The sequence below is a fragment of the Arachis hypogaea genome, chromosome 4 (genome assembly GCF_003086295.3).
Source record: "Arachis hypogaea cultivar Tifrunner chromosome 4, arahy.Tifrunner.gnm2.J5K5, whole genome shotgun sequence".
In the NCBI taxonomy this organism is placed as follows: domain Eukaryota; kingdom Viridiplantae; phylum Streptophyta; class Magnoliopsida; order Fabales; family Fabaceae; genus Arachis; species Arachis hypogaea.
This window is the reverse complement of record NC_092039.1, coordinates 119,218,285-119,339,036: the sequence shown is the minus strand read 5'-3', so window position 1 is coordinate 119,339,036 and position 120,752 is coordinate 119,218,285. Positions and strand designations below refer to the sequence as shown.

The window sequence follows — 120,752 nt, the reverse complement described above, 5'->3', positions numbered from 1 at the left end:
CAAATACTAAATCCATACCAAGCAAATCAGGTATTGGATATGTTTCAACTTGTGAAGAAAAATTTGATGAAGCATACACAATCGAAACTAAGCCTTCACCAAAAACTGAACCGAGCTCAAACCGGCCAGGTTTGGGTTATATTTCGAAAAATGAGGCTGCTCTCAAGAAACCAACTTTTTACAACAAAACCTCATTTTCGAAAGGCAAAAATATTCAAAAAAATTCTGGTGAAAATGCTTTTGAAAAGAGGAATAACTTTTTCAAAAATCAGTTTGTCAAGAGAAATGCATCTCCTCCAAGAACCAGAAAATTTCAAAGCTTTAATCATTTCAAGCAATATAACTCACATCAGTTTCAGCAACACACACCAGAAAATCATTGTGTTAATTGCAAGAAGTCTGGTCACTCATATGCACAATGCTTTATTGAAAAGAGAGTTGTAGGAAACAAAGTCTACAATGTTGTTTGTGATTTCAATGCACTTGGGCAACCAAGATGGATTAACTTCAAAGGATCCAAATTAATTTGGATACCTAAGGCTACTTGAAACTCATCATGCAGATTTGCCTAGCATCCAAGAACAAAAAGGACATGTGGTACATGGATAGTGGATGTTCAAGGCACATGACTGGAAGGTCAACCTACTTCATCAAACTAAATAAGTATGATGGAGGTTTTGTGACCTTTGGAGATGATGGTAAAGGTAAAATCATTGCTGTTGGTAAAGTAAGTAATGAGCAATCTACTTTCATTGATGATGTACTTTTAGTATGTGGCTTGAAGCACAATCTTTTGAGTATAAGTCAGCTGTGTGATTTAGGATATTTAGTTGTTTTCAAAAGATTTGAATGCTGTGTTGTTAATGAAAAAACAAATGAAGTGATGTTTGTTGCTAAGCGTTTCAATAATATGTATGGACTTACTCTTGATGAACTAAAGGATCAAAATGTAGCTTGTCTTTACTCTAAAGAATCTGAAAAGTGGTTATGGCACAAGAGATTAGGCCATGCAAGTATGTTTCAAATAAACAAACTTGTTAAGAAAGAATTAGTAAGAGGTCTTCCTTTGATAAAGTTTGACAAAGACATCACTTGTGATGCTTGCCAAATGGGAAAACAAACAAAAAGTTCTTTTAAACCAAAGGAAGACATCTCTACTAAAAGACCACTTGAATTGCTACATGTTGATTTATTTGGTCCAACAAGAACTCAAAGCCTAGGTGGTAAACATTATGGTTTAGTAATAGTGGATGACTACACTAGGTTTGGTTGGGTTTTATTTCTTGCACACAAAAATGAAGCCTTTTCGGTTTTTGAACCTTTTTGCAAGAAAATTCAAAATGAAAAGGATTTGAAAATCTCTTCTATAAGAAGTGATCATGGAACTGAATTTGAAAATAATTTATTTGAATCCTTTTGTGAGGAATTTGGAATATCTCACAACTTCTTTTGTCCAAGAACGCCACAACAAAATGGTGTTATGGAAAGAAGAAATAGAAGCATACAAGAGATGACAAGAGCTATGCTTTGTGAGAGTAATGTTCCAAAATTCCTTTGGGCTGAAGCGGTTAACACAGCTTGCCACATTTTAAATAGAACAATCATAAGGAAATTTTTGAAGAAAACCCCTTATGAACTTTGGAAAGGCTACCCACCAAACTTAGATTACTTGCACATCTTTGGATGCAAATGTTTCGTTTTAAATAACAAAGAAAATTTGGGAAAATTTGATTCAAAAGCTTATGAGTGTTTGTTTGTAGGATACTCCACTACTAGTAAAGCATATAAGGTTTATCATCAAGATGCTAGAATTATTGAAGAGTCCATACATGTTACATTTTGTGATACTAACTTGGTGCAAAGCATTTTGGAAGATTGTGATGCAGGAAATCAAGCTCAAAAGGAGAATGAAACTGCTCAAAATCATGGAAAAGAAAATTCTGGACAAGCTGAACCAGAACCAGAAAATGCTGAAAATTCAAGAGACAATTCCATTTTGTCTCATGAATCTGAAGGAAATCCTGCAGTCAGCAGCGTTCAGAATACCTTGGTGAATGAATCTGCCTCCAAGTCTACCAGACTTTGTGAATGGAGATTCTTGAAGAATTATTCTGAGGAATTTGTCATTGGGGACGTCTCTCATGGAGTGCAAACAAGGTCTTCCACTAGAAAGGCAAATGAAGGATCAAACATTGCCCTTCTTTCACAAATTGAGCCTCAAAACGTCAAGGAAGCACTCAGTGACCCCTCTTGGGTTAAAGCTATGGAGGATGAGCTTCTTGAGTTTGAAAAGAACCAAGTATGGACTTTGGTTCCAAGGCCAAGTGGAAAGAAAGTGACCGGCACCAAGTGGATTTTTCGGAACAAGTTAGGAGAAGATGGTTGCATTGCAAGAAACAAGGCAAGGCTAGTGGCACAAGGATATGACGAAGAAGAAGGAATAGACTTTGATGAATCCTTTGCCCCTGTTGCCCGAATGAAAGCCATAAGACTTCTCTTAGCTTATGTTGTATATTGTGGTTTTAAATTATATCAAATGGATGTGAAATGTGCATTTTTGAATGGAGTGATAGATAGAGAAGTGTATGTGGAGCAGCCTCCTGGTTTTGAAAATAAAGAGCATTTTAATCATGTTTTCAAACTGTCTAAAGCTCTCTATGGTTTGAGACAAGCTCCTAGAGCTTGGTATGAGAGACTTAGTTCTTTTCTTTTGAAAAATGGTTTTCAAAGAGGCACCACCGACACAACTCTATTTATCAAGAATTCTAATGATTCTTTTATTCTAGTCCAAATATATGTTGATGACATTATTTTTGGATCAGCCAATGAATCCCTTTGTTCAGAATTTGGAAAACTCATGACAAGTGAATTTGACATGAGTATGATGGGTGAACTTAATTTCTTCCTTGGGCTGCAAATTAAACAAACTGAAAAAGGTATTTTCATTCATCAAGAGAAGTATGCCAAGGAATTAGTTAAGAAATTTGGTATGGAAAATGCCAAACCCATGGGAACTCCCATGCACCCTAATTCTAAATTAGATAAGGGAGAAACTGAGAAAGATGTTGATGAGACTAGGTATAGAGGAATGATTGGCTCTCTTATGTACTTAACTTCCTCTAGACCCGATATTGTGCAAAGTGTTGGATTGTGTTCTAGGTTCCAATCCAAACCAAAAGAGTCACATCTTTCTGCAGTCAAAAGGATCATTAGATATGTTCATGGCACATCCAATTTTGCTCTTTGGTATCCTAAGATTGATGATTTTTCTGCAGTTGGTTATTGTGATGCAGATTTTGCTGGTGATAGAGTTGATAGAAGAAGCACTTCTGGTTTATGTTGCTTTCTTGGGAAGTCCTTAAATGTATGGTCAAGTAAGAAGCAACCAACAGTGACTCTTTCCATTGCAGAGGCTGAGTATATAGCTGCTTCTTCTTGCTGTTCTCAGCTTTTATGGCTAAAAACGCAGCTTGCTGATTACAAATTAAATGCTGAAAATATTCCCCTGCTGTGTGATGACATGAGTGCCATTAATATTTCTAAAAATCCAGTGTTGCACTCTAGGACTAAACATATTGAAGTGAAATTTCACTCAATAAGAGAACATGTCCAAAAGGGGGATATTAGTATTCAATTTGTTAAATCAGAGGAGCAATTAGCTTATATTTTTACAAAACCATTAGCTGAGGATAGATTCTGCATGCTTAGGACTTGTCTAGGAATTTTGAGTTATGATTCCTTGTTTGAAAAGTGCTGATGTATTTGCTGGAGCTTTTTGTCTCATGAACAGGTATGAGACAATTCTGGGCAGATGATGAATGTTTCCCTCAAGACAGCGTGTTCTGGGTTCATTGCTAGAGAAAAATAAATCTGGGCCAACCTCAATTCAGTTTTGGGTAGTTCTATGTGTTTCATTTGTTCAAACCACATCTGGGCCCAATATGAATGTTACATTTTTTTAATTGTGTGTTTAAGTTTTCTTAAACCTTTTTTTTTTGTTTAATGGCCCGAAAAGTTTCATTTTGGCAAACTTAATTTTTTACTTTGATCCAAAAATGTTTCAATTTAATTCTGATTGTCTTTCAAAATTTAAATTAATTTTCTGTTTTAATTTAAAATCAAATAAAATCTTTTCTTTTATGAGGTCATGTCTTTTCAAGTCTTTACAAATGGTGATGCAGTTGCATGGTTTTGGAAATTTGCTTTTGGGTACGGTTACCAACATAACTCTCTTCCCTCCATAACTCCTCCTCTATCCCTTCGGTTCTCACCACTACCCCTATCACTCTCTTTCTTCCTAAATCAAAACCACCAAATGAGGAAGAAAACCATTGCTCACAAACCTCCTCGTGAAAAGCTGTACAAACTTCCATCCAAACCTTCCACTCGCTCACAAGACAAAACCTTTACCCCTTCTCCTTCTCCTCCTACCTCTCCTCCTCGCTGTGACCCCATGGCTCGGACCAAGAACACTTCAAGGTTCTCTGCCTCTGCCAAGCCGACGCCACCACCGAAAGTCACACCATCCAAGCCAGGTTCATCGAAACCGAGTTCATCCAAAGGGAAGCGTCCTGCAGCACCAGAACCTCCACCTGAGTCCACACAACCAAAATCTAGGTCTGTTCCCTCACGTTCTCAAAGAGGTAAAACTCGAGTTCCTCTCTCATCTGTTAGAGAACCAGACGTTGATCCTTTTGCTCACAAATCACATTATATGACATCTCACTCAGACTTTAACCCCCATCGTTTCAAATCTGCCATGAACCACGATTTCTTTGAGGGAGTTATTAAGTATCGTACTCTATGTCCATCTTTTCTGGCTGATTTACCTGATTTGAAAAAGAAAGGTTTTCCTTTTGTTGAAAACTTGGAATTTTTAGACTGGAATCACCTTTTTGACATCAAAAAACCTGTATATCCTCAATTGGTCAAAGAATTTTATGCGAACATGACTTACCATGAAGGAACTGTGCACTCTTATGTTAAGGGCAGAGACATTTTCTTAAATAATGAAACTGTCAGTGATGCATTGAAGTATACTAATGTTGGGCCTTGTGCTTACACTTCGGTTAAGTGGGATGATAGTGTTGGAATTTCTTATCTTGATGCATTGGCTCACATTTGTGAACATGTTTCTTTAATTGATGGCATCACACCCACTTACAAAGCCCTAGGATATGAACGTGCTCAACTGCACCGCATTGTCAACCACATTTTGATTCCTCAAAGTGGTTCATATCAAAGGGTTTCTTACACTGACACACTTGTTTTATATGCCCTTATTACAAAAACAGAAATCTCTTTTGCATACTTGATGGCTAGATACATGTTTGATTCTGTTCGAAGTACTAAAGATAAAGCACTTCCTTATGGCATGTTTCTAACTTGCATATTTGAGCATTTTGGTATTGACTTGACCAATGAGAAATATGAAAATAAACATTCATACCTAAAGGGGGGTGGTTCAGTGAAACAGAACAAAGGACCCGCCAGATCTGAAAGGGTTGTCCTAGATGATGAAGATGAGGATTTTGTCCCTGATGATTCTACTGCCCCTTCCACTGAGGGTACTTCCATCTCCACTGGGAAGAAATCCACTCTGCTGAATGTGGTCAGGGATGTTGCTCAAGAGTTTGTCTCCCAATCGAATCACTTGATTGAATTGAGCAAAGAGAAAAGGAAGCTGGCTAGCAAGCATGAGAACTTTCTGAAGAAATCAAGAGATAGGGTGGCTGTGCTCATGACCTTCATTGATAACCTTCACAATGATGAAGACATTGCCACTGATGTTGAAGAGGATGCTGCCTCGGAAGGGAATGGTTCTAATGCCTAGGATTTGTCTCATGAAAACTGCTGCTGCTGATCTCGTTTTGTCTCATGAATTCTGCTTATTTTGCAACTGTTGAACTGTTTTTGGATGACTGTAATAACTCTAAACATTGCTGTACCTTCAGTTAGGACTTTGAACTGTGGTCTAACTCTTCTTGCAGGGTTTATTTTGATGTTTTTGTTGATCTTGCTTGTCGTCCACCCTAGATGACAAAAGGGGGAGTAAAAGTAGGATATAAGCAATTTTTTTTTGGCATTGATGCAGCTATCAGTATGCTGAATCTATTTGCTAATGATATTAGTTTGATGTTGGGCTGATTTTGTGATGTTGCTATCTTGACCCTGACCCTGTTGAGCTACTACTATTTGCTATATTTTTGGCTGGTACATAGCATCTGTTTGGTTTCATATAAGCATATGCAAACAGGAAAGAAGAAAAGAGCATAAATCCAGGGGGAGCAATCTTTGAAAAGGAAAGGGGGAGCAACACAGTAGCAAGCAACATCATTCAAAGGGAGTCTCTAAAACCTTACTCAAACTCATTTCCTTTTGATTGTTGCTTAAATCATGTTTGTCATCAAGGGGGAGATTGTTGAGTTAAGAAATTAACTAAATTAATTAGTGATGACAAATATTATTTTTGGGTAAAATAAATAATTAGTGTTGATTAAATATATCTACCTATTAACTAATTATTTATTTCATGCTGCAGGCCATAATTCAATTTTGGCGGCCCAAGTTGAATGAATAAACAAAACAAAGCTAAATGGGCTGAATGGTAAGTGGGAATAAAGACAAGCCCAAGTCATTCATATCAAACAAATTCATCAAAGAAGCATAGCAAGGCACCACGGGCCAAAAAGAGAAGAACCCGATCCAAGCTTGAAATTCTTTTCAATTTCCCACCATCTTGCTCCAACCAAAGCAACGTTTCTCTCATCTCAAATCAAGTCACATCAAGTTCAGAAAAGTAAGAAAGAGAACGAGAGTGAAAGAGCTTCTTCACCAAGCAAAGAACCAAAGAAGCAAGAAAGAGAGAATTGAAGCTTGAAGCACAGAAGCTAAAACAAACCAAATCAAGCTTAAGAAAGGTAATCCATCTCATCTTGCATGCATCAGATCTTCATCCCTTCTTCCCAACTCTCTACACTATCCGAAAATGGCATTCAAGGGAAAGTTGATCTCTGCTCTTCACTGCTACAAATCCACGGTCACAAGAGATTCTTGGGGACCAAGTTGCATCTCTATGGTTCAGATTTGGTTGACCATTGGAAAACAGTTTCGGTTACTTCCTCATGGCTTTCGGTCAAGTTGGAAAAGTCAGAAGCAAAGGGTCTTCTTTAATGTTAAAAAAGAAAAAGTGAGCTTGTGGGTTGGTGAAGCTCAAGGCTCAAGGTGTTGACCTTAGAAGAAGAACCCAGCCACATGCAAGGAAATAAAAGGAGCTTGCTGTTCATTCAGAAAAAAGAGAGAAAACCAGTGAATAGAGGTTTATGTTCTGAAGAGAGCTCTTTGAAGAAGTTCAACTAACTGGACAGTGTAACCTAATCAAAGGTGCATTCCGCCAGTATGAAGAACTAAATCAGAGGCTTGCTAATCTGGTTTTTCGCATAGCAAAGAGGCTGTTGATGAAGTCAATCTCCTTCATGTTTTACTGATTGTATTGTACTTTTCAATGTTTATCATTCTGTAATTTCAAGTGAGAAAAGGTAGTGTGAGAAAGCTCAAGTAAAAGCCATGAGTGGAAAAAGGCTGAGTGATACACTTGAGAGAAAAGCCTAGAGTTAATTTCAGATTTCTTTAGGTGTGTTTGTGTCTTGTATCTTGTACCTGTAAGGTATCCCTTTCTTAGTTGGGTTAGCACTAAGAGGTATAGTTGGGTGTTAGCATAGCCAATGTCAAGTTAGGTTAGAACTTGAGTGTGAAAGGATTGGGTCAATCCTGTGTTATTGGTGTATGTAATACTGTTAACTATAGTGAAATTCTTCCATAGTTGTGGAGGAGACTGGATGTAGGTTGCATAGCACAAGGCAACCGAACCAGGATACATGCTGGTGTTAGCTTTTCTCTTCTCTGCTGTGTTCTGTTTTCTGATATTCATGAGACAAAAATAAATTGTCTCATAAATTTCCGCTGCTGAGTTCAAACAGAATCAGAATTGCAAATTTGTTTAAAAGGGGTAATAACAGCAACTAAAAGGAAGGCATAGATTCAACCCCCCTTCTCTAAGCCTACCACAACCTTCAATGATAAAGACAATATATAACTAATAAATACAATTAGAATAAAATAAAAAAATTAAAAAATAAAATTGTAAAGATATTATACATTATAGCGTTTTAAAGAGTGAAGAATGAAGCTATTAGATGTAATACAAATATGAATATAATGTTTCAATAAATGAACATAACATCTATTTTTTCTTGAATTAAGTTATTATGCATTTTTAATATTATTATTACAACTATATAATATTAAAAAATATAAATGTATAGAAAAAAATATGATATATAAGTGACAAAAATAATATATAATTAATAAACACAATTACATCAAAATTAAAAAAAAATAAAAGGTTTAAAAACATATATATTACAGTATTTGAGGAGTTTATCATCCAACATATAATGAGTTAATTGCTTAGGAAACTAAAATAAAGAACTCTGGCCATTAGCTAAACTTTTTAAATAATTATGCAAAATATTAGCAAAAATAGAAAAAAAAAGTAAGTGATACGTTTAAAAAGATATTTTTGTTATTTTAAAATTAAAGAATAAAATAGTAATTTTGTTATACTCAAGATTGGAGATCAAAATTAAGAGACTAAAAATTCGTCTCAAATACAATTGCAACAACTTGGATTTACGAGGAGTTTTCTAAATTTAAACTAGTTCAAACTAAGTTGGATTTAGTTCAGATTCAGAAATCATTTAAAATTAGAATAGTCAAGTGAAAAAAATTATATTGTGAAACATCTCACTAAAAGGCACAAGATTACGTGAGAATTAGGGATGTTTATGACCAATTCAATCTGAAATCTAGCTCAAATTCAAGACATATTTTATTGAGTTCGGATTATATTTTTAATCACTTATCCTAGCCTAAAATTATTTTTTAAATAATAACATATATTTTATATTTTAATTAATATTGTTTATATTATACAATATTATTTTTATTTAAAAATAATTTATTTTAATATAAATATGATATACTTTACAAATTTGTATATTCTAATTTTAAATCAAATTGACTCTCAATTTATTTTAAATTGTTTTTGAATTAGGTAAAAAAAGACGGGTGACTTTTTAAGGTGAATATGAATCTATTTATATTCGGTTTAACCTGACCCATACACACCCTAATTTGAATCATAGAAGAGAGAAGGATGAAAGAGAGAGATTTTTTTAATCTCATTTTTAAAAATTATTGGAGATTTATTAGTTTTTGTTTTCAAAAATTACTAGTGTTAAACCCGTGCGATGCACGGGCTTATATTTTAATTTCACATGATAAATAAAAAATAATATTTTATAATTATAAATTTTTTAAGTTTAGTATAATATTATTATTGTCATTATATAATAAACGTATTTAATATGTTATTTTATCTTTATTTAAAGTAAAATACAAATGGAACAACAGTTTGAAGTCTATAATATTCTTGAGCCATAAGAAAAGAGACCTAAAAAAATAAAAACATATATAACTGTAATAATAGCATGTTAATTTTACACTAAACTGTATATTATAAGACTAATGAAAATTTATCAACAACCTAGTATTTTACTAACCTCATTAGAAAGGTAATTGGCATATGATGTTGTGCTCCATATTACACATTTTATTTCAAGTCTGAAAGTATAATTAATAAATTAGTTATATCTACGACAAATACTTGTATAAAAGTGCAAATCATAACATGTTGCTAAAATAAAAATACTATTTTCTTATCTAAATATTATTAAAAATTTTGTTGAACGCGACATTTGTTGTTGATGAGTTTAGATTACTGTCTTTATTTAGAATTAGAATGTTCAAGCTATTACGACTCTTAATTCTTGACAAAATAACGTAAAATTGCCCATTGGTAAATACTGATTTTGGTAAGTAAAGTCCTACATGCGATAATGATTGACCACACAGTGAAATACTTTGGTTTCAATGTTTTTCTCTTCATATATAGTATCCCGTCAACCAATAATGTCTAAGTTGCATTCTAAATATGTTTTAGTTTTTTTACACTATTAGATATCAATAACATCACAAACAGTTTTCTCAATTGATGACCAGATCTCGTTAATAGCTGCAATGAATTTTCTATCGTCACACAGTAGTCCCATAAAATAGAAAATATCTTGGAAGTTAGGATATGTAATCCCATTAACTATCCTAACAGACTCATATGTTATGCAATTTTTTTTTTTTGAATAATTAACAAAATTCTCATATAGTAGATATCAGATGTACCCGGTGGAACATAGTTTAATCTCCCGATAAAATACCCTCTCTTGCGTGGATATCATTCCCTTTCTTCTCTTTTATAAACAAATTGATTTGGAAACTTAGCATACGTTAAAGTTTGACCTGCTTCAAATTCTTTGTTGGCCTCCCATCCATGTTAAGAACATCGTACCTTTCCCTTTCTTTTAATCAATGATTTTCTCAAGATTATTATTGTCTTTAAAGATGATATTTTGTTTTCTAGGTAAATAAAAGATTAATCTCATAACTGAATATCATAAGCCAAAGTTCTCCATATAGCCTCCCGTGTAGATAAATACCCACAATCATAAAATTATTTGATCTCATAATATATTTTTTTAAATATGTTTTATCCTTTATATTTTTAATATTAACATACCAATAATAACATTTTAAATAAAAAAATAAAAAAATATTTATTCACCAAAAATATTTTTTTCTCGACAAATTAAAATCCTTCCAGCACAAAAAAAATTAATATTACAAAAATATTTATAACAAAATAAAATTAAAATAACAATCTAAATAGAGAATACTAAAATAAATAAATTTAAATTTATAGAATAAATCTTGAAATAAATCTAAATAAATAAATTTACATTGAAGTCAATATTAAAATTTCTAGATTTCGTTTTACTCATTTAATACGTGTAAGTATTTATATTAAAAAACTAATTATAACTTAAAAAATAACAACAAAAAATTGTAATAATTATATACATATATATTTTATATTTTAAAAATTAAAAATTAACAAATTCAAAAAATTTTAAACACAATTTATAAATTATATTTTATTAAAGAAATAGCTACAATTTAAAAATTAATAATTAATTAATTATTTTATTTTATAAGATAAAACGACGTAAAGTATTTTTTTAAAAGTATGTTTATTTTTTATATTTTTAATATTAACATATCAATAATAATATTTTAAATAAAAAGATAGAAAAATATTTATTTAAAAAAATGATTTTTTTAATAAATTAAAATCCTTCAAGTACAAACAAAATTAATATTATAATTTTTTTTAACAAAATAAAATTAAAATAATAATTTAAATACAAAATACTAAAATAAATAAATTCAAATATATAGACTTACAATGAAGTTAATATTAAAATTCATATATTTCATTTTACTCATCTATTATGTGTAAGTGTTTATATTTAAAAAATAATAATTGATTATCCATTATCGATTTCTCTTAGCAAATTCATGAATCGAGTCATAAGAGCCCTTTTAACTGAGACATGTATTTTTTTAAAAAAATTTTAAAAAATTTAATTATGAGAAAATAACTTAAAATTAAAAAGTAACTACTTAAACAAATAATAATAATTTATTATTTAAAAGAGTAATCTGTAAATAACTTAAAATTTAAAAAATAACCACCTAAGCAAAATAACTTAAAATTTAAAAAATAACAACCTAAGCAAAACAACTTAAAGAAATAACCAAGTTTAAAAAATAACAACCTCTTTTAAAGATGACGTTTTGTTTCTGTTTTCAAATTTAAGCTCTTATTATTTTGTTTTCGAACTTGTTTCTTACTATTACTTGCTTTTTGTTGTTTTGTTATTAATTTTAAATTGTTGATTTCATTATTAAACAACCGTCTTAATTTTAAAATAATTTATAAATAACTTTGTTTAAATTAGTTCAATAATATTAAGATTTAAATATCTAACTACCTTGTTAATAAATTCGAAAATTAAATCTTTATTGATATCTAACAACCTAACCAAATAATTTATTAATTTTTTTAAATTAGTTTAATAATATTAAGATTTAAATATCTAACTACCTTACTAATAAACTCAAAAACTAAATCCTTATTATTATCTAACAATTTAACCAAATAATCTATTAATTTATAAATAAAATTACAAAAATTTCTAATAATGATATTTAAGAAAATAATCTCGAAACCCAACATATGAGCGTCACGTCAGCAAAAAGTCTCCTCATTTGTATTCAGTCTAGAGAAAAGATTATTTTAAATTTAAAAAATAACTTAAGCAAATAATAAATTATAATTTATAAATAATATTTTAAAAAATTTTAGTGATGACACCTAAGTAAATTATTAGTTCAACAATATTAAAAATTAAATACCCAACAATCTAAGAAAGTGTATTTAAAAATTCAAAAGGTAACAACCTAAGTAAATAAAATATGTTATAATTTATAAATAAAATTTTAAAAATTTTTAGTGTCGACATTTAAGTAAATAAATTCCTAAACTCAATGTATGAGGACCACATCAGCATAAGAAGAGCTCCCTATTTGTATTGCTATTGCTATAAAAATAAAGATAAAAGATAAAGATAAAGATATGCTTATGAAATGTGTAATATAATATAAAAACACATTTTTTAAAATAAGAAAATATTTGATTTATTTTATTTATTTAAAAAATCTGTTAAGCATTTTATCGAGAGAATTGTCATAATACTCCAAATTACTTTTCCAAATATTTTTTGTCGAAAAGTTTAGTTATAAATATATTTTAATCCCAAAATATTTTATTTTATTAGATAAATGAGTTCTAATATCAAAATTCTAGTAAAAAACTTTTAACAAATAATAATAAGTTTAATCTTACAGTCAATAAATTTAACTAATAGAATAATGAAATTGAAAATGAATAGCTTATAATTAAAAAGAGAGAAAAAGATGAAAGTACCTCTATTGTTGTATAGAGACAATATAAAAAAATAACAATGTAAATGGAGTAAAGAGAAAATTTATAAATGTGACAAATAAAAAATTAAATTTAAAAATTGATACGGTTAAGAAGTCACTTAATTAGGAATTAGTATTAGAATTTCAAATTTCAAATTTTTAAGTAGAGTTTGCTAATTAGCTAGTACAAATTTTAAAATTTTAAATAAAATTTTTTAATTAAATGTTCGTTGTTCATCAAGAATATAGGAATTTGTTAATTTAAGAATGATTTTATTAGTTTCGTCATAAATAGTATCAATCCTATTATTTGTCGATAAAAAAAATAAAATTAAATACAATCTAAAAATTAATAACCTTATAAATTACGTAAATTTAGAAAAAATATTTAAAAAGAGAAAAAAAAATGAAAGTACTTTTATTCTGCAGAAACAATTTAAAAGATAACAATGTAAATTGAGTAAAGAGAAAATTTATAAATGTGGCAAGTAAAAAAATTTAAATTTAAAAATCGAAATGGTTAAGAAGTCACTTAATTAGGAATTAGTATTATAATTTCAAATTTTAAATTTTTAAATAGAGTTTTTTAATTAGCTAGTACAAATTTTAAATTTTTAAATAAAATTTCCAAAATTAATTCAATTTTGTCAAAATAACATTAGAAATTGAATTAAGTATAGAAAAATATCAAATTATTATTTTTTAAATAGTATAAATAACCTTACATTTTAATAAGATTGATAATTCTATTTACTTTAATATTTTAATTTAAAAAGTAACAACTTAAGCAAATAATAAATTATAATTTATAAATAACATTTTAAAAATTTTTAGTGATAATACCTAAGCAAATTATTAGTTCAACAATATTAAAAACTAAATACCCAACAACCTAAGAAAGCGTATTTAAAAATTTAAAAGATAACAACGTAAGCAAATAATAAGTTATAATTTATAAATAAAATTTTAAAAATTTTCAGTGATGACACTTAAGCAAATAAATTTTCAAACTCAATGTATGAGCATCACGTCAGCATAAGAACTTTCTATTTGTATTGCTATAAAGATAAAGATTTTTTTAAAAATAGTATAAATAACCTCACATCTTAATAAGACTGATAATTCTATTTACTTTATTATAATCCTTTGTAATTAGCATAGTAGCTTATAAATTATATAAATTTTTAAAAAGTATTCTCAAACCCAATTACTTCCTTAAAAATTCAAAAAAAAAAGTATATTTGAATTTAAATTTAAAATTTTAAACATAATACTTTAATTAAAAATTATAATTAATTTTTTTAAAATAAGTACACATTAAAAAATTAATAACTAACTTAATTGTATCAACAATAATTCAAAAAAAAATTATAACTTTATGACATTAAATATTAAATTAGAAATTATCATAATATCAACAGTGGTAAAATTTAAATAAAATTTAAAAAATAACAACTTAAATAAAATAATTTGAAATTTAAAAAATAACTACCTAAGTAAAACAACCCAAACAAATAAAACAATTTAAAATTTAAAAAATAACAACCTATGTAAAACAATCCAAACTTAAAATTTGAAAATAACAACTTAAACAAATAATAATTTATAATTTATAATTTATAAATATAAATCTAAAAATTTATAGTGACGACACGTAAGCAAATAAACTCTCAGAATCAACGTATGAGCGCCACGTTAGCAAATTGGCTCCCCATTTGTATTACTACTAGTGTTAAACCCGTGCGATGCACGGGCTTATATTTAAATTTAGTATAACACTATCATCGTCGTTATATAATAAACGTGTTAAATATGTTATTTTATCTTTATTCAAAGTAAAATATAAATAGAAGAGTTTGAAGTTTATAATATTCTTGAACCATAAGGAGGGAGCCATAAAAAAATAAGAACATATATAACTGTAATAATAGCATGTTAATTTTACCCTAAATTTTATATCAAAAAGCTAATAAAAATTTATCGACAACCTAGTATCTTACTAACTTCATTAGAAAAGCATTTGGCATAGGATGTTGTGTTCCTTGTTACACATTTCATTTCAAATTTGAAAAAAGAGTTATAGATAAATTAGTTATATCTATAGTAAATATTTGTACAAAAGTGTAAATCATAACATGCTATTAAAATAAAAATAATATTATTCTTACCTAAATATTATTGAAAACCTCTTTGAACACGACATTTGTTGTTGATGACTTTGGATTGCCGTCTTCGTCTATAATTAAAATCCTGAGGCCACTGTGACTCTTAACTCTTGACAAAGCAACATAAAGTTGTCCATGGGTGAACACTGATTTTGACAAATAAAGCCGTACATGTGATAATGATTGACCCCAACTCATGTTAATGGTCATTGCAAAGCATACTGTTAATGAAAATTGTCTCCGTTGGAACTTAAATGGCAATCCTGAATCTGAAGGGATCAAGTTCATTCTTGGAATGTACACTTTATTTTCAATATTTCTACCGGTCACTACCGCCACTCCAATTACGTTGCTGCCAAGTTCGTTAACTATTAATCTTGTCCCGTTGCATAAACCTGAAGTCCGGTCTATGTTTCGCAATAGCATTACAGCGACTCCTGACTTCAAAGTCAACTTGTGATTGGGTAGTCCCGAACATTTGATGTCATTTAGGAACTCTGGTGTGAACCACTCTTGTTGTACATCTTCATTCTCATCAGCTTGGCATGTTGTGTCAGAGCTCAAATACTCCTTTTCCATCCCCGGAAAGATTGTCAAGACAAAATCGTTTACCTTCTCGACACTCTCAAGCGTGGGTGCAAGAATTGCCCTACTCTGAAAATACCTGTAATCTGACATGTTTTGCAACAAATTTGGATATGCAAAGTCTACCAAATGAGAGAGAGGGTCATCAGTAGTTGTAATCAATAGATCATCTGAAATTTCAACTTCTGATTCATCACCAACAACAGAGCCAATATTTCCATTTCCAACATCAAGTATCCAATTAGCAAATCTCTTCATTTCACCTTCATCTTGATCCGAAGAAGACATTAGAAGCCTCATATTCGTATGCAGTTTCAGAACCTTACAAAATGACCACAGATGAGATGAGTTAATAGCGGATGCCAATATATCGTGTCTACTTTCTTTCGAAATCACCGGAAGTATCTGTCTGAAATCACCTCCTAGAACAACAAACTTACCACCAAATGGTTGATGTGTCTTATGTTGATCGATAACTGACATAAGATCCCTGAGCGTCCGATCAAGTGCTTCAAAATGGCAGTTGTACCTTTCCTCGCATACAACATATTGAGAACTCAAAATTGGATTCTGTTTTGGACTTCTCTGATATCTTCATTCACTCAAATTTCTCACTTTTACTTTGCAGTAGGTAATAATTTTAGTAAATTATTAAACATCGCCCCCTAAATAGTTAGTCTAGCTCCGCCCCTGACCCAGCCATATTCGATGTTGTTGAGAATATAGGTAATTTAAGAAGTAGCAATATCAGCACTTTATTATTTACTATTGTTATGCTTTTTATAAACAAACAATTATTATTTAGTGTTCAAGTTTTAAAATTCAAACTAAGATATGGTTATATATTATAATTTTTGTATTTGAACATTGATTTATTGTAATTCTTATTGTTTGATTAACGTGCATGTAAAACTTAAATCTTGAGGTTGGCACAATAAAATTGTATTATATGATCTCATCTTTTTAATCCATAAATTGTATTTTTCGGTAATCTTTTATAAATATTATTTTTATACTTATCAGTGTTAAAAATTATTGTTAATAATTATTTTTAACACTGATAATAACTAATTGTAATATTTTTGGCTATGCACGCTTCTTCTAATTTTTTAGTATCTAAATTTGAATTAGATGTACTTGCTCCTGTAATCATTAGAGATAATACATCAAGTAATTTATATTATAAAAAAAATGAATATATGTTAAATATTTGAATCAGCTGAATTATGAATATATATTATGAAGGTAATATTAAAGATAAAAGAAGTAAAATTTTAGCTTTGTGATAATTACAATCTATCATACTTATCTTACCATGTCTCTTTTGAAGTAGCATAGTCTTCCTATTCAGTCTTGCATCCCTTTGCAATCTAATTCGATTTGTGTACTCCAATGAATCTATAATAATTATGTAGCATATACCAAAGATTGTTTTTAATAGACCAATTGAAAAGTTAAATGTTTGGTCTTTAAGTAATAAAAGCATATTAACATACGCTGGCTTTGTAATTGGTCGATATGGTTTGATGTTTGTTGAAGATATTGCTGACTTGTCTGATGACATGGGCTATCATATGCTTTACGTGTGATACCCGAATTACTAATATCACTAATATTGGAACATCGTTCTTTTTCATCTACAGAGTGTAGATTAGTAGTTGGAGACCTTGATCAATATGGTGTTGGATTATTACCTAATAAGATAACTCGAGATATTATTTTTGAACATATTTTCTGTTAAAGTTTATAATTGAATAAATAGTAGAAAAATCAAAATACATAAAGTGCATGTCACATAAGCAAGTTCCAAAAAAAAATCTAAAAATAAATCTGTATTAATACTATTTGTAATGTTCGACAACACCGACTCAAAATGCACACCATTGAAACTATCACTCGAATTTCCTGTAATTTTTTCGTAAACAAATTTAGTAACATATTACGAAGACAATGTAAATTAATAATTTATTACTTGTCAATAGCTAAATAATATATAGAAAATATTGTATTTTATGGGCTTTCATTCGGCCAAACTACTCATGACATGTTAGTTATTTTGTATACCCAATAAAAACTAAATATATAGAACTGACATACTTAAAAATACCAAATAAAAAAATATATTATTCTAACCTAAAAAAAAATGATAAAATAATTAATTATTTTTTATATGAAATCTACCTTGAAATGTGCTTCACTTTGTATTTTCTTTGTCTTTTAATATCAATTTTCTCTTCAATATAATCTTGCTTCTCTTTGGACTTCTTGCATCTTTCAATATATACCTAAAAATATCAAATAAATAAATTTTTGACTAATTAAAAATATATATACATTATACATAATACATTTTTATTATCAAATTTTTTATATTATTAAAAAAAATAAAATAGTACACATATGACAGCGTTTGATTTTGGTATATATGTCCATCAAAACATAGATACAGGATTACCCAGGAGTACATATATGGTGTTTGTTTACTGAGACAAAAATAATGAAAGACATAGTCATACACAAATACCCATTAAAAACATGTATTTTGTGTCTCTTTAGAATGCTAAAACACTAATTTTTAACTTGAGACACTAATTTTTTACAATTTTTTCTCATGTCTAACTTACCAAATAGAATATGAAATTAGTGTCTTCTTATGTCTATGTAAAATTGCACAAGTTTTATTTTCAATGGCTGCTTTAATTTCTTTTTTATTCTCATTTATTTAGTTACGTAAACATATTTTACAGAAAATAATATATTTTTTTATAAAAGTGTCTTTTTTCAAATAAATATAAGTTTAATCTCACGATCAATAAATTCAACTTATAGTTAAAATCTTTTTTTCCATTTCCTTAAATAAAGAGATTGAAAATGAATAACTTATGAGTAAAAAAGAGAAAAAGATGAAAGTACCTCTATTGTTGTGCTGAGATAATCTAAAAAATAACCATATAAACGAATTAAATAGAAAAAAAATTATAAATGTGACAAATAAAAAAATTTTAATTTAAAAATCAAAATGGTTAAGAAGCCACTTAATTAGGAATTAGTATTAGAATTTTAAATTTCAAATTTTTAAATAGAGTTTTCTAATTAGCTAGTGCAAATTTAAAATTTTTAAATAAACTTTTTTAATTAAACGTTTGTTATTCATTAAGAATATAGGAATTTGTTAATTTAAAAATAATTTTTATTAGTTTCGTCATAAATAGTATCAATCATATTATTTATCGATAAAAATAAATAAAATTAAATACAATCTAAAAATTAATAACCTTATAAATTACGTAAATTTAGAAAAAAATACTTAAAAAGAGAGAAAAAGATGAAAGTACTTCTACCGTGGAGAGACAATCTAAAAGATAATAATAAAAATTTATAAGTGTGGCAAGTAAAAAAGTTTAAATTTAAAAATCGAAATAGTTAAAAACTTACTTAATTAGAAATTAGTATTAGAAATTCAAATTTAAAATTTTTAAATAGAATTTCTTAATTAGCTAGTATAAATTTTAAATTTTTAAATAAAATTTTCTAATCAAACATCCATTGTCCATTAGGAATATAGAAATTTGTTAATTTAAAAATTATTTTTTTTAGTTTCATCATAAATAGTATTAATTTTATTATACTTTTTCTAAAATTTAAACAGTATTATATATTTTTTAAATAGTATAAATAACTTCACATCTTAATAAGATAATTCTATTTACTTTATTATAATCCTTTGTAATTAGCATAGTAACTTATAAATTATATAAATTTTTAAAAAATATTCTCAAACTCAATTGCTTACGTAAAAATTAAAAAAAAGTATATTTGAATTTAAATTTAAAATTCTAAACATAATACTTTAATTAAAAATTATAATTAGATTTTTTAAATAAGTACACATTAAAAATTAATAATTAACTTAATTGTATCAACAATAATTCAAAGAAGAAATTTATAACTTTATGACATTAAATATTAAATTAAAAATTATCAGAATATCAACGGTGAGAATCAAATTAAAAATAAAACCACAAGTAATAACCAAATAACTTCAATTTATATTTAAAAAAATTCGAAATTTCAAACATAAAAATCGAAAAGAACAAAAAAAAAAAATAACAACTCAAGAAAATACAATGTTTCCACCAAAACAAACATATACTTGGCATTATTCTATTAGATAGACTCTAAATGGGATTCTCAAAACATGTGCATCAAAATTCTCAAGTTTCTTTCTCAATATTGATCTTCTTGCAAGTTGAGGTATCTCCTTCCACCTTCGAATCTTCTGACTCCGAGGATAGTCACTTAGTTGGTGTAATAGTATTTTCCAATAATTCGGATTCATCATTGGCCGTAACTTCATTGGAGAATTCAATCAACAAATTCTGTACAAAAAACTACGTTAAATTAAAGACTTCTTTCTAACCTTTGATTTTATCTCACTAATATATTTTGAATAAAATTAAGATCTAATTTTGAGAGAACAAAAAAATATATATTTTTTGAACAAATACCTTAGCACATTTTACTTTCTCCCCTTCAATGATTGAGGATGTCTTTGAAATTGGAAGCAAACCACCGGTGTAGTCAACTTCCTAAAATTATAATTAATTATTATTTATAAATTAGATACTACTAATGACCAAGAAAGCAAAAAATAAATTAATTTTTAATAGAAAGTACACTTATATATACTCACAATTTGAATACGGTGAGCCTCTTTGAATTTATTTATGAGATCCACATTATCAGTTATCTTCTTAACTTTATAAGAAGGGGAAAAATGTGGATTATCAGATATTTGAACTTCAACGATGAAGAGAAAGATCTTATCAATTAGGTTGAGTAAAAGTGTAGGTGTATCCGATAGATCTCCTTTCTGCAGGGTATTACATAATATATTAATAATAAATAATATAAAAAGTACCAATAAAAATATCTTCACTAATGCTTTTAGAAATAAATATTGGTTAGATCTTACCAATAGGAGTGGATCAAGTATCTCTACACAGCTCTTTCCCAAAACTTGTTTTACCTCTTTGTCAAAGACTACATAACATGCACGTTAGAACCATCAATGACACCAAGCTTTATTCGATACCTGCTTAAAAAAGAAAATAACATAAAAAAAGTTAAATATAGACTTATTCAATATATAATCAAATGTACATAGACTTTAATTTAAAAAAATAAATAAATAACCTTGGAGTCATGGATAAAAGGATATTAGTAGAAAACTCGTGTCTTCATCGAGCCAAACCATCTCAATTGAGTATGGCAATGGAGAATTTCCGTAATTTGATAGTGTCCATAACTGTATCACTCGTATACGTACACACAAATTGTCGATTGTAGGATTGATGTACTTTAAATTGTGGTGCTTTACATCTCTCATAATTTATCCTTTTATAGTTGCATCATAACTAAATTTTTTTAAATTTGGTTGACTTTAATTTAAAATTTAAAAAACAACAACCTAAGTAAAACAACCCAAACAAATAAAACAATTTAAAATTTAAAAAATAACCACCTAAGTAAAACAACCCAAACTTAAAATTTGAAAATAACAACCTAAGCAAATAATAATTTATAATTTATAAATATAAATCTAAAAATTTCTAATGACGACACGTAAGCAAATAAACTCCCAGACTCAACGTATGAGCGCCACGTCAGCAAATGAGCTCCCCATTTGTATTACTATAAAGATAAAGATTAAATTTTTTCTAAAATAATAAACTTACCAACTAAATTGGTGCAATCATACCCAGGAGCATTGAGAGTGTCAAAACTCACAAACTTAAATCCATATCGTGGGATTGACGATTCTGGAAGTCTGTGCACATCAGTACGTTGGTTTAAATTAACCACATACTCATGATGTGTAGTCTTAAAGTAACCCTTGTTGAGTCCAAACACCAAAATATCTTATTTGGTAAGATATTCCTTCCTCCAGCAAATTAACGAATCGAGACACAAAAACCCTCTTAACTGAGGCGTGTATTTTTTCTCCCTAAAATTAATGAACAAAAATAAAAAAAAGATTAAATGGGAATAAATAAATAAATTTAAAATATAAAATAGATAAATATTAGTAGAAAACTTACGTCTTCATCGAGCCAAACCATCTCAATTGAGTATGGCAATGGAGAATTTCCGTAACTTGGTAGTGTCCATAACCGTATCACTCGTATACGTACACACAAATTGTTGATTGTAGGATTGATGTCAACAATTTTGTGAATACCAGTAATTGGAATAAGTAGAGAGATTCTGGATATATGAAAAGAAAGGGATTGATGTACTTTAAATTGTGGTGCTTTACATCTCTCATAATTTATACTTTTATAGTTGCATCATAACTAAATTTTCTTAAATTTAGTTGACTTTAATTTAAAATTTAAAAAATAACAAACTGAGTAAAATAACCTAAACTTTAAAATTTGAAAATAACAACCTAAACAAACAATAATTTAAAAACTCTAAACTAACGTGAATCAACCGAAGTATAATTAACATGTACATTTTTTTTAAAACTCTAAATTTTTTTAAAAGAATTTATGTAGCTGCAATTTAAAAAAAAATCAACAAATTTTTTAAAAAAATAGTGTTAAAATATAAAAAATAACAATCTAAGTAAAATAATTTAAAATGTAAAGAATAACAACCTAAGTACAACAATCTAAAATTTAAAAAATAACAATTTAAATAAAATAATTTAAAATTTTAAAAATAACAACCTAAGTAAAACAACCCAAACAAATAAAATAATTTAAAATTAAAAAAATAACAACTTAAGTAAAACAACCCAAACTTAAAATTTGAAAATAACAACCTAGGCAAATAATAATTTATAATTTATAATTTATAAATACAATTCTAAAAATTTCTAGTGACGACACGTAAACAAATAAGCTCACAGACTCAATGTATGAACGCCACGTCAGCATATAGACTCCCCATTTGTATTACTATAAAGATAAAGATAAAGATAAAGATTGTCACGTGACACTCACACCTAACATGTCAGTTGGCTACTGTTTCGCAATTAGTTGGAGAGAATAATTTAATCAATTACTTTGATGGTTAGAGTCTAATATGATATTTTAAAATTATCAAATGCACTTTATTCTTCAAATAAAAATTTATTTGAAAGTCATTAAATTATTAAAAAAATTAATTTTTTGGTGTGACAAATTTTTAATAATAAAAATAATAATAAAAATAATAAATATTTTTTAAAAAATTATATTTATGTCTTTTTTAAAAAAAATTACTTAAAAAATTTTAATATAATAAATAAATATTTTTATATTATTATAGTTAAATATTAAATTATTTTTTAAAATTTTACTTTATATTTTTTTAAAAAACTCAATCAAACAAATCCTAAATAGTGATTGGCGAAAATGAATATTCACTAAAAAATATCTTTACTTTAACGAAGTATTAATGATTCAATTACTAGCTTAGAAAAAAGTCAAAAACTTTACAACAGTAGCCAGGAGGATGCCTAACAACATGGCAACATTAATCACCTTACTCATCATCAATGACAACGATCAATGCTTTGGTCATAGGCAAAAATAGGATTTAGCTACTATATGTGGTCTAAGAACACAATTTAAAGTTTTTAGAAATAAAGAATTTTAAATAATTTGTTTTAATAAATATAAAATAAATATATTAAAAAATTAAATTTTATATCATTTTTTATAAAAAAAATTTAATTGATAACTTTATTATGTGTCTCAAAGCACATGTTAACTAAACCCTAAATATTTTTTAAAGTAAAATATAAAAAAATAAAAATCAAAACTAAAATAATTAATTAATTAAAAAAAAACACATATACACACAAAGAAAAGAAGAAGAAATGGAATAGTGCACGTGGAGAGAGAAGCAGAGGAAGAAAAGGAACATTGCTGTTTTGTGTTGCTGAATTGAATGCTAACCTCTAAACTTGACACTCCACTCACTCATCCCTTTCATCAACACAACAATGGCATCTTCTTTCGCTTCAACTGCTTCTTCCGCATCTTCTTCGCTTCCCACTCCCTCAAAACCCAAACCCAAAATCAATCATTTCCGCTTCTCTCACTCCAACCTCTCTTTCCGTCTCTCTCCTAAACCCAACCTTCCTTTCCTCACCAAGGTACCTTCTTTTCTCCATTTTTTCATTCTCGCTCTTATCAATGCACTAACCCATATCCAAATTCGCTTCCTTTTTCACTTTTCCCTTTTAGGGTTTTGCTTAATGTACCACTTATTCCCCTAACTAGCACACTTATTTACTTAGCTAATTTTGGGAATTTGGCACTTGTAGATTTTATATCTTGCATAATTCATGTGCTCTATGATTGGGGAGAAAAGAAATTAGCTTAATAATTTGTTTCATTTGGTAATGATTAGTGTAAGGTTTGAGTAATTAGGCACTAATTTTGTCCTGATATGCTGTGAAGGAATTGAATTGATGTGAAGAATTTTTCTGCAAGCATTTTACTGTATAAGATTTTCATGATATGATATGACATTATATGTTTGTATATATCTGTGTATGTATAGGGATCCCCACCATGTCAAATTGTATGCCCAAGGGTGAAGGCACAATTGGATGAGGTACCATAACACTCCCTTTGTTCCTATGAAGTTTTTCTTGGTTTTGGTTGGGTAATGTGTTCCATGATTAAAAAAAAAAATGCATCAATTACCAAAAAGGCGATTATACTTGTCGATTGTTGAATGAAGTGAATGATACATAATCTGATAGCCATTTCATGCCTATGAGTTTCTTCCTCTTTCCATGTTTGTTTTCCATTTTCAATTATTTTTAATGCTCCTTTTTTGCATCTGGAACAAGGTTTCTCTTGATGGTTCCTCAAATGCTGTCGCTCCTACAACAGCCAATTCAGAGGCCGAAGCGACTGCCAAACCTTCGAGTGGAACATCGTCTGGAGTCTTGGCTTCTCAAGAATCTATCTCTCAGTTTATTACTCAAGTTGCAAGCCTTGTCAAGTAACCAACCAGATCTCTTTCTTTTACTAGTAATTACTAATTAGTGAATAAGCTTCCAACGATTCTAAGTTTCATGTAATAAACTAAGTGGTGATGATGATAATAATAATAATAATCAATTGCTCAATTTTCTTCTGCAGACTTGTTGATTCAAGAGACATTGTAGAGTTGCAGTTGAAGCAGCATGACTGTGAAGTAATGATCAGGAAGAGGGAGGCTATGCCTCAACCACAGCCTCCTGCTCAGCCTGCCATGTACTATCCACCCCCATCACTTGCAGCGCCACCTGCTGCTCCAGCATCTTCTCCAGCACCTGCCCCAACTCCTGCTACCCGTGCAGCATCAGCTTCTCCACCTGCTGCAAAGTCAACTAAATCATCACTTCCGCCTCTTAAATGTCCTATGGCAGGGACATTTTACCGCAGTCCTGGTCCTGGTGAACCTCCATTTGTGAAGGTAGACCTTCCTTAAAAATTATTTATTTATTTTTTGTCATCCTTTTTTGTCCCCTTTTGTTCCCCCCTTACATGTAAGGACTCTTTATTTAGGTTGGAGACAAAGTAAAGAAGGGCCAAGTGTTGTGCATCATCGAGGCGATGAAATTGATGAATGAAATAGAAGTAAGTTCATACATATGTTTTTGCAAAATTTGATTAAAAGTGTGTTCCATGCATTATGCCTTCAGAATATGAAGTTATTGGGCATGCATGCAATGCTTCTCAAGTCTTATCATCTCTGTTTGCATCCTCATAGTTTTGATTTTTAATATGGTGCTTCTAGTTCTTTTCCTGCCACATAAGAATAGTGTCCCCCCTCCCCCCTTTTATGGGTTTACAAGATTTGTTTTACTTTAGGTAATTATAATTTTCCTTTTCTCCCTGCATGTTTGATAATTTTAATAATTTTTGGTACGGCTTTGTATCTCTGATCATTTGTTTATTTTGTGATATGATAAAACATTCTTTGGTATAAGAAAAAAAATTGAGATTAAGTTTGCAAAGCAAATCTTCTGAAAATTCTCAATTATTGGGTATCAACTGATGAAGCAATGAAATGCTTAATGAAGTCCCTAGCACATATCTAATGCATTTTGACCTTTTGAGCCAATGGATATGGAAAATAGTGATTAAGTCCTGATAGCCAATGTCCTTCCTTATCATCCTCTATACTAGCTAGAATTTTAGATCACATCATGAACAGGTTGATGATCAGTAGGAATTGTAGGTTGAATGATTAAGGATGGTAGACCTAGCAAAAGATGATTCCATATAAGAAGAATATCATTGGAATTGAAGCAGATATATAAAGGAGTACAGTAAGGTGTAATTCCAAGATAGAACAAAAACTTAAACTAAAGCAATACAAGAAGACAGAGTTAGGCTTATGAAGATCTGACAATTAATTATGTCACACACGTAACTAGAAACATCCATTGTGATTGTCTCATGCTTCAGTAGGTATACCTTGCTCTACATGGTACCAAGATTTCAGTTTTTGATAGAATTCAATGGTGTTTGGTTGCACATATAGATAGATCATTTGCTATTGTTTGGTATCTTCTTTTTGTCCTTTTTCTATTGAAAGAGAAACCATTCAGTGTGTAGCACTGTCAATGGTTACTAATTATTGATTAATTCTCTGAAGTGAGTGCCTTGGAAAACTACTTGCAAGTTGCTTTCTAATACTCAAATCCCACCATGAATAGTATATCACTTGACTTTTATGCGGTGCATGTTGAAGGTTGAGATTTAAGGTTCTCAATTTGCTAAGCGGTCTTCATTCCTCTCTATCGACTTTAAAATATGATTAAAGTGTGATGCCTTTTCCCATGAAAGATATACTTTTCGGAAAGAAGATGATGTCAACATAAATAAGGAAAGGGGGAGTATGTGGGTTGATCTTCTGCACTTTAGCATCTTTTTTTTTTTTTTTTTTTCATTTTTGGTAGTATTTGCTCCTCATGTCCTATTGAATCTCACTCCTGTGGTACTCATCCATGTATCATAATATGCAAATAGTTTTTCTATAAACTTTGCTTTATAGGACTTTTAGTAATTGCTTGATTCAGAGTACTTTGAACTGACTCTTGCATTTTCCTGTTTGTGTATGTGTTTTAGTTTTGCTTTTTGTCTTTTTGTGAGGCTACTGGTTCTTCACGTATGTATATAGAATTTATTACAACGAAGTCCTAACATAACCAAAAAAAAAAAAAGTATCCCGATAATAGCTATAATTTTTGTCCTGCTTAAGGTGGAGTTTTTTCTAGTGTTTTATGAGTTCTTATGTATAAAATAGGTATACTTCTTTTATGCTGGTGGTTATAGCAAAGCAAAGTGCAAAAACTTGTTGAATTATTTAAGGAAGCATTATGGTTGACATTTCCATCAAATGAACTATGCAATAAAAAATTGCATAGTGCATGCAGTAAACTAACTTGATTTTCTTGGTTAGTAACTATGGAATGCAAATTTAAAAATCAATGGGAGATGCATAAGTTGTAGCATTATCTTCACTTCACAGTTCTTCAGATTTTCTTTCCATCTTGAACTACAAATTTGTGTCTTGTGTATGTATATACAGGCTGATCAATCAGGAACTATAGTCGAAATCCTTGCAGAAGATGGCAAGCCTGTTAGTGTTGACATGGTAAGTACATTCTAGGTCTTCAACTAAATACTTCTTTTGTTCCCCTTAATCTCGCAGTGAAAATTTGATACATCCTTCTATCACCATATCCAGATCCTAGTTATATTCAGATACATTGATCCGAGAATGTAAAAAATTTTCAAAGTAACAGATTAACTTGTCCATCATCATTGTTTTGATTTATTTTTGTTCCCTTGCAGCCCCTTTTTGTGATTGAACCTTAGAGCTTGTGGAGTGTTCAGAGTACAATCATTGAAAGAAGATATGAAAATGAAAGTTATCTGCAAGTCTTGGTAGTTTAAAATTGTGAGAGGCTTATCGTTGTCGTCGTCGTCGTCGTCATCATCATCATGATGAGAAGTTAGGAAGATTTTGGCCTGAAATATTGGAATGGTACAGTTGAGAGGAGAATTACTCGTCATAATGGATTTATTCCTTATATTTTTTCATCCCTTGTTGTACTTTACACTGATTTTTTACTTTTTAATTTATTAGACTATGTTCTAACGAGCTAGTTACATGGTGTTTTTTATTATTATTATTTTGTTTTCCTCTCAAGTTGTTAATCTTCCAAGGAAGCATTAATCCCTTTGATATTGATTTCCCGTAGCATATATTCTTTTCTTATGATTTCAAAAATACCAAATGGGTAGAACATTATCAAATCTTTTAGCATATTGAATTCGCATTTCTATTGATGTTCTTGATAAATAAATGTAATCACTATTGTTTGATTCCCTTTAACAAATACTCCTCCTATGTCAAAATTCTTAACTAATTTCTAGCTGTCTGGCAATACATTACTGTATTTAGTGGTCCTAACTATGCTCAACATTACTTTTATTATTATTATTATTATCTTTCAGCTTTGTTCTTTGTGATTGTATAGTTGGTTTCTTTTCTTCCAAGTTTATGCAGCTTACACGCCTGGTAAACCAATTCATTATTAATTTATTACTCAATGAGGAATGCTACAACTCATTTATTATCAGGGAGGAATAAAATGGACCATAACCATAAGAGATGTCAGCCATGTGCCAAACTTATATTTTATACCCATTCTAATCACCTCAATCTTGATTGATACCTGTAGTCTATTTATCTAAACCAATATATGATGTAACATATAAGTTTCTTTTTCTTATTTTTATTTTTTTTAATCGAAGATACTACTAGATAATCACTAAGTTTGCAAAATATCTTAAATAGTTTGTAATAGTGAAAGTTAATTGCAACTTCAAACGGAATTTATATATAATTATGCAGTTATACTACATGTGCACTAAAATTTAGCTATTAAATTAATTATCCGTATAGAATATATGTTAAAATATGAAATATATATTAAAAATAAATTAAATATCATATATATATATATATATACTCATAAAAGAAAATAAGTTACTATAATTTGTGTTATTTTAAAGGAAGCAGAGTTTGAAGTAGTTTTTTTTAACTAACATTTCTCTTTTCTTGTAAATAGTTATTTCAATTCCTTAATCTTTGTTTATTTACTACTTTGTTACTGATGGTTGGTTAAAGAAAATTTGTTCTCTAACAAAAGTACAAAACTGATAATTGATTAGATGTGTAAAATATTATATATTATTAATGAATTGAAATTAATTTTAATTTGATAACATGATCAAGTTGTATCCAAGTTGAATTTAGAAGCCTACGAAAACAATACTTTGCTTAAAGTTTTAAACTGTCTAACAAATTCTTATACTATATTCTAATATCAAGATATTAATTTTCTAACAAAGAAGAAAAAAAAAACTGAAACAGGTATATGTTAAGCTTTTTGTTCTAGAACAACCCCATCTTTACTTTCTTCAGAAAAACAACTCTTTAACTGAAACAAATAATAAAGTTACGGTGGAAATACTGAATTAGGCATTATAGATCATCATGAGTTAAAAATAATAAAAAATAAGAAAAAATTATACATAATATTTATTTATTTATTTGCTATTATTATTAGCAGTATATTAACCAAGAACACACACACAAAAAAAAAACTTTAGTAAAGATAACACTTTATTAACATAAGTATTTATTATAAATAATTTACACATAAATTTTAAATTTTTACTTTTATTTATAGTTATCTACTTTATCAATAAACGGTTAAAATTAAATCTAATTAATAATTCAGATCAAATATTTAAAATTTTTATTATGAATATCAAACTTATTATATCTATTTAAATATTTTTATATTTTTCTAAACTACTCTTTATAATTCTACATATATTTATACTCTTCTAAAATATTTTATGATTTTTTAAAATAATTTCACTCTAAAATATTATACCGTTAAATCTAAAATATTTATTTTCTCGTGGCAAGTAGGTAGGTAAATAAAAAGAAAGAGAATGAAACAAACCAAACAAAAGAAATCTTGGTTCTCCCATAATCCCATTCATTCTTCAATTCTTCTTCTGTTCCCAAAATTAAAAAAAGAAAGAAAAGGAGAAAAAAAAAACTCGGAGAAGAGAAAATTACCAATAAAACCACACAAGAGAGAACCAATACAAACCATCCATCCATCCATCAATCCATGGCTGCTTCTTCTTCCTTTTCATCACCAATGATTCAGATTCAGTCATTGATTCTCCTCTTCCTCCTTCTTCTTCCTTCATCATCATCATCTTCTTCTTCTTCGAATTCTACGACCATATACGAGGTTCTCAAATCGAAGGGTCTTCCCGTGGGTCTTCTCCCAAAAGGGATCACGAAATATTCAATGAACGATTCAAGCGGTGAATTCGAGGTGATGATGGAAGAACCTTGCAACGCAAAGTTCGAGAACGAGGTTCACTACGATTCAAGCATAAAGGGTACCTTAGAGTACGGTCAGATCGGGAAATTATCCGGTATTTCGGCGCAGGAACTCTTCCTATGGTTCCCCGTTAAGGGGATTCGTGTTGATGTTCCAAATTCTGGGGTTATACATTTTGATGTTGGTGTTGCTGATAAGCAATTCGCAGTTTCGATTTTTGAGGCTCCTCCTGAATGCACACCTCAGGTGAGAAATTATGGAATTTGCAATGCCCCCATCATTTCAAAATTAGATTTTTCTTTCTCCACCGTGGAAATGATTGATTTTTTTAATTTGTTGGGTCATGGGTCTGTTGAAATTTTTGTTTTTTCTTTCTGGGTATGCGAGATTTATGGTTTTTGGTTTCTGGGCATGTGAAATTTATGAGTTATTTTTTGTCACGGTATATTTTCCCTGTAGCTGAGTTTTACATGCTGTGCTTGTTGGATTTGTGAAATTTATGATCCTTTTTTGTTCCGGGAAGGAGATTCATGGTTTTCTGCTTCATGGGTATGTGAGAATTATGGCTTTTACTTCCCCATTTTAGCTGAATTTTTTCAGCTGGTTAAAAATGAAAAATTGTATTCTGGTTGTTAGTTATGTGAAATGTATGAATCTTTTTTCTTCTGAGAATTCTAGATTTATGGTTTGTGCAATTTTATTATGTGAGATTTGTTAGTTATTCTGAATATGTTGCCCTAATTTCATTTGCTGTTTCAAAATTTGTTCAGCCTGATGCTGGTGAGAGTGATCAATCGCTGTGGTCAGTTTGGTAGAAGATAAAAAGAATGTTGCTGTTATCTTTTTCAAGAACTTGCTCTATCCCTGTGTTGGATCTTGTTCTTTTTCTTATGTACAGTGAAAGTCTTTTCCTTTTTTTAATTTTTTGGTCGAATCAGTTACCTGTCTCCAGCAAGGGTCGAATGATGACAATTTTGGTGATGAAAAAAACATTGGATCCTTGCATCATTGCATAGAAGTTTTTATGGCAAAATCTTGTGACAGACTGGCATGTTGGTTCAGGTTGATGATTTTGCTAATAATATTATCAAACAGTTAATACCAAAGATTTTACCCGTTTACTATCTTATCTTTTTTGTCTTGTTAAGTTGCAAGTGTTTCTCAGCTGTGTTATGTTAGACTAATGGACTTGGCCATATTAATAGTAATAAGCAAATTATGAAATTAATACGTTGGTGATGAGTCTTGGGAATTAAGGTGACTCCAATTTTTAATCCCTTGTTCCTTCAATAATTATGGCGATTACTGTTTGTGTTTGTGGCAATCTTTCGGCTTAAGTTAGTACTTTAGAGCGCCAAATCAATTTGCCAATCCAAAAGTGAAGAAATTTTAAAGTGGGATATTTCGAATTAGCCTAATTTGCTAATTATGAATAAATCATATTTTCTGTAAATATTTGTGTATACATTGTTGGTGGTCATTCTTGGTTTCTGCAATATGTTTGGGCATGTCCTCAACACTATAACAAGATATTATGATAACGGAAATTGCTTCTTTTACTTGATGACGACAAAGGATTTTTATATTGACAGTTTCACACGGTCCATAAATTTTAAAAAATTGCTGAAACATGTTGCAACTTGCAAGTAACTTATCTGTTGCAACAAATTTGCAACCTCTTTTATATTTAGATCTTACTAAAGTTAGTAAGTAGTGACAGCAACATGTAACAAACTTTGAAATTTAGTAATTTATCCCTCAAATAAAAAAGTTGTTCCAGGGTGCATTGTAACTTATTTATAAAATTAAGTTACGTTTTAGCACAACAAATCAAGACTAATTGAGTTAGGGCCTTTGTGTCCCGACAGCTATATAAACTAGACTAACATTTGTACATTGTACGGAGAGCTATATTAATTATATTAGTATAAATTTAAAAATATTATATTATTTAAGAATTAATTAGATAATATATAGATTAATCTTAAACTTAAAGATTCATTTGTAAAAAAAATTTAAATTTGTATATAATTTAATATAATTATTCAAAAACAAAAATATAAAATATAAAAGTCTTGTGAAGTTGGCCTCTTATTGACTTATATGTGTTTTTTAATATTTTTATATAATAAAATTTTTTTATATACTTTATCATAAAATATAATCAATTATAAGAATGTTCGTTGGTCGGTTTCCGAACAGGTCGGGTGGATAGATGTAGGGGGGAGGACGCCTTGGCTTGGGTCGCGCTGCTTACGGGTAGTCGAGTAGCCGAGCACTTGTTGTGGAGAAATGATGAAGAGGGGGTGCCACCTGCAAAGACACTCCGACGCTCAAGTCAGCAATGTGCAGGCGAGCAGAATAAAGGGTTGAAAAGATGTGACGTACCTTGGGGGAAGAGCCAATCTTCCCCTTATATATATGTCAGTAGTGGGCCCCTCATGGGACAGGCCCATATTCCCAAGGACGCTGTCCAGCGGCCGTGTGCGAGCCGTACAGGACGCGTGTCCGGGTCGGTTGGAGGGCGCGTGTCCGGGTCGGGTATTGCTTGGGTCGGGTCGACCCGCGCTGATTTTGTGTTCGGCCTGAGCAACCGATCTCTTAGACTAACTGGATGGTACCCCCATGTAGGTATGGCTCGCACGATCTCCCGGGCATCCGTTAACCCTGCGGCGTACGACCAATATGCTTGGGTCGTCTCTGATATAAGGGATTCACCCAATCAAATGGGCGAGGAGGAGCTCACCGAGTTCCGACAAGCCGGGTATTTGTGCGGCGGGACCGACAAGGAGGCCAATTACGACGTTTTCGTCCCGGCTCCTCACGAGCGATTGTACGAAATCAACTTCCAACCCCGCCAGGTCGCCGACTGGATTTGGTTCTACAAAGCCATGTTCACTCAAGTCGGAGTTCGCATTCCGTTCTCAGCCTTTCAAATGGCGCTCTTAAACCGAATTTCCGTGTCACCGTCGCAGTTACATCCGAACAGCTGGGCCTCGATCCGCTGTTTCGAGATGGTCTGTGAATATCTCGAACTGCCGGTGTCCGTGGATGTTTTCCTCTTTTTCTTCACCCTCACAAACCCTTCCAAGGAGGGGAAACATAGAAAAGGGTTCATGTCCTTCCGGGCTACCCAGGGTCGGAAGATTTTCGGTTTGTTCGAAGATTCTTACCATGGGTTTAAGGACAAGTATTTTAAGGTCCGCCCGGCCAAAGGTCGTCACCCCTTTTGGTTGTCTTTGGAGGGGGTACGGCTCATCCCGACTTATTGGAGTTTCGGGGCAGGGGCCAATAGTTTTATTAAGGTAAACTATAGAAGCATGTCGGCAGTAGATAAGCAGATTGCCGAGGTGCTAAACGCAGTTTTTGGGAAGAACCCGGTAAATCCCCATCTCCTCATGGGTGACCGGGAGTCCGGCCGTAATTATATCTGTGAGAAGCTTTTCACTTTCCCCTTTGTCTTTTTCCCTTTTGTTGATATTGTGTGACGATTAACCGACCTTCTTTGTTTTCCTGCAGTGGATATGTCTGCGTCGGTGACGGGTCTTCCCGACTTGTTTCAGACTTTCCTTGGCGGCGGTGATGATGAAGAGGATAATGACCAATCTGCTGCTGAGACGTCTACAGCTCCTCCGGAAGACAAAACTACTTCAGGGCAGGAGGGCGTGGTCGGGGGAACCGGGATCTCGACCCAAGCTGCCCAGGTCGAGGTCGAGAAAGCGGTTCATGCCTCTCCTCCTCGCGAAGTGGTAGGCCAAGGGGGTTCGACGTCTGCCCCTGACGATGACGTGGAGGTGGTCGTCCCCACCCCTAAAAGGAAAAGGAAGGCGTCTTCTAGTCCCGAGGGGGTCCTCACCGTCATGGAGAGGAATTTCGATGCAAGCAACTTTATAGATACCCAACTGATCCCTGGCACCGAGGAGTACTTCCACGAGTCTTCCCTTGCCGGGCAAGCGAGGTGGATGTACCGAACACTTCTGCGTGGTGCTGTGATAGCCCGGAAGGCTGAGTTTGAGCTGTCCGGGATGGAGTCCCTCCGCAGGAGGCTGGAGGCTAGTGGGAAGGCCAACAATGAATTAAAAAGTGAAGTGGAAACTTTCCGGGAGCAGTTGACTCAATCTTCGGAGAAGTTGGATGCCGCCGAGAAGAAAACCACCACCGCTGAGCAGAAAGCGACCGCCGCCGAACAAAAGTTAACAGCTGCCGAGAAGAAACAGAAAGAGTCGGACGTGACGATTGAACGTTTGGTCGAGCGTGAGATGGCTCTGGAAGGTCAGGTCGCCGCGGCGCAAAAGCGTGTGGCCGAAGTTGAGGAAGAGAAGCGGGCCGTGGAGGCCGAACTGTCGACATGGAAGGCAAAGTACAAGGACGTCGTCAAACAGGGCAGGGGTGCGATCCTGGCTACCGAGGAAGCCCTTAAAGCTCAAGTTAAAATTGTTGCCCCTGAGTTCGACACGTCGGCGATTGGTGTCCGCAAGGTTATCCATGACGGCAAGGTTGTCGATGCCTCCATGAAATGATCCTTCTGTTTATAGTTCCTATTTAGCCGTTTTGTTTTGACTTGTAAACTATTTTAGTCTTTGCCGTTTTTGGCTTTGTGAACTATTTGATGTTAGTCGTTTTACTTTTGGCTTGTGAACAATGACCTTTTTTGGTCGCTTGCTCGTGTTGTCGCAATAAACCTTTTATTTGTCTGAGTGCGCTATCGTTTCTAACCGTTTTGGTTTATATTTGTCGTTTATTCGCCTGATCGTGTTATTGTTCCTATTAACCGTTTTTTGTTTGAAATCGTTTAGACCGGCGGCCCGTGGCCTTTCGTGTAGTTATTTGTGACAACGGTGGTTGACGACCTCCCGGGGTGATCAGTCCCGGGTCGCACGTCGTTGTTAGTCACGACGGGATGGTTTATCTGAAAAACGGAGATAAAATATGGTGGATAATTTGCACAAGTATATCTTATTCGGTAACCACATAAAGGACTTGAAAGTTACTATAAATGACAAATTGACTACTTAGCTAGATTAGCCGGCATGTCGTTCCGGCTTCTAGGAGTAGAATCTTCTAAGGTTGTCCGCGTTCCATGTCCTCGGGACCTCCTTGCCATCGAGCCTTTCTAACTTAAAGGCTCCTTTTCCCATCACCTTTTTGACTCTGTAGGGACCTTCCCAGTTTGCCGCTAGCTTGCCCTCTCCGGGGGTCGGCAGGCCGGTACCATTCCGTCTCAGGACGAGGTGGTCAGGCTGAAAGTCCCTCTTGAGCACTTTGGTGTTGTAGCGCAGAGCTATTCTTTGTTTTAGCGCTGTTTCCGTCAAATGGGCCATTTCCCGGGCTTCATCTATCAGGTCCTTTTCTACAGTTTCCTCTAGTCCTTTCAAAAGCAATCGCGGACTCGGTTCACCGATCTCTACGGGTATTACTGCATCCACCCCGTACGTTAGTCGGAAGGGAGTTTCCTTGGTGGAGGATTGCTCGGTTGTTCGGTAAGACCAGAGGACCGATGCTAGCTCGTCGGCCCAAGCACCCTTCTTATTGTCCAACCTCTTTTTTAGCCCTGAAAGGATAACCTTGTTGGCGGACTCCACTTGTTCGTTCGTCTGAGGGTGTTCTACCGAAGAGAACCTTTGCCTTATACACAGGCCGTTGAGAAATTCTGTGAACTTCTTGTCAGTAAATTGTGTGCCGTTGTCCGAGATGACGACTTCTGGTATCCCGAATCGTGTTATCACCTGCCTCCACATGAATTTTCTGCAATTGGCTGAGGATATGCTAGCCAGTGGTTCGGCTTCTATCCATTTGGTATAGTAATCAATTGCCACTATGAGATATTTGACCTGCCCAGGGCCGACCGGGAAGGGCCCTAAGAGGTCGACTCCCCACTGAGCAAACGGCCGGGAGGTCGTCAGCAAGCTTAACTCGGAGGCCGGTGCCTTGGCAAAGTTGGCATTCTGTTGGCACTTTATGCACTTTTTGACAAACTCTTTGGAGTCTGCCATCATCGACGGCTAGTAGTACCCAGCTCGGATTAACTTCCTTGCTAGGGCTTTGCCTCCGATGTGGTGCCCATAGCAGCCCTCGTGGACTTCCCTGAGGACATAGTCCGTCTGGTCGGGGTGTAGGCACTTCAGTAGGGGTTGGCTAAGCCCTTTCCTGAACAGCTGTCCTTGGATGACGGCGTATTTGGCCGCTTCTCTCCTTAATTTCACCGCATCCTTTTCATCACCAGGGACTTGGTCATGTTCTAGGTAGTTGGTGATGGGGTCTAGCCATGAAGAACTTAGGGTTGTTATGTGTAGTGCAATTGCTGGTTCCCTTGTCATGCCTTGGATGAGAGACCGGTTTCCCTCCCCTGGCTTCGTGCTGGCTAATTTTGATAGGAGGTCTGCTCGTGTGTTCCTTTCTCTGGGTACATGCTGGACCGTGACCTCTTCGAACTTTTGGCTCAAGCTTTTGACCTTTTCCAAGTACTTCTGCAACAAGGGGTCCTTGGCTTGGTAGCTGCCGTTTACTTGGGACGTGACGACTTGGGAATCGCTGCATACTTCCAGCCTTCTTGCGCCGACCTCTGTTGCTAGGGTCAAGCCTCCTATGAGGGCTTCGTATTCTGCTTGGTTGTTCGAGATGGGGAACTCGAATCTAACCGACTGCTCGTATACGACCCCATTCGGGCTTTCCAGGATGATCCCGGCACCTCCGAAGGTCTGGTTGGAGGCTCCGTCCACATGGAGCTTCCACCGTGTACCCATGTCTTCGCCTGGATCTCCTGTTACTTCAACCAAAAAATCCGCCATGGCCTGCGCCTTGATGGCTTGCCGGGGCTCGTACCGTATGTCATATTGAGAGAGTTCGATGGACCAAGTCATCATTCTTCCCGCCAGGTCGGGTTTTTGGAGAATTTGCCGGATCCCTTGGTCCGTTCTGACGACCACTTGGTGACTCTGGAAGTGCTGTTTTAACCTTCTCGAGGAAGTTAGGAGTGCTAAGGCTAGCTTTTCCAACTTGCTATATCTTAATTCTGCTCCTTGCAGGGCCCTGCTTATGAAGTAGACTGGCTGTTGGGTTTTCCCGTCCTCCCGTACTAGTACTGCGGCCAGGGCTTCGCTTGTTATAGCGAGGTATAGGTATAGTGGTTCCCCGTCCCTTGGCTTCCCGAGAACGGGAGGTGCCGCCAGGATTTCCTTGAAGTGTTGAAAGGCTTCTTCGCACGCGGGTGTCCACTCAAACGCCATCCCTTTCTTCATGAGGTTGAAAAATGGCAGGGCCTTTGTCGCCGAGGCTCCGAGAAACCGGGAAAGTGATGTCAATCGCCCTGCCAACCTCTGGATGTCCTTAATACAGCCCGGGCTCTTCATCTGAAGTATTGCCTGGCATTTCTCCGGGTTAGCTTCTACCCCTCTCTGAGTTATCATAAATCCCAGGAACTTGCCGGCTTCCATGGCGAAGGCGCACTTGAGGGGGTTCAGCCTCATACCATGTTGACGGAGGGACGCAAATACACTTGCCAGGTCGTTTAGGAGGTCGTCAGGTCGTGTTGTTTTTGCCAGGATGTCGTCCACGTAAACTTCAACCGTTTTCCCTATGAGGTCGTGGAATATCCTGTTCATCAGCCTTTGATATGTCGCCCCCGCATTTTTCAAGCCAAAAGGCATTACCTTATAGCAGAAAGTTCCTCCTGGCGTTATGAACGCCGTTTTGTCTTCGTCTGGTCGGTGCATCGGTATCTGATTGTAACCAGAGTAAGCGTCCATGAAACTCAGATACCGGTACCCCGCCGCGGCGTCGACGAGTGCATCTATGTTGGGGAGGGGGAAGCAATCTTTGGGGCATGCTTTGTTAAGGTCAGAGTAGTCCACGCACATTCTCCACCTGCCATTGTGTTTTTTCACCAATACCACATTTGAGAGCCACGTCGAGTAGTCCACTTCCCGTATGAAGCCTGCTTCTAGGAGGCCAGCCGTTTGCTTGGCTACCTCTTCTGCTCTCTCCGCCGACATCTTTCTCCTCCGTTGAGCCACTGGGCGTGCTTCCGGCTTGACGGCTAGGTGATGTGAGATGATTTGTGGATCTATGCCCGGCATGTCGGCTGGTGTCCATGCGAACAGGTCCCTGTTGGCCCTTATCATTTCAATCAAAGGCTCCTTCAGCTCATGTGGGAGGTTCTTGTTAACGAATGTGAACTTTTCCCCTTCGTCGCCGATGCTAAATTTCTCCAGGTCCCCTTCTGGTTCCGGTCTCGGCTTGTCCTCTACTCTGGCATCAAGGTCGGCTAGGAATACGCCAGATGCTTCCTTGGACTTCTTTCTGAGGGAAAGGCTGGCGTTGTCACAAGCGACCGTCGTCTCGAGGTCTCCTCTTACGGTCCCTATGGATCCATCATCGGTGACAAACTTCATAACTAGCAGCTTGGTGTTGATTATGGCTTCAAAATCATTGATTGTTTTTCTTCCCAAGATGATGTTGTAGGCTGTAGAGTCTCGGAGGATTACGAACTCGGCCATCGCCGATCTGCGGCCTTGCACCTGTCCCACCGAGATCGGTAGGAAAATGACTCCATCTGGTTTGATGAAGTGGTCGCCTAACCCGATAACCCCGTGCTGGTGAGTCATCAGGTCGGCATCCTTCAGCCCCAGTGCGTCGAACACGTTGCGGAACATGATGTTCGAATCAGCTCCAGTGTCGACGAGGATCCGTTTGACGAGGCCGGTTCCCACTCTGGCCGTTATGACCATGGGAGGGTTTTCCGGGACGTCGCTGAACCATTGGTCTTCTGGGCCGAAAGAAATGGATGGAGGTTTTTTGGTACTCTGCACCGGTGGAGATGAGATCGCGAGAACCTTGGTGTCTTTCTTGTGTGCCGACCGGGACTTTGGTGCAGTGTTTTTTGCCGTTACCACGTTTATCACAGTGAGGCCATGGTCTCTGTCTTCGGGCTCCTGTCGCCGCTTGGCCGAGCGTATCTTGCCTTCCTCGTCCTGATCGCGATAACGCCTTCTCGGCTCCCTGATGAGATGGGAGAACGCTGCTAGCTTTCCTTCCCTTATCGCCTGTTCTAATGCATCCTTCAGGTCGAAACAGTCCTGTGTTTGATGGCCATATCCCTTATGGTAATCACAATAAAGGTTCTTGTTTCCACCTGTGCGGTCCTTGAGTGGTCGGGGCTTCGGAAGAATTCCCTTCTCAGCTATTTGTTGATAGACTTCCACGATGGGGAGGGTGAGTGGAGTGTAGTTAGTAAATTTCCCAACTCGAGGGAACGGCCTAGGTGCTTTGTTTGATGCCTCCTCCCTAGCCTTTTCTTTTACTCTCTCACCGTCTCCACCGGACTGCCGAGCCTGGCCGTAACCGGGCTGCCGCTTATTGGCAGCCACGACTCGGCTGACCTCCTCGTCGTTTATGTACTCCTTTGCCGCCGTTTGGATTTCATGCATTGTCCAAACCGGCTTCGTGGTAAGGTGTTTTCGGAAGTTCTCGTTGAGGAGGCCGTTCGTCAGGCAGAGACTGGCCACCGAGTCGGTTAAGCCGTCGATTTCCAAGCATTCGTCGTTGAACCGATCTAAGTACCTCCTGGTCGGCTCACCCTGTCTCTGGGTTACCCCGAGAAGGTTGATAGGATGCTTGGCCTTTGCTATTCGCGTTGTAAATTGAGCCAGGAAGGCGCGGCTGATGTCTGAGAAATTGTAGATGGAACCTTGAGGGAGGCCGTTAAACCATCTGATCGCCGGTCCTGCTAGGGTTACCGGGAAGGCGCGGCATCTTACTTCGTCGCCTACTCCCTCTAGATTCATTCTGGCTTCGAAGGCCGTGAGATGTTCTAGAGGGTCTTGAGTCCCGTCATACCTCATGTCCGTTGGTTTGTCGAAGTGTTTCGGCAACCGGACCTCGAGGATAGATCGGTGGAACGGGGTGGCACCCATTATGACGGGTTGCCGTGTTCTCTCGGATCTCCCTTCCCCGTCCTCGTGGCCTCTTGCTGTTCGGCGGGTTATTCTGCCTCGGGAGTATATGATCCTGTCGTTCCGCCTTCTTATTACAGGCGACTCCTCCCGCGTGCTCTCCGCTTCCGTCCGGGAAGCGGATGTACGTCGCTGGCGGCTTCGGTGAGAGTCTTCCTCCTCACTCCCGGGAGATGGGGTAAAGCTGGGATCGGTAGACCGTCCATCCCGCTCCCGGTCGGCTAGCTGTCGCTCTAAGTTCTGGACCCTGTGGCGTAGCTCCTGCATTATTATGGCGCTATCGCCACCCGTTCCCCCGAAGGGTCGTGTCCTCGTGTGTTGTTGGGGGGACCTCCGCCGCCCCCTCAGTGAAGCGACGGAGGCCGCCCCCTCCGCTCCGGCTGCTCGAGCTTGGTCACCGGGGCCCAGCACGACTTCCATTTAGGCAGGATCCCCACAGACGGCGCCAATGTTCGTTGGTCGGTTTCCGAACAGGTCGGGTGGATAGATGTAGGGGGGAGGACGCCTTGGCTTGGGTCGCGCTGCTTACGGGTAGTCGAGTAGCCGAGCACTTGTTGTGGAGAAATGATGAAGAGGGGGTGCCACCTGCAAAGACACTCCGACGCTCAAGTCAGCAATGTGCAGGCGAGCAGAATAAAGGGTTGAAAAGATGTGACGTATCTTGGGGGAAGAGCCAATCTTCCCCTTATATATATGTCAGTAGTGGGCCCCTCATGGGACAGGCCCATATTCCCAAGGACGCTGTCCAGCGGCCGTGTGCGAGCCGTACAGGACGCGTGTCCGGGTCGGTTGGAGGGCGCGTGTCCGGGTCGGGTATTGCTTGGGTCGGGTCGACCCGCGCTGATTTTGGGCCGGGCCGTAACAAAGAAGATAGTTTTTTTTTATTTATTGGTGCGAACATTTTTCATAAACAAATTATTCAGACTTTGAAAAACATTATATTTGTTTGTTGTTATTTTAGAATAGATGATGCTCTATAGTGTAATTTTAAAGTTTTTCTTTAGTGTATTTGGAGATAATTTAAAAAAAATAGAAAAAAAATTGAGAATAAGAATACAAAAAATGAAGTGTATAACATTATGAATATACTTTATTAATCATGATACATTGAAATATATACATAGTAAACAAATGTTGATGTGTTATTATACACTTTAAATATTTATAATTAAAAAATATTATTATAGTTTTAATATAAATAATAATCATATTTAACCATTATTTTTTAGTTCAATTGGGTAATGATATGCACTAAATTTAATCATTTTTGTATCATTATTATGTTGAAATTTATTATTTTATTTTACAATATTATAAAATTGTCATATATGTAAAATTGCTGACATAGTACAATCACATAAATAAACCAATATGTCATAAGCTCATTTTATAATAATTAATAAATTTGTATCAATTTTTATATAATAAAAATAGATAGATAGAAAGAAAGATGCTAGAACAAACGTGTAAACACCTCTGACTACAGAACCCGATATTTTCTTTTCTACATAACCAAGCCTATGCAACAGAGAAGGTTTCCATTCCCAGATTTTGGTATATAATAGTACATCAAAGTTATAATAACCATACTGAATAAATTCTTCAAATACCTCAGAGTAAATGGTTCATGTTCTGCTCTCGTCCTCATGAAAAGCTGGCTCTATTGATGGAACAATCCGCCTACATCTATCAGTAATTTACAATGCTTTAGTATGTATAGTACCCTCAAAAAATGTCAAACTCAAAAAAGGTCTATTCATCATCAGAAATCATCACACAAAAGAACAATAAAGAGGGCCTCTATTTCAATTTTTGTCAGAATCCAAGGAAGGAAGTGGAATCCATGAGTCTACTGTGTAGTGACACTCTTGGCAAGATTACGTGGCTGGTCAACATTGAATCCCCTCAGTACAGTGAGATGATATGCCAGTAACTGCATCAAAACCAAGTAATCTTTTAAATACATAAGACATAAATCTTTTAAAAGGAAACCAGGAAAAAGTACTGCAAAGCTTGAATCTTTTAATTGTTGACATTTGAAACATTTGCTATAAGCTAAAATAAAAGCAGTAACAAAAAAATAAAATAAAAACATGTCAACAAACATACCTGTAAGGGAACTACATTAATAACAGGTTGAAGACAGTCCTCAACTTGTGGAACTTCAATTACCCTAACAGTTTCACTAGGGCTTACAGAAGAAGCATCCCCTTTTGAACACATAACTACCAGGCGGCCTCTGCGGGCAATAAGTTGCTGAATAACAGACTGCTGCTTGCTGTCAAAGATAAAATAAGATGTCAATATCAAATTCCTAATTGCAGTTCTTGAAGCTGCTCAGCACTACCAACCTGAAGCAAGCATCGCGCGTGGCTATAACAACAATTGGGAGAGTTTCATCCACTAATGCTAAAGGACCATGCTTCATTTCACCAGCAAGTATCCCCTCACTGTGCATAAGTGCCACTTCCTTTACTTTCAAAGCTCCCTCCAGAGCAGTTGCGTAATTGTATCCTCTCCCAAAGACAAGAAGTGACTGCTCAGCACTCAATAGCTTTGCGAGATCTTTCATTTCCTGATCAAGCTTCAGCACCTCTCTGACTTTATCTGCAATCCCAAATGTGAGTTAGATTTGCTTCTACACTTGTTGGGGTAAAATTTATGTGGAATTTGATACCTTATTTGATGAATTCCTCATAAAAAATTGTTCAAGCTTATCACTACTTTCCCAGAATTATCTCGTCAATATGATTTCTAAACCTTATAAATAAATGGTATGCTATATGCATTCAGTCTTTTAGTCTTATGAAGAAAAAGAAACATGATCCATCAATCTCATCCTCATAAACTAGAGTCTCTACTGGATCTCTTGATGCAGGAAGCCATGAACTATACACCACACTAATGTACCCAAATTGCTGTAAAATGCTCAGCCAAGAGAAACTCACTTGGCAAGTCAAATAGACCATCTATTATGGCTTCTCTTCTAGCTTGATTGGAGAGTGTATCACCTCCTATTGCAAGAGCTAACATGGCCATCACCACTATTTGACTTGTGTATGCCTACAGTGGTAAAATGTGTAAGCAAACCATTGATTAAACCAACAAATATATAAGATGAAATGAGAAAACATCATCCTTCAAATGCAACATATACCTTGGTACTTGCTACACCTATCTCAGCACCAGCATTTATATGAACACCGCAATGAGTATTCCTTGCAATTGCACTACCCACAGTGTTTGTTATTCCAACACATAATGCACCATTGTCTAAAGCATATTGCAGTGCAACTAGTGTGTCATGAGTTTCACCGGACTGACTAACAAAAACAGCTGTATCTTCTCTGTATATTGGGCCCTGCCGATCCAGTAGATCACTAGCAATCTCCATAGTGACAGGAATACCTATAATTTAATGTACACAATGAAGCTTGAAACATCACAAAAATGAGCATAATCTTTATCTGTAAAACTTACTAAAAATTAAAATCATACAGCACTAACCAGTAAGTTCTTCTAAGATAGGCCTTGCTGCCAAAGCAGCATTATAACTTGTACCACAACCAATGAAAAGTATCCTTCTACTCCGCCTAATTGTTTTGAGGTGATCCTTTAGTCCACCCAGCAAAACAGACTTGGATTTGCTAGATCCTCTAAGTATAAGCCTCCCCCTCATAGTGGTTGTTAGAGATTCTGGTTGCTCATTAATTTCCTTCTGCATATAATGTTCATAATGTCCTTTGTTTATCTGCTGAACCTCCATCTCAAGGACAGATAACGCACGGCGCACTGAAGCAATTTTTGTAGGAGAAGCAACACGTTCTCCCTTGTCATTTTCAAACTTCAAAATATAAACCCCCCCTTCCTGGAACAGCCATTTTCAAGTAAGTATAATATATAATCAACTAGCTGGAAGACAAATCCATGCACCATATGCAACAAACATAAGAGTGAAGCTATCATCTGAAAAATATTGATAATGTGAGCCATACCGAAATCACGATAAAAATCGTATGAAAAAATAAATAAATAAATAAAAATTTGTGGAAATATTTGCCAAAGCCAAATACCTATATTGAGACATTCGTTAATTAGACAAACACCTTAGTTAATAGTTGGCATGTACCTTGAGATGAACTACTTCACCATCTTCAATAACTAGCACTTTTTTTGTATGCTCAATCACAGCATTGGCGTCACTAGACAAAAACAATTCCTTGGGGCCTCCATCTTTTGATAGGGTTTTGTTGTCATCAAATGCAGAACCATTCTCCTTATTTTCTGTCATTTCCTGAAATTGGAGCACTAGTTTCTTTAATCATCCATTTATTGTTAGTGAATTAAAATCAGAAAAGTCAAAACCAGAAAAGATCCATGAAATCAATTTTCACATGGATCGGTCTTTTAAGAAAATTTCTCTCTACTAAATTGCATTCAACTTACTTTAACACCTAGGAGCAGTGGGCTACCACGCTTGCACGCAATCAATTCATTAGGGTAATGCGAACTTTTGAAAATAAGGGCATAGGCTCCTTCAAGATGCCTCATAACTTCCAGAACAACTTGACTAAAGGTAACAACCTGGCCATCTGCAACATAATTAAAACAAATTAATATTTTCGATACAAAAAAGAAAAGAAAATTGATCATATCCAGAACTAAATGAAAATATTAATTTCGTAAAAAGCAGCCTTGCATATTGAAATGGTAACTTTGTCTTTCTCGACCGTTCTTTCTTCCCTGTCACAACTCATATAGACCTTATGTCAACAGAATATCATGAATTAATCATGCTTTAGTCTGTGTGGGATAACTCTCAGGGGCCTTCAATAAAACAGTGTAACGAATAAAGGTTTGCGAAACTCCATATCATAACCCTATAAAGTCCATGTAATTAATGGCTATTGAGATTCAATAACAAACCAAAGTAACATCTAATATAAAATAGCTTAGGAAACACTTTGCAACAAGTAGGCACCAAAAATAGCAAATGAAGAGGGAGGGAGGGAAAGGGGGGGGGGGTGGGAGATAGCACTTAATGTTTTATGTATAACATATAAAACATTACATGTGTCTTTCACCAATGCAATTTACCTGCTGCTTCATTTGCTTTATCATAAACATACTTTGCTAGCTTTGGAATGACTTCTGTGTCAGTGTCAGATTCAAAGATGAATCCATGTCGGATGAGTGTTTCTTTCAAAACCTATAAATATAATAAAACAGAAATGAACCTTAGCAACATGAGTTAGAAAATCCTTCTCAGTGAAGATTTGCATAGCATTTTTAGCAACTCTTAATTAGGCAAAAAATAACAAAAAGCACAATGAAATAAATGATAGTCATACCTCGTAGTTAGTGATAACTCCATTATGAACAACTAAGAATTCATTTCCGGGACCTGAGCTCTGTGGATGACTGTTTCTGGGAGCAGGCTCTCCATGAGTGGCCCACCGGGTGTGTGCTAATCCAGCATGAGTGGAAAATGATGCCTCCAAGTTTAGTTCCAATTTAGCCACATCTGTTATTGTTTCATTGTTGAAAAAACAAGGCAGGGTAATATCAGTACTTTGGTCTGGGTTATCACCAAAGGTTGAGAAGAAGGCATTAGCCAACATTTTAAAAACAAGACTGTACCGGCATATTGAACCAGTTGGACTGATTACATTTCTGTTTCAAAACATTATTCAATTCAACCAGTTGCACTTAGATGGTCTCGCTATTTGAATGTCCATTTTCAAACTAGGGCTCCACTAGCTACTTACTAACTAAATAGTTATCATATCAATCAACTGGATTCAATTTTATAAAAATTGAAAAACGGCAACAAAATCTATTTTCCGGGAACTAAAAGGTAGCACAAAAATCATGCAACAAAAGCACTAGCCTGCACTTCAGAAACAACACCAAATTAAGTAGATTGACTGTACCCATTTTTTCAAACATCATCTGGTTTTAACTCCAATCCACCCCCAAATTTAATCAGCTGAAACTTGAAGCAATACAAAACAACCAAAGGCTTCACGAGTTCATTCTATTAGGCTGCGTTTGGAAGGGAAATTGAAACTGAAGAGTGAGAGTCAAAAACTAAATTAAGTCTTTGGATTGTGTTTGGTGTAAAGAGTATCATATTTGGTTTAAGATAAACATAGAGACTGAGAGGTACATTTGGAATTTGAAATATTAATTGAGAGTATTTTTGGAAAGAAATGTTATTAAAATTTTCATCTCAATCTCTCAAGAAATTTCAGTTCCAATCCCCCAGTCCTAGTCCCAAGAAACAAACATGATCCAGCTCGGTTCAGAAAATTTATCTACCCTAATTGAGAGAGAAACATCATATACAGTAGCAAGTAGCACAAAACTCATCATCATGATCATCATTTTCCCTTCTGCTAAAATCTGGTAGCTAAATTACAAAGCTATACAAGGAACAATAAACACATTACACCACAGAACACAAAATTGACAATGTAAAAATGAAATACGCAAGAAATTGAATTGGAGAAAGCAACCTTGGTAGACAGATTTGACGAGGGACTCGATGTTGCCTTCCTGGCGAAAGACGATAGGAGGAGGATCGGAATCGGAAGCGGAAGCGGAGGAGGCTTGCGGCGCGGGTTTTGGATCAGAGTCAATGGCGATTCCGGCGGAATCGTAACCGCGATACTCCAAACGGCGAAGACCATTGAATAGGACCTGCAATATGTACCTCCTCTCCCTATTCACGTTGTAATTGAGATACGCGAATATCCCACACATTTTCTCTCTTCTTCTTTGATTGTTGAATGTTCAATCGAGGTTGACACTTCCTTTTCTTTCCCCCTTTAATAATATAGAAGAGGAGGATCAGTTCTGGAATATTATAAAATAATAGTGTATTGTAAGTGATTTTAATTTAAATAATAATTGTAATAAGCGCCCAATCATTTTGACTTGTGTAACAACCTTCACCGTCACCGGTTTCCTCCCAATTTCCGCTCCCCAGAGGCAGTGAAGGAAATGGTGTGTTTTGCTTGCGATTCCAACTTCCAACTTCCTTTTTCCATTTTGCAAATCTGACTAGTTAGTTGGTTGCTTTCACGCGCAAATTCGACTTGGACTGCGGGGTATTCTCGTTATTTCCAAAAATGTTGTACTCATTATGCATATTATTGTATTAGAATAAGTACACTTTATTATACAGATTAAAATTATATAAAAAAATATAAATTTTTTTTTGTAGTTATGTTTTATTATATTATTATTATTTAAAGTATAGATTCTAATTTTTCAAATTATCTCATAAAATAAAAAATATATAAACTTATATTTTTATCTTATAATTTACCTTAGAATAATATATGTTTCTATATATTATCTATATATCTATCTATTATATATTATTCAAATCAAAATTTTTTAATTAATAATATAACTAATGTCACAGGATTTTTTAATTAAGAAAATGCGAGTGACACGTATATATTTTGTTTAAACGAAATATAGTAAGATAAATTTTTAATCGCTATAAAAGAATATGCAACTTTTGACATTCTTTACATACATTTTATATCTATTAAAAACAAGAGACTAAACTAGAAAAAAAATTTTTGTATTATTGAATATGTTATGAATGATATAGTATAAAAAGATACGTATAGGTGCTAAAAGAATCAATATAATTGTTAAGTTGGGTAACCGGAGATTGATGGGCTGGACTTGCTTGGTTAGCCCAATCGTTTGAGGATGGAAGCCTTCAAACGGGTTCACGTCTTTGGGGCCTCCATCCGACTTATGAGTGTGAGAAAATAGGGGGTGGTACCTGCAAAAACACTCCGATGCCAAAGTCAGCAAGGGTGTAAGCAGGTCTAGAGAGTATTGGAACTTAGTGATACCTGAGGGGTGTCAGTGCATTTATAGTGGTGAACCAATAACCACCGTCGGAGTAGTTCCACCATTTAAGGGGGAATAACCGTCCCTTTATCTTAGGAAAGCTGGGATATGGCTCTGGAAGTGGGTTGAGAGATTTTAGGGGCAGTTACTTATTTGAATGAATGTTTATCTGCAAGCTAATCTTCGTCCCCGACTTCTTTAGAGCAAGTCGTGGTGAGAACCGACTTCTTAGAGGAAGGTCGGTGTAGGGTGAGGCTCAATCCTTTGGATTAGGCCTTTCATTTGGACCTGGGCCTTAGCGTTGGGACAGGGTATGAACAGCACCCTTACTCGAGCCCAATCTCTTTCAGGAGTTGGGTTTGAGTATTCTAACTCGGGATTGTAACCGACCTGCTAAGGAACCGACGTGTTTTCGGAACCGACGTGATTTTTAAATTGCAGTCGTGTCTAATCAAGCGTCGCGTCCGTTAGGAGTTTGCGTATTCATACGCGGGGATCAGTTACATTGGTAACGGTACACCCATTAATGGCTGCCTCTGCTTTTACCATTATGCCACTAGCATGCTTATAAATACTTTCCCTCCCTTTCCTTGTTTCATTTTTGAAAAACTTTCGCACTTCCTCTCCTCTGTTCGAAAGAAGCTCTTGTTCGAAGGAATTTCTCTTTCTCTGAACTCTCTACTGTCCCTATCCTTTTTCAAGCAAAGGTTAGTTTTTTTTCTCTACTCTCTTTTTACGAAGTGTTTTTGTTTGCATGTTTTTATTTTAGAGAGGAGGGTTGGTTTGTAGGCTCCTAGGGACTCTGTTTTGTTTGATTTCAGGCCCTTTAGAGACCCTATTTTTGATTCTTTTTCCTTTTTTCTTTGTAGGTTTTACTATCCCTTTCTAGGAAAAAATGTCTTCTGTAGAGACCCTTACTCAATGGGTGGATGTCATGGTTCTGGAGGAAGAACCTTTGGTAGATACTGACTTCCTCACCAACTCATCATAGAATTTGTGCTTCTAATGAGGATGAGCCGAAGTATGAGTTGGTTGCCCCGAGTCGGGAAGATCAGGTTTGCTTCGGGAGGGCTTCTGATGAGGACCCCCTTTCTTCTTTATATATGAAAGTTTTTTCACTCGACTGGGGGTGCTTCTGCCCTTTTCTGCTTTTGAGGTTTCTGTTTTGCATCACTGCCGAGTTGCTCCTACTCAGCTTCACCCCAATTCTTGGATTTTTTTGAAAGTTTATCAGCTTATCAGTCAGGCCTTAGAGTTTTTGACTTCTCTGAGAATTTTCTTTTATCTGTTTCACATGGCTAAGCCCTTTAGTGGGCAAAATAATAAACAACAGTGGGTATCCTTACGAGCCATTCAAGGTCGGAGAATCTTCAATCTTTTTTACGAGTCCTTCCATGACTTCAAAAATTTCTTTTTCAAAGTTCAAGCTGTAGAGGGTCACCACCCCTTTTTCCTGGATGAGAATTCTTCTCCTCGCTTTCCCCTGTACTGGCTAGAGGCCTCTCCTTGTGAAAAATATAGTTTGGATGATTTGGATGAGGTGGAGGCGGCCATTATGGGGTTCCTCCGAGAAGTTTGGGGGAGAGCCCCTTACCTGGATACAAAAAAGTTTCTCCAGGGGGTCTCCGGCCTTTGTCCAGGCTCAACTAGGTAGCTTTTTGTTTGTTTGTCATATTTTCCGACCTGATGGTCGCTCTGACTTGTTTTCTCCGACTTGTTTTACTGACTTTAGCTTCCTAATTGCTTTTACAGAGATGGCGAAGAAGAATTTCAGGGAGTCTTACCAGAGAGTTCAGGAGGCCAAGGCGAGGTCCCGTGCCAGACTTGGCGGTGCCAGGGTTGCTGGCTCTCCTCTTCCTTCTCCTCCTCCTCCCACAACTTGGGGCCCCCTCCCGGCCTATTGTGGTATCCTCCTCTTCAGCCTCTTCTCTTCCGTCCCCTCCTCCCTGACCTTTCCCTGAGCCAGAAAAGAAGAAGCGCAAGACTTTAGAGTCTAGCTCCTCTTTGAAGGTGAGGCCAAGTCTGATGCGCCCCGGTTCATTCGGAACTACATCTATCCTCATACTCGTGTAAGTATAGATGATGCTTCTGTTTGAAACCATTTTAATGTTCTGTTTCAGGGGAGTGTTAGGGCGGTGGGGGTGTGCACAAAACTTCTGGATATTTTCGAGAGGACTCCCCTCAGCTCTTTGGGTTCGTCCCTAAGGGTTGAGGAGCTGGAGGGGAGGATTCTGTTATATCAAGAAGGGGAGAAGATGCTGAAAGAGGAGGTCGCCAAGTTGAAGGAGGAGAGGGATCACCTCGGGGAGAGGGGGAGGAAGTTATAGGCCCAATGTGCTATGGCGGAGGGTCTGAGGGAGAAGGTGGAGTAGAGCTATCAAAGTTTGTTTGAGGACCTTGTGGAGGTGAAGAAGGATTTGGTGAGGTCCCGGGATGCCTATGCAGAGCTGGAGGACTCCATTGCTGACGGAGCCGAAGAGGCATGGAGGATCTTCAAAGAACAAGTCGGGGTTCTTGTTCCCGACCTAGATCTCTCTCCTTTGGATCCGGATAAAATTGTGGTTGACGGGACTATCGTTTCTCCTCCCTGACCTGTTTCCGAATCCGAGTTGAAGACTCGGGGGCAGAGGATAGTGGAATCCCCTCCCCGATCAAAAGATGCCCTGAGTTCTTCAAAGGCTCCTAGAACTCCCCCTCCGTCTTCCATGGATATGGCTCCGACTTCTCTTCCTGGTCCTGATGGTGCTCCGACTACTCTCCCTGACTCTGGCGGTGCTCCGACTGCTCTCCCTGACTCTGGTGGTGCTCCGACGACTCTCCCTAGCTCTGGTGGTGACGTCCTTCCTAACTAAAAATTTGTGGCTATATGGGGGCTCGGCCTGTGGGTCCCCCCTTTTTTAACTATTTTATTTTTATACCGTGGTGGTACTTTGCTGACACTTTCTTGGCCTTTTATGGCCGTAAACAAAATATTAGAAATACTCCTTTTTTGGATAAGGGTTTAAGTTACCTTTCTCTATCTGTTGTGCGCATGCTTTTCTGTTTCAAAAAACCTTTTTTGATCTTTGAGAAAACCTTTTTCTTGGCTGGCTGTCCCTACTTCTAAGTTTCTCTTGAATTTTTCTCAAGGACTTGGGACAGCCTTTGGTGCTTGGTGTTTTCAATAGGTTTTCTTATCTCTTTTTGATGTTCTTGGTGTTCAATTTTTCCCTATTGAGTTTTTTTGTGACTTAGATTATTTCTGCGATACATTTCCTTGTTTCTCAATTTTTTTGACTTGTAATTCAGATAATTTCTGAGTTTGTCATGATCTACTTTTATAACCTATTTACACCGACTTGTACCTCGTCGTTTTATCCTGACGACCATCTAGGTCGGTTCATGGGATTTTCACGCTTTGTCGAGCTTAAGTCTGCGCGTTTCGTAGAAAGAAAGAAAAGCAAGAAGGAATTTATAAGAGATATTGTAAAAAGATCTTTATTTATTTGTAAAGGTACTTTATTGCTATTAAGGGTTTTTTACTATTTGTGGCCCCCTTAGCCTCTACTGTGATGCCTCGTTAAAAACTCCTTTTAGGAAAAACCCTTTTCTTTTCGGGAGAAAACCATGAAGTAGGGAAAAGAGTACATCAGGGAGTAGAGTTCGCTTTTAACTGTAGTACCTTTTCATATTACAAGCATGCCACGACCTAGGTAGCTCGGTGCATTCAAGTCGGTTACTCTATAATAACCCTTCCCTAGGACTTTGCTAACTTTGTATGATCCCTTCCAATTAACAGCGAGCTTTCCTTCTCCAGATTTATTGACTCCAATGTCGTTTTTGATTAAGATTAAGTCATCTGGGGCGAAGCTCCTTCGAATGACTTTTTTGTTGTATCTGGTGGTCATCCTTTGCTCTAATGCTGCTTCTCTTATTTGGGCTTGTTCTCGGATTTCAGGGAGTAGTTCAAGTTCCTCTTTGTGCCCCTGTATGTTCCCAACCTCATCATGGAAGATCACCCTTGGACTTTGCTCGTCGATTTCTACTGGTATCATGGCTTCCACGCCATAGACAAGTCGGAAGGGTGTTTTCCCTGTGGCCAATTGTGGCATCGTTCGATAAGCCCATAATACTTGGGAAAACTCTTCAGCCCAAGCTCCCTTTGCATCTTGTAACCTTTTCTTCAATCCTGCCAGTATAACTTTGTTGGCTGCCTCGACTTGTCCATTTGCTTGTGGATGTTCTACCGAGGTGAACTGGTGTTTTATCTTTATACTGGCTACCAGGCTTCTGAAGGTTGAGTCGGTGAACTGAGTACCATTATCTGTGGTGATAGAATGAGGTATTCCATACCTTGTGATAAGGTTTTTGTAGAGGAACTTTCGACTTCTTTGTGCGGTGATGGTGGCTAAGGGTTCTACTTCTATCCACTTTTTGAAGTAGTCTATTCCCACTATTAAGTATTTTACTTGTCCTGGGGCTTGGGGAAAAGGTCCTAATAGGTCTATCCCCCATTTTACAAAAGGCCATGGAGAAGTTATACTGATGAGCTCCTCGGGAGGAGCCACGTGGAAATTCGCGTGCATTTGGCATGAGTGGCACTTCTTCACAAATTCTGTGGCATCCTTCTGCAAGGTCGGCCAGTAGAACCCAGCTCAGATTACCTTTCTGGCTAGCGACCTGGCTCCGAGTTAGTTTCTGCAGATCCCATTATGAACCTCCTCTAGCACTTCAGTGGTCCTTGAGGTCGGAACGCACTTCAGCAATGGTGTTGATATTCCTCTTTTATAGAGGATATTTTTCACCAGAGTGTAGTATTGTACTTCCCTCTGGATTTTCTTGGCCTCTTTTTCCTCTTTGGGGAGGATGTCAAATTTTAAGTATTCAACTAGGGGATTCACCGACCCGAGGTTCAACCCGGTGACTTCAAGGACATCTTGTTTGGCCTCTGTTTTAACTACAGAGGGTTCTTGTAAAGTTTCCTAGATCAAACTTCTATTGTTTCCTCCTGGTTTGGTACTTGCTAACTTGGAGAGGGCGTCTGCTCTGTTGTTGAGATCCCGAGTTATATGCCTGACTTTGATTTCTGCAAAGTGCCCGAGATGCTCCAAGATTTTGTCCAAGTATCTCCTCATATTTGGGTCTTTGGCTTGATACTTTCCATTTATTTGGGAGGTTACTACTTGAGAGTCACTAAATATCATCACTTTTGTTACACCGACTTCTTCTGCCAACTTCAACCCCACAATTAGGGCTTCGTATTCTGCTTGATTATTGGAGGCTAGGAATTCAAATTTGAGGGAAACCTCTATTTGTGTTCCCCCTTCATTGGCCAGTATTATGAATGCGCCGCTTCCTGTCTTGTTTGAGGATCCATCTACGTATAGTTCACATGTAGTTGGCTTTTCCTCTTGATCTCCTGCATATTCTGCTATGAAGTCAGTGAGGCATTGGGCTTTAATTGCCGTTCGGGTTTCGTACTTTAAGTCAAACTCGGAGAGCTCTATTGTCCACTGAACCATTCTCCCGGCAACATCCGTCTTTTGGAAGATTTGCTTCATGGGTTGGTTCGTTCGAACTCTTATTGTGTGAGCTTGGAAGTAAGGACGTAACCTTCGTGAGGCTATTACTAGGGAGTAAGCAAACTTCTCTAGTTTGTGGTACCTTAGTTCAGAGCCTTGTAGGACTTTGCTGGTGAAGTATACAGGATGCTGTCCGGCCTCATCTTCTCGTATCAGGGTTGATGCTACAGCTTTGTCTGCTACAGACAAATATAGGACGAGCTCTTCCCCAATTAGAGGTTGGGTCAGGATTGAGGGTTGGCTCAAAAACTTTTTGAACTCCTGGAATGCTTCTTCACACTCTGGAGTCCATTTGAGCTGGCATCCTTTTCGTAGTAGAGAGAACAGTGGAAGGGATCTTAATGCTGATCCTGCCAAGAACCTGGAGAGGGCTGCTAGTCGGCCATTCAATTATTGGACCTCCCTTAAGCAAGTTGGACTTTTCATTTCTAGGATGGCTTTACACTTGTCGGGATTGGCTTCGATCCCTCTTTGGGTTAGCATAAACCCTAGAAATTTTCCAGCCTCCACCGCGAAGGTGTATTTTGCGGGATTTAGCCTCATCCCGCCATGTGACCTTATGGTGTTGAGAACTCGCGAGAGGTCTGTTAAGAGGTCGGTTTCTTCTCTGGTTTTCACCAGCATGTCGTCTACGTAGACTTCCATTAAGTTCTCGCGGTGGGGAGCGAACACTTTGTTCATCAGCCTTTGGTATGTAGCCCCTGCATTTTTTAATCTAAAAGGCATGACCACGTAGCAATAATTTGCTCTAGGCGTGATGAATGATGTCTTTTCTTGGTCCGACTTGTACATCAGGATTTGGTTGTATCCCGAGTAGGCATCTATAAACAACAAGTATTGATACCCCGAGCTGGAGTCTACTAGAGTGTCAATGCTTGGAAGTAGGTATGGGTCTTTAGGACACGCCTTTTTCAGGTTGGTGTAGTCAACACACATCCTCCACTTGCCGTTTTGTTTTTTGACTAGCACCACATTTGCTAGCCATGTTGGATATTTGACTTCTCTAATGAAGCCGGCTTCTAAGAGCGCTTGTACTTGCTCCTCCACCGCTTGAGCTCGTTCTGGACCGAGCTTACGTCTTCGCTGCTAGACAGGTCGTGACCCAGGGTATACTGAGAGTTTGTAGGACATGAGCTCGGGGTCTATCCCTGGCATGTCGGAGGCCTTCCAAACAAAGAGGTCGGAGTTATCTCACAAGAGCTTTGTCAACTTATGCTTTAAGTTTTCCTCTAGGCTGGCTCATATGTTGGTATTTTTTTCTTCCTCCTCGCCGACCTGTATCTCTTCAGTTTTTCCCCCTGGTTGCGGCCGCAGCTCTTCTTTAGCTCTTGCTCCGCCGAGTTCTATAGTGTGAACTTCCCTGCCCTTTCCCCTCAGGTTGAGGCTTTCATTGTAGTATTTCCTTGCCAATTTATGGTCTCCCTGTATCGTTGTTATCCCCGCATATGTTGGAAATTTCATGCAAAGGTGGGGGTGGATACCACCGCTCCAAGCCGATTCGGGGTAGCTCTGCCAATCAGGGCATCATATGCTGACCCGACATCGATGACTATGAAGTCTATGCTCAGAGTTTTGGATTTCTCCCCTCTTCCAAAGGTCGTGTGGAGGGGTAGGAATCCTAGTGGTTTTATTGGCGTGTCGCCCAAACCGTACAGGGTGTCAGGGTAAGCCCTTAATTCTTTTTCATCCGATCATAGTTTGTCGAACGCGGGCTTGAAAAGAATGTCTGCTGAACTTCCTTGATCTACTAAAGTTCTGTGGAGATGGGCATTCGCCAGGATCATGGTTATCACCACTGGATCGTCATGCCTAGGGATAACCCCTTGCCCATCCTCTTTTGTGAAAGAGATGGTTAGGAGGTCAGGCGCTTCGCTTCCAACCTGGTAAACTCGCTTTAGGTGTCTTTTGCGAGATGACTTAGTGAGTACCCCTCCCGCAAATCCTCCAGAGATCATATGTATGTGTCTCTCGGGGGTTTGTGGTAGTGGGTCTCTTCTGTCCTCATCATCTCGTTTTCTTTTTCCATGATTGTCCGACCTTTCCATGAGATATCTATCAAGTCGGTCTTCCCTGGCCAACCTTTCTATCACATTTTTAAGGTTGTAGCAGTCATTTGTTGAGTGGCCATACATCTTATGGTACTCGCAGTAGTCGCCGCAGCTTCCTCCCTTTTTGTTTTTGATGGGTCTAGGGGGCGGCAATCTTTCAGTATTACAGATTTTTTTGTATACGTCTACTATGAAAACTTTTAGAGAAGTATAGGAGTGATATCTCCTCGGCCTATCGGGACCGACCTCCTCTTTTTTCTTGGGCTCCCTTTCTTTCTCTTTTGCTGAGTGAAGGGGCCCCTGTCGCCGGCTTGGCTCCTGTAATCTGGCATTCTCCTCCATGTTGATGTACTTTTCTACTCTCTCTTGTACATCGCTCAAATTGATGGGGTGCCTTTTTGATATAGACTGAGAAAAGGGACCCTCTCTAAGTCCATTTACTAACCCCACGATGACTGTCTCTGTGGGCAGGTCTTGAATCTCCAAGCACGCTTTGTTGAACCTTTCCATGTAGTCTCGTAGAGGTTCTCCGACATCCTATTTTACTCCCAGGAGGCTTGGTGCATGCTTTACTTTATCCTTCTGGATGGAGAATCTCATTAAAAATTTATGCGAGAGGTCCTCGAAACTGGTGACCGACCTCAGAGGGAGGCTGTCGAACCACTTCATTGCTGCTTTTGACAAAGTGGTCGGGAAAGCTTTGCAACGAGTAGCATTAGAAGTATCAGCTAGGTACATCCGACTTTTGAAGTTGTTTAGATGGTGCTTTGGGTCTGTGGTTCCATCATAGAGGTTCATATAAAGGCTTTTGAAGTTTCTTGGAACTTTTGCCCTTATTATGTCCTCGCTGAACAGATCTTCTCCTCCCAAGGGTGACTCTTCTCGGTCGCCGTGGGAGTTTCGATTTTTAAGGGAGGATTCTAACCTTAAGATTTTTTCTTCTAACTCTTTTCGCCGCTCTATTTCTTTCCTTAGATTTCTCTACGCCTCTCGTTGTCGTTCAAGTTCTTGTTCCAACTGTTCCAAATGGCCTTGGTGACCGTGGACCAACCCCATTATTTTAGTCACATGGGGCAGTCCTTCCTTTCCTGACTCGCGTCCCTCCGAGGAGTTCACCTTTGGGTTTTTTAGCCCCGAGGTGCCTTCTCTGTGTTGGTCGTTTGCTTCCTGGTGGAGGGTTATGTCCTCGTCATTATTTTCGATGTTCAGATTTTCTTGTTCTGAATCAGTCGTGGCGTGGCCATCTTCAGGTGAATTGTCCGCCATCGGAGGGTGATCTCTCGGGTCTCCGGCAACGACGCCAATGTTACGTTGGGTAACCGGAGATTGATGGGCTGGACTCGCTTGGTTGGCCCAATCGTTTGAGGATGGAAGTCTTCAAACGGGTTCGCATCTTTGGGGGCCTCCGTTCGACTTATGAGTGTGAGAAAATGGGGGGTGGTACCTGCAAAGACACTCCGATGCCAAAGTCAGTAAAGGTGTAAGCAGGTCTAGAGAGTATTGGAACTTAGTGATACCTGAAGGGTGTCAGTGCATTTATAGTGGTGAACCAATAACCACCGTTGGAGTAGTTCCACCATTTAAGGGGGAATAACCGTCCCTTTATCTTAGAAAAGTTAGGATATGGCTCTGGAAGTGGGTTGAGAGATTTTAGGGGGCAGTTACTTATTTGAATGAGTGTTTATCTGCCAGCTAATCTTCGTCTCCGACTTCTTTAGAGCAAGTCGTGGTGAGAACCGACTTCTTAGAGGAAGGTCGGTGTAGGGTGAAGCTCAATCTTTTGGATTGGGCCTTTTTATTTGGACCTGGGTCTTAGCGTTAGGTCAGGGTATGAATAATAATAAAAATATAATATTCTATAATAAATATTCAGATATATTAAATAATTTTAATGAATGTATATTCTGACAATATCTTATTCTTTTCTATTTTTTTTCTAAAAAATAGGTAAAAATATCCAATAATAACAAATATGAATCAGATAAAACAAGAAATAAACCAGATTGTACGACTTGTCCGTTATCAATAATTACCAATCAATAACATGATGTAGCAATAGTGTTGGGCATATGTGGGACTCCGGATATTTATCATAGTCTATGTATCATGCGTATATTACATGTATGGACAAAATATAAAAATTAGATTAATCAACTATTAACGGAAATTTATTAGTACTATGAAATCTCTACCCATAATTTTCTAGATTGAGATAGTTTTTCTTTTCTTTTTTTGAAAAAAAAAACATATTTAATGTTCATGACCTCTGTTTAAAAGTTTAAAAATTATAATATTGGATAAAAAATTAAGAGAAAATTTTACTCTCCTCTCTTAAAAGATGCTAAAATAATACTCTCTTTCTCTCTATTTATAAAATATACATTTTCCTTCCTTATTACTTTTAAAAAATATCTTCTTTAAAAGTTATAAAGAAAAGTTATAAAGAAGGAGAATTTACATTTTATAAATAAAGAGAAAAATAATATCATTTTAACTTCTCTGAAAAAAGGAAAGTGAAATTTTCTCAAAAATTAATTACCACTCTTTACTTTTTCACGCGAGATATACAATAATACATCACTAAATTTTATTTTCAGTTCTTAATATTTTTACTATAAGATTGACCAAGTTCTTGATAAAATTCAATCATTAATTGTGAGGCACTTTTCCCTAGGCACAGGGAGGGATATGAAAATGTGAAATAAATCAAATAATACGTCACGTGATAACATTCCTTGATCTTGCTCAGATTATAATTGCATTACCTTAGAAAAATACTTACACAAATGATATATATATAAAGCATAATATTATTTTATCTTATTTTTTACATAGGAAGATAAGAGAATAGTTTAGTTTTCAATCCTTTAGCTGGATCTAACAGCCTCTATGGCAGCAACCAAATCATCGAATTTAGCACCAGTCACTTCTTTTACAACTTTGTTGTCCTTCAGAATTTTAAAAGTTGGAACCACTCTAATTCCAAGCTCTTTTGCCAATGGCTGCCATCAAACAAGTACAATTAGAATTATAGCAAAGTATATGCATCAAAAACAACCTTAGGCATACCCAAATGTGTTCCATAGTAAAAGACATCTAATGCATATTCTAAAAAGCATTCACAACTGTTTTTAAAGCAGTTCCAAATGTTGGTAGAACACATAGATAGGGATGGCAACATCACCCGAACCCGATTACCTACTCTGCCCCGACTCAATTGAGAAAAAATAAAAAAGATAAAGTTATAAATTAAAACTTTAGTCAAATATACACAGATTTTGTCATTCACTCGTATACATAATCTGATGTTACAAACCAAATTTTATTAATTTAAACAAAAACAATGACCAAAGTATATCGGAAAGGAGCAAGTAGGGACAAGACCCCGGATAGGGTTTAGGATATAAATTTTCACTAATTACGCATGAGTGGGCAGGTTCTGAGTAACATAGGCGGGATGGGATCGAGTAGTGCCAAAACCCGCCCTTACCCGCCCATTGCCATCCCTAGCATTAAATGTGTATTAAAAAATATGCAAATATTTCATGTACATGAGAGCACTTAGGATATTAGTATATAAAATTTAAACTCAAGAAAATGAATAAAACCATCTTAGTGATGAAAAGATATAAACATAATCATGCCTATGTGATAATTAGCATTGTTTATATAGCACATCACAACCAACCAACCTTGTTCTCTTGGTTGCAGTCAAGCTTTAGAAACACAACATCAAGATACTTTTCAGATAACTCTTGGAACCTTGGTGCCATCACTTTGCAAGGACCACACCTGCACAAATTCAATAACTCATCTATGGTTATCCAAATACATATATCTATTTATTTAGTTTATATGGGATAAGTGGATAAATTGTCCAGAGACAACGTTGTTTTGGTCCCCTATGACCTTTTTATAAAAATAGTTTGATTCTATAAATTTTTTCTGCCATAATCTATAATATCAGGACAAAGCCGACATAGTTACAAGATATTCATATTCCTGTAATGTTATTACGGGCAAAAACTCTAGTTATCTTAAAAATTGTCCAGAGACAATGTTGTTTTGGTCCCAAATAGCACTGTCTCAAGGCAGTAAGCAAATGCCAAGTGAAGAAACTATCAGCTTCCTTTTAATAACTGTTCAGCTGAAATCTCCACATGGAACTTCATCAACATTCCACTCTTATGCATAATTAGTTATGTGCTTACTCTTTGGTCCTTTACTAAGTACATAACATCTTAAAATATGATGATTAAATGTATGCCAAAGACCAACTTTGAAGCAATTCAAAAATGTTAGAATAGAAAGAATCAATGTCAAAGATTCCTATACATATTCTGCCAACAAACAAATATTTATTCACCACATTTTAAGTCTAAGTACTTATGTAAATTTATGTGCCTACAAATATTTATTCACATTCACCCTTATCAGTCACATGAAACTAGTGCCAAATTACAAAAGACTATGATCCATATTCTCCCCCATTACAAAAAGTGATAGTGACGAATAAAAAGATTGTTATGCAAATCTGTTTTACAATTACAGATGATGTGTAGATAGAGCAGTTGGCACTAAGAAAATTAGAGGAGTAAAGTAAAATAGGGTGACATTAAAACATGCAAGGTTTTGATTTTGCAATCCATCATAATTTGGTAGACACAAAATTAGGTATTATCAAATATACATATCATGACAAATTTAGCACAAAACAATAAAAAATTACAATCACACTAAAGGAATCTCTAAATTAGAAACACTTAAGTATGTATTAAATAAATAATAAACATGATTAATTGATTATGCATGATTATTAGATTAGAAGAGATTAAGTATAGAGTGGTAAATATACCATTGGGTGTACATGTCAAGAACCACAGTTTTATCAGCAGCAGCATTAACAATAGGCCAGAAGGTATCCTTGTTGACCTCGGTCACCTGCCCTACGGTCACAGTGGGACCCGCAGTTTCCAAGCTGCATCTCACACTCAACAACCTTGTACTCCTCACACTCCTTCTCATGTTTGATTTTGATGTAGTTAAGGTGAGGGTAGATGCCATCTTTATTTTGTTGGAACAAGAAGAGAAAGATGAAGACTTTGGTGAAGAATCTAGCATCATTGATGGGTTGCTTGAAACCCATTTGCACTTTGGAGAAGAAGCACATAGATTCAGAGCCATTTTTGTGGTTCTCTTTCTCACTCACTTCCAATGTTAGAGCTCAACTCATATTGTAGTGGTGGTTGTGGAGTTCAAGGTACAGAATGTTACTCAAATGACTTCCTTGCCCTTCTGATTTGTGTATGGTATTAATGCCATCAAAAAACATAGGGGTTTTTTGGTAAATTAGCGAAGGGCATGTGAGAGCGAGGTATGCTCCTACGCACTGTATACAAGATGGGTATATTTGTCAATTAACTATATACATATATTATGAAAAAATCTTAGTATCATGAAAAAATCTTAATATCAGCATTTTTATTAAAATTTAATTATAAAAAAATATAATTTTATATTATTAAAAATATTAATAATAATTAATTGATAATTATAAATTATAAAATATGTTAATTTTTTAATATTATTGATTAATATTTAAAATGTGAAATTTTTATTCACGATATTAAATATATATTAAAAATTATTTATTAAATTAATTATTAATATAAAATATTTATTAAAATAAAAATATATAATAAATAAGTTTTTATATACATAATATTTTTTATATTGTATAGAATTCACAACTATAAATTCTATATCATTAAATTAAATTAATATTTTAAAAGATGAGATTGAAATGTCTCGTTTAATTAAGTGGGCAGTAAGTTATCAAATATTTTATTATAAACATATATTATAGTATTTAATATTAATTTAATATATTAAGAACTTTAAAGTTTTTTTATTTTTGAATAAGTATTATACTTTTGGAATTTTATTATTAACTAACAAAATCTATTTGTATAAAAATTATGGAATATACAAGCAGGAGTGAAAGAGATAGAAGCAATAATGAGATCGCCTAGTTATGGGATTTGTTAGTACGAAGCTACCCTTGCAGCTTACTAGATTTTATTGTTTTTTTTTTTCGGTCGTCACTAGATTTTATTGTGTTGAGGAGAATGAGAAAACAAAAAAATCTTTGGTGTTGTGACTTGTGAGTTGAGACCTCTTCTAACTTGTATTATCCACACAAATGGCCATAACCCTCTAAAATATCTCGTGATGCATTTGCTTGCATCCTCCACCTAGCCTATGATTCCCTCACTTCACTATGCAAACATTTTATTTACTAGTTTATGTATATGTGTGATGTATAAAAAATATATTTTTATATTTATATTTAAAATATATTTTTAAAATAAGTTATTTATAAATATATTTATTTATATAATAAAAATTTTATATTTTTTGTTATTTATACTAATATCAAATAATTTATAAAAATAAAATAATTCACAAAATACTTATATTTAATAAAAATGTCGTATATAATAAATAAATAACTCAATATATATTTTAAAAAAACTAAAATATTTTAAAGTGAATTTTATATGTATTCACTAAATACTATTATTTTAATAATAATAATAATAATAATAATAATAATAATAATAATAATAATAATAATTGTTTTTGTATGAATTCCTGAAGGGAGAGCTCGGCTCCTGGAATCATATAATAAATAAATAACTCAATATATATTTAAAAAAACTAAAATATTTTAAAGTGAATTTTATATGTATTCACTAAATACTATTATTTTAATAATAATAATAATAATAATAATAATAATAATAATAATAATAATAATAATTGTTTTTGTATGGATACTTGAAGGGAGAGCTCGGTCCCTGGGAATCGACGTCGAGTTGTTATCTGCGGTGTCGACCTTTGAGCCTTGTGGAAGTCCGAGCTTTACTTCAAAGGAATGTTCAATTACGCAAAGCGTGAGTAAGAAACAAGGGGGAGTGTCCTTGCAAAGGCACTCTAAAACTTAAGTCAGTATTGAGAATTCAATGTGTGTTCAAAGATGAAAGACTATACCTTTTACGAGTGAAGATAGGTCGATTTTGTTTCTGTTTCATCGTCTGAATTAAAGAGTAATAATTGGGTTATAAAATCTAATCTGACGTTTCGATTTGAAGACGTCCGTTGAGACTTATTCGTACTACCGAACTATAACGTCAGTTTGCCAAGTAATAACGTGAATAATGCCAAGTTATGATAGATATATAATGCCGAGTTATGATGTTGAATTTATAACGGTCGGATCAATAATAATAATAATAATAATAATAATAATAATAATAATAATAATAATAAATATTATTTTGAGTAGTAAAAAATAATATATTATTAAAAAACATTAACAAATAATTATCTAATTATTTAGATAAAGAAATAACTACTAAATTGATACTTGAAAAATTTAGATGTTGATAAAGTGATACTTAAAAGATATTATTAACAAAAAACTTTTAAATAATTTTAAAATTTGGTAAAAGTGACCAAATATCAATCACTCTCGTTTCTGTTAACAAAAAATACTAAAGTGGCTAACAAAATATATGACATAAATAACATGACATTCTCTAATTCTCACAAGTTATCACCAATAATTTTCTCTCTCTTCTTTGTCTCTCTCCTCTATTTTCTCCTTCTCTTTTTTCAAATCACCCACTACAAAAGATGTCTCATTTTTATTAATATTAATCTCATCAACATTAAAATTGATCTTTTCATAAATTTATCATAAACACAATAACATTTTTCAATTTCCAGAACTATACAAATAAACACAAACACAACAATATCAAAATCCAAAATCAAATCTGAATCAATAAGATAAAACAATAAATCTTAGTATCAAAACTACAACATTCATTAAAAAATCAAAGAAAAAGAAAGAAAAAATAAAGAATGTTAGATCGATTCACTGAGAGAATAAAAATCAGAGAAAGACAGATTAATTAAAAAGGTAATAAAAATTCACGAGTTGAACACCACAACAGAGCGTCAAGAAGAGGACAGCGAAAATGCTGGTTGGACGAAGACAGTGAAGCTCAAGAAGAAGGCATATTGATTCAATGATAGAGACAGAGTCACAGAAACAAAACGACAACGCCAAAGAGAGAGACTCACGAAGATAAACTTGACGGGGTACATAGACTGAGCGCCAAAAATATAAAGACAAATTCGATGGTGGCAGACAGAATCTTGGCGGAGATTGAGGCAGTGAATTGCCGACATTTGTGACTCTTTGTGAGTGTGTGGGTTGTTGACTTATGAGAGAAGAAAATGATGAGTGATGAACATGGTGGATGGCCATAGATTGTATGGTGTGCTTTTACCAATTTGTAAAAGAGGAGGCAAAGAAAGAAGATTAAGTTAGGATTTTTAATTTGGGAATTCTCTTATGTATTGGTATTAATATTGTTTTGTAATTATTATTTTAAAATAATTAAAATTTCATATAATTATGAATTTCAGTCAAGTATGATCTGTCATCTATTTAGTTAGCCACTTTATTATTTTTCGCTAATAGAAACGAAAGTTGTTCATATCCTAACCCAAAAATATTAATTCAAGCCTAAAAAGAATAAAAGACACCATTTTATTTATCCAACCCTATAAAAGTTGGCTGACTTTGGAAAAGGAACCGGCCAAGTTCGTTAAAAAATGCCCGCCTTATCAGAAGCATGCCAACTTTCATGTTACACCTTCAGAGGAGCTTATCAGCGTCACCTCATTTTGGCCATTCGCAAAATGAGACCTCGACCTCCTCAGTCCATTTTTACAAGCTCCAGGACAAATAAAGTATCTCATAGTAGGAATTAATTATTTCACTAAGTGGATCGAGGTGGAACCATTAGCGACTATCATAGTTCAACGAAGTCAGAAATTTCTTTATGAGAACATTATCACAAGGTTTAGAGTTTCACACTCCATCACTAGAGACAATAGAACTCAATTCACCGACTCAACCTTTAAGAACTTAGTAGCCAGTCTTAAGATCAAGCACCAATAATTCACATTGATAGAATACCCTCAGACCAATGGACAAGGTAAAGTTGCGAACAAAGTAATACTGACCGGGTTAAAATGCCGACTACAAGATGCAAAGGGGGCATGAGCAGACGAGCTTCCTCAAGTTTGTGGGCATATTGGACAACTCCCCATTCAATAATAGGGGAGTCACCTTTCCAACTTCCTTATGGCATAGAAGTCATGATTCTTGTAGAAATCACTGAGGAATCTCCGAGAGTCAGATTCTATGATGAAGTGATTAATGTCTGAGTACAAAAGGAAAAACTCGATCTCCTCCTAAAGGTCCAAGAACAAGCTCGGATTAAAAAAGAAGCATTGAATCAAATGATGGCTTTAAGGTACAACTAGAAAGTAATCAAGAGAAGCTTTACCACAAACGACCTTGTACTGATCCAAAATGACATGGAGTCCAGAAGTCGGGCGAAGAAAAGTTGGCTGCAAATTGGAAAGGGCCCTACAAGGTTATTGAGGTCTTAGGAAAAAGTGATTATAAAGTGTCCAATTTGAAAGGGAACGAGCTCAGAGGTCATAAAAAGATACTTTAGCTAGAGGGCGTACTTTGCTCACTGGTGTACTCTTTTTTTTCAACTTCATGGTTTTCTCCCGAAAAGGATTTTTCAGAGGGGGGTTTTAACGAGGCACCATAGCAAGGGCTAGGGATAAGAAGAAAAAACCCTAGTAGCAAACCAACTTTTGTAAATCCTTTCTTTTTTACAAACAATAAAGTAATTTTTTCCATTTATAGATGAATTAATTTAAGTTCAAAAAATTGCGAAAAATATTGCCTGACCTACATGGTCGGCAAGATAAAGCGATGAAATACAAACTAGTAGAGGTTATGTAAATAGTTCGTGGTCCGATCTTAAAAGAATCGGACCCAAAACAAAATATAAAAATAACCTGATAAAGTTCGATTAAATCGAAGTCGATACTTAAAGGAAAAACAAATCGTGTATGCAAAGTCCCAAAGGACCGACCTATGACGTTGAAGTCTTTTCTAACTTAGAAAAATGGGATAAATATTGTTTTGGTCCCTAATGTTGAGGGTCAAAATCGAAACCGTCCCCATTGTAATTTTGGATTTAAAATAATCCTTAACATTTTTTTTCGTATTAAAATCGTCCTTTTTAATAAAATTTTTTATGTTATTCCTAAATTACCTCTATTTTAATAATAAAAGTTATAACATTTAAAAAAAATAAAAGAAAACGAATGGAGGGGAAGGAAAAGGGTATACGAAGGGGGAGGGGAGGGGAGGGGAAGCAAAGGGGAAGGGGGAAGGGGGGAGGGGGACGGTGCCGGAAAAGTTTGGAGCTACCGTCGCCGTCGCCGAAAAAAAAAGAGAGAGGAGCTTCGACGGGAGAGAAGAGAAGAGGGAAAGGAGACCACGCCGCTAGGGCTCGCAGCCGCCAATTCGACCACACCGCTACTCCGTTGGTTCTGCTTCTTCTTCTTAATCTGCTTCCTTCTTCTTCTTGGAGCTGCCAGCGCTGACGAAGTTTGGAGCTGCCGTTGCCGTCGCAAACCAGGGAGAGAGCCTCGGCTTCTGCTTCGCTGCTCCTCACCACCTCTCCGCTACTCCTCGCCGCCTCTGTTTCATGCTTCGATCTCTATTTCTACTTCGTCTTCTGTTTCTTCTGCTTCTGCATCTTCTGAGTTTGCTTATGTATCTTTTGTATCTTCTGCTTCTGCATCTTCTTTGTTGAAGCTGGATTTTATTTATTGAATCTGATTTTGATTTGTTGAATCTGATTTAATTTGTTGAATCATTGTTGGTTTTGTTCTTATTTTGATTTCTGAATTGCTATTGGTTGATTTTGTTCTTTTTTTTATTTCTGAATTGTTGTTGATTTTGTTGAATCTGGTTTTTGTTCTTGTATTTTTAATTTGTTAATGAAAGAAGTTGATGTTGTTTGGTGTTCTTGGTATTGGTGTTGGTTGGTGGTGGTGGTGGTATTGGAGGTAATTGTGCTGGTAGTGGTGAGGATATTTTTGTCTAAAAAAAATTAAAAGGACGATTTTAATACGAAAAAAACGTTAAGGATGATTCTAAATCGAAAATTACATTGGGGACGATTTCGATTCTGACCCTCAACGTTAGGGACCAAAACAGCATCGAAAGTTGTTAAAATAATAAAAAAATTTCAACTAAAAAACTGTACTAACTAAGATATATATTTTAAACAATGCAATCATTCATACCAAAAAGTCACTACTAAAATAGTGGAAGAATGTTTTTTAACAGAATATAAAAAGTGTTCAAAACTAACTATTACAAAGGATAAAATATTGAAAAAAGGTTTTATAACAAGAGTAATTGACGTCTAGTCATTTTTGTTAAATTTTAAAATAATTCAGGAATCATTTTGTTATTAACAATATTTAAGTACTATTTTATTAATAATAAAATTTTTCGATACTAGCAAATTTGATATTTACCAATAAATTTAACAGACAGAAATAAAAAATATACATATTTAAAATATTGCATAAGAAATGATCAATAAATATTTAAAAGATATATAATATTTATAGAGATATACAATGAATTAAGATAATTATTAAAAAATATGATATAAAATATTATAATTATTGACAAATTTCATTATCATTAATTATTAGATGTTAACAAATCTAGTTATTTAATACATAATATTTTTTTAAAATAGCATCAACATGTAGATTAGTTCCAAAACACGTCAGGTTAGCATATTTAGTTCTAAAACTTACACGTATAAATGATAAAATAAAATATATATATATATATATATATATAATATTTACAAAATATAAAAAAGAATTGTGATATTTTTTACAAAATATTAGAATTATTAATTTACGAAAATATAAGAAAGAATCATTATAATTACTAAAAATATATAAAATAAAATATTAGAATTGTTATCAAATCTTAATACAACAAATCATTAAATGCTAATTTGCATAAGATTGATTACATAATACTTTTATAAAGAAAAATAGGTTGAGAAGAGAGATATCCAAACTGACACCAAAATATATTATGTCAACATGTTTGATGTGAGAATATAATTTGTTGTAGAATTAGAATGATTGGTTATTGACGATGAACTCACTATAATATAAAAAAAATTACTAAAAATATTTAAAATAGAATATTAGAATTATTGACAAATTTTAACACAAATAATTATCAAATATTAATTTGTGTATGATTCATTACATAATACTTTCTTAAAAATGGTCGAAAAAAAAAGCATATTCAAACTATCACGAATGCGCTACTTTGGCAACTTGATACTATAACGTAACCCGTTGTAGAATAATAATATAACGATATATTGACGATAATTGATAAATCTCACCATAATTAATTGCTAAATGTTAACAAATCTAATTATTTAATACATAATATTTTTCAAAGATAACATCAATATGTAGACTAGCACCATAATATGCCACATCACCATATTTGACTTTAAAATTTACGTTCATAAATGGTAAAATAAAACACTATATAACATTAACAAAAATATAAGAAAGAATCGAGATAATTTAAAAAAAATATAAAATAAAATATTAAAACTATTGATTCAGAAAAATATAAGAAAGAATCATAATAATTATTATAAAAATATGAAAAATACTAAAATTATTAACAAATCTCAACATAATTAATTATTAAACATTAATTTGCATATGGTTGAGTACATAATATATTCCTAAAAAATGAGAAAAACTCTGCGTACAAGCGATTAGGGCTTGTAAGTATTACAAGTCAATTAAACTCTAACTCCCAAAATTTGCTGCAAGTGCTACATCTCTTACATGCGCTACATCCCTTCTTCTTCTCCTTCTGTTTCGATCGTTCTTTTCTCCTCCTTTCTCACTGGTTTGTTCTTCGTCGTTGACGTTAGTTCCTCCACATACTGTTACGGCACGTTTTCATTGCACCTTCTTCTTCTTCTTGCTGCACGTTCTTCTTCCTCTTCCTCTTCTTCTTCTTCTTTTCTTTTGTTTCTTGCCTTCTCTTTCTCCTTCTTCATTTATGTGCTTTTCTCTCTGTTTTCTTTTTTCGTTATTCTCGATTTCTATTGTTTTTTGACATCAAGCTCTGAAATCATTTTTGAAGAAGAAGAAGTAGCAGAAGATGAGGAGGAGAAAGAGAAAGAGTTCTGAATTATGCATGATTTTGGGTGTATTTCTTAAATCCTTTGGGTGTATTTTCTGTAATCTTTTGGGTGTATTTTTATAATCGTTTGGGTGAATTTCTGTAACCGTTTGGGTGTATTTCTGTAATCTCTTGGGTGTATTTTATGTAATCGTTTGGGTGTATTTCTGTAATGCCTGCCATTTTTTCTGAAATGAAAAATACACCCATAGATATCAGTAAGATACACCCATAGATATGAGTCAGATACAACCATAGATATCAGTCAGATATCACTCAAATACACCCAAATGATTACAGAAATACATCCAAAGGATTACAGAAAATACATCCAAACGGTTACAAGAATTCACCCAAACGATTATAGGAATACACCCAAAGGGTTACAGAAAATACACCCAAAGGATTTAAGAAAATACACCCAAAATTTGTTGAAGTACATCTTATGCATAATTCAGAACTCTTTCTCTTTCTCCTCCTCATCTTCTGCTGCTTCTTCCTCTTCAAAAACGATTTTACCATGAAATATCGAAAAAAACGAGAAAACAGAGAGAAAAGACGTAAATGAAGAAGAAGAAGAAGAGGAAAATGAGGAAGAAGAACGTTCAGAAACGAAAGAAAAGGAGAAGAAGAAGAGTAAGAGGAAGAAGAACGTGCAGCAAGAAGAAGAAGAAGAATTTCAAAAACCATGAAAATCGAAAAAAAAAACGAAGAAGAAGAAGACGAAGAGGAACCGTTTGAGTGGGGCGCGTGTAGTTACGCTCCATTCAAAATGAGTTAATGCGCGTGTTAATGAAGTTTGGGCTGATAACTTGTAAAACTTGTATGGCCTTTTTACTTGTATGTGTAGCAGTCCCCTAAAAAATAGTTGAGAAGAGAGAAGTATCTAAATTGAGATTAAAATGTACCATATTAATATATTTGGTGTCGAAATATAATCTGTTATAGAATTATTAAATTATTAATTATTGATGATTAATTCAGTGAAATATAAAAAAGATTCATAATGATAATTACTAAAAAAATATAATATTATAATTATAGACAAATCTCAATATAAATAATTATGATTGGTTAAATAATACTTTTTTTAAAAGATAGTTAAAAAGAAAAATATATGTAAATTGGTATTAGACTTTCTTAAAAATCTAGGTGAAAATTACACTTGTACTTTTTTAAAAATGGTCGAAAAAAAGCATATTCAAACTATCACGAATGTGCTAGGTTGGCAGCTTGATACTATGGAAAAGTTTAGGGGACCAGCAGTTTTATTGAATTTTGGCCAGCATGTAACCAGCAGAGGAAGGTGAGTCATTGGATGAAATCTCACACCAATCTCACACCATCAAATCATCATTGATGACTAATTGATGGCTAACAATTCCAAAAATTGTTGACCTCTAGCATTGCTCTGATACTATAACGTAATCTGTTGTAGAATAATAATATAATGATATATTGACGATGATTAATAAATCTCACCATAATTAATTGCTAAATGTTAACAAATCTAATTATTTAATACATAATACTTTTCAAAGATAACATCAATATGTAGACTAGCACCATAATATGCCACATCATCATATTTGACTCTAAAATTTACGTTCATGAATAGTAAAATAAAATACTATATAACATTAACAAAAATATAAAAAAGAATCGAGATAATTTAAAAAAAATATAAAATAAAATATTAAAACTATTGATTCAGAAAAATATAAGAAAGAATCATAATAATTATTATAAAAATATGAAATAAAATACTAAAATTATTAACAAATCTCAACATAATTAATTATTAAACATTAATTTGCATATGATTGAGTACATAATACATTCCTAAAAAATAGTTGAAAAGGGAGAAGTATCTAAGCTGAGATTAAAATGTACCATATATCAGTATGTTTGGTATCAAAATATAATCTGTTATAGAATTATTAAATTATTAATTATTGATGATTAATTCAGTGAAATATAAAAAAGATTCATAATGATAATTACTAAAAAAATATAATATTATAATTATGGACAAATCTCAATATAAATAATTATGATTGATTAAAAAATACTTTTTTTAAAAGATAGTTAAAAAGAAAAATATATGTAAATTGGTATTAGAATGCACTACATCATCATCATGTTTGACATCAAAAGGTAATTTATTATAGAATAATATAATGATATATAATGACAATTGATTATTGATGATTGACTTATTGAAATATAGAAAAAAAACATAATAATAATTACTAAAAATATGAAATAGAATATTAAAATTAATAAATTTTAACATACATAATTGTTAAATATTAATTTGTATATGATTGATTGCATAATATTTTTTTAAAAATAATAAAAAATGTATATAAACTATCATTAAAATATGTTATATCAACATGTTTAATACCAAAATACACTTGTTGTAAAATAATATAACGATGTTTAAGGATTATTTTAAAAATTAATTGTTCATGAACATATTTAATTTGTACGAATGATCTTATATAACTTTTGTTTAGCAAAAAATAACTTGCAAAGAACTCTTATTTTTATAATAAAAAATAACAAATATCTTAATACTTTGTATATTTTAAAATAAATAAATAATTGATTTGTCAAAATAAACTATACTATTTTAAATATTTTTAAAATAATACACAAAATATTCAATTTTGTTAATATAATAGATACTAAAGATAATATAAAGAGAGCATTTTAAAATTTAATTTTAATAAATTTTTACATAATAATCCAACAATATCTATTTTTTATAATTATTTTAAAAATAATTATTTTTATTGGTATCACAATATACATATAAAACTTAATTTGATAGTCTATTAAAATTAAGATTTTAATTTTCATATATTATCACCATAAAAAATTTATATAAATAACTAATCATGTATTATCACATAGACAAAATAACTTATTTTTAAAATCACCCACTACTTAAAGTATTATCTGATTAAATAATTGTATAAAAAGTTAATACATAAAAATTATACTTTAAAATTAATTTCTTATTAAAAACACAAAAAAATATTATTAGCATACTACAAATATTACAGAGCAATGTCTGAGACAATTTTTACCTTAAAAATATTATTAACTTACTTTTTAGTTATGTACTTGAAAAATAGCAGTAGTACATTATTGATAGGAAAAAGAAGAGAAATGGATGGAATTTTGAAAGAACAAGACACGAACGTTGTATAGCAAATTTCTAAAAACATAATAAAACCAACGTAAGTGGAAAAAACATGTTCTGTGCGGTAGAATTCGCGAGTTTCCCTCTCGCTCTCTCGTTCATTTTCAATCTCTTCCTTTTTGTGTTTTCTATTATTTGTTTCTTCACTTTTCTTCTTCCTTCTTAGCTTCTTCTTCTTGCAACCGACCCTTGTGTTCTTCAGCCAACTGGGGGTCGATTGCCTATGGACACAACCCAACTCGACATTGATCGAAAGAATTGAATTTCAGTGTTAAAGTCTTGTTCTTTCTTTCTTGTTTATGTCAAAATTGCCATTCCCACAAGAATGGATATAAAAGGATTGATTTTTGTGGGAATGGTGTTATGGGAAGCGTGTTGCATGGCCAATGCAAAGTTTGTGTTTCCCGTTGAACGAAAATTCAAAGGCCCTGTTACCAGTTTGAGTGCAATCAAGAATCATGATTCTCTTCGCCATGGTAGACTCTTATCTGCTGTTGATATCAACCTTGGTGGCACTGGCCTCCCTAATTCTGTCGGGTTTGTTTCTCTTCCTTTTCATAATTTTTCTTCCGCGAAACCTCACATGCACTTATCCAAGTTGATAGTTTAGAATCCTTAGAAATATATCAAATCATCTTAGAATTCTTAACTATTAGCTTATACCTGAGTTGTCACCTTTTCTTTACTTATAATTATAATGCTCACCATTCACCAAGGACTTAAGCATAGGCATCATAGATATTGTAGCCATAGGTATGATATAAGTTTGCCCTTGATAAATTTTAATCACCAAATAAGTCACTGAAGAATTAGTGAGGTTAGACATATTAGGTCTCTCTCCATTAGTATTCATATCAATTTGACTGGGGTTTTGATGAATGAACATAACATGTGCAAAGTTAAAAATCTTAGGAGGCCTATTTAGTAGTTAAGATTCCTCAGTATCTATTCGTCTTTCAAGAAAAATTTTCAGGACTTGTTGGGGTACTACTCTTTTGAGAAAACCCCCCAATGTTGTTGACTAAAAGGACTTGAGACTTGGTCCTTCATTGGATAGGTTTGTCCCTCACACCATTACAAATAAGACTAGTTTGTCATGATTTTTCGAATGTGGAGGGATGACATTGCCCAACAATTTTCATGAAGATGCTTAATGTTCTGTTCTTGTTTCGATTTTAGGCTTTATTACACGAAAATCAAGCTCGGCACTCCTGGTACTGATTACTGGGTGCAAGTTGATACTGGAAGTGACCTTCTATGGGTGACTTGTTCTGGCTGCTCATCATGTGCTACAAGAAGTTCTATTAAGGGCGTATGTATCTACACCTTTACTGATTCATGTTTTGTGCCTTTTTGATGTTTTGTCGAAAATAGATCATTCATTACCTTGCCCACCAAGAAAGTAATGCAAGTGTTATTGGAGTGATCTCTGAGTATGTTATTGTGCTACAGGTGGAGTTAAACCTCTACGACCCAGCTGCCTCCAACACCTCATCTATTGTTATGTGTGACGACGAATTTTGCAGTGCCACAACGCTACCTGGTCGAGCTCCAGCTTGCCAGGTAAGCAAGTTCTGCCCGTACAACATACAATATGGCGATGGAGGTACGACTGCTGGGATGTATGTAAAGGATCTATTGACATATAACCTTGTTGATGCTGACCTCAATACATCATTCGCGAATAGCAGTGTGTATTTCGGGTGAGTATAAATATTAGTACAGAATTTGGGTAGGGAGTGTACCAAATCACAAGTATGAGTTCAATTGAGTCTATCTCTATCTCTATCTTAGTTGATTAATTTTGAAGTAACAAAAAATAGACCTACTTAGTTTATTTGTAGGGGAATGTTAGCAAATTGATTGAACCTTGCCCTGTATCCAAGTGCTTTACAGTTTTTATGTTTTGGTGTTTAATGTTTTATAGTCACCAATTGGTTCTTTTTCTATGTAATGCATCTTCCTGAGTATTCTCTTGCTGACAGGTGTGGTGTAAACCAAGCCGGAACATTGGATTCGAATGGCGATGGAAGCCTTAGTGGAATCATGGGCTTTGGACAGGCAAGTACTTCTGTGCTTTCACAGCTTGCTGCAGCTGGAAAGGCGAAAAAAATAGTTTCGCACTGTCTTGACACTGTTAGCGGAGGTGGAATATTTGCCATAGGAGAAGTGGTGGAGCCAAAAATTAATATGACTAACTTGCGAACAGGGATGTAAGTGCAGAACCTTAGCTTTATGTTTTAAGCTTATTTGATTTGTTTTGTTGTTAGAATATAATGGTATCCATTTGATGATAAGGCCACTGCCTTTTAATTTCAAGAGAAGCAAGCATGTGTGATTTTCCTAACAGTTATGTTTCTGAAAACGTAACTGGATTCTGTCATTGCTATCTGATCAGCATTCGAATTGTTACCTCTCTAGGACTTCCGTTTCAAAATAACTATCAAAATACAGACAAAGTAGTAGTGCGGATACATTGAGTTTTTAATGTATTACTTATTTACTTTGTCCAAATAGACAATTATTTCGAAAAGTAGCACTATCTACTTTGGGAAATGTCTTTATCAGTAATAAAAATTTACATTTGGGCAAGTTCATAGATTCTGAGAAAACATACTAATGAATTTCACATATGGAAAAACCAATATTGCAAATATTTTATAGTTATACTATACAAATGAAATGAAGCATGAATACAAAATCTTTAGGTGCAATCTCTCTAGCATATGCTCCAAGATATGTTCCTTCATATTGTTATAAATTATTTTATAACCTATTTACTATTATCATAGGGTACACTACAATATAATTTTGAAAGACTTGGAGGTTGGTGAAGAATCTCTATCTCTTCCTTTAGACATATTTGGTTCTGGAAATGGGAGGGGAACAGTCATAGATAGTGGTACAACATTGGCTTATCTTCCATCCGCCGCCTATGAGCAGCTAATGAAAAAGGTAAACATTGGAGAATCAGTTTTTAGTTCATTCAAACATGGATGCTGACACTTTTCCTTTTGTGATAGATTTTGGATAAGCAGCCTGATCTGAAGTTAGTTACTATTGAGCAACAATTTACTTGTTTCAGTTATGAGGGCAAGTAAGTTATTTAATTATTTATTTTTAATTCATTTTACTTGGTATGCTTTACATTATCACAAATATGCAACTCAACTCTTTTCTTCTCTAGTTGACCATTTTAAGTTTGCAGTGTTGATGATGGATTTCCTGTTGTCAAGTTCCATTTTGATGGAATTTCGCTGCCAGTTTATCCTCGCGATTACCTCTTCCCTTTTAGAGTGAGTTTTTTTACTCGTGCATCCAATCCGACATTTTTAAGTTATTATTGCCTGCACCGGTATGCCCCTGTAATCCGAAAACTTATTTTTGTATTCTTTGAACACCAGGATGATATGCGATGTATCGGCTGGCAGAGGAGTGCTCCAAGCAAGAGTTCAAAGGACACATTTCTTCTAGGAGGTAAGACTTAGGATTAAACTTCATTTATAATTTAATCATGTTGCCTCTTACTTGGTGTTTAAGTTTGCAAGAGACATGACCCTTCATTTAACTATTTCTAATATATGTTAGCCATTTAAGCTTTAGGCCTTGTTTGGGAGCAGTGCTCTCGTCTTCGCGGAGCTCCCAAACATCATAGTCTTAGAATGCAGATGGCTATATCATTTACTAACTCTTTTTTTTAACCAATTGCAGATTTGGTGCTGTCAAACAAGTTAGTTGTATATGATGCTGAAAACATGCTCATTGGATGGACTGATTATAACTGTGAGTACCTAGTATATAGCCTTTCATACATATGGTTTAATCCAACCCCATTTATGTCTTTTCATAACCTAGAACAAAAGTTTGTAACTTGAACATTGAAAATAGATTTATCTGAGAAGCTACCTTTTTTCAATTTCTGCAAAAGAAGCTGGAATCTGATTATTTTTCAAACACCATTTCCTTTGTTGTTTTCCATAGGCTCTAGCAGCATTAAAGTGAAGGATGAAACAACTGGAGCTGTATATACAGTTGGTGCACACAATATTAGTTCAGCTTCCTCCATTTTAATTGGAAGAATCTTGGCATTCTCCTTAATGATTCTTGCCTTGCTCAACAATTTTTAAATAGTCATGTATATCATGTATATGGGGGGTGTCATGGCTCAAGTTGCCTTTTACTTTGATAATTGATAATCTAATCATTTCTCTCATAGTTGAAATGGCAATTAGAAAGGGACAAACTCTCTTAGTCTTTAATACAAAATAGTCTCTTTTTTCCCATTCAGAAAAGACATTATTATAGTTACAACATCATTTTTGCTTATATTCTATAAGCTCACAATTATTCAAACTTTACATTGATATATTTTTTTGAGTAATGAGAAATTTATAGCTCTTACAAAACAACATTGTGTCTGACTATATATGCTGATAATTAATCACACTTTGAAGTGATATATAGACCTTCATGAAGATAACAAGGGAGGTAAGATTTACAGAGTTGTTCTCAGAAACTGTACTACAAAATAAATAACCGCCAGAAGTAGCGCGATCTGGTATGCGTCTTGTTGAAAGCCGTCGTCCCTCTGGAAAAACTGAATTGAAAAAGAAGAAAAAAAAACACAGCAACAATCAATTCATACAAGAAAATGACCTTATATGATTAAGGAAAATAAAATCTAGGCAGGATCAAGAACAGAATTCTTGTGAAAGAAGGAAACTCACCTTGGTTGGATCACCAGAGGGATCTGGATAGCTCTCCAAGTTCTCTTTCTTGGTTGAGAATTTACTGCTCAGATCCTTGGCGCTGTCAGCCAAGTCTTTGACAGATTCTGCGGTCGCAAACAGAGCACGTGACGTCCAGAAAAACGCTTGAGCACCGGCGGATGAAGCCGATAAATCCCAGAATTCCTCATGCTGAATGACTTGACCACTGATTTGGTTAAGAGTGAATTTGGAAGTGATCCTAAGAATAAGATCACCTCCTACTCCACCAATCAAAGATTTAGGCTTGCCTCTTATTGTCCACTTGATGCTTAAAATACTGGTTGATAGCATTACCATTTCCTGCACACTCTGTAACCAAACAGAGACTTTAAGATGCTAATCCTTTCAATCTTTGGGACTGAACTTGAATTTGTATGTATTGTCAGTTAAAAAGTAGTTTAGACAGATATCTACTCAATTCTTGCCACAACTGCAAAAGTGTTCGAATCAAACACACGTCGATTTTAAGTCTTGCAAACTCGAAAATTTATCCGGATGACCTCGAAATTCTTTAAGTCTTGCAAACTCGAAAATTTATCTGGATGACCTCGAAATTCTTTTACAATTTCAGAGCATAATGGTTAAACTCTTAATTTAATTCTTCTTCAACAAAAGGGACTAATTGAGAAGGGAATGAGTGTCAAAACTGAAGACATTAAAGCTAAACACAGAAACCAGTTAATAGCTTAGCTTATGGATTTCTTGGATAACAAGAAAACAAAAAATTTAAAAACTTTTCCACTCAAAATTATAACAATTACTTTATGATCTATAGGATGAGAAGGAAGAACAGGTTATTATCTATACCCACCACTGATGGTTTGTCTAACGCGCCAGTTGCCCATAACGGTCTATTGTACTTTTCGCGACCGGTAAAACTCCTCACAGGATCCTGTAATATACATTGATCAAACGACGCCATGACACTTTGTCATTATCAATCATGCCTTTAGGCAATTAATTAAAAATATAAGACATTAACATTATCATGATCTTAGCCAAAAGGACTAACACTTCTCTTAATGAATATATATACAAATTGAACAATTGAAGTCATATAAAGTTTACCTTGTATTTGACAGAGACAGCAAAGGTGGCAAGTGCTCGATTTCCCTCGCGCAGCTCGAGTATGTCGCGCGCCAGCTGTCTCGCTGTGGACTCAACCAAGGGACTGCTGATGCACTCAAACTCATTGCAGAGTTCACCAAAGTCCATGCCATCAACAATCTTATCAGCTTCTGTATTTAGTGTTTCCATTTTGCTCTCAGAAGAGACTTCACTACTCCTATCAGCATCATTGGAAACTGCAACAGAGTTACCACCTACCATGTATCACATGAATTCATATAACTTCTAAGAATATGGATTTACTTGTAACATTTTGTTGCCATTAAAATTTAATTACATATTGTCACTTATTATATAACTAAATTTATGTAATAACTCTAGTTAAATCAACCATCAAATCATAACTATCATTTTTATCAATCCGTTTAGGGGGAATCTATCTCTAGTTTCATCAAATTTGTAATTGAGTTTTTACATTTAAAATTTTTTATATTAGATTCCTACACCCATTTTAAATTTATAATCACATCCTTACCGTTATAAAAATATTTAAAATAATAAAATATGCTAATATATATTCGGTAGTGGTGCGAGAGAAAATATTTTGTAAGGTTTACTATAAAAAAAAAAGTATTATTACAAATTAAAACATTAGTATAAAAATCTAATTAAAAACTTTTAATAATTATAAATATAAAGGATATAAAGAATAACATAATAATTTAACCATTCTAATAATAAGAAATTACAATCTCCAACAAAAGATTAATTAAATTCAATTAAAGAGCTAATAATTAATCTAATAGTTATATATGCTTATGCTAAAAAGAGAAGAGTAGTGCAAATTAAACCTCGCAAGAAGAAAGGCATGCACGTGGTTGAGGTAGAGCCATGCAAAAACTTGGAGGACAAAATGCGTTTCTTGTTAATAATATTATTATTCGGGTCGCGGCGGTGGATCCGTGCTCCGGCGGCGGAAAAAGAGGTGGGAGTAGCGGCGAGAGAGCAAGAAAGAGCGGCAGTTAGAGTCATGTCTCCCCATAATAACGTAGTGGCGGAGAGTGGTGTTAGTTTGGATTAGAAATGAGAGGATATGAAGAATAATAAGAGCCTCTTCTTTTTTCCATTCATTTTCTTTCTTTAATTTCATTCTTACACCTAAGCTTTCAGATAAGGTGGGCCCCTCTCTTATCTATAATTTAACAATTAACACAAACACTAGCTAGATTGCTTCTATAAAATTACATTAATTACTTAAAACATATTTAAGAGACTAAAATATTCTTTAATTAGTTTTTTCTTTTTCTAGAATAAAATTATTAAAGAAATTAGGTGATAAATTTATATTTTTTATGCTTTCCGTTTTATATATTATCTACTACATATAAGTGAAAATTTATGTAAAGTAATAAAAGACAAGAATAATTCATATAATTAATGTATATGTGATATATATACTGGCTTTTAATATTTTGATCCTTTTATATTTTAACTTTTATATTGGCTTTTTAAATATTTTTATGTATTTTTAGTATAAAATAATTTTATAAAGATAATTAATCGTATATTATTACATTAGTAACTAATTTTTAGAATATAAATTTTATTAGATAACTAATTTTTACAATATAATTTTTACACTACCCACTCGATCGCTTTAATTTGGATCTTGATTTCATCCTCAATATTGAAGCAGAAATGGATTGTTTGGAAGTGGCGAATGCTTTTAACATATTATCTCACAATTTATTGTCAATAATAATTAATTATTATATTTTAAATATATATAAAAAGATAAATTTAAAAAATATATCATAAAAATATTTTTATTAAAAATAATTATAAAAAAATATTTTTATTAGATATATTTATAAAGATAATTTTATTAAACATAATTATAAATAAAAATTAGCAAAAATTGATAAAAATACTATTGCTAACATAGCAAAATTGTTAGAAGAAATTTATTTTGTCTATGCATCATGCTAAAAAGTTATAGAATATAACAAAAATCACCACAAAAATTATTGTAATAATTAATTTAGTTAGACACTTCTTCCAAAACTGTTGCTGAATTTTCTGACCAGACTTTATATTATTGCAAGAAAAAAAAAAAACGGATCAAGCTAAGACATACAAAATGAAACCCATTATTTTAGCATATATGTTCTAATTATTGCAGCTTCATCCTATTGTCAGAAGTAAACTGGACTTACTTAGTTACTCTTTCTCGGGGAATTTCAAATGTTTGTGAAATATTAGTGTTTTAATCATTTTAATAATTACTTTTAATTATAAAAATATATATAAAATATATATTAATTAAAATTATTAAAATATCAATGTAGTTTAGGAATTTCAGAAATATTTGAAAATTTTATTTTTTTATTTGAAGTTAAGGGCCGTTGGCCTCCTTAAAGATTTTCATTACTTTTATTCAAAAAAAAAAAAACTTGCTCTCTCTTTTTGTTTGGCCATTATTTTTCAAACCCTTTAATTACTTCATAATCGTTTGTAAACCTTTTAATGGCTTCTTTCTGTATATAAATTTGGTTGCTCAAGCTATAGTTAGTAGGAGGTGATAATATATATGTACTTTATTTATGAGTATCTAATCTGATTCAATTCATTCAGTAGAGTTGTCAATTCGATTTATAGCGGGTAGGATACGGATTGAGTTTTAATTGTACTCGATTAACTCGCACTATATATTTTAAGTAGATGTTGAATCAAAGACTTCTTATTAAATACAAAAGATCTTTAACCACTAAGAGAATATCATTAATTGATAATTTAATATATTTTACATAAAAATTAATTTTATTTTAAATTGTTATCAATTTATATAATAAAGTTATATCTTTTGAATAACTTATAAGTAAGATCAGTTATCTTATATACTATTGTAACACAAAATTCTAATAAGTACCATGCATTAACAAAATCTTATTACTCAAATTGCAGCTCATTTATGTGCTAAAATTACCATTTCTTTACTAGGATGAATTTATTATGGATCCCGCTAGGGAGACAATAGACTATTTGTACAATATGTACAATAGGTTATTGAGTTACAAAATGAACATCCTCCATACTATCTAGAATAATCATCCGAATACTAGGGATAATAAACATCTTCCCAAAAGCTTAAATTAATTTTGGAGTTCACCAAGGATCGAACTCTTGACCTTTTGGATCTAGCGTTCTAATACCATGTCATGATACCACTCATCTCAAAAACTTCAGTTGAAAGAAAAAAGTAAACCTAATAGTTATATCTCTAATACTTCATAAACCTCTATTATATACATTGTACAAATATTCTATTAATTCCTCATACTTTCCCCTTTATTATATATACTCCTAGCAATAAGCTAGCACATCATTACTTTTCTAAACAATTCGCTAAATATTAAAACCACATTAAGCATTAAAATTATAATTAAAGGTCCACTAATACTTATATAATGACATATGATGAATTCTTAAATATTAAAATTAATATAAAAAGATAGCAACAAATTTTCTTAAATATCCATCAAATAATATGTTACGTGAGCTAATGAATCATGTATAATAGTTAGCAAGTTAATTAGTTAGGAGTTGCATATATAAACAGATTTTATTAGTGAGTGATTAGGGAATAAATTTATTAGAGTGCTGACTAAATAGTTAGTTATGCAGCTCATTAAGTTGCTATTATTTATTAGCTAGGAAAGGTAAATTAAATTTGATTTTTTTGTGCAATCAAAAAATAAATTCAAGAGTGATAGAATTGTGACAAAACACACTCTTCTCTATTTTTAAACTTTGTGGAGTTCTTCCTTTCATCTTCCTTGAACTCACCATTTCAACATGGTGCGGTGAGCGTGGAAGAAAAATGATGATAGAAGGTTGAGGAACTTCAAAAGAAGTCTGCAGCATATTTCTTCATTCTTTGTCTTTTTCTTCTTACAAAATCAATTTTCTTTTATATATTCTTCTCATCTAATTCTTCTCCTCTTCTCTTAAACTCAGTTGATAGAAATTGATGAGATTTGCATTGTCATGCATAAATTCGGTATTGGCAAACATTTTTTATCAACGAGATTGAGAGAAAAAGTTCTGAATCTGCATCAACAAGATTCATTGATTTGATTCTAAAATTAGAATTTGTGAACAAGAAGCGATGGAACGTGAAGGTATTCCATAAGTTCCTTCAGTAGACATTCATGCACTTGCTGCGTTGGTGAATCAGATCAACATAATGAACTAATTAGGCACGAACAAAGGTTAATCAAATCTAGCATTGGATCCGATGAGTCCTTTATTTCTTGCATCCTGGAGAAAATTCAGGATCAGCCATAGTTATTGTTACTTTGGTAGGAAGTAATTTTGAACAATGAAAAAAAGACATGTAGAGAGCATTGAAGTCCAAGAACAAGCTGAAATTTGTAGATGGATCGATTCAAAGACCACCAGAGGACGATCCGTTGTTTGAAGCATGGGACCATTGCAACACATACTTTGCTTCTTGGATCAATCACTCTCTAAGCCCTGAATTTGCTCAAAGCGTCATGTGGATTAATTCAGCCGAAGAATTATGAAAGGAATTGAAGCATAGGTATAGTCATGGTGACATGTATAGAATAGCATAATTAGAAAAAAAATTATTTGCAACCAAGCAAGAAGATGCATCAGTAACTAACTACTATACTAAGCTAAAATCGATTTGGGAGGAATTAGAAAATTTACGTCCAATTCCAAACTGTTCAAGATGTGTTGAGAAGTGCAATTGTGAGGTGAACAAAATGAAAGGTTACAAGGAAGAATTTAGAACAGTTAGGTTTTTGAGAGGTCTTAACGATCAATTTTCAACTGTGAGATCTCAGATTATGTTGATGGAACCGTTACCTACGGTAGATGTAGCATTTGCATCCTTATTGCAATAAGAATGATAGCTAAACCTAAATGAAGTAATGGAAGAAAAGGTATTGTTAATCAATTCAAGAAACGAAAATAGTAGCACAAACACAAGAGGAAGAGACAGAGGCAGAGGCAGAGGGGAAAGAGGCTATGGCAGCAATGCAGAGATTGGAAGAGGCTCTAAATAATATTCTTATTGTGCAAGAATGGTCACTTGGCAGACACATGCTACAAAAAAGTATGGCTTTCTTTCTCATTTCAAGAACAATGGAGCCATGATCAACAATATGGTTGTTGAAGATGATAATGAAGTAAGCAATCAATCTCATAAGGAAGAACTTGACAAATCTGAGCCATATTTTATCTTAGAACAAAAAGAGGCTTTGCTTGCTCTTCTGAACCAACAAGATGCATACCCAAAACATAGTATAAATCAATTTTTCACCACAACTCTACCGTAAAACCAAGGTATCTCTTATATAATGTCACTTTCTACTTTTAGTCCTAAATCCTGATCATTGACTCAAAAGCAACCAATCACGTGTCATATGCCAAAAGTTCATTTCAAAACCTATACCGAATCAAACCCGTACTAGTTAGCATGCGTGATGACACAAATACATTAGTTAATACTGCAAGAACAGTTGTGTTTTCTAATCAATTTTATTTGCTACATGTCTTTTATATTCCAAATTTTAAATTTAATTTGATCTCTGTCTCCAAATTGATAGTCGATTTGAAATGCAAATTAATTTTTGATGAAAATGAATGTGAGATCCAGAACAAAACTACAAGAGAACAATTGGTGTAGCTGAACAAAGGAGAGGGCTCTATGCTTTTGAGAACCTCACACCCATTCAAGTTACATCACAAGTTGCATCTGTATCATTTGCATCCACATTGTCAGCACAGTCCACATACTTAAAGCACTCTGAACTATGACATCTTAGATTAGGACATTTATCTAATGATAGGATTGTTGTTATGAAAAAGGAATACAAAGATTTAAAATTTTTAATTTGTAATAAGCCTTGTGATTCTTGTCACTATGCAAAACAAAAATGGTTGCCTTTTATGTCAAGGATCACTAAGAGCATGAACAACTTTGATATTGTACACAGACATTTCGGGTCCTTTTAATACCATTTCTATTTTAGGTTTCAAATATTTTTTGACTATTGTGGATGATAAAAGTAGATTCACTTAGTTGTATTTTATGAAATTAAAGAGTGAAGCTAGTAAATTAGTCAAGAATTTTGTTAACATGATTGAAACTCAATTCAGAGTAACAATTAAGAAGATCCGAATTGATAATGAAAATGAATTCAAACTGAATAATTTTTATGCATTTAAAGGTATCATTCACCAAATTTCGTGTGTTTAAACTCTCCAACAAAATGGCATTGTAAAAAAAAAAGCATCAACACATTTTGGAAGTCATAAGAGTTTTGATGTTTCATTCTAACATGCCGAAGAAATTTTGAAATTTTGCAGTAGGAAAATCAGTTCACATTATTAATAGAATTCCTAGTGTGCTATTGCAAAATCATTCTCCTTATAAAATTTTAAAAGAAAAACAGCCTATATATCTTACCTCAAAGTCTTTGAATGTCTAGGATTTGCTTCAACAAATTCAACTCATAGATCAAAATTAGATCAAAGGGCTATTAAATGTGTATATTTGGGTGTCAAAGAAGGTGTCAAAGGGCACGTTCTATATGACTTGAAAAGTATAAATATTTTAACATCAAGAAATGTATCATTTTATGAGCATGTATTCCTTCTTTTTCATTGCAAAATTCAGTTGATAATAACATTGCTATTAATTGTGCATCCATTACTACATTAAATAATCTAGCATTTTGGTGTATGTAGATGATTTAATATTGGCTGAAGATGATATGTGTGAAATACGGTTTATCAAGCAACATCTACATGATCTCTTCAAGATCAAGGACATTGGGACCTGCACTTTTTTTGGGATTGGAGGTAGTTCGAAGCAAGAGGAAAATCGCAATATGTCAAAGGAAGTATTGCATCGATCTACTCCAAAACTATGTGTTAATGAAAGTCAAGGCAATTTCAACTCCAATGAACTACACCAGCAAATTGACAAAGAATACTGAAACTCTGCTTAGCTCAACATCTGAATATAGAAGGTTAATTGGAAGATTACTCTATCTAACCAATACAAGGCCAGATATATGTTATGCAGTTGGAAGATTGAGTCAATTTTTAGAGTGTGATACTGACAAACACTTTGAGGCAGCTATAAGAATACTTAGATATCTTGAGAATGAGCCAGCATTAGGGCTATTTTTTTCATCTCAGACAGATTTAGAGCCAACCAATTTTTCAGACAGCGACTGGGGTACATGTTCGGACACAAAAAGATCAGTATCTGGTCAATGCTTCTTCATAGGTACATTTATTGTATCCTGGAAAAGCAAAAAATAAAGTACAGTAGCTGTCTCATTATGTGAAGCAGAATATAGGGCATTTGCTATAGCCACTAGGGAGGCACAATGGATTACTTACACCTTAGAGAATTTGCAAGTGAAATTGCATAAGCCAATTGCTATGTATTGTGATAACCAATTAGCCTTGCATATTGTGGCAAATCCCGTTTTCCACAAGAGAACCAAACATATAGAAATGGATTGTCATGGCGTAAGAGATAAATGACAAGAACAAATAATCAAGTTGTTGCCTATTACCACAATTAACCAAACAGCTGACATATTAACTAAAGCATTAGCTCCTAATATGTTTAAAAAATGTTGTGGCAAACTCAGAATGATGAATGTCACCGATTTTGGTTTGAGAGGGGGTGTTACGTGAGCTAATGAGTAATGTATAATAGTTAGCAAGCTAATTAGTTAGGAGTTGCGTATATAGGCAGATTCTGTTACTGAGTGATTAGGGAATAAGTTTGTTAGAGTGCTAACTAGATAGTTAGTTATGCAGCTCATTAAGTTGCTACTATTTATTAGCTAGAAAAGGTAAACTGAACTTGATTTTTTTTGTGCAATCAGAAATGAATTCAAGAGTGACAGAGTTATGACAAAACACACTCTTTTTCAGTTTTCAAACTTCGTAGAGTTTTTCCCTTCATCTCCCTTAAACTCACCATTTCAACATAATATATACAAATTTAATTAAAATAACACAAATTATTCTTTAATTATATTCTACACCAACATACTCATATTATATTCTCAACTTTTGTTGTCTTTCGAGCATCTCCAATACTAATTTTAATTTCATTTTGGACATTTGTGAGATTATTTATTATAAATAGTAATTTGAAATTGAAAGTAAAACTGGTCCTTTCAGATACTTAATTTCAATTCAATTAAAATTTTATATTTTTAATTATTTTTTTAACATAATTATACGAGTGGTAAAATTGTATTAGTTCTCTATTAAGGTAATATTGTATTACTAAGGTGATACCAGTTTCATTTCATAAATTAATTCTAATACAAATTTTAATTTTAAATTAATTTACTTCTTCAAATTATCAAAAATGATATTCTAAAAACACTAAATTGAAAATGCTCTTAATAATGACAGTGACATTAATAACAATAATAAGAATTTAGTTAATATGTGTTCTTAAAGTTATTAATTAAAAAATTTGTATGAAAAAATACAAGGTTTAATTTTTAATGTATTCATTATTTATTTATTAAAATAAAAGATTTAAAATTTTTTATAGTAGTAATCTAAACTTTACGGGCACATATTAATTAAACTCTAATAATAATAAAAACAAAATAATGGGTGTGGAAAGTTGTCTAAAATAATAATCCAGCAGGCAGGATGGGAATTAGAATAGTAACTAATTATTTTTTGGTTCATAGAAGAAAGCTAAAGGGCATCTAGGTATATGCAAACGTAGGAAGCAGTGTGACAAATGGCCATTGCCACTGGCCATGAGTTGCTTGTTTGGCATGCTTTAATTTGAATCCAACCACCGTCTTGTTGAGCATGTAAAATTAGTGTTTCTTTTTGGCACTGCTACGATGAGGGTTTTTTTTTTTTTTTTTTCAGTATGTGCTGAAAAAGCATGGTTGTTAATAGATAGTAACGTGTGTAAAAATTATTCCGTTAAACAAGGTAGCCGTTGTGTTGGATTCAGATGCTATAGGTCTTGTTAATTATTTAGTTTTTAATTATATAAAATTAGTAGTCATTATTAAACTCTTAGATTTTTTTAGTGTCGACTCTCAAGTTTTGATAAAGAGATATGTTTGAATTGTTAGTAGATCTAATGTAGGGATGTTAATGGGGCAGGACGGGGGCGGGGGATACCTTCCTGCTCCACATTTCTGTCTCCAGATTTACTTTCGTCCCCGCCCCCGTTTCTCGCCGTGGGAGAATATTGTTCACTATTTCCATTCTTCACAGGGTCTCATTTCCTGCGGAGACCCCATTCCCCATCTATCTGATAGTTCTAACTAATTATTAATTTCCATATAAATAGAGATGTAAGTATCCATTCTATATAAAAATAACAAGATTTTATACAAAAAATCTAAACAACAAGATGGTTACTTCTTTCGAAATGACGCAGTGGGGGAACGCAATTGCGAGCTAGAGGATAAAGAAGTGGACAAGGTGGGAGACGCGGCAACAGAGAGGAGAATGGACACGATGACAAAGTTACGGAAAGGAACGCCGCAAATAGAGAGCACGACGCAGTGATGATCATGGCACGGTGAGGTGTGACGATGCAGTGAGAAGGGAAAGCAGCGAGAGGGTGGCTGCAGAGAGGTTGGATGGAGTATGAATAGCGTTAGTGATTTCTGAATTGAAGAAGAGTTATGCAAATGAGGATTAGGAGTTTTGGGTTTATATATATATATATATGAACTTCGGGGATTTGCGGGGATGGGACGGGGATCCCCGCTCGGGTCCCCGTTTCTGCCTCGGGGGAATTTTGTCCCCCATCTCCATCCCCACAGAGAAAATTTCTCATAGTCGGATCTCCATTCGGGACAGTCTCCGTAGGAATCCCCGCGTCTCGGGTTTTGCCATCCTTAATCTTATGAGTTTATAGAATAACATAAAAAAAAGAGTTGGATTTAGTAAAAATGTTTAAATTATTATAAAAGTCTATTAACAACTCAGATTCATTCCTTTACCAAAATCTGCGAATCAACATTAAAAAAGCCCTAGAACTTAATTATGACCACTAATTTCACATAAATAAGAACCAAATAACTGATAATATTTGTAGCATTTAAATCCAACGTAGCAGTTGCCTCGTTCAACGAAACAATTTTTAGACACGTTGCTATCTATCAACAGTTACGTCTCTTCAGCACATACTGTAAAAAAATAAGCATTTTCGTGGTAGTACTACCCTTTTTTTTAATGTGCTATAATTATATATCGGATAAATTACTATTTAACATTTAGACTAAATTTTAATTTGGTATTTATTATTTTAAATATTTTATTTTTGTCCTAAAAAATTTTAAACTATTCAATGTTATCTTATCGTTAATTTAACACGAATAATTAACAAAGTGAGCAGTATAGATGTTACAACATTATCAATTAAGTTATATCTTTTTCATGTGTTAGAAAAATATAATCACAACTTTTTTGTAATACTTCTTCTTGATTTACTTCTTGTACAAAACACAAAATCCTAACAAACAATCATCAACATTCTAACAAATAAAATTTGAAACAATGCAAATCGAATCTGAGATAGAATAAGACAACAGAGTAGATGAAAGAAAAGCAAGAGGTAGATAAGATTAAAAAGAAGATGAAAATAAGGAAAGGTGGAAGAAGGATGGGACCAGCGAGAAATATCATATCTGTAATGAGATCTGTGGTTGCTTCTGCTGTCGCAGTTGCTCCCACCGCCAAAGAGAGGAAGAATGAAATGCGAATGGGGGAGAGAGCGTCTTTGTCATTACAACAGTCGATGTTAATGCTGATCGAATGGTGAGGCAGAGAGACCTTCTTCTTTATTGTGACGCTCCTTTCCCAGAGAAAACAGAAGACGAACAGCGCCGCCAAAGAGAGGATGGAAGTGATGTCGTCGAAGCGTAAATCAGGCAACAACAATGGGCAGAGAGAGAGGAAATGAAGAATGGTTGAAGAAAAGAAAATTAGGTTAAAGGAATAAAATAGTAAAAATTTTAGTTCTCAACTAATTGAAAAGACACAAAATATATGTTTTTTGTCGGGTTTTTTGTTTCACCGTATCTCTCTTAATTTTGTATCTCACATACCGAACAAAGAACATGTCCTGCTATATCTCTCTTTGACATATACAAACATTAACCAAACGGTGTCTTATGTATCCCTTGCATCTTTCTAACAGTAGTATTGTTGAGCCACAAAATACTTAAATCAGATTATATTCTGCCAATTTACTTAGGATCTAGTATAAATTTTCTAAATTAATCAGAAAATTACTAGAAAGCTATTTATTACAAACGGATATTTCTGACAGATTTTATCCCACGGAAATACAGACAGATTTTGCGAAAAAATTTCTGTCGAAAACGAATGAAAATGACTTAGCATTAATTACAGACAGAAAAGAGAATCTGTAGATAATTCTATCAGAAAAATTAATTTTTTTCGTAAGAAATAGTTACCGATGGAAAATTCGTCTGTATTTATATGAACAAAAACACTACGTTTTGTTAAATTATTACAGACAGAAAATTTGTCTGTAATTTAAAATATTTCGTCGAAAAAATTGAGTTAAACCTAGCATTGCCTCCATCCTATCGACCTCCATTCACACCACACAAATCAAACAAGCTTGTTCCTCTCTCCGTCAACGAGCTACTTCTTCTCTTCGTCGCACGAGCTTCTTCCGCGGCTGCCGCCGCCGCTCGCATCGCACGAACTCCCTCCGCTGCCACTCTCGTCGTGTTGCTCCCTTCGTCGCCATTGTTGCAGAGCCCTCTCGCCGCTCTCGTCACATCTGATCTCTTCATCATCGTCGTTACAGAGCTCTCTCCGCCGCCGCTCTAATTCGAACACTAATTTTGTGATTCTGTTGTTTGAAGGTTATATTTTCAATCCGCTAATTAACTGAAACTGAAGTCTTCTGTTGAGTGAATATTTGTATGGATAAAGTAATATGAGCTTGATGAATGCTATAAATGTCTAGAACAGAAATTTAATTCAGTTAATACTAATTTGAATTCATCAATTTCAGCTTTCTGCTAATTTGCCTATATATCTCCTTGATCCAGTTTTTAATTTCCACAAACCCTAACTATTGATTGAACTTTGATCAGGAATCAGACAATGAAGAAAAACTACCACATCCCACACCATCTCCACCACATATTCACACCTCCGAATTTGAAGCGACGATTACCGAGAAAAAATCTGTCGGTAATAGAAAAAAATCTGTCAGTAAATTACCGACAGAAAATCTGTCAAAAAATTTGATGGTTTTTAGCGAAAGGGGGGACTATTACCGAGGAAAATTCTGTTGATAACGAAAAAAATCTGTCGGTAAATTACTGACGGAAAAAAATTCGTCAGTAAGTAATTTCCAGAAAGCTTTTATAGAGGGACAAATTCTGTCAGTAATTTCGTCGATAACAAAAAATTTGTCGGTAAAAGAGACCAAATCTGTTTGTAAATCCATCTGTAATAAGCAATTTTCTGGTTGTGAAAATACACGATAAATATTAGGTAGAACGTCATTTAAATATATTATTTTATCTTAATTTTTATATTTCTTAGATTTAGACGAATTTAAGCGTCGAAATTTCTTGCAAATACTACACCATCTAACCAGCTCAAGCATTACGATTAATTTAGAGGTTTCCATCTCTTCTGGTGTAATAAAACCACTCATCTCAAAAGTTTAAGTTGATAAGAGAAGACAACATTAATTGTTATATCTCTGACACTTCTCCTCAAACAAGAGTTTTTTTTAGGTTTGTTTGAGTTTTGCATAGGCTTTCTTTTCTTATTTATTTGTCTTATGCTATTTTTTAGTTTTGGAGTTCACCAAGAATTGAATTTTAGGTCTTTCGGACATAGGATTTTGATACAATGTCATGAAATTACTCATTTCAAAACTTTAAGTTAATAGGAGAAAACAATATTAATGATTATATTTCTACCATCTAAAAAATAAATCCTATGTAATTACTTGTTGAAAACTAAAGAAGGACAAACTTCCATGTTCTATATATCTTTCTTATTAATTATTATGCATGCTTCTTGGAAAATTAAGCACACAGATGAAGATTAGGTCATCATTAGTTTAATTTTGTATCCTTTCCTTGCCATAAAAAGCCTCACTAAACCTAGATGGACTTATGCATATATTATATAACCATGCTTGTGGAAAATTGGGTTATTAGGTCATCACTTCCTTACTTTCTCGTTTCCTTATCTCAACGAGGAAAAAGTAAAGCAATTAGTGGGAAGGGTGGAGTTTAATTTATGTAGTTATGAACCTTCCAGGAAAATGGTGGAAACATTAAAAAAAATTACTCAATAATAACGTGAAAACATAATATAGATCATAGGATAATTTTTTTACAAAATTATGTACTAGTGGAGTTTATTCTATGATTTATAATTTTTTTTACTCAACAATAATATAGAGACAGAGTATAGCTTATAAAATTACGTATAGATCATAATTATTGTTTAAAAATTTATTGTTCGCTAATAAATTATTCTATATATAAGATAAAATTTAAATTTTTTAATATTTATTTAAGTGAATATATTAGACCAATTTAAAATAATTATTAGTTTACATTCTAATCACCGTCTTCTAGAACATGTAGAATTTATTTAGAATCTAATTATATTTATTTTTTTTATAAATAGATACAAATTATATATATGTGCTATACATATAAAAAATAGAATAGAAGTGGATGATGAGGGTTTGTGGATAGAACTCAGACAAGTACGTATCTTGGAAACATTACCTTAGCTTTTCAAAGTTGAATAATATTGAATACAAGTGGTAATACTAGTGGATTCGTGACACTAACCACTAACCTTATATATACCATGCCACCATCACTAATTCTATATTATATTATATTATATTATGTGAATTTTAATATGTGTATGATTATGGTGGTTACGATAGTTGTGTAAATAGGGGTGGAATTAGACTAAATTTTAGAAAAGGACAAAATTAATTTTATAATATAGAAGAGATTAAATTAAATATTTTTGGAGGTTAAATTAAAATTTTTATATGGTTTATAAAGGAAAACTAATATTTATGAAAGGTATTGTCTTTTTTTTTTTTTTACATGAGACTCCGTTTTTATATGTAAATATTGTTAAGATTAAAATTATATTTTTTTTATATTTTATTATTAATATACATTTTAGTAATATTTTTAAAAAATATTGTTAAATAATAAAAAAATATTACTTTTATTTTAAAAATATGTTTTAAAATATTATGATCATTATAATTACTATAATATATACATATTAAAATGAACCATTATATTATGTACAATGTAGGGTAAAGTATGATTTTTATTTTTAATATTAGCTAGTAAAAAGTTTACAAAACAAACATAATATTTTATTTATATTAATTTTACTCTTAAAATTTAAAATAATTTTAATTTAGTTCCTTGTGTGTTAATCTCATCCATTAAAATTATGTCTTGGCTCAAAAATTTATATATAGTTATTTTTTGCCTCTAAAATTTGATTTATATTTTAAAATTATTCTTAATTGAACTATCATTAACAAGTAAGACTAATACATAAAAATAGAATTGAAATGCGTTTTAGATATTAGAAATAAAGTTGAAACAAATTAAATATTTTAGATATTTTTAAGACTTTTAAAATTATATATATATATATATAGGCAATAGATATAAGGATAAATACTATTTTGTTCTTTAAGGTCTAGGGTTAAATTCGAATCTGTCCCTAATCTTATTTTTAATTTAAAATTGTCTTCAACATTAAAATTGTTTTTAAAATTGTCCTTTTGACAATTTTATTTTTATCTCACTAACCCTACCCTCTCATCTCTCTTATCACAATCCTATTTTCATTTTTATCAACCTAACCAGACTAATTATCACACACACATTCAGATTAAAAAAAAAGGTGAATGAGAATTTGGTGAAAAAAAAAAAACAGAAGAGAAGAGGAGAAGGAACTGCACTGACGGATTGAGGGCCCATTATCGCAGGCTCGCAGCAGATAGAGAGAGGAAGTAGGAGTAACAACGACAGTGGTTTTAGATCTTTTTTTCCTCCGCAATTTTCATTGTCGTCATTGGCGTTATCGCTGCATTAGAGATGCGGGCAAATTCTCCAATTGTCCAAAGACTTTCGTCTCTACAATAGTCGGCAACAGAGACTGTGAATTGCTTCTGTCGTTGTGTTGTAGTATAGCTCAGAGGTAACACCTCCTTCACGATCAGTGTCATTGCTAATGCTACCAGAAAAAGAGAAGAGGAAGCCAACTGTCTCTCGTTGTCTCTTTCTGCCTCGCGTGGTCTCTCTCTATCTCTCGTTCTCCTGTTTTTCTCTCTAGCAACGGTAATTAATAACTCCTTTGTAAGCCGGTGCCGTGCTATCTTTTTTCTCCTTCTTTCTTCTTTTTCTCTCTCGCCACTCCATCTTTATTCTTTTTGTCCTAATTTTTTCGTTCTTTCTTTTTTTCAAAAAAAGAAATAAATGTTGTGTTAGTTATTTTTTATCGAGTTTGATGTTGTTGAATTTGAATGATTGTTATTGTCGGTGATTGATAAAATGGATAATTATTTGAATTTAAATATTAAATTATTGTTGTTGAATGTTGTGTTCTTAAATTTAATTATTGATAGGTGAGAGTAAAGAGATGGTAATAGTGGTAAGAGTGATAGTAATAGATGATAAAATTGAAGTTAGAATAAATGTAAGGATATTTTGTTTGTAAAAAATTAAAATAACAATTTTAATATCAAATGAAATATTGTGATTGATTTCGAATAGAAAAAAAAAAGTTAAAAACGAATTCGATTTTGACTTTAGACTTTAGTACTATCCTCTGTATAAATATATCAACCACCCCAACTGAAAGTTGTTCTTCCACGGAAGTCGCAGTGTTCATCATCCACTAGATATCTAACAAAACTACAAAAGTGATTTGAGCAAACAATGAAAGGCCCATACATGCATGTCTCTTTTCAAAATTAAATTATAGATAGATATTATTATTGTCTTATAGCTTGAATAATTATGAAGCAAAATGATAATAAGTGAAGGTGTCATGTTATATATATACATATAGGTCCACCAATTGATCAAAGCGCAATTAATTGATCGAAATCAACGCCATAATAATTTTCCACTAATTTGCATTTGCGCTAGCTGTCTGCATGCCACTACTTTTGCAGTCCAAGTGCGACCTTGTCTCATAAAGTCATAAGCATAAACCACTATATTATTAACCATAAACAAATTCAAAATTATCATTTTCATTATTATCAGGTTGGAGTGAGGAGGAGTAGGAATTACGATGGAGATCGGTAAACATGAGTGTGAAATTTGGAAAATCACTCTATGGAGATGAAATGAGGATAAAGATTTTTCCATGAGAGATTTTAAAGTGACAATGTGAATTATATCTTCCACTAAGTGGGATCATTGTGCCAAAAATTTCATATATATATATATATATGTAAGTTTAATTATATGTATAATATAAAATTTAAAAAATGATATACAATAACTATATATTTGGTCAATTTGTTTAATCCGATTTATTTTAAATTAATTTATTAAATTCAAATATTTAAAATAGATTCAATAAAGAGTATATATTCAAATATATAGGTTTTTAAAAAATTTTGTATCGAATATTTTCGTTATTATGTTGAGGTTCTTAAATTTTATAAAAATAAAATATATAGGTTTTTGATTGCATACATAATATTACATTTTTGAGAGTTTATTTGTCCAAATAAAATAATAAACCTAACTAAAAGATAAAGACTTATATGTTTTATTTTTGTAAAATTTAAGAACTTTAATGTAATAAAATATTTTTAGAAACGAAAATATTTGATATTAAATTTTTTAAGAATCTATTTAGATACGGTGAAAATTTAAGTATAATTAAGAGCTATTAAATGATTTGATTAATTTAATTAAATTTTTATTTAATAGCTTTTAATTATAAATTGACTGTTATTGAGTTTTACTTTTAGATAAAATCCATATCTAACTGTTATCTAGTCCGGCTCAGCCCATATGTTTGTTGTGTTGTGTCTTTGTTACAACATGTTAAGTTTTTCCATGACCAAAACAAAAAGAAATATGTTAAGATTTTCGTGGCTAATTTTTTTTTATATTGATTAAGTATATGTATAATATATTATGATTGGAAGATTAAGTATTTTTATTGGTATTATTTAAATTGGATGGTTCGATTTGTTTAAAAAAAAAATAAATTATAAATTAGAAGATCCAATTTATTTGAAGAAAAAAATAAATTATAAATCGGAGGGCTTGATTTGTATTTGTTATTTTTTATTTTTAAAAATAAAAATCGAACGGTCTGATTTTAATATTAAAATTTTTTTTATTTTCAAAAATACAAATTGAATCATCTGATTTATAATTGTCTGTTTAAAAAATAAACTTGACTATTGTTGTTGGTTGTTTTAACTTTTTTGTTTGAATTTAGGTTCTTGGTTTTTGTATCTCCTTAATTTATCGTATATGTGCCTTGGCATCTTATCTAGTTGTCTTGCATGAGTCTCCCTTATTTCGAACCAAGGCTAATTTATTAAAAGAAAAAGGTTATAATAATTATATACAATTACGTTAAATATTATTAAGAATTGATAATCTAACATATTTTATTAGTTATATAATTTAGATAACTGGACATGCACATGCTTGGTCTGGTGGCAAGACCAGAGGCTTCCAAACTTGCAATTAGTTCAGTAACTCCTTTCATTTGGGGGTATTGTCTTTGAATTCCTATTTTGCCCTCCACGGGAAGTTTTTTTGCTCGTTTCTCTTGGGCTTCAAGTGTGTAAAATTTAAGTTAAGAGCAATGCTAAGAAACTAAAAAGGTATTTGTCAAAAATTAATCAAATATTTTTTGGTGAATCTAAAATTTTTACGAATTAATATATATAGATGTTTTTTCTGTTAAGTATCAGAATGTTTTTTTTTCATACTAAATAAATGTTCTTTTATATATTTTTCGAATTTTTTTGTATTATAAATATAAATGTCTCTATTTCTTTAAAATTTTATATTTTATTTTAAATTTTATAGATATTTAATTATTTTTGCTAAAATATAATTAGATGTTTCTTTTATTAAATATTAGGATTTTTTTATATTAAATGAATGTTTTCTGCATATGGACTATTACTCTCATGTTGTTGTTGTTGTTATTCCGCCACTTCTCATATTGCCTCTCCCAAACGCCTTCCAGATCCAATGACAGCTGAGCCACATGTTTCTCTTCTTCCACTTCGGTCTCAACACCTTCACCGGACAAGAGTGGGGCTCCGGCCGCATACACCCTTCCCTCTTCAAGCCCACCAACCTCAACGCCACTCACTGGATACACCTCGCCAAACTCAACGGCTTAACCGCGTCATCTTCACCGCCAAGCACCATGACAGTTTCTGTTTGTGGCCTTCCCAATACACTAACTACTCTGTCCGTTTCTCTCTCTGGAAGGCCGGCACTAGGGATGTCCTCGCTGACCTCTCTGCCGCTGCCAAATTTGTCGGCATTAACCTCGGCATCTACCTCTCTCCTCGGATCGAAGGTGGACTTCATGTTGAAGCAGTTGTCTTAGATGTGCTTGTTAAAGGCGTCGCGGAAAGCATGGAAGTCGCAGCGCTTCCAGTAGCATTGATGAAAGAGAGAGGTCTCGGTGTGTAATTATTAGAAGTGTGTAGGTTAATGTAAGAGAGAAGAAAAAGACTTTTATAGGTTTTAATTAGGTTTTAAATTTAAAAAATTTAAAATTAATTATTAATATAAATTAATGTAATTTTGTTTAAATTTTGACCAATAATATTTTAGTTCTATATACTTTTCCCTTAAGTTAATTGGAATAGGATAGATTAAGTCACCAATACAATTGGAAACACTATGGGATTTAGTCACTAAAACTGTTTACAGGCCAATTTTCTCAACTAAGTGGGCAAGAGTCACGGCGTGACCTCACTATTATTGTATCGTATCGGTTCTTCTAGAAATAGAATAACAACAAAGTACTAATAATAATAAGATTTAATAAATAAATAAATATAAGAGATAAAAAAATATTAAAATCTCAATCATATATTATTCTTGGCAATGATAGGACGTCAAATGAGTGCAATAGCAACGAAATTTCTGTGTCTTGGTTTTATGTATGTGGCCATAGTCTTTGTAATTAATTATTTTCCAAGTAATACGATGTAACTTTTTGACCCAAAATTTGGTTTTGGTTTTGCCCCTTCCTTTTCATACTACCTTTAATTTCTTCCAATATGCTCCATTATATTATTCCTCACCTTTTTCTGGTCATCACTACTTTAGGATTTAAAAGATTTATACTTGCAAATTTAGTTTTCAAAATATGATACATGTATATATATACTACTCCATTTTAAATTAAAAATACGTTTAATTATACTGTTTAGTCTCTATAATTTTATCAAATTTATAATTAAATTTTATATATATTTTTAATTATATTTTTATACTATTTTTAATTTTATAATTAAATTTTTTTGTATAATAAATATTGAAATTAACAGAATATTTTTTCAAAAAATAAGTATATGGTCAAAAAATAATTAAAATACGTAGGTATGTACCTTTAAAGTTTACAGAAAAATATTTTATTAACTCTAATATATTTTATATTAGTAAAAACTTAATTATAAAATTAAAAATAATATAAAAATTTAATTAAAAAATATATAAAAATCTGATTATAAATTTAGTAAAATTATAGAAACCAATAATATAATTAAACTTTAATAATATAAAGCATATTTATTCGTTATTTCATTCGGGAATATATATATATATATATATATATATATATATATATATATATATATATATATATATATATATATATATATATAACTCTATAATCGTATCATTTATAGATGCTTAACTAACTCCCATAATAATAATTTCATTTAAAAATCATGCATACACATAGAAAGTAGCATAGAATTAATTAACAGCACAAAGTACTCTTTTGAAAATGGGATATATTATATAAAAAAACGTTTTAAGTATGAACTAGCTACTAGATATACTTAAACTTCACGGCTTAGATTAACGAAACTTGCTAGTCTCTACTATACTCGTTATAAAATATGATCACCGGACACGCACGCAGACAAACTAACTCCAATTTTTTGTGAAATACAAGGACACAATATATATATAATATAAATTATATAAAAGATTTAAGATAATCTTTGTTAATAAATAACAATATATATTATTTTTAAATTTGTTTTAAAAATAATTGGACATGCATATCGGACAAAAATATATCTAATACTTCATATATATATACTCTATTATATTGTTCAATAAAATAACGGAATGTGACTAATTTCTGTCCCACACCTCGCCCAATAATAAAGAGTAAGTGAACATAATACAATATATAATATAAAAATAAAGTTACTAAATGAGTAAACAATGTAACACCGTCCATATAAATATTTAGTATATACAAAAGTGGGTTGTTACATATCCTTTTTCATCAATATAAATGTATGTTCCTCTCCCTATACACCCATATATACACCATCACTCTTATTCTTACACTACTACTCCACTGAGTTATTGGATATATATATATACAATACAATAGGTTGGAAGAAATTAAAAAGTGGGCATTATTATTATGGCCAATAATTCTATTCTATCATCATCACTAATCTGTTGCTTATTATTTCTTTTGTTGAATCACCATTATTGGATCTTTGTTGAAGCTGCTCCTTCAGCTTCTCTTGTTACACAACTCCCTGGCTTTGATTCCAATTTCCCATCCAACCATTACTCCGGGTATGTACATCAATTATATATATATATATATATAACACTTTCTTTGAAAGAAGAGTTTTTTTTGAGTTTTTTTATTTTTGTATAATTTTTTTTTTATTTGTCTTATACTATTTTTTTACTTTTGAATTTACTAAAGATCGAATTTTAGATTTTTTAGATATAAAACTCTGATACTATGTTATGAAATCATTCATTCTAAAAATTTAAACTGATAAAAGGAGACAATATAAATGACTATATCTCTTCTAACGGTCAAAAACTAATTTTTTCAGTTATTATCAACTAATTTTTTTAAAAGTACTTTATTTATATTAAATTTCAAATTCTAAATAATAAACCCTTAACTATAAATTGTCTAACAATGATTTCAGATACATAAATATTGATGGAAATGGTGAGAATGGGAAGAACCTGTTCTACTACTTGGTTAGTTCAGAAAGAAATCCAAAGAAGGATCCACTTGTTCTGTGGCTCAATGGTGGTCCTGGCTGCTCTAGTTTTGATGGATTTGTTTATGAGCATGGTACCTTTATCTATGTCATTGTCTAATCTAATCTAATCTAATCTTTCTTCCAACTTTTTAATTATTAGGGTATGGGCACGCATGTGTGTGTATATATTATTAAATTTTTGCTGTTGGATATATAGATTACAATCAAGGCAACATACATTCATGCATGCTACTAATTAATCTTTTTTTGTTGGAAAGATTAAACTAAAGGTTGTTTCATCTATATTTGTGGGCTAATAAATATAGAAGGGGCCAATTTTAATTTAAAGTTGCTTTAATTGGTTAACTTCCCTCTTCTTTGTTCAATGCATATGCATGTGTATGTATAAAGGAAAATGACCATAAGGTAGACTTGTGTTATATGCATGTATTTATTATCATTTTCTCTAGTGCATTAATATGTCGAGTTGATTTACTTTTATTTATTACTATTAAATAGAATATGAAATTTAAAAAATCTCACATATTTGAATATTCAATAATCTGATAATAAAAATTGACTTTTTTTACTTAAAACTTATGAAAAGTTACAATATTAATGTTTAATATAATTTTTTAAAATTAATTTATGACTTTTTAAAATATTTTTTAAAGTGTTTATAGAAAAATTAAAAATAATAATTTTTCTATAATAAAAGATATTTTATCAATTTCTTAGATTTTTAATATAAATATTTTTATGTTAGAAAAATACAACACAAACTAATTTATTTATAAACCATTTTTAATATAAATCATTATATTGTAAGTTTTTTTTTTTCAAAAAAATTTAATTCAATTGTTTATTCAAACTGGTTTTACATTGATCCTTCAAACTTTAGACTAATAATTTCTTCATTCTTATATTTCAAAAAATACTTCATTTGTAAAAAAAAAAATCCAATAATAAAAAATAACTAAGTATACTCAATAAATTTTGAATTAGATTTAAAAAATTAATTCTCTAAAATTAGATTTAATTTTTTTAATTAATATTTAGTTATTTTTTAAAATTATTTTATTTATTTTAAATCTTAAATCATAAATTTTAATCTTAAACTCTAATTATAAATTCTAACCTCTAAACCATTTAAAATATAAAAATAATTAATATTGACTAATTAAAAATATTCTCTATAATAATTAATGTGTTTATTATGTGAATGGGAATGGATGCAGGACCGTTCAACTTTGAGGCAGCAAAATCAAAAGGGAGTCTCCCCACTTTGCATACTAATCCTTACAGCTGGTCTAAGGTTAGTACCAACAAATTAAACAATGTCACAAACCCAAATCAATCATCTTATTATATTATATATTTATGTCAATATATTTACATAAGCTTTTCCATTTCCTTGTTTGTTTTCAATAATGCCCAAGTAGTGATTGACACGAGAAAATATTTTATTATTACATCATTTCTTCTTATCATTGTGTCAAGATCAGATGATGATTTGTTTTGACTGAAACAAAAGTTATTAGAAATATCTTTCTCTTTAATTTCTCACCCCATTTAATTTACTTCTTGACTTCATTTTTGTTAGTTTACCAACTTATATATCAATATAACTTTTAAAAAATATATTAAAAGTCAATACTTTTTATTAATATTGGTCAATATTTTATTTTTATATATTGAAAGAATTTATAATTAAAAATGTAGAATTTAATATAAAAATATTTTTATTGGTCAAATATTGACCAATAATAATAAATTGTATTGATTATATAATATTATTCTAATTTTTATATTGTCTAAGATATAACTATTTATGCATTTTTTTTATTAATTTAAACTTTTAAAAATAAATATTTTATGACAAAATTTTAGAATTTTATGTGATTTTAAAATTTAGAATTCGATCCTTATATTAATCTCAACAAAAAAGGCATAATCAAATAAAAAAATTATGTAAATATAACAAATTCAAAAAAAAAATTAAAAAGTCATTATATAAAGAGACGTGTTAGATATGTGTAAATCGTTATATATCTAATAATGTTCTGATCCATAAAATGCAGAAAAAATTCTCTCTTTTTAATACTGTAGTTATAAATGAAAAACAGTTCTCCTAATTACAATTTCAAAAATTAAAAGTGTTGAGTTAATTACTTACTTACGTCACGTGCACGGTTACCTTTTTTTTTTTTTATTTGCAAATATGCATCTAATGATTACATGATTTAATATTATCACATGTGTATTATTATTGAAAAGCACAGTTTAACAGTTCCTCAAATTTATATTTACTACTAGCCAGGTTATGATAAATGTTAAAAATGAAATTTCAGGTTTCAAATATAATATATTTGGATTCTCCAGTAGGGGTTGGGCTCTCATACTCCAAGAACTCGACCAAATATGTTACTGGGGACCTACAAACCGCGTCTGATACCCATGCTTTCCTCTTAAAGGTATATATATATATATATATATATATCTCAATAATAATAATAATAATAATAATAATAATATTTTAGTCATTTTTTATAATAAAAATATTGTAATTATTTTTTATAAAAAATATTAATTTAGACCGATTCAAAATATAATTTATCGATTTTTTGTCAAATAATTAATTTATCTGCTCTAATTTTAATAAAAATAATATGATTTAATTAATTATATGTATTAAATTTTAATTATTTAAAAATATTTTAAAAAAAGATATTTTAAAAATTTTTATTTAAGTGATTTTTTTTATTAATAAAATAATAATAATAATAATAAAAGGAATGATGAATAACTAACTTGTGTTTTTTTTTTTTATATATTTTCTTGGAGTAGTGGTTAGAGCAATATCCGGAATTCCTGGCTAATCCATTCTATATTGCTGGCGAATCGTATGCTGGAGTTTATGTGCCCACTCTAGCTTTTGAAGTAGCAAAAGGTACCAACAATATTATTAATATTCTCGTTCATATATATATAATTATATAATTGAATATAATTTTATTCCAATTATTGCTTGTTATGTTTATATAAATCACAGCATCATTAAAATATTATATTGTATAAAATCATGGCAGGAATCCGGAGTGGTACAAAGCCCGTGATCAACTTTAAGGTATTATACTATAATTAAATAATTGGCATTTACTTTAGAGAAATGTTATGTTTTATTGCCAAAAACAAAAACTTTTAATGATAATAATATAATGGTCATTATATATTTTATTTAATTTATATTTTTACAGTAATTATATATTTATCGTTATTATTATATATTATAATGATAATTATATATTTTTTGTGATTATTAAAATTAAAATATTTTTTATCAAAAATTGTATAATTATCATTAAAAAATTTTAACGACAGAACATAAAATAACTAATATTTAATTGTTGATAAATATATTAATGATTATTTTTATTTTTCATAAAAATAAAATAAATAATTCCTAAAAATAATTTTTCTTTATGAATAGATGCACTATGCAAGACATATATATATATATATATATATATATATATATATATATATATATATATATATATATATATATATATATATATATATATATATATATATACATGTGCCTCCACTAGAATTTTACATATCATTTTACAAGTATATATATATATATATATATATATATATATATATATATATATATATATATATATTATTTTCCTTGTTTATTATATTTGACTTTACACTAAAAATATAATAAATTTTAATTAAGTAAATGCCTAGATATATATTAACGTGAAAAAAAAATTACAACTATATATGTCATATACCTATCAATACTTAAATTTTTTTAAAAAATTTATCACGCTACTCATACAATTTCATCCATTGTTAAATTCATCTCATTATCTAATCCAATCCAATCTAACCCAATAGTGAATGAAATGTACATGTATGAGAGTTGATATACAATAATGTGTGATATTTTATATGTGTATATATATAAGATAATTAATTATTGTAAAGTACTAGTAGTATAGGTTTGACTTTGGAGTTGTGTGTAGGGTTACATGGTGGGTAATGGTGTCACGGACGAGATTTTTGATGGAAATGCTCTTCTCCCATTTGTGCATGGAATGGGCCTCATATCCGACAGTATCTATGAGGTGCTTAATTACCTTTCAATCAAATTTATATATTTATATATGTTATTTAATTTGTTAAAAGTACAACTTTAACTACTATGTGCTTGTGATTAATTATATATGTTTCTCCATATATGTTATATGCATGGTAGGGTATACATGCAACTACTATAGAAAGTGATGATGAGTGGCTTCTACTATTAATTATTTGAAAGTTCAAAGCTCTTTTGAACTAATTAAATGCACGAGTAACATGCATGTGAATATAATCTTTACTCTTTTGGGGAAAAAAGAAAAGAAAAGAAGAAATTTAACTTTTTCAGTTTGACTTTGACCACATTCACCTCAATTCATAAAGAAAAAAAAAATCTAATCGCTATTATTGTTACTAAATAAAAGAAGACATTAAACCCCTTATGTTTTGTGTTAGATATTTTCTAAGAGTATTTTTAATAAAGTATTTTTAGAGTATTGTTTTTATATTTTTTAAAAATAAATTAATTTAAAATTAAAATTTATATTAAAATTAATTAATAAAATAAAATTAATATTACTTTAGAAATACGATATCTTTTTTATAGAGAATTAATAAAATTTTATTATTTATATAATTATGTTGATAAAATATAATATAAAATTTTAATTAAGCTAAAATTAAGTATTGGAAGAACAAATTTTATTTTTAAGTTCAAATAACTAATTATCACATATGATTATTCACAAATGTTTGTGTGTTATATTGTAGAATTCAAAATAAAATTAAAATTAGATCTAGCATTGGAGATGTTCTAAATATTTATTGTATTTTATTTATTTTTAATGTGTCTTGATCTGTTGTTCATATTAGTGCACTACTTAATTAATGATTAGTTATTGTAAATGTATAATTTTGAAGGATGTAGAAACTTCCTGCAAGGGAAACTTCTACAAATATTACTCTGAGGATACTGAAGATAATAATGATGATTCATGCAGTAAGAGCTTTGAAAAAGTTGATAGAGTAAGACACTAATACTCATTATAAAAAAAAATATAATATAATTATCGCTTTGATGACTAATTTTTTATGTACTCAATTTAAATTTATCATCGATCAGGCTATCGAAGGCCTTAACGTGTATGATATATTGGAACCATGTTACCATGAAGGAGATTCAAATTCAGCATGGATGAAAGCAGCCATTGCTAATGGAACATTGCCAAAGAGTTTTCAAGAATTAGGGTTAACTAATAATAATGATGAGAGGCATCTCAAAGTGAGGAAGAGGATGTTTGGTAGAGCTTGGCCTTTTAGGGCACCTCTCAAACAAGGCCTTGTTCCGTTGTGGCCCCAATTATTGGCTCAAACCAGACATGTTGCTTGTGTTGTAAGTTAATTACTATCTATTTCCCATCACCAAATATTTGATTGTTGCTAGTTCTAATCATAAAAGATAAAAATTAGACTAATTTCACAAAATTATTTAAAATGTTCGATAAATCTAATAAAATATTTTATATCGTGGTCTAATTATATTTGTTCTTTTGAATGATTATTCATGTCGTCAGTATAAATAATTATTTTTGTTGATGTAGCAATTAAATATATATATAAAGTTACTTTATACTAACAATACATTAAAATTAAATTCACAAAATAATTAAACTACCTATTTTAGCTAGTTTTGTTGAACTAGTCTAATTTCTAATGGACATTTAATTAACTTATATCTTTTATAAATATTGGAATTATACTGATAAAATATGTCATGATGAGGAGTAATAGTTTATTCTATTATCTATAAATTTTATTGGAGATTAAGTTAATATTATTATTAAATGGTCTTTTATTTTGGGGGATGTGAATGCAATGCAGAGTGATGTAGTTGCAAGTTCATGGCTAAACAACAATGCAGTAAGGAAAGCCATTCATGCTGAGGAGGTAATTACTGAGTAATATTGAGAATTAGTGAATAATTATAAATTTAATTATTTTGTTAATTTTTATAATTTTATTAAATTTGTAATTAATTTTTTATTTTTTTAATTAAATTCTTATATATACTATTTTTAATTTTATAATTAAGTTTTTTTTATATCAAAAATATTAAAATTAATAAAATATTTTTTTAAAAATACATATGATCAAAGATCTAATTATATTTTAATTATAAATATCTTTAATTTACAAAAAAAATATTCAGTTAATTTTAATATTTTTTATATTAAAAAAATTAAAAATAGTATAAAGATCTAATTAAAAATAAAAAATATAAAAATTTAATTAAAAATTTAATAAAATTATAACAGAATAATTAAATCATAATTATAATATAATTAATTAATTAATAATAAAAAATGATTAATTACAGGAAAGTGTGACAGGGGCATGGGAATTATGCACCGGAAAGATAGAATACAGTCATGATGCTGGAAGCATGATTCCTTACCACAAGAACTTAACTGCCCTTGGTTATAGGGCACTTATTTTCAGGTACCTACCTATCTACCTATTAATTAATAATCTAAATTATTTAATTTTCCATAACCTTGCATATATAATTGATTTATGGCAGTGGAGACCATGATATGTGTGTTCCATTTACTGGAAGTGAAGCATGGACTCGCTCACTTGCATATAACATTATTGATGAATGGAGACCATGGAACTCCAATGGCCAAATTGCTGGGTACATTATATTATTAATTAATCTAATTTTGTTTCATTTATATAATTTTTTAAATGGATTTCTCCACTTTCTTTGACTGCAGATATTTACAAGGATATGACAACAACCTTATCTTTCTTACGGTTAAGGTAATAATAAGTAATTATTAATTATTATAGTTATAAAAATTAGATCGAATTATTTAATTCAACCATATTAATTGAGAATTAATTTTTAAAAAATAATATTATATCTCTAAATTTTTTATAAACTAAATCCAACTAAATTAAACAATAAGATTTAAAATAATATTAGTTATAATTAATTTTTGTTATACTAAACCAACTTAATTAAATTTGATTAACAAAAAGATTTAAATATATAGCATTATTCATTTTTAAATTAGTCTAATTCATTACAAAAATCGACTACAAGCAAACTGATTAAAAAATTTATTAATCGATCGAATTAATCTAATTTTTAGTAGTTAATTAATTTAGATTAATAAAATAAAAAAATTATTTTTTTAAATATGTTTTAAAATTGAACTCATTTGTATCCTTAGACATAAATTAAAGTTACTAGTAATAGAAATTTTAAATATTTTATTTTAATAAATACATAATAAATATATTAAAATTTTAAATTTTATATTTTTTATAAATATTTTTTTAATTTATAACTTTATCATGTGCGTTAAGAATATGTTAGCTAAATTCTATATTTTATTATAAATAATAACCAGACAAAACTGTTTTTTTTTTTTTTTGGTGACTACCAGACAAAACTGTTTGATTCGACAATATTAACTGAATTAATTTTTAAATTGATCTAATTCATTATAAAAATCAATCGTGAGCGAATAAGTCAAAAAATTTATTAACCGATCGAATTCATTAAATTTTTAGTAGTTAACTAATTTAAATTAATAAAATAAAAATTTATTATTTTATTATATTCGATTCAATTTTAATATTTAAGAGATTGGTAATTATAATGCAACATTAATTCGATAAGTAATTAATGTTATATGGGTATGGTTGGTTGTAGGGAGCTGGGCACACGGTGCCAGAGTATAAGCCACGTGAAGCACTTGATTTTTACACTCGTTGGTTGGAAGGAAGACCAATATAATTTATTATTAGTAATAGTAGAAAATGCATTTATATCAATCAATTAATCAAATTATCAAATATAGTATACATATGGTGTAGTAGTTTATACTTTATAGAATAATACATAGGCCACCAAAAAGTACTCTTATTATCATAGCAATGTAACCTTTCAACTTGTGCCTCCCAATATTTCTTTGCAATTGTCATATATGCTCTAATTTTTATGGAATTTCTTACATGTTGACAAATCAATTTAGCTATTGAATGGGTTTATCTTACTTTATTAGAGAAATTAAGTGAATTGTCCTTCCTTGATTATTGGAGTGATATCTCAACACTAGTCCTAAGGACTTCATGATCACTTTGTATTAATCTCTTTTTAAAAATAAAATGCAACAAAATAACAACAACAAGGACTTTATTCCATTAAGTGGAGTCGGCTACATGAATTAAATAATGTTATTGTGCTCTGTCATAAATCATATCTATAAAAAAACTATTTACATATAGATATTATTTGACCACTTCATAAATGATCGTCTTAGATCTTACTCTGTCTTTCGTCCCTTTTTAGATCTTTCTCTGCAACTCAAGATTTATACATGCACACATGAAATAAAACTATTGGAACAGATAGGCAATTTCTTGTGACACATTTAGTAATTATTGCTTCATTTTTTGGTAGATATTAATGTGAGGCATATTTCTGGCCCCCATAAATTTATATACTGGCACCAGCCACACCACATCCCAATAATAATTTCTCATATGAAAATGAAATCAAATATAACATCACTAAAATATAGGCCACTCCATTTGATTTTTTGGAACCTAATCAAATATTTCATGTCATTATCACAAACAAACACATTCGGACTATTCACATGAAATTGTCTCCATGTGAAGATAATTGAACATATTTTACTAAATTATTATTTAATAATTTTTAATTATCAACTTTACATAAAAACAATTTCAGATGAGTAATCAAATGAAATAAAATAACCCCTTTATATATCTATGTATAATTTTTTATAAAAAAGGAAAAACAAGAAGAAAAGAATAATGTATGAAGATCTTTTTTATTTTTACAAAATTTTTGAAGCACACAACATAGGAAGAGCAAATTTCCAGACACACTAAAACAGCCCGGCCTTCCTATCCAAATCCAAATCTAGGACCAAAACAAATTGTTGTGAACATGTATATAATTATATAAACTAGGAAAAAAGTGTCAAAATTAACAAATTATAAAACCAAAAGAATATTGAAAAAGAAAAGTATGTATCTATAATCATAATGGAGAACAAAAAAGAACAAAAGACCAACTCAACATTCCCTTGCTTTAAGGACGGGCGACTTCGTTTGATTCATGTAGTCGACTTCTTCGCCAAGAAAGACACGGCATTGTTTGTTGGTTGCAATCATTTGCGTTTTTTCGGGCTGGCGGACGCACCCTTATCTTTGCGAGGGTCGTATCTTGGAAGATTCAACAGTGTGTTCACTCGAGTCACTCCTTGGAGTGCAGACCACTCTCCAGCATCCATCACATCATCTTTCAACGTTTCTTCGTTGCTTTCGCCATTGGATGTGTCATTATTGACTTCCCTGCAAGTTCCGGATCTTACCAGACCAGCAGGTTCCAGAAGGCTTTCCACTTCTTCGCTGCCGCCATTTGCATTGATCCCTGAACTCTGCTGCTCTTTCGACTTAGCAAAGGAAGCATTAGATACTTTATGCAAGTCCGGGTCCAGAAAGAGGCAAACCACTGCACAGTCATCAACCTTGGAAGTCGGATATTTGTACCTCCAAGCTCTAACAGCTGACTCGACCAGCGCTCGAGCTGCCATGGACCGTGCAGGTGCTGCTGCTACGATGTCTACCACTTCTTTGTTTGAGAGAACATCCCAAATCTGATAATGAACAATTAGATCAAGTACAAGAAAAAATAAACAGGCTTGCGCGATTAGTAGTCAGGTAATCTTACCCCATCGGTTGCTAAGACGATAAACTCATCCTTCTCGGTGAGTCTTCTGTATGAAACCTCTGGAACAGATATCAAACCAAAATCTTTAAGACAAAAATCTCCGAATGCACGAGCCATGGCTAGGCCAGGGGAATCGTTATTTGGCAACCAGACTCGAGCAACTTCAGGTTCATCATGAAGGGCGAAAACACGCCCTTTACATCTACGAATTCTCTCTGCTTCGGCTGCAAAATTAAGAAAACAAACAAACAAATGAGCGAAGACTTAGCGAACAATAGCAGCAGACAAATAGAAAGCTATGACAAATGAAATAAAATTACTACTTTCAATGGCCAGATTAAGATGCTCAACAACCTTATGCTGTTTTCAAAACAAAGTTTGTGAGAACTCAAATGAAAGATAATATATACCTGGAAGATTGGGTTTTAGATCCACAGTTAACTGAACTGCAACAAGAGAATTATCTTTCTCTCTTGTACCAAGCACAGCTCTGGAATCACCAACATTTCCGACAATAAGATCACGACCCTATAAAGGAAGCAAAATCTTTTTAAGGCCAGAACTAATTCACATGTAGACAAGTCGAATAAATATTTAAGAGAATCACTATATTTCGCAGGTTACAAAGTTGACACCTGTTTCACCAATGTTACTGCTGTTGTTCCACTGCAGAAGCAATCGACGCTAGGGTGTGTCTTCAATTCTCTATCCATAACTTTGAAGGCCTTCAGAAAAGACTCTCTAACTGTTAGAAAGATTTCAGGGTATTTTTCCAATTCTTCGACATCAATGGATGCTCTGGATTCCTCGTCAGCGGATACAAATGCAGCCTCTTCTGTGTTCATGCTTACTGCCGTATTCACGCTAATTTCCTTGAGGACATCCTCACCAGATGCATTAGGTTCCCAATGAGCATTCAGTTTTAGAGGAAGAACATCCCTCACTTTTTTCGCAACCATGTGACCAAATGGACCATGGCCATCGAAAACACCGCAGAAAACAGTATCTTGCCTGGAACAAAAGTTCTGCAATACACATTAACAAAACAAAGGTAAGAAGCACTGTTCAGAAGTAATCAACAGAAAAACCAACAAACTATCAACAATTGCTAGTATTGCAAGAAACAGCAATCAAGAGATCCCCCACTTCCAACCAGAAAAAAGAAAATCCGAAACAGGAAAAGTAGATAATTACAAGATGGAAGTAAAGGGCAAGACATGAAGTTTATTAAGCGTGGATCAGCTATATATCAATTTTCATGTAGCATAACTAGCTACAGCTCACAGTACTGTAATTATCCCAGCTGAACAAAAATGTTAGATCCTTAATGCTCATGATCCATAGGCATAAAGTGAATTTAGACAAAACCATACTCTGACAAAGAAAGCATGAGAAATATGATGCTTGATCACAACCAGATCAGCAGAAAATGGGAATCACAAAACAAGTCTCAATATAAGACAGATAAGTATATATATACAGTTATGTCTCCTTAATATTTGAATATCATCCATGTTGTGAACAAAGTAAAACAAAATGTTGCAAAAGCTACAAATTAAACAAGGCACTATAAAGGGGAATTTAGTATTTTCTTTTTCTGTTGGTCTTTGCCACCAATACCAAGATTCCAAACCATATTACAAAGAATCCAATATATACCATACAAGGACTCCAACTCAATACCACAGAAATGCAGTCGAATTTGCCTACAGTATTAAAGGGTTATTGCATAACTTTTAAGTTATATTGTAAAACAAAATGGATCAATATTATAATTAAAGAGTGCAAAAAATGGAAAAAGTGAGGGAGAAGATCTCACCTCCCAAACAACCATGGCATCTTGATTGGTGCCTTTCTTTCCTTGCTGGGTGAACAAGGAAGCAACTTGGGTAGAGCCATTGAGGAAGATCCTACCAGGGACCCTATGGAGAGGCTCATTCCTCCAATACTCAAATGAAGAGTTTCTTGATCCAAACCTCTTCTTGGAATTCTTCCTTTTCCTCAATCCTGAAGATGGTGAATTGGGGTTCCTGCTTTCCACAGAGAAGCAGGACCCCATTCTTAGGGCCCTTAGAATGCCTAGAATGCACTCCAGACCACCTGAGTAGCAACCACCACACACACACAAGCTTTCTTCCCTTGAAGGATCCGTCACAACTCACTTTTTGATTCCCCAAACAACAAACAGATGAACACACAAAGGAACAAGTTCCTTCTTGTGTTTGTGTTTTAACAAGTTCTAATACACACACAAACACAAATTCACCAGAACCAACCAATGGTATACCCTTTTCAGAGTGAGACTGCTGAATTATGCTAGTGATTCAGTTTGATGCATCAATCAAAGGATAAGGTTAACTAACTAGGAAAGAAAGATAATAGTTTTTTAATCACCCCCCAAATGGAAAAACAAAATATAGTACCTTTTTTCTTCTCCCTTTTCACTTTTCAGTTCTCTTTGTTAACGGAATAATAACTGATAGACACATGGACATAAAAGTGTATAGATCTATAAGTATAATCCACTGAACTTAAAAAAAAAAAAAACACTTTTTTTTAAATATTATCAAAACAAATTCAGCAACAGCATGGTTAACATGAAGAGAAGGTAGTTGAGGTGTGATTAGCAGAGAATGTGGTGTTGACAAGTTATGGTTTTGATGAGAGAAATTGGGTGTAAGTGGCAGACCCAGAAAGAAAGTAGAGAGAGTTATTGGGATGGAAGAAGAAGAAGAAGGAAGGAAGAGAATGCATGGGAATGGGGAAAAGAGAGAGAAGCGGACAAGTTGAGAGTAGAGAAACAATCGGAGCCACTAAGGTCTAAGAAGGAGATCGCAAAGACCCGTGCTTTTCTCTGTTTTCTCTTTCTCTTTCTCTTTCTCTTTGAGAACGTCACTTTTGGAGAGAGAGAGAGAAAGAAGACAAAGGAAATTCTTTTCTTTGGGAGAGAGAAGGGAAAGTTCCTTTTAGAGTTTTTGAGTTTTGACATCTAATTAAAATAATAATAAATTTTCGAATTTTCTTAGTAAATTAATTAGATTTATGTTGATTAAAAAATACGTATAAAATTATAAATGAGATAAGTTACTGAAAAAATATTTTTTTTCATAATTCTGACATATCTGAGAATCGAATTCAACGGGGTTAATTAAAAATTAGTTTTCAAATTAATTTAGTTCAAGATAAAAATTCGTTGATAATAAATTAAAAATAATTAAAAAAATTAGTCAAAAATTACTTAATCAATTGAATCGATATAATTTTTTAATAATTAATTAATTTAAAATAATAAATTATAAAAAATTATTTCTTAAAAAATATTTATACATAAATATATTATTTTATAAATTTCTAATCCTATCAATTTAATAATTGGTTCAATTTTTAAAGCTTTGAGTCTTTTAAATATTTTATTTGCAAATGTAATATGTGTTATTTATCTTATTTACTCATCTTATTTAGAGTGACAATAACATTAAAATAATAAATAATCTAAAAAAAGATATTTACAATATAATTTTAATCGATTTAGAAGATAAAATTGTCTGATTTATTATGATTTAAACTATATTGATTTTTTTTTTCATTCTAATCCAATTTGATTCAAATCATTACAATTGCATTAATTTGAATTTCTTTTTTTAATTTGGATTGGATTGATTTATTTGTTTTGAAAAAAAAAACAATAATTTAAATTTTAAAATTTGGAATGAATGTGAAAAAATAATGATTAAAATTTTTAAAATATTAAATTTAAGGATGATGACTATAAATTTATCCAATCCAAAATTATACAATTGCGCTACTTATCTTATTTATGTATAATATAAACTTGATAAGTAATTCAGCGCCAAAAAAAAAAAATTGAAATATGTTATAAGTGTAAATATGAACTTTTATTTTTTTTTTCAATTCATATTTTAAGTATTTATTTTTCCAATTATTTTTTAAATGTGATACGAATTATACTTATTATGAAATAAAAGGAGTAATATTTTTATTAAAATCATAAAAATCTTTTTTAGAGAAAATAATTAGTATAAAAGGTGTTTTATTATTATTTTAAAATTATTATGAGACCAGTTGATAATTAATTAAATAGGAGGCGGCCCACACATAAATTTCATAAAGATAATTCCCTAATTTCATTTGACTTTACCAAACAAAATCTTTCATGATATCTGGTGCCATGGTGGTAGTTGCAATGAGGCATGGAATTTTCTAAATTGATTCTGCCATTTCCAATTTTATATATATATATATATATATATATATATATATATATATATATATAAATATAATAACAACCCTACTACCCATTTTACCAGGAACATTAATGTTTTCCTTTAGTTAATCTTATTTCATTCTTTATGGCTAAAGACAATATTATTTTTATTATATTTGCTTCTTTTTTTCTTTTTTTTTTTTTTGGTGAATGTGAATGCACTCTATATAAAATAAGAAGTACAACGCTCTTTAAAAATGATATGTTAAAGATGGTAAATTAAAATGTATCTAGAACTTAAAAAAAAATGTATCTAAATTTTTATGTTTTAATTTCTATCCGAGAGAAGATATATTTGTGTGTTAATTTAGATTAGCTATCCAACTAAAAAGGGAGAATTTATTCAGTAAAAATAAATTGAGTGAAGAGTGAAGATTATAATTAAATTTTTGAGGTGAGTATATATTTCATATGATGTCTGTTTTTATTGTAAAAAAAATCTTACTTCTTAATTCAAAATATTTTTTATCATAATATTATCCTATTAAAAATAATTTTGGCAGTTGAATCTTCACTTTTTTTTATTAAAAATATTTAACATGCATTTATAAACAACAATCGATATAATACAAAATGAATTTAATTAAATAGTTATTTAAAATATTTTGCAATAATATCATTACATTAAAATCAAAACTCTTCTAACATTACCAATAGTTTAAATGTATCAACATATTCATTTAAAAAGAGAAAAAAAATTAAAATCTTATAATAAAAGCATTATACTGCAAGCTAAGTCCGTGACCTTATTATTATTTGAATAATCAACTTTATCGACTTTTTTATATATTTAAATATGAAAAAAATTTTAATTTCCGGAACACGCATCAAATGAAAACCTTTCTAAAATAGGTAGGGCCATTTCATGGGCGTCGTCCGCGAAATGAAGAAGGACGTCAACTCACTCCAAACAGCCACGAATTGAAGCTGACACGAACAGCTTTTCTATTTCGTGCATGGCAGGAACAAAATGACCCATTCCACCTGCAACGCACACGAAATGGAGGAGAAGCCAATTAGTGGCTGACATCCACGCGAATTTTATTTTCCATGAGAATGAACTTCTTTAATTTTCTATTTTTCATTCCTAGATCAGCATATCAGCAGAATCAACAGACATATGGTATAGTTTAAACATTAGAATCACAACCAGTCTTCATAATTTACAAATAGCTTTTTTCACATAAATGATATTAGCCAGTTTTCTACACAAACATGTTCCCAACTACTAACTAAGTAAGAAAAAGCTCTATAAGTTTTCCATTCTCACACCAGTGTCCCTGGCATAGGGGGGAGGACCATTGTTAGATTTGGAAAAACTAACATAATAAATCTCAGAGGCTATGCCTGTGAGAACGATGAATGCAGCTCCGGCTCTAAAGACACTCTTCCTCATTGTCTCGCACGATGGTGCACTCTGTTTCAAGAGATTTCTGTACTTGGTGTGGTAAGCATTCCTCACAGAACCGGCCAGCAAGCATGCCGCAGCAATAATAAACGTTACCCTGAATCAAAAACATAGCCATGTCAGTTCAACTCTTAATTGCACCAAGTTAAACTTGGCGAATAATAGTATAAGTCCGAGAGAAATTATTGTGCATAATCATGTTAGATCTGTGTTGTTCAATTATCATTGTTCTGGTTAAAAAGTTGGTCTTGGAACTTTATATGTGAAATCAATAAGAAAAGAAAAGGAAAACAATTGGAAGCAAGTGTACCAGCTAGTTATGAATAAGCAAATTGCCCAAGATCTAGAACCACTTGGTCTCATAGCTTTTTCGCAGGAAATGGAACCTCTCCAGTTTTTTTAACACTTGACAAAATACAGTGTGATATCTTACCTTTGATTCTATAAGTGGGATCAGAAATAAATAAGGGAGAGAAAGTGATGAATGGTTAGATTAAATACTACACACCATCCAGTTTTTTTTTTTTTTAACTGGAGAGGATCCACTCCCTTTTCCGCAGCAGAGGCATCTAGTTACAATCATTATGATCACTTGACTCGCGACTAGGATGAAGAACGAACCCACGCCAAGGCCAGTTGCAATGTCAGAATCATATTGGCAGTACTTTCTACCATTAGCATCAACAACTAGCTTGGCCTGTATTACCAACATATACATATATTAAAGGAATCCATTACAATAATTCGTGTGTGCCGCAGGTGGAATGGGTCATTTTGTTCCTGCCATGCACGAAATGGGAAAGCTGCCCGTGTCAGCTCCAATTCGTGGCCGCCGGGGTGAGTTGACGTCCTTTTCCATTTCGCGGATGACGCCCATGAGATGGCCTACGTATTTCACAAAGGTTTTCATTTGGTGCGTATTCTGAGAATCAAAGTTTTTTCCATATTTAAATATATAAAAAAGCCCAACTTTACCAATAGTTCGAACCCTTATTTGTACCCATAATAATAATATACTTTCGTCAATTAAATATATGTATTTTTGTTCCAGACCCAATCTCCAGGTCCTTTTTCGAGAACCCGACAATCTTAATATTGAGCTATCTTCACGGTCCAAAGACGGATCAATAACTTTCTATATTTTGATCCAATATTTAAATTGAAATCCATATCATATCTTAGCTAAACAAAGATAAAATAAGATATCTACCGCAAGCTATATAAAAGGGAGTCAGAGGTCCCTCAGGTACTTACTCATTCCTTACACACACACATTTTAAATACATTCTGACTTAAGCGTCAGAGTGTCTTTGCAAGTACCACACCCACCGCTTCAGAGCTTGGATCGCACCATCATCAAGATCCGCAAGTTTCTGATCTCTTACTCAAGCCGTACGGATAACCTCCTGTACATTGACGCCGTTTATGGGACTTGCAGAACTTGGTGGCATGGCGAGCGAATGCGGGGAGCAGCTTTCAAGCCACAATTACCACTCAAACTCACTAGAGCGTGAACTGCAGAATAACGGCAATCCCACCTCACGAGAGGATAGCCAGCGTTGCCCATGCCAAACCAAATCACAATCATCAAAAACAACTACTGCGAGAAAGAGACCATAGATTTAACAAAATTAGAATGCTCGACGGTCTGGGAGAGCAAGCGAATTGGATCATCCAACAGCTCCAAGATTGGATGCAGACCTTGGAAGATCGGATCACCTCTAAGAAACACTACCAACCGGAGCACACGAGTGAAGCAATCTCCCGGATTGTATCACGAAAAGAGCAAAAGAACGAGAGATTGCCAAACCGACATCACGGTAAATGCCAGAACAGCAGCAGATCACGAGAATCTGAGCACCAAAGAGATTCCAAATGAAGAAGTAATGAACCCGTGATAATGAAAGCCACCCTATTCACCGAAAAAGTCCTAAAGTTCAAGCTGCCAAAGGGTTTCGACAAACCAACTGACATGAAATGCGATGACACTATAGACCCTTAGGGACACTTAACGGCCTTCGAAGTCAAGATAAACCTAGAGGGAGCAGTCGATGCAATCCGGTGTAGAACCTTTCCGGTAATATTAGCTGGACCGGCCATCAAGTGGTTCAATGCCCTCTCAAACAACTCGATATCCTGCTTTGATGACGACTCTAAGAAATTCGTGACGCAATTCACCACACAGATTGTGAAAGCAAAACACCTGATCAGCCTGCTCAAAGTCACACAATGACAAGACAAACCCACAAGAAAATACCTTGACAGGTTCAACGACGAGTGCTTGACAGTTGATGGGCTCACAAAGTCCGCGGCCAGCCTCTGCCTAACCAATGGACTAATGAACAAGGACTTCAAAAAGCACCTCACAAACAAACTGATCTAGATGATGCACGGAATTCAGATCGTGACAAGGGAGTACATAAATGATGAAGAGGTAAGTCACATCGTAGTAGCCAATAAATGGTACCACGATAACACCACCACACAAAACAATCCACCAACTAAAAAAGCCCTAAAGTAATGACATCGGTCCCCTTTCGGGGAGGGAAAGATAACCCCCAATTAAGAAGGATCCAACCAAGTTGGTAAACTTTTTTTTATGTTCTTTTTACTTTGTTTTAAAGGCACTCTTTCATACCCAAAAATAACAAGAGGTTTTAACCAGATCCCAACTTGTTCAAGTTTCAATAAAGCAAGTTATTAATTCATAAAATATCATTTTCTCTTTTACGTTCATACTACCAACACAACAAACGGAACAAATAAAATGGTCATTTTGGAGATTGATCATTTCCGAAGCCAACAAAACGGATATCCAAATAAGTAAACGGCTACCCAGGGATTGACCACCCCGAGGCTAACAAAACGGATATCCAAATAAGTAAACGGATATTCGGAAATCGATTACCTCGAGCCCAACAAAATGGATATCCAAATAACAAAATAGATATCTAAATAACAAAAAACGGCGACCCGGTGATCGATCACCCCAAGGCCAACAACACGGATATCCAAATAAGTAAACGGCTACTTGGGGATCGATCACCCCGAGGATAACAAAGCAGATATCCAAATAATTAAAAATGGCGACCTGGAGATCGATCACCCCAAGACCCACAAAACGGATATCCAAATAAGTAAACGGCTACCCGAGGATCGATCACTTCTAAGGCTAACAGAACGGATATCCAAATAAGTAAACGGCTACCCGAAAATCGATCACCCCAAGACCAACAAAATGGATATCCAAATAACAAAATAAATATGCATATAAGTTAAACGGCTACCAGGGGATCGATCACCCCGAAATCAACAGAATGGATATCCAAATAATAAAAAATGGTGACACAGATATCGATCACCCGCGAAGCCACCAAAACGGATATCCAAATAAATTAAACGACTATCCCTAGAAACTGATCACCTCCGAGGCCAACAAAATGGATATCGGAACAAGCTAAATAAGCAAAGTATTGAAATCGGCCCACCAAGAGGCCTAAAATAAGTTCATAGTAACAGCCCAAAAAGGCCACATAAAACAAGCATGAGTTGACGGTCTTCCAACTCGTAAAAAGTCGAACTCACCAACATTCCACCAATCGGCGCAAGATGACGTCATACCCTTTCCAGTCTCCTCACGGCATCCTGATAACAGAAAACCAAACTTGTCAACAAAAGCAGCGTTAAGGTCTAAGCTAATGACTTTCCAACTCGCGAAAAGCGGAATTCACCAACATCCCACCAATTGGCGCAGAATGACGTCACGTCTTTTCCAGTCCCCTCATAGTCTCCCAAACAACGGAGAACCGGGCTCCCTAACAACTCAACAATGAGACTAAGCAAGCATGCTCTCATGCTCCGTGCATGCTCCGAGGGTAATTGTTCCGGATCCGATCTTCGGGTCCTTCCTCGAAACGGTCACCAAACCCGAAAATTTTAAGATTGGGCCATCCTCACGGCCCAAAAAACGGATCAATAACTTCTAATATCTTTACCAACATTCAAATTTAAATACATCCCTTCTCTTAGCTAAACAAAGATAAGATAACTATCGCAAGCTATATAAAGGGGAGCCAAAGGCCCCTCAGATACTTACTCATGCCGCACACCTTCTACTTCTCAGATTTATTTTGACTTGAGCGTCGGAGTGTCTTTACAGGTACTACTCCTGCCGCTCGAATAAGACGATTCGACAACTGCCTCGACTCGCAAGTTCTTAATCTATCTCACAACCTGTACCAGAGATTTTTAGTATATTTTTAAATATTTTTAAATAATAAATATAAAAATTATTTTATGCTTATCGTGCCTACAAATAAATGCTAATAATAATAGTAATACTAATAATCAACATCAAAACAACTGCTCTGATACGTGGAACTTGAACAACCAGTAATATGCATGGTCTACATTGCTCAATTCAAATTCATGCTTCGTGTTTTGCTTCAATAATTCTTAAGTATGCTATACTTGTCTTTATTCGAAATTATTTTTAAGGTGTAATTTAAAAGTTTAATTTTGATACGATGATATTAATATAAAATATTTTATACAATTATGTAATTATATTTATTTTTTGAATAATTATTTATGTAATTATTATTAAAAAAATAGTGATTTTTACTCATATAATATTATGTTATTAAATACATATATAAAATTAATTTGCATTAATAATAATACGTTAAAATTAAATTTTTAATTTAATTTGTTTTCAGCAAAAACTTAGAAGACTAAAGATATACAGAAATTATTAAACAAAAATGTTAATAAATATTAGAATCATATTTAGCGGGTATTTGTGTGGACTCAACTGATGCATTAAAAGGGTTTAATATTGTTTTGCACAAATTACATAATTCAACTAATATGTGGAATATATTGATGATAACTTAAAATTAAATACTTATAAATTTAAGTGGAATATATGGAACAATATCAGTCATTATTATTGATAACTACCATCTTGAATAATCACATAAATAAAAATGACGTGATTAAATAATATTATAATTTTTATTTTTGCAATCAACACATCATAGTTTAAGCCCTATTTTTATTACCTAAATGAAACATTTAATTTTATCATAAGATTTTATAATAAACAAAAAATTATTAAGTTAATCATTTTTATTGGCATCATAATATAATTTTTATATATGTAAAAAAAAACATTTTCACCATTCATATAATTAAACTAAATTAGATTTTATTATTATTAATTAGGATTAACTGTCAATTCAGTATCAAAAAGATTCAGCGGCAGACCAAAAAAATCCTTATTATTATCAATAAAACAGATTTGAATGATTTAAAAATACAACAAAAATAATCAATAAATATTATATTTTTTGTAAGTAACAAAAATATTTTTATATTTAGCAAACGACTTATTTATTTGATCTAAATTTTTGGGGTAACATTTTAATAAATATTTAGAAAGTGCACACAAAAAATGAGCAAAATTTGATCTCTAAATTTTTTTTATTTTTCAAAAAAATATGGTCATTCACAATAATTTTTTTAAAAAATTCACTTGAAAAAAATTTACCAAAATTTAAGAATAAAAAATCTTATTTTTTAATAATTATTACAAAATTTTGCATCAAAATTTAATTTCTAAAATTATTTTTTTAAATATATATTTAATATTTAATTTGTTTGTCATATTTATTTAATCTTTGAAAATTTATTTATTATTAATATATTTTAAAAAATTTTTGGTCAATGATATAAATTTTTAGATACCATTTTAATAATTTACTCTTATTATTATTATTGTTATATATGGTTGTTGTTATCGTTAGTACTATGATACTAGAATGGAATATTGATTTTAATTTCTATATATAGGGCATTCAATATATATACATGCATATATAGTAATTTCCAGCTGGCATGATTATTAGATATTGA

The 120,752-nt window shown here is 32.7% G+C and overlaps 9 protein-coding genes across 12 annotated transcripts; 4 read left to right on the top strand and 5 right to left on the bottom strand.

Moving 5' to 3' along the window:
* Positions 1–23,610: 23,610 nt before the first annotated feature.
* On the top strand, positions 23,611–27,965 carry LOC112797580 (biotin carboxyl carrier protein of acetyl-CoA carboxylase, chloroplastic). Its single transcript, XM_025840593.2, has 7 exons — positions 23,611–23,901; positions 24,312–24,365; positions 24,607–24,761; positions 24,902–25,217; positions 25,310–25,381; positions 27,342–27,407; positions 27,608–27,965. Exons 1-7 carry the CDS (start codon positions 23,749–23,751, stop codon positions 27,629–27,631), a joined length of 840 nt encoding a protein of 279 aa, XP_025696378.1. The 5' UTR covers positions 23,611–23,748; the 3' UTR covers positions 27,632–27,965.
* Positions 27,966–29,751: 1,786 nt separating this feature from the next.
* Positions 29,752–31,313, top strand: LOC112797579 (uncharacterized). Its single transcript, XM_025840591.3, has 2 exons — positions 29,752–30,438; positions 30,963–31,313. Exons 1-2 carry the CDS (start codon positions 29,971–29,973, stop codon positions 31,005–31,007), a joined length of 513 nt encoding a protein of 170 aa, XP_025696376.1. The 5' UTR covers positions 29,752–29,970; the 3' UTR covers positions 31,008–31,313.
* Positions 31,314–36,194: 4,881 nt separating this feature from the next.
* On the bottom strand, positions 36,195–40,562 carry LOC140184245 (uncharacterized). Its single transcript, XM_072234558.1, has 4 exons — positions 39,751–40,562; positions 38,047–39,687; positions 36,658–37,785; positions 36,195–36,549 (listed from the first exon to the last, which is right to left on the bottom strand). The coding sequence occupies exons 1-4, from the start codon at positions 40,560–40,562 to the stop codon at positions 36,195–36,197; spliced, it is 3,936 nt and encodes a 1,311-aa protein (XP_072090659.1).
* A 1,101-nt stretch (positions 40,563–41,663) lies between these two features.
* Positions 41,664–48,132, bottom strand: LOC112797578 (glutamine--fructose-6-phosphate aminotransferase [isomerizing] 1). 2 transcript variants are annotated; one of them, XM_025840590.3, is made up of 12 exons: positions 47,094–48,132; positions 46,661–46,970; positions 45,494–45,666; positions 45,240–45,351; positions 44,589–44,734; positions 44,272–44,436; positions 43,650–44,010; positions 43,300–43,550; positions 43,091–43,205; positions 42,494–42,749; positions 42,252–42,420; positions 41,664–42,075 (listed from the first exon to the last, which is right to left on the bottom strand). In XM_025840590.3, the coding sequence occupies exons 2-12, from the start codon at positions 46,905–46,907 to the stop codon at positions 41,992–41,994; spliced, it is 2,079 nt and encodes a 692-aa protein (XP_025696375.1). In that variant the 5' UTR covers positions 46,908–46,970; positions 47,094–48,132; the 3' UTR covers positions 41,664–41,991. The 2 variants fall into 2 exon arrangements, with proteins under 2 accessions (XP_025696375.1, XP_072090022.1); XM_072233921.1 differs by lacking the exon at positions 47,094–48,132 and having other exon boundaries at positions 46,661–47,043.
* A 10,232-nt stretch (positions 48,133–58,364) lies between these two features.
* Positions 58,365–61,058, bottom strand: LOC112797577 (thioredoxin F-type, chloroplastic). Its single transcript, XM_025840589.3, has 3 exons — positions 60,485–61,058; positions 59,322–59,421; positions 58,365–58,631 (listed from the first exon to the last, which is right to left on the bottom strand). The coding sequence occupies exons 1-3, from the start codon at positions 60,811–60,813 to the stop codon at positions 58,497–58,499; spliced, it is 564 nt and encodes a 187-aa protein (XP_025696374.1). The 5' UTR covers positions 60,814–61,058; the 3' UTR covers positions 58,365–58,496.
* Positions 61,059–72,111: 11,053 nt separating this feature from the next.
* On the top strand, positions 72,112–76,376 carry LOC112797574 (aspartic proteinase 36). The gene is made up of 10 exons (XM_025840586.3): positions 72,112–72,587; positions 73,230–73,362; positions 73,503–73,753; positions 74,036–74,263; positions 74,843–75,005; positions 75,074–75,147; positions 75,259–75,346; positions 75,455–75,527; positions 75,762–75,833; positions 76,032–76,376. Exons 1-10 carry the CDS (start codon positions 72,376–72,378, stop codon positions 76,175–76,177), a joined length of 1,440 nt encoding a protein of 479 aa, XP_025696371.1. The 5' UTR covers positions 72,112–72,375; the 3' UTR covers positions 76,178–76,376.
* LOC112797575 (uncharacterized) lies at positions 76,305–79,011 on the bottom strand. 2 transcript variants are annotated; one of them, XM_025840587.3, is made up of 5 exons: positions 78,739–79,011; positions 77,888–78,141; positions 77,631–77,711; positions 76,778–77,128; positions 76,305–76,647 (listed from the first exon to the last, which is right to left on the bottom strand). In XM_025840587.3, the coding sequence occupies exons 1-5, from the start codon at positions 78,917–78,919 to the stop codon at positions 76,546–76,548; spliced, it is 969 nt and encodes a 322-aa protein (XP_025696372.1). In that variant the 5' UTR covers positions 78,920–79,011; the 3' UTR covers positions 76,305–76,545. The 2 variants fall into 2 exon arrangements, with proteins under 2 accessions (XP_025696372.1, XP_025696373.1); XM_025840588.2 differs by having other exon boundaries at positions 77,888–78,123.
* Positions 79,012–98,439: 19,428 nt separating this feature from the next.
* On the top strand, positions 98,440–107,385 carry LOC112797573 (serine carboxypeptidase-like 20). 2 transcript variants are annotated; one of them, XM_025840584.3, is made up of 14 exons: positions 98,440–98,841; positions 99,213–99,364; positions 100,511–100,587; positions 101,624–101,746; positions 102,120–102,222; positions 102,362–102,399; positions 103,313–103,414; positions 104,289–104,393; positions 104,491–104,760; positions 105,249–105,314; positions 105,745–105,866; positions 105,949–106,062; positions 106,145–106,190; positions 107,092–107,385. In XM_025840584.3, the coding sequence occupies exons 1-14, from the start codon at positions 98,681–98,683 to the stop codon at positions 107,173–107,175; spliced, it is 1,563 nt and encodes a 520-aa protein (XP_025696369.1). In that variant the 5' UTR covers positions 98,440–98,680; the 3' UTR covers positions 107,176–107,385. The 2 variants fall into 2 exon arrangements, with proteins under 2 accessions (XP_025696369.1, XP_025696370.1); XM_025840585.3 differs by lacking the exon at positions 105,949–106,062 and having other exon boundaries at positions 98,446–98,841.
* An 837-nt stretch (positions 107,386–108,222) lies between these two features.
* Positions 108,223–112,133, bottom strand: LOC112797572 (probable protein phosphatase 2C 33). Its single transcript, XM_025840583.3, has 5 exons — positions 110,963–112,133; positions 109,779–110,168; positions 109,554–109,671; positions 109,144–109,367; positions 108,223–109,069 (listed from the first exon to the last, which is right to left on the bottom strand). Exons 1-5 carry the CDS (start codon positions 111,200–111,202, stop codon positions 108,581–108,583), a joined length of 1,461 nt encoding a protein of 486 aa, XP_025696368.1. The 5' UTR covers positions 111,203–112,133; the 3' UTR covers positions 108,223–108,580.
* Positions 112,134–120,752: the final 8,619 nt, after the last annotated feature.

Coding starts and splice junctions, on each gene's coding strand:
- LOC112797574 (XM_025840586.3), top strand. CDS start 72,376: ATGGATATAAAAGGATTGATTTTTGTGGGAATGGTGTTATGGGAAGCG. Junction 75,528..75,761: donor GGACACATTTCTTCTAGGAG/GTAAGACTTAGG, acceptor AACCAATTGCAG/ATTTGGTGCTGTCAAACAAG. Junction 75,834..76,031: donor TGGATGGACTGATTATAACT/GTGAGTACCTAG, acceptor TGTTTTCCATAG/GCTCTAGCAGCATTAAAGTG.
- LOC112797575 (XM_025840587.3), bottom strand. CDS start 78,919: ATGACTCTAACTGCCGCTCTTTCTTGCTCTCTCGCCGCTACTCCCACC. Junction 77,129..77,630: donor CGTTAGACAAACCATCAGTG/GTGGGTATAGAT, acceptor GTTTGGTTACAG/AGTGTGCAGGAAATGGTAAT. Junction 76,648..76,777: donor CCTCTGGTGATCCAACCAAG/GTGAGTTTCCTT, acceptor TTTTCAATTCAG/TTTTTCCAGAGGGACGACGG.
- LOC112797580 (XM_025840593.2), top strand. CDS start 23,749: ATGGCATCTTCTTTCGCTTCAACTGCTTCTTCCGCATCTTCTTCGCTT. Junction 25,382..27,341: donor AATTGATGAATGAAATAGAA/GTAAGTTCATAC, acceptor ATGTATATACAG/GCTGATCAATCAGGAACTAT. Junction 27,408..27,607: donor AGCCTGTTAGTGTTGACATG/GTAAGTACATTC, acceptor GTTCCCTTGCAG/CCCCTTTTTGTGATTGAACC.
- LOC112797578 (XM_025840590.3), bottom strand. CDS start 46,907: ATGTGTGGGATATTCGCGTATCTCAATTACAACGTGAATAGGGAGAGG. Junction 43,551..43,649: donor TATCTTAGAAGAACTTACTG/GTTAGTGCTGTA, acceptor ATTAAATTATAG/GTATTCCTGTCACTATGGAG. Junction 42,421..42,493: donor ACGCGCGATGCTTGCTTCAG/GTTGGTAGTGCT, acceptor TATCTTTGACAG/CAAGCAGCAGTCTGTTATTC.
- LOC112797573 (XM_025840584.3), top strand. CDS start 98,681: ATGGCCAATAATTCTATTCTATCATCATCACTAATCTGTTGCTTATTA. Junction 104,394..104,490: donor GCTTTGAAAAAGTTGATAGA/GTAAGACACTAA, acceptor ATCATCGATCAG/GCTATCGAAGGCCTTAACGT. Junction 104,761..105,248: donor CCAGACATGTTGCTTGTGTT/GTAAGTTAATTA, acceptor AATGCAATGCAG/AGTGATGTAGTTGCAAGTTC.
- LOC112797577 (XM_025840589.3), bottom strand. CDS start 60,813: ATGGCTCTGAATCTATGTGCTTCTTCTCCAAAGTGCAAATGGGTTTCA. Junction 59,422..60,484: donor CTTGACATGTACACCCAATG/GTATATTTACCA, acceptor GAATTTGTGCAG/GTGTGGTCCTTGCAAAGTGA. Junction 58,632..59,321: donor ACTGCAACCAAGAGAACAAG/GTTGGTTGGTTG, acceptor GTTTGATGGCAG/CCATTGGCAAAAGAGCTTGG.
- LOC112797572 (XM_025840583.3), bottom strand. CDS start 111,202: ATGGGGTCCTGCTTCTCTGTGGAAAGCAGGAACCCCAATTCACCATCT. Junction 109,672..109,778: donor CAGTAACATTGGTGAAACAG/GTGTCAACTTTG, acceptor CTTCCTTTATAG/GGTCGTGATCTTATTGTCGG. Junction 109,070..109,143: donor TCGTCTTAGCAACCGATGGG/GTAAGATTACCT, acceptor GTTCATTATCAG/ATTTGGGATGTTCTCTCAAA.
- LOC140184245 (XM_072234558.1), bottom strand. CDS start 40,562: ATGGAAGTCGTGCTGGGCCCCGGTGACCAAGCTCGAGCAGCCGGAGCG. Junction 37,786..38,046: donor CACAATGGCAGGTGGAGAAT/GTGCGTGGACTA, acceptor GCTGATGAACAG/GATATTCCACGACCTCATAG. Junction 36,550..36,657: donor AAGGACCCCTTGTTGCAGAA/GTACTTGGAAAA, acceptor AAAATTAGCCAG/CACGAAGCCAGGGGAGGGAA.
- LOC112797579 (XM_025840591.3), top strand. CDS start 29,971: ATGGCTGCTTCTTCTTCCTTTTCATCACCAATGATTCAGATTCAGTCA. Junction 30,439..30,962: donor CTCCTGAATGCACACCTCAG/GTGAGAAATTAT, acceptor AAATTTGTTCAG/CCTGATGCTGGTGAGAGTGA.